This window comes from Urocitellus parryii, chromosome 7 (assembly GCF_045843805.1).
Source record: "Urocitellus parryii isolate mUroPar1 chromosome 7, mUroPar1.hap1, whole genome shotgun sequence".
Taxonomy (NCBI): Eukaryota; Metazoa; Chordata; class Mammalia; order Rodentia; family Sciuridae; genus Urocitellus; species Urocitellus parryii.
Window position 1 is genome coordinate 28,533,196 of NC_135537.1, and position 115,927 is coordinate 28,649,122.

The 115,927-nt window shown below is 38.9% G+C and overlaps 1 protein-coding gene across 3 annotated transcripts; it reads left to right on the plus strand.

The window, feature by feature from the left end:
• Positions 1–40,673: 40,673 nt before the first annotated feature.
• On the plus strand, positions 40,674–108,767 carry Sybu (syntabulin). 3 transcript variants are annotated; one of them, XM_026384527.2, is made up of 7 exons: positions 40,674–40,820; positions 42,475–42,679; positions 61,321–61,518; positions 94,885–94,987; positions 103,102–103,305; positions 105,053–105,202; positions 107,007–108,767. In XM_026384527.2, exons 1-7 carry the CDS (start codon positions 40,797–40,799, stop codon positions 108,112–108,114), a joined length of 1,992 nt encoding a protein of 663 aa, XP_026240312.1. In that variant the 5' UTR covers positions 40,674–40,796; the 3' UTR covers positions 108,115–108,767. The 3 variants fall into 3 exon arrangements, with proteins under 3 accessions (XP_026240312.1, XP_026240313.1, XP_026240314.1); XM_026384528.2 differs by having other exon boundaries at positions 42,478–42,679; XM_026384529.2 differs by lacking the exon at positions 42,475–42,679.
• The last annotated feature ends 7,160 nt before the right edge of the window (positions 108,768–115,927 follow it).

Below are 115,927 nucleotides of genomic sequence, written 5' to 3' on the forward strand. Positions count from 1 at the left end.
AGTAGGGAATTTTTTTGTTGTTGTTATGTTATGTTATGTTGGTGGTGGCCAACAAAAAATGAGTCCTGGCTTAGAAACAGCGTTTTGGGAAGGGGCTGGAAACTTAAAAGGAGAAAAAAAGAACCTAAGAACTGTGGGATTATGGTTGGTGTGATATCTAAATGGCCATATTAGGTAACCTGTTACTGTCCTTCATCTCAAAGGTTATATAAGCCACCTGATTTACACCTTCTTTCTAAAATGAATTCTACAATCACACTGTGTTCTCCCCCCCCCCCCCTCTCTCTCTCTCTCTCCCCCCCCCCATCATTCAGCATCTCCCCACCTGGAATCACCTCCATCCTCCATTTTTGTAGCTCTTACTCATTCTCCAAGATAAATCACCTTCTGTGTAAAGATTTCTTTCTTTAATTTTTATTTTTTACTTGCAGTTGGACACAATACCATCATTTTATTTATTGATTTTATGTGGTGCTGAGGATCGAACCCAGGGCCTTGAAGGTGCCAGGCGAGTGCTGTATCTCTGAGCCACAACCCTAGCCCTAGATAACCTTTCTTAATACATTTATCAAACACTATTGTATTTAATCAAACAATCACACTGTATTCTTGCAATATGTCCAGAAAAGTCTAAGTCCAGTGGATTGTGCTTAGGTATTTGCCCACTGATATTTATTGTATTCTTAATTTCTGAAGGTCCTCTTAGAGATGATGCATTGTAGAGAAAGTATGTTGACAAGGAGGGAGAAACAAAGCTGCTGTGGGTAAGACTCTTCTCTGGTCCACTGCACAATTAGAGCTGGGCCCACTCTGATGAAAACCATTCCAAACAGGAGTTTTCCCTTTCTTCTTCCCATCTTCTAGTCTGATTGACCCTTCTGAAGCAGGAACTCAACATCAGCACCTGTCCACCTTCCCTCTTCCCCAGTTACAACCCTCACTCCCCACCCCTCCCACTTTGTCCCCAAATCTTCAAGGACACTCTCAGTGCTCCTAAGGTTTCAGAATAAAAATTTAATAATATTTCCTTCCAAACAGGTGGAAATACCTGTTATAAAGAAAACTGTACTATTTCAAAGGCAGAGACTGGTATTTTTAACCTCATAGTTTCACATTTCTAGTGCACCTTTATTTCCATACATTTTTTGTTTTTACTTGCAGAATTATCTTTAAGGAGCCAGTAAGGATCCAATGGAAACAATATCTGATACAGAGTTCTGGAAGCCTGAAATATAGAAAGAAGAGCAGGAACCATATTCCCAGGAGACAATCCTAAAATAACCTAAGCCACACTGGTAAAGGAAATCCTGGGCAAACAACAGTTTTGACCAAAAACCATAGTGGGGAATTGTATCCTTCAAAGGCCAAGAAACAGGGAAATTCAATGGCTGGACCTTGAGTAGAAGTGGCAGGAGTAAGGTGAGGCACATAAGACAGTAAAGTCAAGATTTGGCACACAAAACAAGATTTTTTGTTATGAGGTTTCCATTATGTTATGAATCTGTATTTTCAATGAGGTAGGTGATTTCCTACCAGAGAGAAGAAATCTTAAGTGTTTGAGCCTTATGATCAGAAAAAAGTAGGATAAGGCATGACCAGATGAAACTGAGCTAAGGCAACAATAAATTGTTTGATGCACTTACCATGTGCCCAGTTGAGTAGACACATGAGACTGGGTTCCAGATTTTTTTTTTTAACAGACTTGCACTGTAAAGTTCTCTCACATATGACTAGAATTACAATGTATTTTAAACTGATTGTGTATGCCCAACTCTAGTGAATGTGACCTGAAGGGGAAGAGGGGGAGGGGAAGCGATGATAAAAGGACAGGGGTGCAACTATGGAGAAGCAGCCCTCTATACAGAAAACTCCTTCTAGAAGCAAAAATAAAGATTCATCCAAAAATAAGCAAGTAACAAGAAACTCACCTGGCAGAGCCTTTACCAGCTGGGGTGGCTGCTCTTGACTCTTAACTATGGTAGGAAGATGCAACCAGTTTCATCACAAAGACCTTTAGTAGAGTTGGGCATTCTTGATGGGGCTACATGGAACTCTGGCAATTCTAAGGGAAGCCAAAATCTTCCCAAGGGTCTTTTCAATAGCCTACCTTCCCGATAAGGGAGATAGTGTATTTGAAGCTTAGTTTTTGCATTGGGACTAACAAATCAGAACCCAGTTTTGTTTTTTTTTTTCCTCCAGTCTGAGGAAGTCTTTTTAACCTTGCCTAAAGACAATATAAATTATATCTCTATATTGCACTTTTTATTAAATAAGCCCTTGGAGGCTTTTTGTTTTAGGTTTTGATTTTTAACACAATTGCTATTATTTCCAGAAAATAAATGGCCCTATTTAACGCCAAGTCAGAAATCAGGTTAACTCAGACAAGACACCTTGTGCAAACGCGGTGCCCAAGGTCCTCGGTGAAATTGGAATAGAGCCAGTAGCAGCACACAAATCTAGGGCCCCAGTTTTGGGTCGTGTCTCCTTAGCTGCCCCCAGACCAGCTGTGATCGCGAGAGGAATTTTCCCAAGCAGAGACTGCCCTAAAGGGCACTTTGGGTTCACGCTGCGGTTTTCAGTGCTTTTTCATCTCCAGCGAGAAGACGAGGCACTCCTTCGGTAAGGTGACGACCGCGAGCGCGACCTCCCCAGGCCCGCAGCTGCGTGCGGGTGCAACGCAGACCCTCTGCCTCGGCTGGGCCCCCCTCCGCTGCCGGGAACCCAGCGCTTCGGCAGCGCGCCACCCCCTCCCTCCCCGAACGGCTTCAGGAAACAGCCTGCAGGGAAATCTGCTGAGGACCTGGTGACAGCCACCAGGCCTTCAGCTCGAGAGCCCGCAAGCAGGACCCTGGCGGCTCCGGTGGCGCTCGGCCCTCCTCGCGCCCGCGTCGCGGCGCCCCACCTACCGGTGCCGGCCCTTTGGTCTCCCGCCCGTCTACCCACTTGGCCCGCAGCCCCGGCCGCCGGGCTGGCTGCAGAAGCCGAGGGGCCGCGGGGACTGGTGCGTACCCGCTGCCGTGGCACCACGTGTCCGCACCCGGCTGGCGCGGGAGGAGCGGGCCGGACCCGGCTCCCAGGTCCTGAGCGCAAACCCGCAGCGACGCGGGGTCCTGCCCGCTCGCGGCCCAGCCGGACCCCGACCTCCCGCGCTCACGGAGGTGCCTTCTGGACGGCGCGATGGATCCCTTCTGCGAGAGAAAGGGTAAGACCAGGGCGTCTGTGTGGGCACTGGTGTCAGCACCTGTGGGCACAGGAGGGCAACTGATGCCTTCGGTCCAATGGGGGTTGAGGTGGGAAGCTCTGAACCCGGAGCCACCCCCTCAATTGAGGGTTGTATCCAGGGTGCTCAAGGAAAGACAGAAGTAGGTCATGGAAATGGGACATCAAGGGACTCCCAGCAGAGGAAGACCAGGGGACAATGTCCTTGTTTGGTTATTACAATGATTGAGCTTTGTGATAAGCAAACTTGGCGTTTGGGGTAGATTTTGTTCTCCCTACATTATTTTCCTCAGGAGCGGAGTTTCAAAATGGTGCCTTTTGAAAAGTAAGGAATAGGTGGTCTCCAAAGGGCTCCATGGTTCTTTCCAAAGCTGTAGACTGTCCAAAATCCCCAGAGGATCCTTTTCAAGTTTCTGCTTCCTAGGGGAGTTTCCATAAAGATTATTGGAAGTGAGAAAGGAGAACCATTTTTTCATCAATATGTTGTTGAAGGACTCAATTTGACAAAGTCAGACATCCTCATGCTGGGTACTATCAACAGGTTTGAATTTAAAAGAGGAGTGAATTGTGGAGCGAAAGAGCTTAAAATGGTGCGTGGGCCGGGATTCTTAAAAACTTTAAATGGAAGACATCTCTTGGGAAAAACTGCTTTTTGATGTTATCTTCTTCAGTGCAGAGCAAGTAGTTTTGTATGAGAAAGCAAAGGAGTCCACTGCCTAGTTCCTCATGATTCTCTAATCCTGGCCCTGGCCAGTGGGCAGCTTCAGAATCTGAAACTCCCTTCTCAGAAAAGTGCTGAATTTGAACCCCACAGTTCAGAATCTTCAAACCTAAAGTCTTTGCTGCAACACTGCCAACTCAGATACTCAGCCAGGCACATTTTTGGAATGTTTGCTTCTTCTTCTTCAAGGGGTACCCTTGGGGACAAAAGAAGTTAGATGTCTTCTGTGCCAAATTTTTGCCATATGTGCATTTGATGAGAGAGGAGAACAAGTAAAATCATTTTTTTTCTTCTTACATGCATGGGAATTAGGAGCAGCAGTATATTATTATAATGCGGCTTTTGGTTATTTAATTTATTTAACAATGACACTACTTTAATGACAAATACATGTACAACACACTGTTCAATCCATTCTCCACATTTTTACATTAGACTTTATTAACTAGATTTGCACTTAACAGTTTTTAAGGTACTAATTGTAGTATCTCTGCTGTCACAGAAACTAAAAAAAAAAAAAAAAGATTGGTTTTAAATAATGGCCCCCTAAAAATTTGATCAAAACTTCATTTTCATGGATGATGTATTAGTCAGCTCTGTTGCTATGACAAAATACCTGAGAAAAACAACTTAAAGGAGGAAATGTTTATTCTGGCTCAGTGTTTCAAAGGTTTTAGTCCATAGTCAATTGGCTCCTTTGTTTCTGGACTTGTGGTAGTAAGGCCCAGATGCAACAGAAAGTGCATGGTAGAGCAAAGCTTCTCACCTCGAGGTTTCCAAGAAACAGAAAGCTTGAGAAGGAGATGCTAGGGACAAGATATAGCCTGCAAGGGTCTGCTCCCCAAGAACCCATTCTTTCCAACTAAGCTCCAAGTCCTAAATTTCCACTACTTCCTACTGGTCTATAAAAATATGATTTAATCCATCGATGGGGTTAGAGCCCTCACAACCCAATCACCTTCCAAAGGTTTATCTCTGAAAACTGCTGCCTTGAAGAAAAAGCCTTCAACACATGAGATTTGAGGCACATTTCAGATCCAAACCATAGCAGAAGAGCTACTCAAGCTAGCAGTTTTACTAGCTTGTACAAACTAGTGGTTGGCAGAGCTTACAGAAGGGGTGAGAGGAAAATGAAAGTGGCATGGCAGAGATCTTTGTGTAACGGCATGACTGTGTGTCTTCATTGTGGTGGTAGTTCTACAAATCTACATGTGATGAGATGTCAGAGGTATAAACACATTGCACCAAGGCCAATTTCCTGGTTTTGATATTATACCATAGTTATGTAAGAGACAACCACTGGGAGATACTGGGTCAAAGGTACATGGGACCTCTCTATACTATCTTTGTTACTTCCTATGGGTCTATAATTATTTCAAAATGAAAACTTGCCTTAAGGTCATTTTATAGAACATCAAATTCCAACATAGACTATTTTTCTAAATCGGTACACAAAATAACTTGTTTTACTATATATTCTCTTTGAGTATTTTATACATACTTAAAATATTTTTGATATAAACTCATACCTGCATGCTTCTTTATTGATATTTTAAAAGATCATGCATACTTTTAAGGCATTATTTCTTGTTTTAGTCAGGTTTTTTTGTTTGATTGTTTGATTTTGGGTTTTTTTCTAGTGTAGCCAAAAGACCTGATATTAAAACAATTTTAGAGGAGTAAAAGGGTTTTGGGGTCCTCACAATTTCAGAGATCTCTGTCCATAGAAGGCTGGCTCGATTCCCCAGGGCTAGAGGTGAGGCAGAACATCATGGCAGAAAAGTGTGGTGGAGAAAAGCAACTGGGAACTTGGCACCAGGAAGCAGAGAGAGAGAAAGACTCCACTCTTCAGATACAAAAGATCAAAAGCATGCCCCCAATAACCCACCTCTTCTAGCTACGCCCTACCTGCCTTCAGTTAGCACTCAGTTAATCCCATTAGGGGATCAATTTGCTGATTGGGTTAAGGCTCTCATAACCCAGTCATGTAACCTCTAAGACTTTTTCAGTTGTCTCACACATGAGCTTTTGGCAGACACCTCACATCCACACCATAATGCTTCTTATGCTGGGCTATTAGTATAGCCTGAGGATACTAAATAGCATCTTAGCAATAAATATTGGTTTCAGTTTGATTACTTAAAATTTGGGGAGAAAAAGAGAAGGTATCTCCTTTAAATAGTTATGCTAAAACAAAACAAAACAAAACAAAACAGGTTGCTCTAACCTTTTCCTCTCTCTCCCTTTCTCCCTCTACCCTGCCTGCTCCCCTGTATGAAAATACTGAAATCTTAGGTCTGCAGTTGTTCTTTCTTCTTAATAAGATGTTACCTGTGTTTCAGGTGACTGAACCCATAGCTGTCACCCAGCAGAAATGATAGGAAGGGATTGGCTTTCTATAGAAAGAAACTGGTGTTCATAAAGAATTCTTTTTTCAGAGAAATGAGAAACATAAATTAATTAAAATATCTGAAACATCTTCCATGGATTTTCAGAGCTATTCTCACCAACATTAGGGTGTTTCTTCTTTGAATATTAGCCTTCAATGGCAGAAGCCCCCCAAACCTAAATGTATTCTCAAATGAGAGACAGGAAGTTAAATCTTCAGTGGTCCCATAGACTGAGGTCCTTCCAGGTGCTGACAAAGGGGAAAAAAAGGCCCCTGTATACACACTTCTGACCAAAGAAGCTTCCTTCTACATGTGAGAAGGCAGGATTTCCAGAACCTGGATTTTATTAGTATACTTCACGATTTTTACCATGTCTAAATATGAACTGTATTTTATTTTCTTAATATTATTTAAATTGACACACTATTTTTTTTTTCACTTAGCCTTTTTCTAAGAAATAATACCTATGAAATGCCAGGTATCACCTGTTAGTTATAATCTTCCTAATGTGCATAAATAAATATGTAACTTCTAAGGATACTTATCTGAGGGTCACCAGAAATCATCTGTGTACCACCACTTGTACACTTGGCACATTGAGAGACACTGTACAATAGCAAGGCTTTGAGGAGTGGTCCAGGAAGTGATACAAGAGGAAAGCCAAGTTATGCAGAACACTTTGAGAAATAATGACATTAAATTAAATCTTTGGTTCCAGATAATTTTTCCAATTATGAACTTGAGAACATCAAATTATGTTTAGAGTGAATACAAGTATCAGGGCACCCCATTTCATCATTGAGAAGATCCAATTATCCTTATATTGAGATTAGATCTGAGTTCATCTAATTGTAGTGTCTCTGCTGTCACACAAACAGAAATCCCCAATAGCATGTGAAACCTTCCCGGTTGCCTCAATGAAGTACCTATACTTCACCACATGTCCCAAGCTGACTGTGTCTACAGATGTATTTTAAATATAAGGGGAGCTCAGCATGGTGGCATACACCTGTCATCCCAGTGACTTGGGAGGCTGAGTCAGGAGGATCCTAAGTATAAAGGCAGCCTCAGCAACTTAGTGAGGCCCTAAGCAACTTAGTGAGACCCTGTCTCAAAAAATAAATAAATAGGGCTGGGGATGTGGCTCAAGTGGTAGCTGCTCACCTGGCATGTGCACGGCACTGGGTTCGATCCTCAGCACCACATACAAATAAAAGATGTTGTGTCTGCCGAAAACTAAAGAATAAATATTTTAAAAATTCTCTCTCTCTCTCTCTCTCTCTCTCTCTCTCTCTCTCTCTCTCTCTCTCCCCGTCTCTCTCTCTTTTAAATAAATAAATAAGCAAGCCGGCCTGGGTACATAGTTCAGTGGTAAAGAGCATCTGGGTTCTATCCCTGGTACCAAAAAAAAAAAAAAAGACATTAATAAAAAGGTTTAAATCTATTATTTATTTATTTATTTAACAAATCCAAGATAATTCACATAAAATTTCCAAATTTTTGGCTTTCCTGGGAAAATGCAATGAAAGCAGATGGAGCTGGGTAGTTCTGGCTGAGACACATGCTCTTCTACTGCCAGTGTTGACTGCCATTGAGTTTGTACTCTGACCATTTAACTTAGTGTTTGAGTAAACATCTGAGGTTTGTGACCTCTGTCCTAATCATTTCTCAGACTACTAGTTCTAACTCTATCTGTAAATGAATAAATGAGTAAATAAAAAATAAATATAGTTAGGGTTGGCTTGTGTTATTTTTTTAATATTTGGGTTTTTTTAGTTGTAGTTGGACACAATACCTTTGTTTTTATTTATTTATTTTTATGTGGTGCTGAGGATCAAACCCAGGGCCTCACAAGCACTAGGTGAGCACTTTACCACTGAGCCACCCACCACCCCAGCCCTGAGTTATTCTTTTGAATCCAGGCTGGTCTCAGTGTCATTTTTTTTCTTGTCTAGGTGCTCAGAAATCATGTTTTTATTAATTTGTGCCAAAATATTCTAATATTTTATTTTGTTCTTACCAAGCAATATTTTAGAGATTCTTCCTTCTCTCTAGATTTTGAAAACTAGAACTAAACACTTCATTTCTAGATTTCAATCCTCAAGGCATCTTTCTCATGCTCAGGACTCTTCAAACACATTCACAGTTATACCATGATTCTGTTTATAAAAGATGAGATTACAAAGCCTGGGATATAATTTATCTGACAAATTAAATGCCATTAGAGAAGTTTGTAGCATTACATGGCCTGAGCTTCATTTTCCTTTACCAAGTTATTCGGTCTTTTTAGTTTGGAGATCATCTTCAGTTGGTAGAGAAACGAAAGACTAGCTAAGAACTTCTCTATTATTTTAGTCATCTATCATTGTTAAATAAACTGCAACAACTAGTGGGTTTCTTTTTTAATTTTTTTAAGTTGTTGATGGACCTTTATTTTATTTATTTGTATGTGGTGCTGAGAATCGAATGCAGTGCCTCATGCATGCTAGGCAAGCACGCTACCACTGAGCCACAACCCCAGCTCCCAACTAGTGGTTTTATACTTTTCTTTCTCTTACTTCAAACGTAATTTAAATGAATATTTTTCTGTTTCTTAATATTTTTGCAAGTCATAGTTTAAAATTAGATTCCAGTTTTCCTGACACCCTGTAATTAAGTCTTACTGTATCATATGTTCTTAGGACCACAACCTTGGTTTTTTAAATTATTCACATTAATAGTAGAATCTGATTTTAATATAATCCATCACCATTATTTAATGTATGAATGTGGTCACATGAGATAGAGATACAAAATAATAACATGACATCTGGCTCTTTTTTAAATATTTATTTTCTAGTTGTAGCTGGACACAATACCTTTATCTCACTTATATATTTTTATGTGGTGCTGAGGATAGAACCCAGGGTCTCACACGTGCGAGGTGAGCGCTCTACCCACTGAGCCACAGCCCCAGCCCAACATCTGACTCTTTATGTTGAATGCACAAGTTGAACAGGGAAAGGGAAAGAATAGGAAGTTATTTAATTTTCCAAAACTATGGAATAAAACATGAATTTAATCTTAGAAAAATGAATATTTTTTATTCCCTGAAGAAAATGATGAACCTTTGGTGACCCAACCAAAGACAATTTCCTGAGTTAAAACTATAGAAATCAATCTTAGGTTCAACTTACTAACAGTGAGCATTTCTTTCCCAAGGGCAGAGCTGACATCTTTTGTAGTATAAACGAAGAATAGGGTAGGAGGTAATATTAACCAGTCTTCTCCCTTCTTTCTTGGTTTAACTTGTTCCCAGGGAAGCTCAATTCGTAATTTCATCAATTTCATACCATTAATACACGTTAAATTAACTTTAAAAGGTATGGAATAATAGTTTGAGTGAGTAGGCACCATTAAACCTAATGACACTTAAATGTGTTTATCACAGTGACGCTTGTCTTTGAAAAGACCATTATGTTTTTCCATAAGATAGAAAGGTTCAAAGTGTAAACTTCATATTATCCAGCTAAAAACTTCTTATTATTTGAATCTTAAAATGTATTGAAATGGAAGATGGCTACTTTAAAGTTTTTTCTTGATTTTAACCTAAAGAGATTAGGCATAGATCCCCTAGAGTAAGGCTGAGTGCCTTGTCCATGGTGCTGAACCTGCCTCTTCGGTGGTCCCACTACAGAGTTAGGTACAGAAAGAAATTTTATTTTTTAAGGATTTCTTCTAGTTAATGAGTTAAAGAAATGCAAATATTGACTTTGGAATTAACTTATTGTTCAAATTTGTAATCACCATAGCAAGTAATTTGCATACATTAATAGTTTGTGTATTTGGATAATGTTGAGGATGAATTTAAAATATTTGTCTTTAACCTATTTGAAGTACATTTTAAGATTTTTCATAATTTTAGTACTTTATTTTCTTTATTTATTAAAGTATAATCAGAGAAATACTATTTAATAGTTGCAAATTTTTATTTATTCCCAGAAACTCTTCCTTTGGGATTTTCTCAGGCCAATAGTAATGCTTTTCCTATTTGACTTTTATTATAGTAGTCATGTTAGGCATTCTTCATACAATTTGTTTGTGGAAGGGTACCGGAGATTTACCACTGAGCTATATTTATTCCCATTCCTATTTTGTATTTTATTTAGAGACAAAGTCTCACTGAGTTGTTTAGTGCCTCACTTTTACTGAGGCTGACCTTGACCTTGCAATATTCCTGCCTCAGACTCTAGAACTGCTAGGATTACAGGCATACACCTGGTTTCTTCATACAATTCAAACCACAGAAAAAGTCCTACATTTTCTGATAATGGACCATTGTTTGCATTACTTTTATATGTATATAAAATACTATCAGTTACAGATTAAGTCAATGAATACTTAATAGACACAATTGTGAGGATTGCAGAGAGTTTTCCTGAATTACCCTTGCCTCTGAAGCCTACAATTCAATGATTATTTCATATGCATGAAAAATAAAATAATAACACAAAGCAATATATGTCACAAAAATTCAAGATCATTAAGGGACTGACAATTTAACAAAAATTTGATAGTTTCAGACACACAGTGTTAGAAATATTAGTTAAGTGTTAAAATGTGAATAAGTGCAAAAGAGCTAGAATTGGTGGCAATGATTCCATTGTGTTGGTTTAGAGTGACCCACACAGAAAGGGTCATGCTTTTCCAATTATTAAGTTATAGAAATTGATATGTATTTATTTGTTTTCCCCAATGAATTAAATTATAAAGAGCAAAATAATTTAACATTCTTAGTGTGTGTTTAATGCTAGTTATTCTTAAAGGGTTTTATCTATTTCCCTTAATTTAATGCTCACTACAACTATTATCATTCTTTCTTTACACATGAGGAAATTAAACTGACTCTTAAGTAACCTAGTCAATAATTAGAGATTCAGAATCAAAATTCAAAACTGTCTAATTCTGAATTTTTAACCAGTACAATGCCAAGACCTCAACCAATCCCTTGGAAATTAAGTGCCTTTGTAACTTCCATGTCATAATATAAATTCTACCTCTTTAGAAATCTTTCTCTTGACCTGTTTTAAAAGATATCTAGGAAAAAAAGTTTGTCTAGGTAAGATAACAGTAAAGAAGTCACTTTTCTCCCTTTGGATAACTGGGGAAAAGAAGGAGAAAACCCAAAACAGCCAAGAGCCACAACTATGTCTGGATTAATATGGGAAGAAAATGATGGGGGAGGGGGGAAGGATAGCTATCCTCTCTACACTCCGCTGTTATTCATAATGTTTTGGGGGCTGTGCAACAGTGATAATACTCTGAGTGTGTTCTTTCCTACTTCTTTTTCATATTGAAGTATCTATGGCAGGGGTCCAGCCAAAGACTTGAAGAAAAAATATTGCAGGCAATGAGATTTACTTTCCAGTTTCCAAAAAGATTGAAGTCAAACACCTGGGCATGTAGATCATTACATTTTTATACATTAAACTTATTTACAGAAGCTTCATTACAAAACCTACTAAGTCATTTTCTCACATTTCTTCCTGTTTGGTTGATATTTCATGTCTCTCTTTCTCTCTCTATCTCGTGCACAGGCACACTAACTACTGGGGATCAATATCAGGGCCTCATACATGCTAGGAAAGTTTATGTAACATTTTTTAAACAATTTCAAATACAGCATCTATTAATAGCTGTCACCATTAATCATCACTAAAGTTTGCCCATAAATGCCACCAATCATCATAAACTCAACTGAAAAGTAAAAATACTGATCATTTTTCAAAATGAAGAACTAGGAGAATAGATTTAGTAGGATAGTTGTATTAAGCGCATAAATTCTTTTTTTAAATTTTTTTTAGAGAGAGAGAGAGAGAGAGAATTTTAATATTTATTTTTTAGTTTTCGGCGGACACAACATCTTTGTTTGTATGGGATGCTGAGGATGAACCCGGGCTGCACGCAGCGAGTGCACTACTGCTTGAGCCATATCCCCAGCTCTAAATTCTTTTTTCTTTCTTTTTCTTTTTTTTTTTTTTTTTTTTTTTTTTTTGAGAGACAGAGAGAGAGAGAGAATTTTTTAATATTTATTTTTTAGTTTTTGGTGGACACAACATCTTTTATTTTATTTTTATGTGGTGCTGAGGATCGAACCCAGCGCTCTGCGCATGCCAGGCGAGCAAGCTACCACTTGAGCCACATCCCCAGCCCATGAGCCACATCCCCAGCCCATAAATTCTTATCATTTATAAATTTGCATTCTGACATCCAGCTAAGGAACTTAAAAATGAAATGTTAACTAAATCCAATAGTGCTAAAAACACTCCATATACTGGCAGTGCCTAAACACTCATTTTCCTCATTGGTGAAGGAAAACACATTTTGATTCTTACTGAAATGATGATCAAGTTATGCATTAGATAAAGTGACTGATATATTATTGATGTGCTCATTAATCCTGTATTTGACAGTAAATATACACAGAGACTTGTAAGTTAAATATGTGATGACTTCATCACTTGCTCTAAATGATTTTTCCCCAATCATTGAACAATGTGTTCTATTATCTAATTATCACAGACAATGAGAAAAAAATAAATCTTATCAATTATGCAGGCACTGGGAAAAGGGATAATACAGCACATGATTTGAAATTAAACTTCCCCTGTACTTTAAAATATATCATGTTAGCACATGGATAATTATATTGTTAGATTTTTTCTCTTCATGGCCTTAAATTTTTCATAGCATTTCTCATCCCATCCTATGCTTTGATCTATATTTCACTGCCCTAAGGAATTTCTTCTCTTTCTATTAACTGCTTTTATATATGTCCATGAAAATTTTGCACACCAGGGAGAAGAAAATGGTGAAAAAAATTCAAAGACACACCGTTGACTTCCTTAATGGACATTCACAAGAAATGGAGAATTTCTTTTTTCAATGCCTATAATATAGGTATGTCTCTTACAAATGCAATCAGGTAATGTGAATGTGACCAAAAATTTCCAACTGTTCAAATTGACACATTTATTGTGTGGCTTGTTCTACTGGTACAAGGGAGGTCTCATCTTCTGGGACTTGTTTTTTCCCCATCAGGATTTTTAAGCTGGAAGCTTTGTCAGGCTACATCAGTGTTCCCTGAGCAAGCAAGAATGCAAACTGTGATTTTAGCATTTGCATTCTACTTAGAACAAAGGGAGGCGCCAGGAAGCATTACACACCAGTGCGGATCTTGCTGGTTTCCATTTAGAGGGTACTCATAGCCATCTGACTCTTGGGTTCATTTAAACAAGTCTCCAACCCTTGGCCCCAGAGCTGAAGCCTTATATAGCTCTTTCTACTTGCCTGAGCCAATAATTTTTGATAACTTCTCCTCCCCAACAGGTAAGTTTGCTTGGGATTGAGGGAAGAATATTTGCTTTTCTAGGGGATTATATTCTTGTCAAAGATTTGTTGTAAAAATATTTATGAAGATGGATTAACTAAACCATATTTTTAAAATGTTGCTGAGTTTCCAAAGAAGCCTAGTTTGGGAGTTATAGGACTGTGTAGAAAATATAAATTTCCAAATGGACATTTCAGCTGAATTTATGCTGCCTGAGTTATACTTCTTGCAAAGAAATTACATAAGCCACTCATTTAAAAATTATCCCTTACTTATCATTAGGGTAGAAAGCAGTTTTTCTTGTATAAACTATACAATACTAAAGTTCTGTGTTCTTCAGTATGAGTATCTGTGATTTGACTGACAAGGAGAGAACTACTAGCAATAGTGGCATGCACCTGTTCCCATACTTTTCATATTATAGCAGTTGAGAGAATGATTGGATTCCAATTAGCTTCTATTCAGAGTTTATTCCAGGTTACATAATTTTATACTACAAACTTTGCCTAATGTTCTTGATCTAGAATCATTTTTCATGAAATGTATTTGAATGTGATATGTTAGTTGTTTTGAGGTTGTTTAAATGTGGCTGAAAATTAAATTCCAGTGGTACTTAGAACCCACTGGAGCATTACTGTAAGAACATATCTGAAGAAGGCTGTCTGCCACCTTCGTTGAGCTTCCCTGCAGGCCCCACTGAGAGAGACTCTTTGAGGTTGAGGCTGAGTATACTTCTCAGAGGACACATCTAAGAGAATGCCCCATGTGTATATATTCCTTCTATCTCTAATGGTATGAATGAATAATGAATAAGAAGCTTATGAAATATGCACTGAAATAGCCTTCCTCTGTCTTTAAGAAAACTATGCCACACCCATACATATTAGGGAAAAACTGCTGAAATAAAATGTTCCTCAAATTTAATATGACTGTACCATAAAGAATAGTTTTCTGCAAATAAATTTAGTTCATGCTGTCAGAAAAAGAATTATTATGGGGGAAGAAAACCAACATTACACATTTGAAGTGAAGATTTTCATAGCTGCTTACTACGCTATAAATCAGAAAGAGCAAGTAACTCATCTAATAGATTTATAATTTAAGAGTTGTTTCAGCCAGTCTTTTAAAAAGAATCTGCAGAGTTTTTTTAATCCCTTAGAACACAAAGAGGAGAAATTCTATATCAAGGTTCCCTTTGAGACTTAGACAAAGTAAAGCAATGTCTCTTCTCTCCTCCCTCCCTCCCTCCCTCCGTGTGTGTGTGTGTGTGTGTGTGTGTGTGTGTGTGTTTCTCTCTCTCTCTCTCCTTTTCTCTTTCTTCTTTCTCCATCTTATCTTTCTTTAGGAAAAAACAAATTATATTACCAAATTATGTTATATTTGGAAGGGAGGGAAGAAGAGAAGGAATCAGGATGGTGGGGGGAATTATATCCTGGCAGAGAGAAGGCAAATGTTCTTTAATTTAAAACTTTATATAAAATCTTATATTTAAACAGTGATGAAATAAAAGTTTTAGAAGTGAACCACCCTTTATGCCTTCATTCACTGGTACTGATGGGAACAAGAAGAAATTAATTATACAATAGCCTCACAGAAATAATGTAGAAAAAACATCATAGTAAAAAATCAACAATATTCAATAGAAATCAGGCGAGATAATATATAAGAAAATAGATTATAAAACGCTATCAGGAAAGAATTATTATGGAGGAAGAAAACCAACATTACACATTTGAGGTGAAGATTTCCATAGCTGCTTACTACACTATAAATCTAAAAGGTAATAAATCTATAAGGTAATATTATTAAAGTTGTATTTTTCTGGAATTTTTTTACATATATGAAGTCTGATTGTTAAATTTTTCCTTAGAGTAGAATTTAACCTGTTTAGTATTATTTTAATCTTTTTATTAGTACATTAATATATTCATATATATGTTGGTAATAGCCAATAACAGAATAAAATAGAAGCTAATTTCTACATCATTAAAAATGAATTTATTTATTAGAGTTCTGCTCATAATTTTGCTGCCCTCACTAGTCTTTTCTTTGTTTGACCTAAGCTTCTACATTAATATTGAAAACAAATGTGATAGTCGTAAGCATCCATCAGTTATTGAATTGCTTTGGCATGGTTTACACATGTAGCTAGGATTCAGGTTCAGTCAATACTACTTGTGCAAAGACAGTTATAATCAAGGAAAGGACATTTAAGCTAACAAATAAATATCCTTTATATGGAAACTCTAAAATCAATAATATATTCTTTCCTGTTATGAATAATAGCCTCTGGCTGCCTTGCATTTTCCTTAAACAAGTAGGGGAAGAAAAGTGAAGAAAGGAAAGAAACAACCTACAGCAGCTTTTAATTCATACAAGGAAACCACCGTCTCTTACTTATATTCCAGATGTTAACATACAGTATTTCATAACATCTGACCTCCTATAAAACCAGGAATGACAGTGTTTTCCCATTGAAGTCAAATACATAGATATGTTCTACATAATAATACTGCATAAATGCAACCTATTCAATCAAATTTTATAGATGTGTATGCCAAAACCAATAAATATTTTCAACTTTATAGATTAATTGCTTTATAGAGAATTCAATGGAGAAATAAGCCTGCGTTTCTACTCTGGTAACATTTTGCTCTGTTTTCAGATTCTCTCCTTTTATAAGCACTTAAATATTGGACATGTGGATGAATCTCAATCCATTTGTACTTAAAATTTAATATAATTGAATTAAATACAAACATTTATTATTTTTCATAAGATACACATAATAAAAATCAAGAGGAATTTCAGGTTACAAATTACTAAGCTTGAGTTGCCAATCCAGTTTTTTCTACTGTGACCTATGTTGAAGGACTACAAATTTGGAAATAAAACATTTAGCATTAAATGTGGCTCTGGCCCAGTCTGAATTGTAGTCATCTTGAGAACTTCATCATTGCCAGCAGTAGTCTGAAAAAGCAAGATATTATTTTGCTATTTTTAAATGATACCATGAAGACTACGCTTTTTGCTTTTATTTTTCTTGTTGGATAATTATTTGGTAACACCTTTCTCAAAATTACTCTTCATTCCCTCTTTTCCCAGCATTCATATGCATAGACAAAGGTGGTAGAGTTACATTATTGCTGAGATTAGTTTTTAAAGAAAGCAGGCAAAGCAAATAATAAAATCTCATTTAAAATATCTTAGAAAATTCTTGTCCATTAAGTTTGCTGTTCATTTTCTTTCTAGAATCAGAACAGGCCATTTTTTTTTTTCAAATTGCAGCTGAAGTTGTTGACTTACAATTAGAACCTGACATAAAAATATTTGGATCTTTAAACACAAGAACACACATGGTTCAGTGAAATGTGAGCATCCAGCAGATCCACACCTCCCCTGTGCTCTCACTCCCAGGACTAAGGTGGACTTGCAGAGCTTTTGTCAAGTGAGAGACCTGTTTGGTTAAACTCTCTGTTTGATTAATTTAAATGAAACTCGGACAAGATTCCACTGTTTTGCCAAAAAGTCTTTTAGTCTCCTTGAACTAAAAGCTTCACAGTGTCAGACCGGTTCTAAGAGCTGTGCAGGACATGGTAAAACACATAGTGAACTTGAGTCTTGGTGTTAAAAGCTATGAGTTTGAAAGCCATTCTTACCAGATATCTCATTTACAACCAGTTACTCCAACACCTCATGCTTCAGTTTCCTTAATTATCAGATATGGGTCATAACACCCACCTCAAACAATTAAGGTTTAAATGACAGAACATTCATTTAGCCTAATATAGTGTTTACCAATAAATGGTAGCTATTATCAGTGATTCGAATAATGACTCTTTTAAGACTTTTTTTTTTTCTTTTTTAAAGCCAACAACTCAAGGGTGGTAGAGAACAATTTGTATACAAGGTACCAGGTGTATCTCACCTAGTCCCTCTTAAATTACCATGTTCCTTGTCTTGTGTTACATTTGTCTACCCATTCTGTCATTTCAAAATAAACTTAAAAACTAAAAATATGCAATATACTTTAACTATTCTTAATTTACTAATATTACTATTCTCAAATTTTTCGGATTTTATTTGATAGGAACTAGGCTATGCTAAGATGCTTTATTTTGACCTGTTTTAAGAGACAGAGAAATATAAAATATGCTTTGAAGAGTTTTGATTCATCCAGTTGGAGAGGTTTTAGGAACTATTTAAGACATGAACTACCACATTTTCTTTGTGGTGCTACTGAAAAGGACCAAATTGATGATAATGTCATTTTGGTGCCCTTCTTCTTTCTTTAGGGAGTACAAATCATTACAAAAACAATATGAGTAAACACCCTTGACATATATCCAAAGAAGTGCATGCTGCTACCTGTTCTGTTGTATGTAATAATTGATTTAGTTTGAAAGTCTACCTTCTTATTGTAGTATTACCAATTCTGGGTGAAAAAATGGGATGGATCATTTACCTTTACATGAGAGAGCAAGCTGAAACAAGATAATGGAGCTTCAGAAGGTGGGATATAAGAGAATATCATGTCAACCTAATCTGGTTTCCAAAGTCTATAAGCTCTTAGGAAAAGTAGATGTTATTTATAATATGAAGGGGGTTATATTCTAATATCAGAGCTCATACTATATTTTTAAATATATAATTTCCCAACTTTGAATACAGCAGTGGTTTATATGTGGAGGACAATCTTGTCTCCCAGGGGACATCTGGTAATGAATGTCTGGAGGCACGTTTGGCTTGTCCTAACCTGGCTGGGTACAAGGAAGGGTAGCAATTGCTCCTGGCTTTTTTTAGTGGGTAGAAGCTGGTGATATCACTAAACTTCCTACAGTACAAAGAACAGCCCTTACTACTAGAATTATTCAGCTCAGTATGTTTGTCATGCTGAGGTTCAGAAACCCTGGAGTAAAGCCAGGAACTTTTAAAGAATATGTTGTGCTAGGGGATATTTTCCGTTCCCAGTCCTGATCCGCACTGCTGGAACAGCACTCTCTACTCTTCTGAGGCCTTGGTGTTTGTCTTCCATTTTAAAGCTGCAGTTTTCCAGGGTTCTATTTACAGAATGTGCCATGGTTACTCAGGTTTCTAACGGAGACGAAAAGTGCTTTGGAAACTTAACAAGAAACATGCAAGCTCTCCGTAAAGAGAACTTGTGGAAAGCGAAAACTGAACAGCAGGCTTCTAGTTTCTTCTCTCCCCAAATGGCCTTAGTAGATTCAAAAATGGTAAGTGTGAATCAAACTGCTTTGTATTTTAAGTTAGAAGCAGTTGGGAAGCATCGGTAGAATGCCTTCAGGACAAGAAATCTTCACTGTCACATGATCACTTATTTAAAAATGTGATGAAGTGTGAAGAAACTGCACCAGCAGGAAGAGTTATTTAAAATCTTAAAAAACTGAAAAACAGTTTCGTAGAACATGTACGTGCTTACAAATCAGCTGGCACAGGCAGCAGAGCTTTCTTGTTTGTCACAAATCCACTGAATTTTCTTAACTAATAAGCCAAAAGGGAGCTCAACAATAATTTATCTGCATTAATTATTTGAGTTGGAGGGGGACATGGAGCTTTTCACCTTTAACCTAATTTGCTTCATTTAACTCTAGCCAAAAAAAAAAAAATGAAACATAAATTTTAAAACTTACAAAGTAGGTGTGTCTTACCCATTTAAGTTTAAAGAATTTAAAGCCTTTGACCAGGTTAAAGCTATCAGAACACTCTCCTAATGGACCTTGCTATGACCACTAATCAATGTCAATGTATAGACCTCTGCTATCCAACATGGTAATAGTAGCCACATGCATATTAACCTCTTGAATGTGGCTCATCTGAACATCTGAATTAAGATATGCTGCAAACACAAACCGTTCAAGCAATTTGGGACACTGAGGCAGGAGCGTCACAAGTTCAAGGCTCATCCCTGAAACTTAGTGAGAACCTTAGCAAGTTAGTGAGACCCTGTCTCAAAATAAAAATGACTGGAGATGTAGCTCAGTGGTAATGCAATCCCCAGTACTGCAAAAACAAACACAAACAAAAAGATCACACAAACCAGATGTTGAAGGTTTGCATCCTCCCCCGAATAAAAAACGCTTATTTTAATTTTTATATTGATTACATTTTTGAAATTATAAAAATTTGGATGTATTAAATTAAGTAAAATATATTGTTCAATTCATTTACTTCTTTTTTGCTTTTTATGTTGTTAGTTGAAAACTTGAAAGAACATTTCAAGTGGCTCATTATATTTCTATCTTATTGTTCTGACTGAAACCTTCCAGTTTCAGTTAAGTAATCACTTTCATGATCAAGTAGGCGTTTAAGAATGATGCCAACAGGAGGAGAAATGCATAATTCTACATAGTTTGCTAGTTCTTTGTTATGTGGCATCACTTTCACGTGTTAAAGACTGATTTCCCTATTTCTGCCCCTCAGGATCCTTCTGCCTCCTGCACAGCATCTTCTAAATCCCTTTCCTCCCAACACCCTTCATTCTGTGTTTTCCAGGTCAACACTCCCTTTGATTGGGATCCCTTCTTCACTTACCTCCACCTCTACCTTGAAGACTTGATTCAAAATATTCTCTCCTTATAAAAGTGTCTCCCACCTTCAGGTGGCCTCTCCCTCTTCAGACCTCTTGGGCATTTAATTGCTACCTGCCTTTCTAAAAACACTTCTACATCCATATTGCCAGATGTTACATTTTCTAAGGGGAAAAAAAAGTTTCATGGCTAAATGATTTAGGAAAGCACAGTGAAATCGACCTCTTTACTGGAGAATTTCTTAGTCCCCTTCATAGCTTAAATATGGATTAAGAATTTTTTTGGGGGGAGGGATACTGGGGATTGAACTCAGGGGCACTTGACCACTAAGCCACATCCCCAGTCCTATGAGTATTTTATTTAGAGACAGAGTCTCACTGAGCTGCATAGTGCCTCATTTTTTGCTGAGGCTAGGTTTGAACTTGCAATCCTGGGATCCACTGGGATTACAGACATGTACCACCGAGCCTGGCTGGACTAAGAACTTTCAAAAAGAGCAATATGGAACCCAGCATTTTCCATATTTTTGACAGGAGCACATTTTTTTTTCTCCGTGAATAATACAGGACTGAATTCTTAGCAACATACTTTGAGAAACAATGTTATATACTATTAATTGGCACATGACTCTTTTGTGGCCTTTTCTTCTCTTGTTTGGGGCCATTATATAAATCTCATTCATTTGCTAGAAGTTTCAGACTTGTATTTGTTTCTTAAAAGGTGTTACGTGTGATATATTGAAGCCAGAAATGTGAATAACTATGTGTTGATTGAGCTTAGTATGCTGAGAGGTCATACTACATTTGTATCAATCCTACAACTGATAATAACTGAACTAATTGGACATGTACAAGAAGCTAACCTTGAAGTTCTTACTATTGCCCAACACTTTTAAATTTAAACTCTGACTAGTGGTAGAAGTATAGGACAATCTGAAACCTATTCAATATGGTAGTATCAGCATACCAAGCAAAGCCAAGAAGTACCACTGGTATATTATTTAGGACAAAAGGAGTAAAATTACTGGAAAATACAGTTTGGGCTCAAATTAGATACTAGAAAATGAGAGTTTAAAAAGACCAAAATGAATGAAAAAGTACTAACAGAAATATTTTAATTATAAAAACAATAACCACTTCTATGAGATATTGACTTGGTTTTATGTCAAGTACAACTTATGTTTTTCAAAATTTTGCACTTACTGACCAATATCAGTAGCCTCATAGATTCATTATTATTATTATACATACATATATGCATTGATTAACCAAAATTAGAATATTTAGGCATACATGTGTTATTTAAGCATATATGTGCATATAAACATGAAAGAGGATACTTAGGAAATAAGTTAGGAGAAATCTGGGTACTATCCTATCCTTTTCTATCCTTTATTGTCCCAATCAAAGTCAGTCTTACTGCTGTCCTTAATTTCTTGTTCTATTCATGTGGGGTTTTTAATGTTTTTAAATATTCTTTATTTGTTCTTTTCAGTTATACATGACAGTGGAATGTATTTTGACCTATCATACCTACATGGAGTATAACTTCCCATTTTTGTGTTTGTACATAATGTGGATCCACACTGGTTGTGCATTCATATATGAACATAGGGAAGTTATATCCAATTCATTCTACTGTCTTTCCCATTCCCATCCCCCCTCCCTTACGTCTATTCCACCCCATTCAATCCAGTGAACCCGGACACACACACACACGTAAGATATGACTGAGAGAAGAAAATGACATACAATCAATCAACAAATATATGAAAAAATGTTCAACATCTCTAGTAATTAGAGAAATACAAATCAAAATTACTCTAAGATTTCTTCTCACTCCAGTCAGAATGGCAACTATTAAGAATACAAACAGCAATAAGTGCTGGAGAGGATGTGGGGGGAAAGGCACACTCATACATTGCTGGTGGGACTGCAAAAAGGTGCAGCCAATATAAAAAGCAGTATGGAGATTCCTTGGAAAACTGGGAATGGAACCACCTTTTGACCCAGCTATCCCACTCCTCTATCTATACCCAAAGGACTTAAAAACAGCATACTGCAGGGACACAGCCACATCAATGTTTATTGCAGCACAATTCACAATAGCTAAACTGTGGAACCAACCTAGATTCCCTTTAGTAGATGAATGGATAAAGAAAATGTGGTATAAATACACAATGGAACATTACTCAGCAATAAAAGAAAATAAAATCATGGAATTTGCAGGTAAATGGATAGAGTTGGAGAATATAATACTAAGTTAGCCAATCTCAAAAAACCAAATGACAAATGTTTTCTCTGATATAAGGAAGCTGATTCATAGTGGGCTTGGGAGAAGGGAGCATGGGAGGATTAGAAGAACTCTAGATAGGGCAAAGGGGTATGAGGGAAAGGGAGGGGGCATGGGGGTAGAAAAGATGGTGAAATAAGATGGACATCATTATCCTAAGTACATGTATGAAGACATGAATGGTGTGAATATACTTTGCATACAACCAGAAATATGAAAAATTGTGCTCTATATGTGTAATATGAATTGTAATGCATTCTACTGTCATATATAACAAATTAGGATAAAAAATAAGTAAGTAAATAAATAAAGATATGACTGAGAGAGACTATGTATAGTCCACTCAGTATCTGTGAAATCCCTGATAGTGGCATTAATCTAACGATCATGTTGAAGAAGAAGTAGCTATTTTCTTGATTTCCACTGAATGTACCTTAGGATCAGACCCAAATTTCTCTTAGTAGCCTACTCTAAATATCATCCATGACATTTTTATATCATAAATATGTTTTCATCATTGATGAGAAAGTGTTATTTACAAGCTGTTTACTGTGTTTGTGGTCAGGTTCTTTGAGAGGTTAAAGAGAAAGTGAAACACATACTTCTTTTGCCTTAACAAGGGTCATAATCTGATTGGGAAGAAAAAGTTAAACTGATCACTAGAAAGCAAAGGGAATATGAATTCTCACTTCTGTGGAACATATACTTCAGTTCAGAAAGGGGGAATTGAAAGTGTGACCAAAATAACCAAGTAAAGCCAATCTGTTGAAAGACTATTGAATTCAGAACCATCATTTGCACTATGTTCTGGCTGATATGGGAAAAACCATGGGGATTTTTGAGAAGAGGGTCCACAAGCACAGGGTGACTGTGAGAGGCTGGGAGGGATGACCATGACAATGACTGTAGGCGTTAGACTATGTTGGAAGGCTGTGTCTCTCTATTGCACTGGCCCTGGGATCAGAGCAAGAGCAGTCTTTGAGAGAGGAACAAATGCAATCCAGTAACTGACTAGACTTAAGTGGTTAAAAACAAAAATGTCAGTGAGATGGTCAAAAATGATCCAGGGTATTGAGCCAGATAAAAAAATAATAATAGCTAACGATTTTGAGCATTTTCTCTGTACCAGGTAGTATTTTGTGTGCCTTTTCAGGATTTTCCTGGGTTTTATGATGCAATTATTGACGTAAGTACTAACATTTCTCCATGTTATTAAATGAGAAAACTGAAATTTATAGAGGAAGTATAAGTTGTTCAAAGTCATGGCTGAGCAAAAATTTTAATGAAGGCAGCCTAAATCTAATGCTCTAACTTCTGCGCTATCTTTGTCTCATATAAGAAACATGATAACAGAGATAAATTTGGGATCAGGAGCTAATTTTAGAATAAGAAATCATGACGTATTTAAAATATAGTCTGGGTTGGAAACAATAGTATTTCCAAGTAGACATGTCAGGTGAGATTTAGAGATAAAAGACCTCATCTTGGATAAGCTGGAGATCTAAATAGTTATCCTTAGAGAGAAATAATGTTCAAGAGAAGAGATTATAACAGAAGTATTAGAGATTGCAGTTTTCAATAGATAACTACTTCTTGGAAGTAATGAATTTGTAAGCATTGCATATTGGTATTTCATGTTATGTGACCCTAGCCTCATGCTCTACAAACTTCTTTGACCACACACTTCTATTATAAAGAATTGCTGAGTATATGTCATTAGTATATATAATTTTTCTCCATTATTCTCATATGATAATGTAGCTAATGGAAGACTTCACACTGGGAAAACAGGCAGCTTTACCAATTTCTGGTTTGCTTCTTCTTGCACTTTCAGCCATAAATTCAATCTGGGTTTTCCTTGGTAGGACACTTTTTAATGTCATTTATTCAACTCATTGAATTAATACCTTTCCATATATATATGGAAAGCTCATATATACTCCCACAGTGTTACAAATGTATCGTAAGTGAAAGAAAAATATGATTGTCTAAGCCTGCCTTATGGATCTCTCCTGCTCATTGCGCCTGGATGGCGCCAGCCATCTGATTTAGGAGCTCAATGAGGGTTCTGGTATCATCCTGTATATTAAATACCATAATTTCTAATTTACAAATTGCCACTCTGTGTTTTCCTTTCTACACCCAATGATATCTTTAGCAGCTCTCCACCCTGAAGAGAGCTTTTCTGCACTTTGGAGACCACTGACTTTTTTCTGAACTTTCTCAAAGACCGGAAGGCATTTCCTTATCTCCTTTTCCAGCATTTATTGGATGGGCAAGTCTGAGATTTCTCTATCTGTACACTGTATGGTGGGCATGCTTCTGTCCAAACCCCATACCGCCTTTCTCTTTCCAGATTCCAGTCTTTACAGTTTTAGTCTTTTCTTGCGACAGCCCCATTCCTTTTTGATTGTTTTAATTTCCCTTTCCCCTTTAATTGCTTTTAGACTTGATCTTTGGTGTTTTATAATTCTTGGATAAAACATTGAGAATTTCATAGTATTTCTAGAGTAAGCCACTGTAAATGAACAGAACCATGTACTTTGTATGTTTCCAGAATCTTCTTTCATAATACCTAGAAACTCATGTATTTTCCAACAGCAATCACTGTAGAATGAGAACCTCCCTTTTAACTGTCATATGTAAAAGTAGTACCAGGGTCAAATACTCAGTAAGCATTCTCTTAGTGAGAAATAAGTTAGACACTAAAGTCAAATAGTAATGTCAAAAATATTTATTAATCCTTGCCAAGTGAGTAGAGAATATTATTAATATATGTGTTTTATTTAGCTTATTGCTTTTAGATTTATTTTTAGTTTCTATATTTTCTTGTTACTCATTCATTGTTTTCTTTAGTCTTGAATAAAGGCTTCCCTATGCTTTGTAGCCACATGACCCTTGGAAACGTTTTCTCCTGTAAGCCATAGAAAATAAGCCTTAACATTGAAAAACAGTGTGAATATTAAGATACTAGACCTCAGCCAAGAATTTTAATGGGATTATTTGAGATCAGACACACAGTTTAGAAAATTGGTGATCTGCTCATCTCTTCAAAAATATATAAATGATGAAGTATATTTTAAAATAATCTGTAACTAATCAACATAGTACTGATGGGAACCATTTATTAAAATTGTAGATATGAAAAAAAATTAAAAGCTTATAAATAACTGAACTAACTTCCTTCCTAAGCTAACAGGGGAAAAGGCTTTGACTTTTTGATTTGCGAACAAAAAATGTGGTTCCAGTTTTATTTTAAACTTAAAATCAGTATGGAAAGATATCTTTCCATACATTCTTTATTGAAACAAACCAAGCCAACTGGATAGTGATAGAAGATGTCTCAGAATTAGGAATTATTTTAGAGTATTTCATCAGAGATACCTAGCAAACTGGCTTCTTAATTCATAAACATTAAGGTTAAAATAAAAGCATTTTGTTCTTTTCCATGAAATATTTATATCTTCACATGATAAATGTACTTAGAATCATATTAATAAAAATATTTCAAAAACTGATTTAAGAAACAATGTATCTCTAGAACTAATTACAATTGTATATATCTATATTTCTCTTGCCATATAGTTTTCTCAATTGCAGTGAATGGAAAAGTGCTGTAAGATTGGGGGATGGGGAGAGTGAAAAACAGGAATAGAAGGGAACAACTGAATGGCTCTTGGTGTGGGGATACTAAAAATGGCAGGCACAACTGAGTAGCCCCTGTGAATCTGGTGATAAGGTTGTGCTGAGTAAAATTTTTTGTTCTCTACATACAAAAGAAAAATTCAAATTCGGCCAGTGTGAAATATAGCACTGCTTTGCCAGTGACATCATGGGCTTCTTGTTGAAAGACAGAAACGTAGGGCTGGGCTCAGTTGCCCAGTGTGCACTGAGAACTTCAGTTTGGTGGTCATAAATAGAAGTTTTATAGGTGCTGATGCAAACAAAAGGCAGCAGATTGTCAAGTTGCTTTTTATTGCCTACACAGGAGCTAAATTGGTAATTCCTTTGGCTAAATTGTCTCACATTGTCAAGCTAGAAATCCATCAAGACTATCTTTTGGAAAGAAAATGTAAACTCACCCACATGGATGGAAAAGTCATCAAAGATGATATGATTGTCACCTTTCAGGGAGCCCAGTATTTTTCCATCCTTATTGGAAAACACAAAGAGTAGGAGAAAAAATGTGCTAGTTATCTTGAAATAATGTATATGTTCTATGTGGGTAAAATCACTTTACCAAATGTAAATTATTGGTTTAAAAGAGGCTAAGAAGATTAATGAAGAAGGCTTAGAGAATATTATTCTTCATACAGTGTCAGAGTTTGGAGTGGGTGTAAAGAACAATCATATTGGTATAATAGATGACAGCATTGGCTCTCGTCTCCCAATAAAGAGTCTTTTCTGACTACCCAAGAAATAAATGCCCTTCCTATTTTCAATACCTTGTCTTAGTCATCATTTAGAGAGCTAGGAGCTATGAACACACTTAAGACACTGGCTTTGTTGAAATTTTTGCCATACCTGCTTCTTTGGATATATTAAACAACTCCCATTTGTCTTTGGGAATTGGAAACCTTTTGTAGGAGAGGATTCAACAACCCTGAGGAAGTAGATGGAATGTATTCATTAAAAATAGAATAGGCAGATTTCTTCCTCATGCCTTTCCTGTGTTAATGTTTCAACTTAAAAAACATGGTTATTGAAAAAAATCTCAAGTCCAGGCCTAAAAAAAAAAAAACAAAAAAAAAAAAAAAACAAGAACTTTGGGATATCATGAGGATGCTAACTAGCCTGATTTTGTTCTACACATTTTATTTATTATTCAAGACACTAGATCTACTCTTCTAGTTCATTTATGACTGGCTGTTTGCCACATCCCTTCTTGAAAATGCTGTAGCACTCTCAAGAGGATTGAGAAAGGGACCTTGTATGATAGTTCATTCCACTAGTGAATGAAGAAAAAAATTCAAAAATAGCTTCTTTTGGTTTGATGGGAACAAATGGGGATAGCAATTCTAACAAAAAAATGTTCAGGAAAGAGCCCTCATTTGTCTACTAATGCTATTCAAAACCATGTTCATCACATTTGGGTGTCTCTATAAAGAAGATGCATCCCAGTAGTTAAAATTATTGTGTATAAACGTGTAAACAACAAATAAACAAGCCTTAGAAAGATGTGGAGTCAAAGAACTTGAAATATTTATTAATCCCTTTGAAGGGCTGCTGCAGTCAAATCATGTGGATGCTTCCCAGTTGGCAAGGAAATGGCATTGCTCAAAGGTTTCATATTGAAAAGCCTCAAGCAGCTATCTAGGCAAGAAGTTTGGCACTGGTACTGCAAAACTACAAAGACAAATGCCCAAATATTTATCATATGATTTGTATTCTGCAGTCACTCTTGAGTTTCACTGGTAACAGTGGGAAGGAAAGGATGAAGTCAGATTTCAGAAATAGAATTTTTGAGAAAGGATTTAAATATCTAATGCATATTTCCACAGAAGGCCATAACTACAGACCTGCTGTCAATCTCTTCTTATTAAAGTTCAGTTATTTATCTTTGGGCAAAACATCTCTAGAAAATATTGGTTTTGAAGGAGAACAATACTACTACTATTTTTTAAAAATAGAATTTTCTTCTTAAACCTCGTTGACAGATTATCTCTCACCATATTTTTAAATTACAAAGTGGCCATTCTGCAGTGAAGTATAGTAATAGAGCTACTATGTAGCAAAGTGAAGTGAAAAAATCAGTGTACTTCTACCATTAAGGACTTATATGTTCACTTAGATTTCAGGTTCTCAGAAACAACGGTGTTCTGTGCACAGAGATGCAGAGGATCCAGCCAAATGGGAAAGAGATGCTTAATTTTTACTTGGTCACATTATTAACTATAACGAAAAAATTACAATCCTTATTTTCTATTAGTGAATAGGATTTCTGTGTTCTTAATGTATATTTATTTTTTTATTTATCCTAAAATATGGTTTAAGGCTAGAAATAGAAGTATCCTAATGTTAAATGAGTCAAACTTTTACCCGTTAAGTGTCAAATCATCACATTTTATTTTAGTATTTAAAAGTCATCCAAAGGGATCCAGCATGGCTCAGTATCAGGGTGAAGTTCATTATTCTACTTTTATTCTGCATGGCCATATAACAGTAAAGACACTGCTTAGGGCACTCTGGAAAGGCACAGAGTAAAATAAGAATCATCTTTATTTCTACTATCAAGGCAAACTATTTAAATCTTTCCCAAAATTTACCAGAGTTCTTGGTATACAACAAGGGCTCAATTCATAATTGTTGAATAAATAAAAACATGTGGGAGCCGGGGCTGGGGTTCAGTGGTAGAGCGTTTACCTAGCACGTGCAAGGCCCTGGGTTTGATCCTCAGCACCACATATTAAAAAAGGTATTTTGTGCAACTGCAATATATATATATATATATATATATATATATATATATATATATATATATTTCTATAAACTTCTATTTATAGAAAGCCTAGAATTCAAGGGATAGGATTTTTAGTCAGGAAAAGTATAACTCTGTAAGGCAGTTATCAAGTGAGCATTAGAAAAACTGCATAATTATCATTTTGTTTGTCTTGATTGTGTTTAGTGATTAATAATCTTTATATTTAAAAATAGTTTTGCTTTCCATTATTACATAATCAAAAGTCAAAAAAGTAAAAGATACTTAATTCTATATTTATTCTCCATTCTACACAATTCAATCTGTTTCTATAGATGTATAAAAATGTTGTGGAGAGAACTACTGACATTAGAGTGGACAGAAAAAAATCTAGTAAATTATATGTAAAAGTTCCAGGTAGTTTTCTGTGGGAACTACAAGCATATTGGCTTTAACAAATCCACACTTCTATATTTAATATCTCAAGCATTAGGAAATTGGCTGCTTGCAAATATATTTAAAGTAGGTTGGTAGTATGAGGTTTCCTCCTGCCTATGGAACTATTTCTTATTTTTCCAAGTTTCAAAATAGGTTTACTTAAATCATGTATGCACTTGAAAATGATACATTATCCTGAGTTTATTAGAACAATAAAAACGTAGCAATGCAATGATATGAATGTTTTAAAATATAAGTGCCAATGCTTTTCAAATAAAATCCTTGTCTAGAATAGTTTTGTATTTTAATACTAAAGGTCTAATAAGTGGCAGGAGAAAACAGGAAGAAAAAACATAACAAGGAATCAAGGGAATAGTTTTTCAAAGAGTATTCTCTGAATTCTCACTCAAGAGAAGTGGCTCCATTAAAATAATGAACCTAAGATTAATATTTTATAGTAGATAAGATAAAATATATGTATTTTCTGTGACAGAAGCTTTTGAAGTTATACCAATTTGGGGAATCATTATTTTGCTTGGTCATCTAAAATTCCTTTGAATTACATTGAACTCATTTTACAAGCCCTAAACACAAGATCTAAGGTTCCTTGTATCTTTAATATGGCTTTATCTTTTCATTATACTATATACCATATAGTTCTAGCAGAAAGTACTTCTACAGCCAGCAATCATTCTCTCCTATTGAACACTCAAGACAGGAGTAAATTTCCCAAATCTAAAAGATTTAATTATCCAGTGAAGATACCTGAAAGACAAATGGAACTGAAGGGTGATTGGGGTGGAGACTAGAGATTGGGAAGAGTGCTCCAGGGAGAGGGATCCCTTGTGGAAGCCAAAGGTAGGATACAGGGTTAGATCAGGAGGGCTCTTCAGGCCAGGCATGGTGTATGAACTTTATGAGGGCAGTGGTGAACATGGAGAGGTTTCGTCAGGGTCTGGGGGAGGCATGATGAAGTGGAGGGTGATCAGATCTGCACTTTAAAGACACTGTGCTAGCTACTGTTTAAAAATGGATTAGAGTAGTAGTGCATGCCTGTAATCCCAGAGACACAGGAGGCTGAGGCTGGAGGATTATAAATTCCAGACCAGCCTAGGCAATTTAGCAAGACCCTGTATCCAATATATATATATATATATATGAGTGCCCCTGGGTTCAACCCCCAATATTATGTAAAAGAAAAGGAAAGAAAGAAAAAGAAATGGATTATAAGGGACAAGTCTGGAGACCAGGTTAGAAATTCACGTAGAAAAAGGTGAGAGAAGTGAACCCATTTAAAAGATAATTAAGAGGTAGAACATATAGGATTTATTCTCCAGGTAGTTGTAAAAGGGTAAGGAAGAAAGAAGAGTTAAGACTGTCACCCAGGTTCCAGGATCTGCATGATACCATTTATTAACTTGGGGACTGCAGATATAAGATCAGCTTACAGAGGAAATGGGATGAATTCATTCAGGAATGTAATGAATTTATATCCTATGGAATATAAAAGTTGAGATATCCAGGTAGATTATGGAATCATCCTGGAATAGTGATATGAATTTATAGAATTTATAGAAGAACTGCCTATAAATAATTATTGGATCAATTGAAAATAATGATATTACGCAGGGAGAGAAAGTAGGATAGGAGTATAAAATACCAACACTTAAGTAAGGAGCTGAATGGATACTGAAAAGTAGGAAAAAAACGGGAGGCTGATGTTACAGAAAAAAAAAAGTGGCTTTTCAAATGTAGCAGTGTTTATGCCAAAGGCTATAAGAAGTCAAGATCAGGATGAAAACTAACCATTAAATTAAACCTCATGGTTTGGTAGGATGGTGTGCACAGGAATGGATGGGAGTGAGTCGAGGGAAAGGGAGGGTCTGAGATGACATAGGTAGCTAGCTGTTAATTAGAAGTGTGGTGATAATATTTATAGCAGCACAATTCACAGTACCCAAATTATGGAACCAGGCTAGGTGTCCATCAACAGATGAATGGACAAAGAAAATGTGGTATGTATGCACAACTGAATTTTATTCAGTCATAAAGAAAAATGAAGTTATGTCATCTGCAAGAAAATAGAACGAGAGACCATTATGTTAAGCTAAACAAGTCAAATTCAGAAGGTTAAAGGTCCTAGGTTTCCTATCATATGTGGAAGGTAGAGAAGAAAAAAGAAAAGAGAAATGAGGGCAGATCTCATGAAAATCAAAGGGAGCTCAGTAGAGGAAAGGGACCAAAGGGGTGGGAGGTGAGAAGGGAAGGGGGAAGTACTGGGGAATGATATTAATCAAGTTATACTGTGTCTTATGTGCATGAATGAATATGTAACAACAAATCCCATCAGTATGTCCAACTATAATGCACCAATAAAAATTATGGGACAAAAAAGGAAATTTGGTGATAAATGAAAAGAAGCAATTAAATAGTATTAGATAAAATAGATTAAAAGTCATTTATTTCACCAGGAAAGATTCCAGCTGTTTAAATACTTATGTGAAATGTTCAGTAGAAAAGTAGATTGAAGTCATTTTTAAAAGAAAAAACAGCTAATAATAATAGCTTGTACTCATTGAGTGCTTAGTGTGTACTGACTGAGCACTCAGTTCTAAGTTCTTTATGTGTATAACTCAATTGTTGTTTACAAAATCCTAGGTCCTGTGATAGGTACTAGGTTTATTTTGCTTTGAAGATAAAGGAATGAAAAGCTGGAAAGTTAGAAGTACTGATAGGATAATTTCCTTTATGAGGTAGAAAAGAATGGTATCCAAAACAGGTAAAGGAAGTACTCTTTCATGCCATTCTAAAGGACCAGAAGTGGGAGGAGTGAGATGGAGGCAGTTGCATTTATGGATTTGGAATTTGTGTTTGTCAATCAGAGGATGAGGGCGTCTACACACATGAAGTGCTGAGATAGCGGGTGGTAGGCTGGAAGTATGAGGAAGGTTTCAGTGAACCCTGTGGTGAACAGGAGAGAACACTGACTAGAGAGCATAGGTGATTTCTAGTCAGCACTGCAGTCCTTACTGCAGGTGGAGAGCAAGAATAGACAGTGCTGTTTGTTCATCAGCAGTGTGGTGGGACTTCCCCTGGTGTTGGGCTTCAGATCTGGGGGAGGTAGTGCTGTTAAGACTATCTAGGAAAGTTCTAGGATTCAGCATGTTGAATTCACCACAGGACACGGAAGACCTTCATGGCAAATCAAACATGCAGGGTTATGGGGGAAGATGGGGAAAGAAGGAGGGTGTGGATCCATTTAATTGGCACTTATTTGTAACTTCTTCAAAAGTAGAGTAGGATTGAACCTAATTAACCAGGTAAGAGAGGAATGGATGGTGCCCAGAGACAAAAACATAGCCTAGTGAAGGGGTATATGAGAATTCTCTGTACTTTTTGTTTTATTTTTTCTATACACCTAAAACTACTCAAAAATATCTAATCTATTAAGTAAAAATATGGATCTGGGAATAGATTACATAGGGACCATCTAAGTATCATTTACCATTCTTTTTGGAAGAATTTATGGATTATTTAGCTACATTGAACCACATGGTTTATCCTCTCCAGAGTTATTTTGAATTTAAGATGGGCAGAAGAAAGGAGGAAGAATAAGAAATCTATTGTTGAATCCCAATTTGCACAAGGGACTGTGGGGGGGGGGTTATTATAAGTTTTATATAATTTAATATTGGGTCTAAACCTATGAAGTTGGACCACATGTATATTTTGCAAATCAAGATACAAAAACACAGAGATGTTACCTAACTTTTCTAAAGTGGCTCAGGGGGTAAGCAGAGAAAAGGTTTGGAACCATTGTCTATTGACAATGAATACATGATCATTGTCCCACACTCCCTGAATAACTATTCTGTTCATTAACATTCAGTTGTTTTATGTAGCCTTAGGTTTTGAATATTCTCTGAAACCATGATTAGAAAGTTTGAAGAAAGTCACCACTAAACGTTACCTGTCAAAAGAAAGATTCACTAATGAACCAATAGGTGGCAGTATAACATGGCAGTCTTAAATATTTAAATAATCTTGTTAATTGACAATTGTTTGAGGCACCAGGTGTTGTGCTAAATATCGTGCTTGGCCCTGTGCTAGTTGATCAAAAGAAGGAGAGAGAAAAATAAAGGAGATAGAGGAAGAGGGAAAGCAGAGATGAAGTAAAAGGAACTCTCAAGAAGCCAAAATTATAATAGGACCTATATATTCTTCAAAATTTATCTTAGAACTCAACCCTGGAAGTCCCAGATGCCATAAGTCCTCTAAATACCTATATGACATGGTGCTAATAGTGAACAGTGTAACCACTGATAGAATGTCCATGTCTCTATTAGACCATGAGACACCTTGGGGATGGGAAACTGCTCATCTTTGAATATCTTGGAACCAGTAGCTGCGCCAGTGCCTGGCTTGATAGATATGAAATAAACATTAATGGATGAATTAATGAACAACTTAATGAAAGATATATGACTGTTTATCACTTCTTCTCTTTAATCCTCCTACCTTTGGGAGAAATTCTATCAATTCTATGTATCAAATATTGTATCTTTTTCTTTAATGAAAATTAAAGTTCTTTAGAATCCTCTAATTAGACACTCGTAGTCAGACACATCACCCATTGTGCCATTGGCTTGTTAGTAAAAAGGAACTGTCTTTAGGATGAGGAGAATGTGAAACAAGCCAACTGGCAGCCATAGTGGTTGGAATATTTTGATCCTGAAGAAGAGAGGGCATATAACAAGCTCTAACCATGTGCCAGACATAAATACTAGATTTGTCTAATCCTTAATAATATTACGAGCTAATTACTATTATTAAGTCCATTTTATAGGTGTGAAAATGAAGCTCAGAGAATCTAATTTGTCCAAAGACATTAACTGGTGCTACTGGAATTTCCTTTTTTTTTTTTTTAACTAATATGCCCTTATCAGATTCTAAATCCTAGAAAGGTTAAAAACTTGCTTAAAGTAACACTGTCAGAAAGCAGCAAAAAAAAAAAAAAAAGGACTCCAGTCCAGAGTCCAGGCTTACAGGACTCAGGGACTTGTACTTCTTGTTCAGCTACATTTCCTCATCACACATCTTTCTGTAGACTTGGGAAACCCATCTTGCTCTCCTGCTGTCTCCTGAATTAGCATCACATTAAGGGAAGCCTGTAGTTGTGTTTCTTTATAGAAATGGATGGAGGTGTTTGTCTCCCAGCCTCTAAGGTGAGGTAATTTTTGTAGCTTTAGCTTTGCTAATTCTCCACTAGCAACTCTTTTAAAGTTTTGGCCTGGTCCAGTTGCCACCAGGTCCTGATAATCAGGAAGCCATCCTAGAGCTTCCAAGCTTCTAACAGCACCCCCAGCTATTCATCAACAGTATCTCAGATTAGTGCTCAGGCAGAGGACAGACGGGGGTGAGTAACTTCATGGGGAAACAAGGGGCATTTGAGCCTACAGTCATCTAAACAGCCGGATGCATTGGTATCAACAGGCTTAAAATGCCATATGTCCCTTAGAATTTTATTCTCATTTTAACAATGCTATTTTGATGCATAGTAAATAAGCCTGAAATCAAATACACAAAAATGCTAGCAAAAGAAATATGGATCATTGATATTAGTGCAATAAAATAAATGATTTTTTTTGTTTATTTTCCAAATTTTTGATGATGTGTCTTCAATACCTTCAAAATCAATGTTAAAGTTATCTTTTTTAAAAAAGCATTTTCCCCCTTTGGAAGTAGCTAAAGAGGATATGGATAGATGAAACAATATAGTCCAGATGTCCAAATTGTAGATTTATCTTCCTACAAATTTTTCTGCAATGAATTGGAGAGGAACTAGAGTTCACAACAAAGGCTATGTTTATTCAGTGAGTCACAAGACTTAAGGGATGAAGGAAATTGGTCCATATGAATGACTTAGGAGATAGAAATAAAGCAGCAATCAAAACTGCCCTCAGCTTTACAAGAGCTGACTTACGGACCAGATCCTTAATAGCCCACCCGTCTCCTGGGCTCCTTTAGCTGCCATCCTGGCAGTTCACCTCTAGGGGCGCTCTGATCTGTTTTACAATATTGCTCAGGTCCTTTGAGTCTTAAACCCCCTTCCCACTTCACCTCATCATTTAGCAGAAGAAAAGGCAGAATTGTTTCAAAAAGAATACTAGAAATGGGAAGAGAAAATAAGCACAAAACCATGAGAGTATGGAGAACAGATCCTTTTTAATGTAACTTGAATCTAGCTATAGATCTGTTTTCTGAGAAGACAGATTAAAAATTCCAAGCCTAGATTGCTGTGGATGCTGAATGAATCCCTCAGAGCCTGGGTGCCTTCTCTGCTCCTGCTGCATCTGAGAAGGGTCTCAGCCTCCACTGTAGATCTGTTCTCTAGGTCACTAACCTGCTGGGTCAAGCAGTTTCCACCTGCCCTTCTCTCACCTTCTGGTCTCTCAGGGAAGAAAAGTGCTTCTCTTTCAGGCCCAGAATTCAACATCTGTATATGGCCTTCCTGTGCCTTCCTCCTTTACCCTTCCTATAAGTCTGTGAGATCAGCAAATTATCCAGTCACCCAAAGAATTTTATTAGGCAAATGTCAAGACTCTGTCTTTTACCATATGGCAAGTGTCATACTCATCCTTTCTAGTGGATCTTAATTTCATCCTAATTCATTGTCCCATTATAAATACGCACCTATTTGTCCACCATGTGTTCCCATTTTGTTTAAAATAATCACTGAGCCCATGTTTTAGTTTCTTACCCTATTCTCACAAATAGGTAAAAGGCCAGAAAAATCCAATAGCATGTTTTAGAAGACCACCTCACATCTGCTTTCCCATCTGAGAAGAAAAAGATTATATCCTTACCATCTCTCAAAGCCCATTCCCAGTCCCAACCCTTGCCTCTTCATATGGAGTTTTCTTTAATTTCTTTCCTTCCCTGAGAGATGCCTCTGGCTGAAAACTCATTTGCAGACCAGAGGTACTTGACACGCTCGGAACCCAAATAATGTTCATGCCATCCTGCCTCCAGCTACCCACTCCTCTCTCCACCCCAGGTCCTCTCTGAGCCCCCTCCTCAGGTACTGATCTTGCATAATCCTAATCATTACAAATTTATAGCATCAAAAAACCTTAACCATATAGTAACAATAACATATACAATAAGAGGAGGGTTGATCACTCACACATGCTCTTACAGGAGAACAGGCAACTCTCTCCCTGGTAAGAAAAACATGGGTCTCCACCCCACCAAAAAAAAAAAAAAAAAAATCCCAGGATGCCCCAGAATTCAGTTTCTTTTCTTCATGACGTGTTGTAAAGCACGTCAGCTGCTCCTTGTTGCTGTGCAGATCACCCAACATCGGGTCACTGAGAGAGACGGCAGCGCTCCGCTCGCACAGCTGATAGGATTAGGAGCTGGTGCTTTGTCAGCCCTGAGTCCAAGAAAGCCCCAGCACACGCAGGTGAGATGCAAGGAAGAGTGGATGCGGAGGACTGTGGGGTGTTTGGATTGTATGGTACACACATTTTCTCTTTGGCAGTGAATTTGTATTGTCTTTTCTGTGAAGTTTATAGTGTGTGTGTGTGTGGGGGGGGGGTCCTGCCAATAAAAACCTGTTTTTCATCACTCTTCTGGTTTCAGGCATTGGCCACAAGCACCTCACTGGATTTGTGTGAGGCTCAAATAAGATTATATATGTGAAAGAGCCCTGAAAATTTAAAGTTTTGCGCATATGAAATTTTACAGAAATAATTAAATAATTTATCTGATATTTGGGTCCTAATTAGATAAAGACATTTTTTACCCCACCCCCAATCTACAATATTCTGTCTCCTCTGTTTCTTACCAGGCCTAGATAGGTATGTTAACTATAATCTCTAAGGGTTCCATCTTCAAGCAGTGGATATTTTCTAAAATCCAGCAATTCATTTGTTTTTCAAGGAAAAGCCATGAAATTGCAAAACAATCTAATAAAATAAGTATTTAAGTAGAACATGGATGCATAAGAATATGATAAAGCAGATGATAGATGAATATATTCTGCTGGATTAAATTATATGTCTTTGATGGTGTAATCCAAATGTTATATTTCTCCAAATGACATGAGAAATCCTGGAATGAAGCTAAAGGCAGAAAAGATATTGTCATTTTTAAAACTTGCCTCTTAAAACAACAGAAAAACAGGCTTGGGTTCCAAAAGTAGAGAGCTAAGAGGCATCTGAACACTAAACCATCAGCTTTTCCTTTGGCAAGGTTGCTATGGTGACAACAGGGCTACTGCACAGCTTCTCAGTGCCTGCATTTCTGCAGTAAAAGCTTTCATTGAACACATGTTGGATTTTTTAGGCACACACCCCATCATCAAAGACAAAAACATATTGGAGTCAGCTTTATCCAAGTCATGTGCTAATAGAAGTTGTATCTATGTTCTTTATCCTATAGGCTCCTTAATGTAGTTATGGGATTTACTTGTTCATGCATTCATTAGACAGTTACATTGGTGCCTACCATGTGTCAGGAATTGTGCTAGGCATTGGCTACAATCCCTTGGTGAAAACAAACAATTAAATGGGGAGTTCTGACATACAATCATAATGGCTCACCTAGGGTAAATGCAGGGGTCCTGGAAGTAGTAGGGAAGGTTTCTTGGGAGAAGTTGTCTAAAATGAAACTTAGTGTATCCTTAGGAAGAGGAGAATGGGTGGAGAGGATACAAGTAATGCTCTAGACAGAGACCCCAGCTTGTGCAGCAGTGTAGAGGAAAAAGAGCAGGAAATCTCCAGGGAACAGAAGTGCTGCAATTTTAGCAAATCCATTTGTAACTGGAGAGAGTGCCCCAGAGCTTGATGGGCTGGCTGGAGAGGGAGGATCCCTATAAGAGAAAAGACAAGAAATGAGATTGGAGAGGTAAATAGAGCAGCCAGATCCTGAAAGTTCTATGTGCCATATAAGGAAGTTTGAATATTTCCTAGAGATCAACAGGGAGGTAATTAATGAGTCTTTTGTTTCTTTTGTCTTATTGTTGGTACTGGGGATTGAATTCACCACTGAACCACATCCCCAGCCCAATTTTGTATTTTATTTGGAGACAGGGTCTCACCAAGTTGCTTAGCGCCTCACTTTTGCTGAGGTTGGCTTTGAACTCGTGATTTTCTTGCCTCAGCCTCCTGTAAGCCCCTGGGATTACAGGCATGTGCCACTGCGCATGCCCAGCCCATTCATGAGTTTTAGTGGAGAAGCATGATTTGATTTAGCCTTTCATGAAAGCCTTGTGGAAATATTGAAAGACAAATTGGCAAGAAAGGAATAAGAAGTAAAACTGGAAGAAAGACAACTTTAAATAGATTCCTGTTGAAATTGTGTAGAGTGATTATGGTTTAAACTCTAAATGAAAATAATGGAGATAACAGTGAACATAAGTGATCTGATTCAAGCTTTTTAATACCAGGGTAACATGGAGATCACTTGGTAGATTATGCCATGTGTGGGTAGGGCAAAATGGAAGAAGTCAAGAATCACTCTGAGGTTCTGACTTGAACAACTCAATGGAGGATGTTTCTTTTATTGGGTTCCCAAACTCAACACTCAGTTTTTGATAGGGAACTCATCTTATGACTTAATTCCTATATTACTGTAATATGACCCAGCCTCATAATTTTAGAAATAACAGACTGTATGAATCATCTTGAACTATCACTTTCCTGAGGCCCATATTTGAGATAGCTGTGGGTGTAGGAAAAATGAATTAATTACCTATTCACCCCAAATAAAGAATTCTAAGATTACTAACCCTGCTGCTTAAGAGACTTAGTAGATTGAAAAGGAATGAGAATGTATGGAATAAAATCTCTTTGAGGGTTACAGGAGGAAGGTAAATTAATTTCAATAATCCTGTAACCTTGGGATCTTTCTGTACTTACAACTCCCAAGGTTTGAGAGCTGAAGACTCAGGAGAAATGCTGTTTGGAGGGCAGACAAATGAGGATGATGGAGGTTCAAATACAATCTCCAGCAATCATAGTTCTTCCAACTAGTGTGTAGGGAGCAGACTGTTCACCCAACATTTAGAATTTATTTATTTAGAGTTTTCTCCAAAATTGAGTAAAATATATGTAAGTCATTAGGTTGAATTCCATCACCAGGTAAGATTTAATAATACCAAGTGTAATAAATCAAAATATGTACCTTGATTCTACATCTTAGATGGGTTTTTGAGTTTTTTTAAACAAATATATCTGCATCACAAATACTTTTTCTGCCTGTCACTAAAAGGCATCAGCAAATATTGACTGGACCACCTGGACCTGACCTAACCGCCCTTTGGCCGGTTCTGCTCAATCATCAGAGTACAATTTTTTTTTTCTCATATAATCTTCAAAGCTCCCCTTAAGGTGGGTGTTATCATTATGCTCCAATTTTACAAGGAAAAAGAAAGTTCACGGGGGTCAAGAACGCTAGGCATGAAGGCTGTCAGCCTGAAGGGATTGGGGTGCTGGCATGAGCCCGGTTTTCTGAGTTCAAGTGCAGAGTTGTCCCCACAGCAATGTGCCTGGACAGCTTGGGGCAGAACTGTCGGGTCATCCGCCTGGCTTCCCTAAGCGCCAGGAGCCTGCCTTCTTGTTTTCCTGCGGTGCTGGGCTGCGCTGCCAACCCAAGGCCCTTCTGACGCAAACCCCCAAGGAGATTTCAGCCTTTGAAATCCAGGAACCATGATGCTGTGCCAGTCCTGCAGCATTGGCTCGGCAGGGGTTCGGGAGAAGGGGGACCCGCCGCGCCATCCTCGGGTGAGGTCACTGTAGGGAGCTGGACGTCGACTTAAAACCAAGAGGCCAAGCAAGGATCACTAGGGGAAAACTTTCCCTTTCCCCGTTTTGGCTCTCGGTGATGTGGCAGCTTTTCTCAGCTTTTCCACCCAACGAACTCCACTATCAAACCCGAACCCAGGTGCTTAAAAAAGAGGTAGAGGGTGAGGGCACCTCTGGGCTGGAGATGCTGCTAGCCTCGGCCAGCCTGCAGCGGGTCACGCTCAGGAGGGGAGGGGGCGCCGGGCACTGGGTTTGGGGTCGTGCCAGCAGCGAAACCCGGAGGGCGTGCGCGGAGGCACGGACCGGCAGCCCGGGCCAGCAGGTGAGGGAGGTGGCCGGGAAGAGCCCCGGGAACAGTGGCGGCCACGGCCGCGGCGGCACCACGTGTCCGGCCGGGGCGGGGCGGGCGGGCGCGCCCTCGGAGCCGAGCACAAACCGCGGCGGCGGCGGCAGCGGCGGCGGCGCGTCGGACCCGCAGCAGCCGCCGCCCGCATCCCGCGGCGCTCAGCGCAGTGTCTTCGCTCCTCTGCACGCAGGTGCCTCCTCCTGGACGGCGGCAGCGGCGGCGCGAGGAGCAGGCGGGCAGTGGCGTGATGGGGCCCCTCCGGGAGAACAAGGTAAGGAGGACACGTCGTGTGGGAGCGGGTTGCAGTGTCCAAGGGCGCCTAAAGGAGGCAAGGTGGGCACTGAGGGGTGAGAAGGGGGCCAGGTGAGGACAGGACGGGGGTGGCATTTAGAGTTGAGGTCAAGGAGTGGAAGGAAAGGAAAAGGATATTTGCTTAGGTGATGCGATCTGGCAAATGAGGAGATGGCACCGGAGAAAGATATTTGGGGGATTGACATGAGAATTGAAAGGATTAACTACAGAGGGTTTGCGGTGAAGCTTTCTGTTGACGTGGTGTGTGTGTGTGTGTGTGTGTGTGTGTGTGTGTTGGTGTGGATAAAAGGAATTTGATGTATTCGTGATTGAGAAATAAGGACTCCAGCGTGTCAGTGACCCAGCGTTGGTAGAGTCTGCAGTGTGCCAAGCAGAGTGGCTGGCGTGGGATACCTGCTGGGCGACTGACGTGTAGGGCGGATCCAGAGGCTGGGTGCGGTTTGCAGCCCCTGGATAGCGCGGCTGCCTGAAGGCACCTCAGATGTTCCCTGCGGCTGGGGTTTTCCCTTCAATTCTGCACTATGCTGGTCTCCCCGAGGTGTTTACTTTGGCCTTGACCCTTCCTGGTAAGCTGAGGAAATGAGCAGGAGTTCATGTTGCAAAATGGTGTTTGTTGCCTAAGCCAAAGCCCTCTTTGAATTGCAGAGGTTAGAGGGAGCCGTGGAATTTTTGCAGAAAGCTTCAATAAGGGTGGTGGCCGACCTGAAAAATCACTGTCTTTGAAGCTCACTCTGTTTCTAGATGATGTACAGCCTTTGCCTCCTAAATTTAGTCTCAGTTTCCTTGTCTGTAAATAGGAACATGAATTAGTGTCTTCTCCGTGTTGCAGCCTGGGGTGTCAAGATCAAGTGAGATAATGGTTGGGAAAGAACTTTAAAACTGAGCAACATTTCAGAATATGACTTTTATGCATTTAAAAAAAAGCAAGGCATGGCAAGGTATTTGTGCTGCATTTTTAAGGAGGGAGAAAGAGAAATCTCTTCTCATGGTGTACTGTAAGGAAAACAAAAGCTAAACATGATGTAAAAGGTGGAGCCATCTTCCTGGGTATTGGATTTGTGTTTGCTTTTTCTGTTGGCAACAAGCCTTGTGTACCAGGATATTAATGAATAATTAAGATCCTGTCCAGAAGAGGAGAGATTTCAAGGATAAGTGTGTGTGTTCCATCAGAAAAGAATGGTTCCAGGTACAGAAGTCTACTTTGTAAGGAGACAGACAGGAAAATAGAAGTCAAATTGTCACAGTTAATTCAGGTAGAGCAAAATGGAATTTGAAAGGAAAAGTATGCTGTAATCAAGAGCCATTGGAAGCCAAAACCTTGAATGTGATAGAAAAAGCCAGAGTGAGAAGGTGAGTCAGGAATGGCACGGGGGAGCAAGCAGGCAGCCTTCCTGAGCATAGGTGGAAATGTCACGTGTGCTCTTCACTTAATCAGAAAGGTAAGCTCAGTGCAGAAGTTTTGGACCTCATTTCAGTGACTGAGATAAGGACTACTCTGGAGAGTCCATGTTTGGAAATGTAACTTCTTAGAAACTGACCCTTGAAGGAGCAGTCAGGAGTTGAGAGGGGGCAACAAGTTTCCTTTTGTTTTCTTTCTGATGTCCAATTGTGAGAAGGAGCACAGAGTGCAGCATCATGAGAAGGAGATTTCCCGAAGCCGGATTCCCCGGTTGATTCTTCGGCCCCATCTGCCCCAGCAACAGCACAAGGTGTCCCCAGCCTCTGAGTCTCCCTTCTCTGAGGAAGAGAGCAGAGAGTTCAACCCCAGCAGCTCTGGGCGCTCAGCGAGGACCATTAGCAGCAACAGCTTCTGCTCAGGTACAGTACATGAGAAGCCACCCAGCATGAAGCATGTGCATGGCAGGTGAAATGTGAATGGGCCTGGGCTTCGCCCCTTACTGCCTAGAACTAGACTTCTATTAGGGTGATTTGTATAAGACTGGACCTTTTTGGCTATTCTGATCTATTGGCTCTTTTGACCTATTTGCTATTTAGTTTCATATATGCAACCCAATGGAATCTCATAACTGTTTCTATGTGTTTTTCTAATTTCTAATTTAGGATATAAAATCTAACTTTTTTCCATGACTGTTTATATTGAGGTTTCTTTGTTTAATCTAGAAAAGATATTAAATTGAATTTTATACTTTCAACCTCTATAAGCCTATACTTTTGATTATAGAATCCCTAAAATAAAGCAACTTCTAACAAATGAGGTCAAGACCAAGGAGGGCTATACTGTGGGACTGGCCTTGTAGTTTAGTAACTGACTATGTGTCTTTAACCTCCTTAAACCCCAATTGTTACATCCATAAAGTGGAACGATGATACAGGTTAATTATCATCTATTTAACATGCTTGGGACAAGAAGTTTTGAAACTTTAAAAAATTTGGAATATTTGCAATGAGATATCTTAGGGATAGAAGCCATATCTAAACACAAAATTTATTTATGTTTCATACACATCTTCTACATATTGCCTTGGGTAATTTTATATGATATTTTTCAGTGCACCTGCTTTTTGCCTGCCACCTGTGGCATGAAGTCAGGTGTGGAATATTCCACTTGTGACCTTATGTTGGTGCTCAGAAAATTTCACACTTTAGAGCATTTCAGCTGAGCACAAAGATGCTCAACTGTACCTACTTTGTAGAGTTGTGTAGGAGTAAATGAGACTCTTTTCCTAAATGTACCCCTAGCTCAGAGTGTGGCTTAGAGAGGTGTTTAATACAAGACAGTTGTTAATATGATGAAAGTAGAGGTCAGTTTTGGCCTCTACATTCATCATATTTTTGGAAATTTCCTTAAAGTTGCAAAGTTATTTGGTAAGGGAACAGATCTCCTCACTCCTAGGGGTATGACCATTATCACTTGACAGAGCTTGTGATACCTGTTGAAGCACATGACTGAGAAAGACTTATATTTAAGAAGCATTGGAAATTTGGGTAAAATTTAAAGGAGCATCGGCTTGTGATTATTAAAGAATGTTTCATGGATCATTTTTTTTAGAACTTACTCAGGGAACTTGTAATTTGAATATTAATGCACTAGTGAGAAGGGATGTGTGCATCAAGATGCTCTGATTAGTGCTGTCACTTAGCAAGACACAGCAATCTATTGCAGTTAGTGCTGGAAATCACATTTTCCTAGTATTTTATAAATGCAGCTTTGGGTGTACAGCATACTTCCACAAAATAAGTCCATCCCATGAAGAAATTGTATGTTAGAAATATTTTGCTGCCTTCTTTAAAAAAAAAAATTCCTGGAGACATTCTCTGCATGGTTCTGAAAAAACTTTACTCAAATATTGTGTTCTAAAACTTATTTCATAACACTTGAACCATATGAATCAAGTGTAAAATGAAAACCCACTGAAGGTTTGCCTAATATTCTCCCAAGGAGAAAACAAAAGGATCATTGATAAACTAGGCCCTTAAGGTCCCTGGAACCTGAGGCTGGATTTGCTGTTCACTTTAACTCTGTTTTGGAGCTCAGGGCCCACTCTGCTAAGTGTGGAGACATCATTTGAAACTACTTTGTGCACATAACTCAATTCCACACTTATTCCTGATATTTTCCCATGTCATTAATTTCTCTGACTTTAGGGTGAGTAGAGTTATCAGAAGAGAAAAAGTTTGTCCAAACAAAATGAAAAAGAAAACCTAAATATATTCTAGAAAATATAAAGGCAAACCAACAAAATTATTAATTTTGGTCATGAATCATGCTCTCCCAGACCCATGTCCTGAATCATCTCTTCTTCCCAAAAGACCTGTCTCCCACTACGGCCATAATGGTGTACATGAAAATCGAAAGTAGATATTGATCTTTCTGCCATTAACTAGCTGAAAATTGAGAGGCAGAAACATATAATTATGGGTGTCTGTAAACCAGCCTTTCAGTCTTTAGCTTTGCACTCTGCCTCCAGACAGGAGTTTCTCCATTCCTCCGCCCCTCCCTTATCTTCCTGGGCTGGCTGCTCCCTAAGGTTTGGGTCTGATGCCTTTCCCTTTCTGGCTTTCCTTTTCTGCAGAGCTCAGATGAACCCCGGGAAGGCTTTTGAGTGCTGGGCTGACTAAAATTGACAGCAGTAAGGCCTTTGGGGGCATGTTAATGATGCTTTAGGAGGTCAGTCAGTGGGTGGAAAATAAAAGGGTTTGGTACTATGGGGAGCATTCATGCTGCAGGCAGTGAGGTAGAGAATGTAAAACATGTCCAACCAGCAGGGGGAAATAGCCAGTTTTAATCCAGCTACTCTAACACTGAGGCCAGAATATGCGTTGCTTAATCGTGGCAGTTGAATCAGAACAAGATACACACAAACATTAAACATGCCATCCTCTGCTAGAACAAAACTAAAATATCCTTGAGCTTCATAACTTTGCAGGGATCATTCTGCATTAGCGTATTTTCATTATAAATCATCACAGTCACTAATGTGAAAGAGGCATGCTCAGTTAAAGGAATTCTTACAAAATGGAAGTGAAATTATAAAGAAAGAAGGTATTTTAATAGAATGAAATATATTTTGAAAATTATATTTTCTCTTCCCAAAATTGGCATCAAAGGTATTAATTGTGAAGTGTCATGTCCTAAAATATTCGTTTTTGAAAGAAAAAAAAATATAATGAGCTTACAGAGAGTTAAATTTACTTAATATAAAAGATTATCCAATATTTATATGAAAACAACTATTCATGATAACAGATGGTATTTATACATTGGCAAAATAAATGACAACTCCATGTTGATGTTTTCCCTACCCCACCCCCATATTTTACATGTAATTTTACTGATAAGTGTGATTCAAAGTCTGGAATCATTTCCAAAGTGACCTGTCCATTTTTACCTACTTTTCCTTTTCTCTCCCCCACTCCACTGCCTCCCTCCTGCCTTCCCATGGGAGCCTTGGCAAGGAACATTTAATGACTGGATATTCTATATGCTAATTTGTATGTTGTGTCTATCTCATTTCAGAAGGAAGGAGTTGTGTGTGACCTTTTGCAATTCATTGGGGGGGTATGTCCCCAAAGAGCTTGTCTTTGAATGCCTCTTAAGGCAGAATCTTTTTGAAGATACACGTGTGCTATGTGCATTTCATCAAGATGCATGGTTTTGCACTCAAACATTATTCTAGTGTTTAAACTGCCATTCTTTAAAGTTTGTGCTCAGTCGGTCCTTGTGACCTCAGCTGGAGACCGTCATGTTGTATTGGAGGACAGGCTCTATTTCCTGTGTACAGCATGTATAACATTGTACATTCTTAATAAAGGGTAATTAAACCTTAATTTAAATGAAACAGTACTTAGGAAGTACAGTTAATAGTAAGCTAGTAGAAATAATACTCTTACTTTCACATGCCCCCCTTATTTTTTTAACAATCTCATTGTTGTTTAAAACCACATTTTCACCTATCACTCTTATTTCCCAGCCCCCATATTCCTTATTTTTAACATGCCTATAAGAAGTAATAAAGCCCACACTTTTAGTTTGTGTTCTGGGTGTGGCCTGTTTGATGTAGGCCTCTGTCATTTTTTTGTCCCCTTTTTTGTTAGTAGTGGATTATATTTGTCATTGTCATGTGACTCCAGCTACTGTGAGAAAATCTTGTGACCTGGGTGAGTGTGTGAGGTACAGACATCAGTCACCTGCCATGGTTAGCAGCATGCTGTGCATTCCTCTTTGCTTAGTTGAGGCAATAATTACCCCCTTAGAAGTGGGAGGCAGATGGATTGCTGGGTTTTAAGCTAATTCTCCTTGGGGTGCCTTGTAAACATGGCAGGTGGAACAAATTATGCATATAGAACACTGGTTGTTTTATGGGAGGCCAGTAATTTTTCTGAGCTATTTTGGTGTTTCCAGTGTGCACACTTAGATACATGGTCACACTGTAACTTTCATTAAAAAACAGATACCAGGTCAACAAACAAAATGGTCAGAATTGGACAGTCTTTGCAGTCTAATCCGAGGAAGGTGTTTGCAGAAAGTATTTTTGTTTTTACAGTGGCCTGGAAGAAATCTCTGAGTGCCATAATGACCTAGAGGTAATCATTGTTGCTGTTTGTGGGTAGAACAATTAAAGCAAATTATAACCTGACTAGTGCCCTGCTGAGGCATGACAAAGCCTCCAAAAATTTGTCAGGCTTTGCCAAGCAGAAATATTTCTGCTATGCTTTTGTCTAGTTGAGGAAACTTGGCATCTGGATAGAGTGAACTTTCGAACATAATGATTAGAATTGAGATGAACTGCTTCCAGAGAAGTGAGCTGCATTACCAAATTATACTACAATTGAATGACTGCCAACCTGCTGTGAATTGAAAAACAAAGACCCTAAGAGTTTAGTATCACTTTAATGAGTCTTGGACTGAGGTATATTGTCTAATATATATTTCAAGGGCTTAACTGCCTCAGCTCCAGAAATATGTACCTAATGAAATATGTTACAAACTAGGGTGTCTAGGCAGTATTTCTTTGAAAATGTGTTAATTGCAATTAGAAAGACAAGAGAAAACCTTTCTGGTTGCCATTTAATAATTTTAAAATATTCTTAACAATGGAAACTGTAACCATGATGGAATTGGACCTTGTCTGAGAGCAAATTAAGCTATTTTTTTTTTTTTTGGTATGACACTCATCCTTATGACAGTGTCTTCCAATTTCAGAGTATGGCCTTTGTCTACTTGAGAATTCTTAGCAAAACTTGTTTAAAATGTGGACACCTCAGCCCTACTCTGAACCTGTCATCTTGGAATAAGAGGGCCCAGAAATCTGTATTTTGCAGGCTGTCCAGATGTTCCTTATGCATGAGGTCTGGGCCTCACTGCTTTGTGGTCTCCGTGTACTTGGGGATGTTGTATGAGTAATGTGAGGGGCATGCTAGAAATAGCACCACAAGATGAACAAGGATCAAAGAAAGCAGGAGTGGTGGCCAGCCAGCTGTTTATACCAGTGGCCATGGTACAAGGTAAATTCCTCCGTGTCCCTTGGAATTAATAGCTTCTGACTATTCTGACAAATCCAATCTCTTTAGTCTTAGCAATGGTGTTACTTATATCTGCATAATGGGTCTAAGTGGTGTCCAAGTGGTAGAAAAGTAAAGGGGAGCAGGTAGAATTTTCTCACTTTATTTTCCTATGTAATCCTCTCTGAATTTACTATCTGTATCCACACTTTTAATTCTTCTATTTTCTTCCTTTGGAATTGGGATGATTTAGGGCACACTGAAAGTGAGTATACTGGGTATATCAAGAGTACACCCCAAACACCCAGTGGTTGCACTAAAAGAAGAGTAGCAGAGACCTGAGTATTAGGACATTTCCACTTTTTTGCAAGTTTTTGCCAACATATATTTTTCCAGTAAGAATATTATTAAATGCTTGTGAAGAATCAGGAATTGAGCTAAGGCTACAAAGATGAAGGAATTATGGATTTAAAAAGTCAATCATTTTACTGCCTTGACTCAGACACCTAAGATAAATGGAATAACAAATCTTTGGAAAGTGATTCTCACTCTACTACCTTTCCTCACTTTTATGTCTCTCCTTTTCCCACAACTACCTCACACACCCTCCTGCCTTGTAATTTGAGTTTGTTGTTCCACTTATTATCAACATTGGCTTCTCAGGTTTCATAAGCCCCAGGATGTAAAGAAGTGACTTCATGAATATTATGTAGTAGATAAACGGAATCTTTGGCATCAAGGGACCTGAGTTAAAGCTGTGAAACGAGCTAGAAAGGCAGGAGGGCCAGGTATGAAAGATCTCATGTGCTAAGAACTGATCTGAGAGATTAAGGGCCCCTGCAGGAACCAGGCCAATGTCAAGAACGAGGCCATCTGGACAAAAGATAATGGTGGGGACTCAGGAACTCGATGGTGTGTGCCACTCCAAAGGGTTTCAGAATTTTTATTTTTTTTATTTTTTATTTTTTTTAATTTTTTGGGTTTCAGAATTTTTAAAAAATTCAGTTTCTTAACTCACTCTTTGGCCAAATAGGGTGCACAAGTAGCTGAATATGGTTTGTGGCTGTCATTTCCCAGTTCCCAAAGATCTTGCACAGCCAATGAAGGGTGGTCAGCTGGGAAGAGTTATGACCAGGTTCCTAAGGTCAAAAGATCTTTCTGTTTATGTGTTTGTCTGTGAATGGGAGAGGGCAAGAAGTGATGGCAAGTTTCTGCTTGCTTTTGGAGGCCATTGCAGTAGTAGAAATAAAGACCAATCAAATATTTGGAAGTTTGGGACCTGAATAGATGAGTCTTAGTTTCCAGTTGCAAGTGGAAGGGAAAGAATAGGGTCTCCTTCAAATTCCCATTGGACAAACACAAATGAAGTTGGAGAAGTAGGGAGGAAGATCCAGAGTCCAGTTGATTAGTTCAGTTTAGGTTTTGTTGCATCAGAGACAAAAATCTGAAGCCACAGAAAGACACTGGCAGCTGAACTCAAGGGAGTTGATATTGCCAGAGGGTGTGAATGGAGAGACATGAGAGGACAGGCTAGTATTCTGAGGTACAGCAGGACACCAAGAGTGTATTTAGCACCAGGTAAGATCCCCACATTCCCAGCACTCTGATTTAACATTAGTTACCATCCCACTCCACCCTCCAGGTGATTTTTATTCTGAGAAAACTCAGTTTGCTCCCATCCATCCTGGGGAGGCCGATCCAGGGGAGACTCAATGAACTTCATGTTTACAAATCTGCTGGGTGTAAGGTGACTTTTCTTGCTTGCAGGCACAGGAGGTACCCAAACCTCCCCTTCTGCTGGACTTACCCTCTCTCCTCTTCTGAAGGCACCACCCAGGCTCGCCCACCAGAGCAGAGGCCCCCTGACCTGGTGCTGCTCTTGCAGTGCCAAGTGCAATCCTCCTGCCCCAAGCTCCCCTGCCTGCTGTTAGGCTTCCCAGTCTCTTGAGGAGGCCTGTTATTTCCAGGCCACTGCTCTTTCTTTACAGAGAAACCAAACCAAGCTTCCAAATGCACACTTGTGCCCATCGTGGGAATCATGCTTCTCACCCCATCCCACCAGAAACCCACATCCACAGCCTTTTCTTGGGGCTCCTTCTCTCCACTAGTTGGCTAGTCTTTATTCTCCCTCTTGTGTGGGTAATTGTTAGGAAAGGACACCAACCTAATCCTCAGAATTAAGACTCTGTGGATTCTAACCTTCCCTTCCATTTATTTTGTGGTATTTTTGAGGATTTTGTTTTCTTTAATAATTATTTTTTAATTCAAAAGTAACAAAACATGTTATTATAAAATATGCAAACACATATGTCAGGTGGGTATAATCATATTTATAGGATTTATTTTGTTTTGCTTTTTGCTGAAGATTATGCTCTCTTAATTGGTGATCCTTTCTTTTCCTTTGTTCGATAAATATTTATCAAGTACCTTTTGTATGTGAGGCACTATTCTAGTAGCTGAGCTAGAGCAATAGAACAATACTAGCTCCGCTCCTGCCCTGGAGGATTTTGTATTACAGGTAGTATCAGGTAGCCTATCATTGCTTGTTAGCACACAGAAGTCCCCCTCACTCGTGTCATTGTGAGTGACGAGCTGATATTCCACTCTACTGAGGATCATCACTTACTTAGTCATTCTTCTTTGGATGGACATTTTATCTGGGAGGCTAACTTTCAAAATTCAGAATTTTGTTTTATGAATGTCACGGGAATTAGACTACATAAGAGCATATTTCTTCTGTTACTCCCTCTTTTTCTTTAAGCAAGTAGGCTGGGAATGTAGCTCATTGGTGAAACAGGTGCTTAGCATGTGTGAGGCTTTGGGTTTAATCCCCACTTCCCACAAAAAAAGGAGTAAATATTACCTGAAACAATTTTTTTGTTTCCAATTAGAAAATTCAGTCAATTGCAATTTCATAAAGTGTATAGTGAGCTTTTTTTAATATTTATATTCCTTGTTCTATCTTGACCACCACTGTCTTCAGATTCTTAGCATGATAAAAAAAAAGTGGGAAAATATTCACATTTCATCAACACAGCTAGCTGTAATCCAAGCATCCTTAGAACGCTTAGGAGTTTCCTTAATATGAGACTCTCAAGAGTTGAAGAGCTAACGTCCTGGTCTATCTCTGCCTCTTGCCTCTTTTTCCCCTCCTAGGCTTCCAGTTCTCCTTTCTCTCTGTCCCACTTGCCTCCATCTCCTTCAATCATGGAAACAAAAAGAATTGAACATTTAAAAAAGCATGACTTAGAAATTGCAAATAAATCCATAATGCAAAGGAGCAGGGACGTCAGGAAGGTTTGTTACATGCCTGTTTGGGAAAGATCAAAACCCCAGGAAAGAAAGAACAAGAGAAATAAAAGCTTTCATGACACGTTAATTCACCACCCTGCTTGCCAGGCTCACCTCGCTCTGCGAGTGACAGAGGCACCCCGTTTCTCAATTTCAGCACCATCCCCTCCTTAAACAGAACATCTGTTTACATTACATTAAATATTTGGACATTAAATATTTGGACCATGATGTTTTCCCTCCAGATTCTCTCCCCGAGGGCAAATCAAACAGTTTGATGCTTGGTAGAAAACCAAAACCAGGTCTGGGACCCTTAGAGAGCTCCGGGTCCTTTGAGGAAATGGAGCTTTGGTCACCTCACTCCACTGTGCATCCTTCCTCCTGCTCTGCTCTTCACCAGAGGACTTTTATGGGAGCACTCGAGGCTCCAAAATAGCTCAGAAATCCTGGGAATGTTTACACGTGAAGTGATTATTTTGTCTCCAAGAAACCAGGGAGGCAGCCACTAAGTAATGATTCCACTCTCCACTTCATTTTTAGAGAGAGCAAGCAGTTCTGTGCCTTAGCCTGAGGTGCTCCTTTGAGTTCCTTTGACAAGCTCATTTCCATCAGTACACACAGAGCTCCACGGCATTAGAGAGAAAGATCTTTGCAACTACCATGTCTTCTCTCTGCTCCACTTCACAAGACTTCACCAAAAATCCTGTCTTGGTGATTTGCCCTTCTTAAGCATGCGAGTGGCAAGTCTAACATTCCCTTGCTGTCTTCATTTCCACTGACCTCTCAGCAGTAGGGACACAATGGAACAACCCCTCTCTTCGGGAAGATATTTCTCTTTGGCTTTTATGATCCCACCCCTGAGCATTCTTCCTGCATTTCAAGTCACTTCCTGGTCACCTTCATTGGCACCCTTCTCTTCCTGCTTTCCAGAGGGCTCCTTGAGCTCTGTAACTTCATATCCTGCACCTGTAGGGTGGTGATCTCTTGACTCCGCCCCCCCAGGTTCAGACTGGCTTATCCAAGTGCTACTTGATTCCTCCAGTGTTATGTTTAATTAGTTCCTCATACTTCCCATAACAAAACCACAATTCTTAATTTCGCCTCCTACACACTCATAAATCCATTTCTGTTCAACCAGAAATGACCACCATTTACCTACTTGTTTAAGGAAAAGACTCCAGAAGATCCTTGATTTCCTTCCTATTCATCATCACCATAAATATGTGCTTTCAATTATTTTCCCCAAATATCTCAAATCCACCTACTTTTCTCAGTTTTCACCCTTACCATCCTAGTCAAACCACTCTTCATTTCTCAGTTGTATTGTGGTGGTGGCCTTTAAATGGGTTGATTTGCTTCTGCCCTTTCCCACAGCATAATAGTTAAGGAGGAGACTCTGGAGTTAATTTCTCTGGATTCATATGATGACTCTACCACTTACTGATTACAAACTTGGGGAGGTACCTTAAATCCTAGTGCTAATCTTGTATGCCTCCAACAAATCTGGATGACAGTAGTGCCTGTCAAAGGGATATTAGTTAAGACTTGTGTTAAGTATTTAAAAAGAGCACTCACTACTCTGAGCAAATATCTGCTAGATACATGGTCACTAGTTCAGTGTGTTCTCCTTAATGAGCACATAACAAATTTTTATTATCTTGTGCTTAATACACACTATGACTTCCATTGCGCTTAATGATTCCTGGCCTACAATCCTGCATATGTGTGGGCTTTTGCCTCTGTGACCTCCCAGTCAATTATTCTCTCTCCATCAACCTGCCTTCAGTTTTGTTTCCTCCATCTACCATACCCTGGCCTCTCTCAGAGCTTGTTGCACTTGTTCTTTTTGCCTGGAATTCTTGTCCTTGATTATTATTATTATTATTTTTGTCTCAACTCATTAGGAGCTTTCCATGACAACCTATCTATCTAATGAAGTCCTTTTACCTCACACCTATTTGGTCTACATAACATCACCCAGTTTGTTTCATTAACAGTACATCAGAATCCAAAATACCTTCTTTATAGATTTCTCTACTTGCTTATTTTTAGCTCTCTCCTCACCACTAGAACTCTTGAGGAAAGAATCTGAGTCTTGATCATCATTACATCCCTAATACGTAGAATACCTGGCGCACAATAGGAAATCAGTAATAATTTGTGGAAAAGAATAAATGGGTGTGTGGATGGATTAATGGGTGGACGAAATTCTTATACTTTAATTTTGGCCACTGGCTAGTAACATATTGTGTAATTCTGAAGCAAAATTAGTATAGAGCCTTGTAGACCTGTGAGTTCTCACTGTGAAAATATGCTAAAATTAGGTGAAAAAATAGAAAGTTCAAATTCTGCTTTTGACAACTTAGAATGCAAACGTATGCATTCTGTGCATATGGCTACATGTGTTGAGGCAGGAATCCTAAACAGAAAGAGTTTCTTGCCTCAGATTTTTGTGGTCTGCTTATTATGGGATGGCTTCTTTCTAATAGCTTCCTTTGTCTGTTTTTAATTTGGGCATTCTCAGAATTGCTGATGTTTCCTCTTGGAATAAGCACAAGTAGAAAAAATTTTAAAACAGCTAGCTTATGATGGTGGAAAAAAAAAAAAAAACAGGCACTTTGTCATACAAACCCGAGTTTGAGTCCTGAGTCGATTACTTAGTAGCTATGTGCCCATGAAATTCTTAACCTCCCTCAGTCTCAGTTTTCTCAACTATAACACATTGTTAAAATTGTATGATAAAAACTAGTGTGCGGGCCACATGATAGGTGTTTAATAATGTCAATTTTTTTAACCTTACCTAGATCCTTCCAGTGCATGTGAATGATGTGTTGTAAGAGTTTTGCATGACCACATTTAATCTTTGATGTTTTATCTGTATCCATCAAACTATCTTTAAGAATGCCAGTATCTGAAACAAAAAGAATAATATTTACAGCAGCATATGGTACATCATACTTAATAAATATTTATTGAATGAATGCATTGTCAATAAATACTGCTTTTATTCATGAGAATCAACTAGACTTCCATAGAGTTCAAAGTAATGTTTCCTTAAAATAGCAATGATTTTTCCCTTAAATTATGCAACTGAACATTGAACAGCAAGCATCAAACCATAACTGAATGTTTCAAGACATTATGGCACAAAACCACGTTTTCCTCTGCCTGATGTTATTTTTAAGTGTGTCTTCTGGAATTGTTTAGTTCAACATTTTGGAAAACCAGTGAACTCAGATCCAAATTCAAAAGGGAACCAGAAGGTTTAGAGATGCTTCTTGGACTTTTAAGAAGTATTCTGTTTGTATTCTTTGTAACCTGGTGTTTTATTCTTACATGTTTGGTGCAAGAAAATTTAATTAGGTCATCGAGATTGACAACAAATGTGTTAGATAGTATAGTTGTTGGGCAAATGAGTATGAGGAAATTTTAGAGTACATATCCAGACACATGTGCACACACTTTGGGCACTCTTAATAGATTAAAAGTAAACAGCAAACTAGGTAAAATGTGACAAAGAATTTCATATACATCATTAAGAAAGCCTAATTACCCAAATAGGAAACTAAGGACATGAGCAATTGAGAAAATAAGTAAAAAAAGAAATCAACAAACATGAAAGACATTCAGCTTCAATCATAATTAAAAGCCATGCAAATTAGGGCATAAAAATCCATTTTTAATTATTAACTTGAAAAGTACAAAAAATAATGTTTATTACGGGCAGAAATTTAATAGATGGAGTGCTCTCATACAATAATAGGACTATAACTTGTCTCAGACTCTTTAGAAGGTTTAGAAATTCTGCTAGACATGCCTTTATGAGCTAATCAAAAATTTGATCAAAGATGTTTGCATAAAATGTTATTAAACCAATTTTAATAATAGCAAGAAAAATGGAAACCTCAAATACCCTGTGAGATGGAATTGGTCTTTAAAATTTTAAGTTCATTATCTATTTTAAATAGATACTCATTTAAAATAACATTTTTAAGAAATTAAATAAAATATTTTGAAATTTTACTAAGAAATCAGAATAATACATGAACTCTATATGCTCATTATCCACTTTAGCCAGAATAAATGATAGGGAAATATTGCTAAACGATAGAGAGATATTACTATATTTACTACATCTATCCTTTTTGTACCCTTTGCCTGAGGCATTTTGAAGCAAATCTCCAGACATCATGTCATTTCATGTCTGCCTACCTATGTCAACATGCATTGATTTAAAAAAAAAGAATACACAGTCTGAGGATGTAGTTTAGTGGTATAGAGGTTGCCTAGCATGTTGGCCTGGTTCAATCTCCAGTACTGCAGCAAAACAACAAAACAAACAAAAAACATATTTTCTTATATAGTCACAGTGCCTTTGTAATTACTGAACTAATTAACATAAGTCCTTGGTGTGGTAGAGAACTTGGAAATATCCTTAATTGTGTCAGTAATGTCTGATTCCTTCCTCTTGGTATCATTTTAACCCAGAGGTCAGCAGACTTTTTCTGCAAAGGGCAGATAGTAAATATTTTCAATTCCACTGGCCACACAGCTTCTAGCAATTATTCAGCTCTGCCATTGTTGCTAGAAAAGCCACCATAGACAATAAAAAGTACTGGGTGTGACTGTGTTCCAGTATTTTATTTGCACAAGCAGGCAGCCTCTGGACTTGACCCGAAGGCTGCAGTTTTTCAGCCCCTGTTTAGCTCATTATTTTCCATGTCTTTTGTAAAATGGACTTTAGCTTTAAAGCCTTGATTAGATTTGGGGTCAATTTTTTTTTTGTTTTGTTTTGTTTTTGGTTTCAAGAATACTTCATTAGGAGTTCTGTGGGTTTTTTTCTCACATCCCATCAAATGTCCCACTATTGGTAATGATAATACTCAGTGGGTACATTTGGGAAGGCCTGATCCCTGCACTGAAAGCTCTTGATGAGCCTTTTATCTAATGGTTTTTCATCCATTATGTTTTGTTGCCTAAATCAATTACTTCATTAGAGGTTGCAAGGTAGTAATTTTCTATTTCTATTATTTCGTCTCTTTTTATTAACCTGAGTGCTTCTGTAAGGAAGAACTTTCCAAAAACAATGGAGGATTTCACTTATACTCAATTAAATCTATTTGTATAGAAACACTTTTTGTAATCAGGATATAGGCTAATTTTTCCATTTAATTGATAGTTGTCAACATAAAGTATCACTTCCAATGATATCTGGGGAATTGGAAGGTTTGGGAAGTGAAGAGAGCCTTTCTCATTTCTATTTATTTATTTTATTTTTTAATATTATTTAATTGTAGACACAATACCTTTATTTTTTTTATGTGTTACTGAGGATAGAACCCAGTGTTCACACATGCCAGGCAAGTGCTCTACCACTGAGCCACAACCCCAACTCTATTTTTTTAATTTTTGTGTCAAAATGAATTAATAGATTTTTAGTATGTCTGATGGTTATCAGTCATCTGCATTAATGTTTTTTTTTTCATCCTCAAATTATTCCATCTTTGGCTAATGAGGACCCCTTTGTGTTGGTTCCTGATGTTAGGTTCTTCCTTACTAACCAAACTAGTTCCAGGGAGGATTGTTCAATGACAAAATAATGAAATTGTCTATAATATATGTTAAGATTTTGATAAAACAAATAGCAAGCAGGCAAATAAACCATATTCATCACTCAAAAAGACTAATGAAGTATGATAAATTGTTCAGTGTTTTCTGGGAAACACAATTATAGTAAAATACTATTTATTGTTTTATTTACTTGTTAATACTCTTCTTCACTCTAGATTCCTTTACAATGTGTTAATTTAATAATTAAGTTAAATTTTTATAAGCTCAACAGAAGATTTTAAAGTTCTTTTCATTTAGCAAATTCCTTTGGCATATTTAAAATAAGATTCAGATTATTCAGAAAGTACTGAGACACATTTTTCACAGTTGTTAATAATTGTACACTTTGAGCTATTCCTCATGTTCTCAACTTGTAAAGACAGAGAAAATTATATTAAAATCAATTTTTAACAATATCCATAGAATTATAATAGTCAATTGTTTATCCTCATCTGTCTTTAGAGGTCTTGGGAATTTATTTTCCTTAGTAACAATGTACAAACTACTCCACAGGTGTATTTCTTACAATACTTTAGACAGGCCCCAAATTCTTGAGGTTCCTGGATCTGGGAGTATTCCTTCTACCCACTCTTAATTCTGTGTGTTAATAGATTCTAAGAAAGTTAACAAGAACAACAAAATAACCTATTTCTGAATATCAATTGAAATCAAAATGTAAATTAGACTCCTTTGCCATAGAAAGTGATCTTTAGGTATGGCCTTGATGAGGTCACTTTTACCCAAGTTTCACTAGGGACCATTCACGACCCATCTAAGTGGGCACTGAAATAGTTGATACCTAAGGGAAATTATTCCATATACAAATGAGTCTCACTTTGCAAAACATGTAAAGTGGTCCTGCTTCTTTTTAATAAAGTTATACTTCCCATGAATGATAAGAGAAAGAAATGTGGAAGCTCAACTATATAAGGGCCATGTGGAAAGCGGGTGTTAAATTCTTCCCTCTCCAGTAGACCAATAGTCTTCATATTATCTTCCTAAAGAGCCTTGGAGCAAAGCTTCCCTCATGACATAACCAGATGGAGAGTTCTTACCTACCTCAGGCATTCTTACAGAAATGTAAAACATTTATCCTTTTTGGATGGATCCTTCAGGATTTCTGCCATTTCCTTCTCAGAAATAATTCCATCATTTCTATCATAATAGAAATTTTTACATTAACATATGAAAGCTAGAATTGTAAATATCATGTTTGCAAATCTGTAGATTCCACAGGCCAAGTGTACGTTAAGGTTGTAACAGGAAACAGAAGGCACACCCAGAGAGTTGAACTGAAACAGGTTTAATAACTCTATCTCTTTAATACATGTAGTTCAGCACCTGGTGAGATTAGACCTGAACAACCAAGCAACATCAGCTTGGTTTTCCCATTCTTAGAATCTTGATGTGAATGTGAACTGAGAAAATTTGCATCAAATTTTGAAAAGGAGTAGTGTGTTCTGAATTCACCTATGCGGTGAATTATGAGAGCTAGGGAGGGAGACCAGGGAAGGAGCCCTGAAAGAGACTTATTCTCAAGATAACCACTTCTTTGGTATTGCACAGAGTAAAACCCCTCAGGTGGCACAGGCAACCAGATGACTATGGCACATGAACCTCTCTGCCTGTGCTGGGGTCTTATTTTTATGTAAAGTGTGTCTTCTGTAATAGGAAACTTAATGAACTTAATGGCTATTCCCTTTCTGAACAAGATTCCTTTGAGAGTGTTGATCCCATTAAACAACACAGGCAGATATCCCAAGTTGCTGTGAGAACTCATCGATTTTCTTGGTTAATAGACTTACCAGTTTTCTAAGAACTGCACATGGATAGTGATATATACCAACTCTTCTTGGCTTTTTATGAGATCCATCAGGATGGAGACTGGGTACAATACCTGTGGGCTGTTTTGGTACCAGAACTTGATACATATTTGTTCAGCCAACGAAAGACCATTTCATACATTACTAATGTTTTTCCTCAATATGAAACACAATAGTAGAGAGTTAAAAAATGTTCATGTAGTACCAGCAGGAGGCTGAAGCAGGTGGATCACACATTCAAAGGCAGCCTTAGCAATTTAGGAAGGCCCTAAGCCACTTAGCAAGACCCTGTCTCAAAATAAAAAGGGCTTGTGGCTCAGTGGTTAAATGCCCGTAGGTTCAATTCCTGGTACCAAAAACAAAAAAGGTTTTTGTAGTGACTCAAGTGCTTTAAGAAATACCCATAGTTCAAGCTTTATTTAGGTTTTTATGTTCTCATTCCCTGCCATGGAGATACAGGCTGTAAACACCCATGACAGGTGAGGAGGCACACACTCCAGGTGAAAAATGGCTGCTGCTCTCCTCCTATTGCCACCACTCTAACTAATTTCAATTCTCAATTTTTAACCAGATCCCAGCACTTAATTCTTGAAATTACTATACTGAAAACATGACATGTACATACTCTTTCTTATTTAACTCCAGAAAAATGTCAATGGACCCAAACAAAATACATTGCTTTTTTCTTTCTTGAAAGCATTACTTTAATAGCATTTTCAGTAATGTTTCTCAGAACTGGAAATCGTTTAATTTTGTCCCATTAAATCTGAGGGTTTTCAAGAAAAATGGCTTTTAAGGTTAGACATTCTGAATCACAGATTTTTATTTATTTGGGCCCTCTCTCTTTCAAAGTAAGTAATTTACGGAACTGACTCATAAGGGCATAATTTTAAAGGCAATTGGTAATTTTAAATGACTAGACGTCAGTCATTTGAGTTTATCTGCTTTAGGGTAGGAATCTAGGGAGTCTCTGTGAAGTGGTGTGCAGACCTGTCCAGCCTTGTAAGATTGCTGAGTCTGGCTGAGTAATTAGCAACTTTGCACAGTTAGAGAGGAGCTCTGTCTTTGGGTTGAAGCAGTGGACATGCAAATCTAAAGGAAAGGCCGGGACAGTAAGTGATGAAATAGCTGAGCAGGAGCAGCCCAGAGGGTCTCATCACTCCATACACATGGCTGTTTCTTTGGGGTCCAGGAAGGACAGAGCATGTTTAAAGGAGCAGCAAAGGCAGGAGGCACGAGCAATGTGCCAAACACATTTGCTTCCAGAAACAGTCCAGGGAGGTCCTATGAATATTAATGTGCCTAAAAGTTTAAAAAAAAATGGAGAAAAATAAATCATTTGACTAGTGCCAAGTTCACTTTGTTCCAGGAACTGGGATATTTCATAATAAAAAATGAAATAGAAGCCAAAACTGAAGCAATGGCAATTCCTATTCAGATGGAGTCAAGGCTTAATTCAGGCAATGAGTATGTTTTATTCAGGCCTAGTTCTGTTTCTGTCATATTCAGGCCTAGTTCTGTTTCTGTCATTATTCCAGCTATTGGGTCTGAAGATAGTCTTTGATAGATGGCAAATTATTTTGGTTCTCTTACTCTTCATAAAAATTTAATAGTGCTAAAAATGATCAGTGTTACATATCTTTATTCATTCTTTTGTCTAATTAGTTACCATAGTAGCTTGGGCCTCAAAATATTTCCATATAATAATTATTTAGTAATGAAAATCTCCCAGATTGACTGACCAGTTTGAGTAGGTAAACTTTTAAGTCATTCTTCTTTGGCTTTAAATTCTAATATGTTCCTCCTCATCAATTATAAGTGAATTAACGAGCCATCATAAATACTTAAATAAATATGGAAAGGGTTTATAGGAGTCAGCAGTATGAATTTCCTGTTTGCCTAATAAACATCTATATAGGTCACTTCATATCACACATACTAACTGAAAATAATGAGCCTGGTAATAAAAATCACTCACTTGAAAGTTAAGGGAATGTTTCTAAGTTGAATATCATTTTCAATTTACCAGTTTATTCCAGACAGCAATGTATGTGGTTGATATATTTTTGGCAGGGCGTATGTGATAAAACAGGCTCACTTCTTTCTGCTTCCCTGAACTTCTAAAGGCAGCAGTCTTACGTATCAAACTCTATTAGCTAATTGGTGAACCAAGTGATCAAGCAGTAGGTATGGTCAAAAATATTGGAGGAACTTTATTTTCCTAACACAAGCAACTCTAAAACAGTGACCTTGAGTTGTCATGATGAACTTTTCATTACTAATCCCATCAAAAGTCTGTGGACAGATAGGACCTAAAATTACACTACATAAGAATATTCAAACAGACATATAGTTAGGTTTTCACAATGCTTTACAGAAATATTTGTGATCAAGAAACTTATTAAGATTTGCCTGTACAGCAGAATAGAATAGACAATATGATTGATGTATGTACATTCCATATATGTATTATATATCAAAATGCATTCTACCGTCATGTATGACTAAAAAATAAATAAATAAAAAATTTTAAAAAAAGATTTGCCTGTAAATTTTACCTTAAAATGCCATTTTTTTTTGTTATGTGCATGACAAAGAAAAATGAAGTCACCCAAGGAGTATCATCCACAGCAGTTCTAAGTGGACGTTCTAAGCAGATTTCATGTGACTGCGCGGGGGTGTGCATGTGTGTGCCTGGCACCCTGCATGGCTTCTCGCTGCCATCATTGATTTCCTGCCCTCATTAAAACCTTATCGATCCCTGTTCTCTAGATGACACAGGCTGTCCTAGTAGCCAGTCAGTATCACCAGTGAAGACACCCTCAGATACTGGGAATAGCCCCATTGGCTTTTGCCCTGGAAGTGATGAAGACTTTACCAGAAAGAAGTGCACCATTGGAATGGTTGTTGAGGGAAGCATCCAGTCAGCTCGATATAAGAAGGAATCAAAGTCAGGCTTTGTAAAGCCAGGTAAGTGCACCGACTCTTCATATTTTACCTGGGTAATATAACTGAAGCAGTTTTTACATTTGAAACTATGTGTGTGTGTGTGTGTGTGTGTGTGTGTGTGTGTACGCACATACAGATGATTTTATGGGGCAAGGTTTTGTCCTGTGTCCCTTTCTGTTGGTTGTTAGTGTCTGTCTGCTTTTGAGCTTCCTGAATAATTGCTGTGCACAGCATATCATAATGGATTATTCTTCCTCTTGCTTTTGGTCAACCATTTTATCTCAAAGAAAAACTTAAACTGCATGAAAAATACAGTTGCTAGTTGTCCTTTGCTTTGTAATACTATGAAAAAAAAAGCATAATACACAATTGGGGAGGTGTGATAGCATATAAAAGATAAAAAGGAGTATGACGAAGTATAAGGGGTACCCTTAGTTTTTAAGAAAGAAACAATGAGCAAAAGAATGCCGTGTAATTATATCCAAGAAATGAAAATATTATCTTGTGTTCTCAAGGAACATGGCTGCTGTACTTTTACCAGCATCCCAGCTCAACTGGCTTTTTTTTTAAATTGAGATATAATCCAGATATCATAAAATTCACCTACTTCAAGTATAAAACTTAGTGGGCTTTAGTCCATTAAAACCATTGTACAACATTGCCATTATCAAACTCCAGAACTTTTCTTCTACCCCCCAAATGAAACCCCCTGCCTATTAGCAGTCACTCTTTATTCTCACCCCCTACTCCAGCCTGTCCCTGGCAACCACTAATTTTCTCTGTCTTGATGGATTTGACTGTTCTGAACGTCTCATAAAAATGGAATCATACATTGTGTGGCTTTTTGTGTTCGGCTTCTTTCACTTGTAATGATTTCAAAGTTAGCTAGTGTAGCATGTATCAGTGCTTGTTTATCTTCATGTTTGAACAGCATTCTGTAGTATGGGTAGTCCACATTTAGAAATGGACTTTTTATAAAACAATTTTAGGTTTATAGAAAAATTGAGAGACCTCCTGTACCCACTCACTACTAGTACTTCCTGCTTTCCCTGTTTAAACATCTTGCTTTAATGTGATGGTGTACCACACTTTGTTTATTCATTCTTGATTTGATGGACATTGGGGTTGTTTCTGCCGTTAAGCTATTAAGATTAATGGTGCTGTGAACTTTGGTGTAGAAGCTTTTGTATGAATTTTTTTTTAGTTCTCTTGTGCATATTCTTAAGTATGAGATTCCTGGATTATATGGTAACTATATGTGTAATTTTTCAAGGAACTACCAGACTGTTTTCCAAAATGGCTAAAACATTTCCCTTCCTACCAGCAACGCATGAGAGTTCCAGTTTCTAAATATTCTTTTTAATACTTGTTACTGTCTTTTTTATTATAAACTTTGTGTTAGTCTATTTTGTGTTGCTATAACAGAATACCTAAGACTATGTAATATAGAAGGAAAAACAAATTTATTTCTTTCAGTTTTGAACAGTGGGAATCAAGGTCAAGGGGCTCAAATCTGTGATGGCCCTCCCATCATAATGTAGAGGAGGGCATCCTTTGGCAAGGAAGCGAGTGTGCCAGCCCAAGTCTTTCTTCTTATAGAGCCATTAATCCCATCACGGGACTATGGGTCTATGATACGGGGTGGGGGGATGCCCATATGCACAAAATATTATGTACTAACTTGAGAGGTTTATTTATTAAGATTTTTGAACCTAGTTTTAATGCTTCTTGCCCAAAGGCAGAGCCTAAAGCAAATCTTTTATCAACTGTTTCTGATTTAATTGCTCATAGGCATAAATACTGCCTAAGCAGTTTTTACCTGGTAAACTTTTTATTTACTTGTACAAGGTAAAGGGATCTATTAAGTTTCTTAGTTGCCTAAAATTCTTCACATCATCATTGCTATAGCTTTGGAATAGGACCCAATTCTGTACAAGTAAATTCTTTGTATTTGAGAAAAATCTGCACAGTGACCTATACTTCTTTGAACTTTTGGCCTGTCAATCTAATAAATATGAAGAGAGGAAATCCTGGAAGTGAGGCCCCTGGATGACTCTGCATTTCTAACATGCAGAGACATAATGTATTACAGCACAAGAAGATAATGCTGCAGGTAAAAACAGTCTTCTCCCAGCCCTGAGCTCTCCCCTCCCCTCAGTCAAGACTGACCTCCAGCTCTCCATGCATGCTCCACTTTTTAAAAATAAACCGACTCATTAAAACCAATACTAATTTATTAAAATTAGCAAGCAATTAGTGGCTCTTATACATGTGCTCAGGGACCCTTTGACATTAAGTAACCAAAGCCCATTTAATTTTAGGTCCATTTTTTCTAGATTCTGGAACACTGTAGTTCACCTCAGAAAAGAGTTATTGAAATGCCCCTGAGGTCAGTAAGATAGCGAATAATGATCACTGGGTCTGTTATGCATAAAGAGAAGGGAAATATGTCACAGGATGCTAGGAAGGTTTGGAAAGGGGAGCTGAGCAATGAGCAAGACTGCGCCTTGCCAACAGGGCCCTGTGGTGCACACAGCAGTGAACCCTTCCTGCCAGGCAGGAACTCCTTCTGGAAACTTCTTACAGGCAGTGAGCCTTCTGTCATTTTGGCTTCTATCACTTAATACCTATGCAGATTTCATTAAAAGTTGCCAACAAGGAGCAAAGAAAAACATTCCTACAGTCCAGTTGGGTGATGGCTTTGCGTTTTCCTGTTTTCCTTTTCTCCATAATTCAGCAACACATTCAGGGCAGAATCTCCAGAGCCTAATTTCGTGTCAATATAAAGCAGGTGTCCAATAAAAACTTACTGGGAAACACAGTGTGTACTTTGTGCAAGGGATTAGGGTTTTTTTTTTTTTTGCATATTTACAGCCAATAATTTTTTAGAGGCTCAAACGGAAAAAAAAATGTAATTGAAAACAGATCAGGTAACTGAAAACAGGCCCTTGACTTGAATTATACAATCAGAAAGCCATCATCTCTGATTTTTATTTATAGTTGAATTTTGAATGTTGTTATCAGTGCATTATAGTTATACATAGTAATGGAGTGCATTGTGACGTATTCGTGTACGTATGGAATATAATTTGCTCCATTTCAGCCTCCAGTGCTTCTTCTTTCTCTTCCTTCTCCCCCACCCCCAACTGGCTCCTTCTATTTATTTAAATTGATGCTTTATAGATGTGCCTAAAGGTGGAATTCACTGTAGTGTATGTATACACACACACACACACACACACATACACACACACCATAATTTGGTCAACTTTATTCCACAATTCCTCCCTTTTAAGGAATTAGATTGAATTCGAGAGGTACTTGGGGAAGAGGGGGCAGGAATGACCTTGTCATCGTCCTGCCTTTAGGAAGCTTGTAATTTAAGGAAGAATACTATAAAATAAATCCTGAGGAATCCTACAAATTAACAGAAAAGGAAGGAAGGCTTTGGGGGAGGGGGTACTTTTTGAGGAATCCTGGATGGTGACATTCCTTCCCCTGGGGTGCTCCGCTAATATCAGCTTGTAGTCAGTTTCCTGATGAAACTTTTTAACCAGAAATGAAAGTCCTAATTGGATTACTGCTCTAGTACATGAAGTGACAATACTGAGCCAACTTTCTTGCTTGATTTATTACTTACAGAGTATTTTAACCCAGGAAAGAAAAGAATCCACTGTCATTGTTTTACAAATAGAAGCACTAAATTCTTTGTGCTCAAGACTAGTTGGAAGGGTGGAGGAACAATTACACAATTTAAACAAATAATTTAAAAAAAAAACGTGAAAGTCAAAACACCACTGGAGGTGATTAAGGAGATCAGGAAAGAGCAAATGGTTAGGGTCACTATAATTTAACTGAAATCCACTTTCAGAAACTGAAATGTTGAAATCTGCATTTGAAAGATGTCACAGTATCTCCTTAGCATTCAAACAAAGTTAGTATTCCCTTGTTATCAGACACCACCCAGGCTATTGAAATTGGAGACCTGGCAAGCTGAATCATAATAACCTCACAACAATAGCCAGGGATTGGTTACTTTAAAAAAAGAAAAAAGGTTTCCCACATTGAGAGGCATTTGCTAGAAAACTCAGAAGGCACCAACTAGGTTAGTGATTAATCTGCACTGGGTCCCTTGATAGAGCCTCTTTCACATACAGCCCACAGATGTTTCTGTTCTTATCAAGGGCATTATTTCCACTTCAAAGTTAGTTGTGTGTAATAAAACAACAGCTTATTCTTGTAATAATGTGAGCTGCCTAGAATAGTTCAAGGAGAATTGAGAGCCTAGGCTTCCACAGTTTGCCAGGTTGCCCAACCTGTTCCGCCTGCAGGGAAGGGTCTGCGCTGGGGGAGAGGGGGCCAGACTGTAGCTGTACACACTAGGTCCGCATCTTCATATCTCCACCTTATTACTGTGTGATCTTTGGCTGGTTGTGTGTGTGTGTGTGTGTGTGTGTGTGTGTTTGAAACTTTGTGCTCTGCATCTGTAAACTGGATTGTTGAAAAGACTTTGAAAGAGATTAATTCCTCACTATATGGCAGCGAGGGCCATTTGTAGTTCTTAATAAAGATGTAACAAATTCCATGGGCCTTATTTACATAAAAACTCCTAAAACCCTCATCCAGGACTTAAGTTTATTTGAAATAAAATTCTAGCATGTCGTGTTAGCCCAGCTCACATAAAATGAGAGGGCTACTTGATAAAGGAGGACACAATGACCCAAGTGCAAATTGACAGCTGAAGGCTTGACAGTGCACCCAGAGATGGGAAAGTAGGAAAGAGCAAATGAAAGACCACTAAAAAGCCTAGTGGCCTTTTCACTGGTGTAGACCATTACCAGCTTCAAATTCTTGGTAGCACTTAGTTCAGTATTGATATAAAAGCAGACAGAATCATTGTGACGGTGGAATTGCAAGAAAATGCTGTCTATGAAAGCAGAAAAATGTCTTACACATTTAAAAATATTTCCATGAAGTGAAAAAAATAAAAATTTGATGCTAAAAGGAAGATTTTGGTTATGAAAACTTTCTATATTCTTTGGGAAGCTATCATTTTTTAATAGCTCAGTAGTTATTAGCAAGTCTTCTAGCAACAAAGCCCAGCCGCAAATATAAGTTGCCAACACTTTCAGATACTGAAAACCTAATGAAAATATTTAGAAGGATATATTAGATGTAATTGTGGGCTTGGAAAACACTCTTGACAAATGATTTTTTTTAGTCAATCATTATTGAGAACTAGCTGTCCCAGGCAAAATTCCAAGAGCTTAACTCATTTCATTCTAACATTGATGTGATAAAGGGACATAATTAGCCCCATTTTATAGATGGAGAAACTGAGGCACAAACAGATTTAGTAACCATCCAAGGTCACACATCCTATAAATGGATTTTAAATAGCGTAATCTTGCCCGTAACTCTTAAGCGTGCAATAATTGTAAGACCTACCTTCAAAGAATTAATTATAGTTGCAGTAAGGATGTGTAAAAATTAAGAAAGATGTGGCTGATATAGAACATGAATTATTTTTCTTTAATGTTGGTAGAGCCCTAAAAATTCCTATGAAGTCTTATAAATTAGCTGATAAGAATCTATTTGTAGATTATGCTGGCTGTTGCTAATAACAAAATTAATGAGACTCAATGTAACTTCAGGGAAGTACAGAAAGTTGAATACTTAAGGCTGTCTGAAAGCAGGTCAGTAAAATGAACATGAGAACATGGAGATCAAGGGAATGTAAGGTCCTCAGTGATTTCCACTTGATCATGAACTAGTCCTCTTTCTACTCGTCACAAATGTTTCACCTGCTCCCCTTCTTAAAGGAGGATCATTAGACTTTGTCCAGTGAGAGCTTTTGTACTGATACTGAAATAGATCTCTGAAATTTTCTTTCACTCTGAGAGAAAGAATGTTCAGACAGAATATAGCAGATATGTTTTATGGTAGACAGTTATCACTTCTCCTCAACAGGGACCAAAACAGTAAAACAAAGCTTAAAAGTGATGAGTGTTTGTCCTTATGGCAGGTTTATGTGTTTGCTTTCATGCCTTTTTCTCACATCTGGGTTTTTGATGATGCACCCAATCAAGTAATGGTAACAAATGGACCTTAATGGGTTTCTCTAAGAATTAGCAAATCATAATCCTCCCCTTCCAGAGGTAACTGCCGTCCAAATCCCAGGTCTACTGGGATTTATTACATGTACAGTGTTCATAGCCACTGATTTGGGGGCCTGCCAAAGGCTCACTGAGTACTCTAATGTGGTAGGAAGGAAGCATTATAAGTCACTTATACACAGTGGAAGGCCAGTAAACCACACACCCACCATTGAGGGTGCTTATCAACTGTCAGCACAACAGAAATAAAACCTGGAAATGTCTTTCATGTGTAAATTATGCAAATAGATGCTTTAGGTTGGGCTCCCCTCCCCCACCCGCCAACACCATCTAAATCATGTTTCTCCATCTAAAACATTCATTTTAATGCTCCAAAATCCAGGAGCATTCTGCCAAGGCCTGGGTGTGGTTGAGGGATCCAGCATGGTATGGTGAAATACTAGAGCCTGGCAACAGCTTGGAGCCATTCCAAAATCCTGAAGGGACTAGAGGAGGGTCATGTTACCTAGAACCCAAAGGTGGCCATATATGAAGGACTTGGGAAGAGGAACACAGCCACTGGCAGAGAAGGAGCCAAAGAGATGAATGCCCTAACTTTTCTGTCTTCTTGGCTGGTATGATTTGTTGTGTGGCATTGGGTGGACCCTAGAGTTACTGACAAAGAAGTTATGTGATGAACAGTGTAGCATGTACCATTGGTTAATTCATTGAGTTAAATTCTTCTACCACCTAAGCTGGTATATGATAGCAGCCAAGGGTGTCAGTAAATCGCATGAACGTAGGCCACAGTTTAACGAGGTAACACTTCAGGAACATAGCTGCAACAGGCTTGCATTCCAAGAAGCATAGACTGGAATGTTTGTAGCATTGCAAGAATCTAATGGAAAGGGAACCTTCACTTGACCATGTCGTTAAGAAGAGTTTCTGTTAAAGTAGGTTTGACTCTCCACTGTGTACTTAGCAGTTTTGTTCATTCATTCAAAAATTTAGTAAGCATTACAGTGTGCTAACAGTGTTGTTCCAGGCATGAAGGATAGAGGAGTGAAAAAACAGACAAGATGCCTGTTCTTATGATGCCTGCCTTTAACGGGAGATGGATGCCTGGTGCATAAGCATGCAAGCAAGTTCAGATAGTGACAGATGAAACAAAGTCAAGCAATAGAGAGCTGGGGCAGGGAAATGCCTGGGGAGATGACATCTGAGCTGAGAACCTCAGGCTCCGAGAGGGCTTAAGGGATGCACAGGTGGTAGGCAAAGTAGTGAGTTAAGAAGGGAAAGAGGGGGAGCAGATGAAGTCTGTATTGTCAAAGTAATGGGAGGCCACGAGTGTTATAAGAGGAAAAAAAATGATTTGATGTATGTTTTTGAGATCTCTCTGATGACTTTTTGATGCTTGAATTGTCAAGAAGTGAACCTGGCAGAAGGACACTAAATTCAAAGGCTTATCCTAGGATGGAGGCAGAGGAGACAGGAAAGGATAGAGATGCAGTTCACATGACAGCACATGACTCCCATTTTCTTAATGAGACTAGAAATGTTTATTTGCTAACTCCAGTAAGCCTTTTGCAGTATGGATGAAATATCAATATCCAATGTTTTTTTTAACTTGTAATTTTAGTTAAATATGTTTGTACTCTATTATTAATTTAGAAACATTGCTGTTATGCATTTTTCATTTAAAAGTTTTAATCAGTCTTTCTCTCTCTAGAGTGACTTGTTAATTCATCTGACTTTTCCAGGGTAAATCATCTTCACTTCTACCCATATTGTTTGAGATAAAGCAATTTTGAATCCATGTCTCTCTCATTGGTCATTTGTTCAAGCCAGCCAGGAGGGTATGGGCTAAGTTACTGTAACAAATTGACTCCAAAATAGAAGTTAAAACTAGACAGATGATTGTCTCTTGCGATATAGCACATTTGGGTGATCCAGGCTGATAGGCAGCTCTGCCTCCTTACAACTTGGCTACCTCTTGTGGGACCAGAGTGGCTCTCATCTGCCTAGAAGAAAGCAGGGGAGAGGGACCAGGGGACACTCTGGTCATTTTAAGGTCAGGATGAAGAAGTGCCACATGTCGTTTCTAATTATAACCCAGGACATCCTAGTCAAATGGGCACCTGTTATTATAGAAGAGGGGGAGAGTGGAGGTAGACATTAGTGAACAGCCAGCAGGCTGTCACTGCATCCACTGCATAGCCTGGGACAGCTGGCTTTTCTGTTATCCTGTAGATGTAGATAATTATCTCTCTCTCTCTCCAGAGCTATTCTATTCCTGAGTCCAGATAGCAAGGGATATAGGGTTTTGTGATCTCTACAGCTTAACCACTGACTGTGTTACTATTTAAAGGGATCTTTAAACCCATGGGGGAATCATACCTTAGGAATAATTAGAAAAACTGCTTTTGAATTTCTCTGTTTCATTTGGAATAATCCCATTGGTTGGCTTTTGAAGGCAGCCAAAAGTATCACAGACAGAAGCTAGTTCAGACTGACATGTCTTTTTTGAATGGCACTTTTCGTTCAAAGAAGGTAATTATGAAACAGCCCTAAAATAAGAGGCTTTGAAAAGACTCTAATATAAGGGGATTTCTTCTTTGCTGAGAGGTAATTGTGCAAGGAGAAGTACTCATCTTACATTTACACATAGAGGTAGGGTGGACCAGGTCATCTCAGAAGCAGTTGGGGAAAGGGTTAGTGGGAGGGAGAGTGTAATCTGTAATGTAAGGAAATGTTTTCTCTTTTTCTTTAATATGGAAAATAATTAATACTTAGCTTTTTCTCATTGCTGCAGCATTCATAAAAGATATTGGTTATATATTGTCATATATGCACTATGTATTTACTATACAACACTGAGAGGTAAAAGATAGACATCCTCTGTCTTTGCAATTAATCAGTCTCAGCATTTGACAGGTGACTATTTATAGTGACTATATTGACCTGTTATATAGTCTGTTCTCAACGACTAATCACTTTCATGTCATTGTAAAAGGAGAAAGGAGGAAAGTTTACAGATGGCACACCTTTTAAGTCATTGGGATGATCACTTACTGTTCCACCTACGTGGGGCCTATTTTATCTCTGGTGCCTTATTGGTAAGAATTATTCTGATATGATGGATGGTTTGGGTGGAAGCTTAATAAGTATGTAAATAAGTATGTTTACTTGAGAGAGCTTCTATTGGAAGGAAGGCACCTACTGATGTCCTAGAGAGCCCTGGACTCCATTTTCTCTTCTCAGAACAACGGATCTGCCCTCTTCCTCTCTTCCAGGCACTGCTGTAAAGTGCCTTGCATATTTAAATAGCTGGAATTCATGAAGTACACCAGCATTTTCCTCAAAATGTCACGTGCTTGCCATTAAATTTAGGAATGTGTGGAGTTTTTATGTAATATCTTACTTGCTCATGGGGATATTATAATACGGAAAAATTGTTTTGTTCCAGTATTATCTAAAGATTAGTCTTGACTGTTGTGTAGGCTTTTGCTTCTATTTGACAGTTTGGTATTTCTTCAGATGCTTTGTGTCCATTCATGAGGGCAATGGTTTCATTTGAAATGCTGCAGTCACCAGGGAGAAGGCCCTGTGCTGTTCCCTGATAGGTCTGCTCTCCCTCTGCCTCCTGTTGCTATGGTGCCCAGCAGAGTAACTTCCTTGCCCTGCACATGCAGGAGGCTCGGTCTCCATGGATACCCCACTCTGAGACTGTACTCTACGGAGAGATGAGCTGCACACACTGTATTTCTGCAAAAGACATACCCCAGCCTGTGGTGGGAGGCTGTTTGCAGAGGCAGTGTTTGCCATGAAAGTCTACGGAGCTTACCTTCTAAGTAAGTAGTATTAGTCACAGTAAGTAAATAATTACATTGGATCACTGAGGATATGCTCAATGTGCGTGTGTGTGTGTGTGTGTGTGTGTGTGTGAGAGAGAGAGAGAGAAGTTAGTTATAGTAGGCTAAAAGTGTATACTAAAAACAAAATTTCAGCTCCATCTTTTAGATATTCTGAATGCAGTGCCAATAACTAACTAAACTTTTCAACATGCATACATGTATTGTTTTAGATATTCCTGGTAGTTTGTGAGTCTGTATATGTCATTTCTCTCTCTCTCTCTCTCTCTCTCTCTCTCTCTCTCTCTCTCTCTCTCTCACACACACACACACACACACACACACACACATACCCCATGTAGACGGTTATAATTTAGAATACACTTCTCACCCTGGGGCATTGCATGTTGCATTTGTAAATATCAAGCATGGCCTTCCCAGTTGTGTGTTCGGGGAAAAGATGAGCACAGCTATAATTAATGCTAATTGGCACTGCACACAGTTTGCAGTGGGCCTCTGTGTAGGCTGGGACGTGATGTATTTATTATCAAGAGAGGACCTGCTCATGTGATTACAAAAGGAAGTGCCATGTCTGCTGGTTCACCCTGAAAATTATTCAGAGCACATCTCTCTGACCCGTTTTAATTTACTTTACTCACATGGCCTCCAGTAGAAATTTTGAAACTCTTCATGCCCATGGAATTGGGATGTGGAAGATTTTTATTTGTATTAACTCAGTTGCTTTAACACTTTAACTTTCCTGTACATTCCAGGAGCATAAGGATTGGGTTCCCAATGTTGTAAAACACATGTGTCACCTTAAAGGGCTTTTCATCTCCTGGGCAAATGATTAATGCCTGTGGTGTTAGAATTAATTAGTAGAAACACAAGAAAGACTCTGTATATGATAACTTCAACTCTAGTTCAATAACCTTCAAATTGTATAAAATTAAGATTTTTTTACACTGTCCGCAGGAGATAACCAGCATCTGTCCACCTCCAAACAAAAATTAGAACATGGACTATCTAGATGGGTATAAGAGATTCGCTTTTAATCATATAAAACAGTGAGCACAAAACATTATGTTAGATTATAAATTTCCTCTCTTTTCTATGCTCATGTCCATCCAAGCAAAGGAGAAACTGTTCAATGTCATCTTTTCCAACAGTTAGTCATGGCTCGGTTTTCATTGCTCCAAATGATGGAAAGGTACCACCCTTTGAAAATGTGACTGTACCAATGATGACTTTGTTCCTGATTTTGTCCACAGGGGCCAAACTTTAGGTCATTGCTTTAGTATTTTATAAATATAAGATTCATCATTGGTGGAGTGTAATGAACAAACACAGATACATGATTGGTTTCTCTAGAGATCATGGTTTTGAAGACCTGGAAACAATGTTCATGACATTTCCCCCAAAGTTTTCATCTCCTTCATAGTCTAAGGCCCTATATTTCTTTCTCAAAGTTTCTGTTGAATCTTCTTGTTCCTCATGTCTCTGAAAACCTGGATAGTTGGGATTTTTATTCTACCTCAAAATGTCTTTCTCTCCTCTCTAAAATTGTTCCCTCATCTGTATAGTGCAGATAAAAATAGTACCTATTAGATAAGACTGCTTTGAAAAATTCAATGACATAATCCATGGCACATGATATACATTTTAGCTGCTACTGTATTATGATTACCTTAAGCATAAATGATGATGATGGTCATCATTTTTACAATGCACAGATGTCAGTGGAGGTTTTAGTTAATAGCTCGAACAGTTAAATTGACTTTTTTCCAGCCTATTAAATTTTATATTAAATAAATTACTAAGAACCTACATATACTTGGCATTTTTAATGGAATTATGGGATTCAAAATGCATGAGAATAAAGTAAAATATTCAGTATTATTTTTTCTTTTTTTCAAATGTGCAGCTTTGTTTTGCTAAATGACTGTGTGCATGTGTGTGTGTGTGTGTGTGTGTGTGTGTGTGTATGTAATAAAATGTTTGTCAGTTACTTTTGTTGTCACTAACAATGGATGTGGAGGATACCACAGTAGATCTGTAGGATAAAAGAAGCTAGGCCATAGAGTAATGCTAGTTACCATTTATAGAATTGGAACTGTAACAATTAAAATCTGGGTTCAAATTTTTAAGCTCTCTTCCTTTTCAGAAAGGATTTCTGTTCAGAGTGCAGTCCATGATGTATTTTTTTTTAAAAGGTTAATTTCATTGAGAGAAGGTTTGGGGAATGATTGGAGAGGAAGAGATGGGTAATGATTGATTAATCTGTTTAAAAATAGGCCCCATGCTGGGATTTTTTCTTTTGCACTAATCCTGTGTGACATCCGAGCCAAAAAACATAAAGACCAATGCCACGTGTGCAGAGCCTGCTGGTACTGATTTTACAGTGCATGAAGAGTTGACCTAGATTACATTTTGCAGATTTATTTTTATTTTAATGTCATTTTCATATCCCACTTCATTATGGCACATTCTCTTCTTTCCATCTGTTTTCCCTGGAAAGAACATGGCATGGACAAGAAGGATGATACCAACTCACTTGAATGGGAAAGGCAGGGGGTTGGGGGTGTGTGTGTGTGTACGTTTTTAGGATGTGGTTTTAAATGAAGCCTCTAGAGGTTGGGAACTTGGAATCAGTGACAGTCCACACATGCTGAATGTATTTTATTGAGAATAATTTCATATGCAGTATCACTTAGATGATCTAGTTAGAATAAGCCTTTCTTCCTAATGTTTCAAGGCAAAAATAAATCCTTACTGGCATCTCCACTAACGTGGTGATCTTATATTTATATTCTCCTGGCCTGTGACCAGAATAATGCCCTATTTTCCTTTCCATTGTTATTGGTCACGCATCTGCATGCTGCGATCGTGCACAATTTGTTAAGTGTTTGTTAGGTACTGGGTGCTGCTGTCATGAATTTTGGGTCATATCCTTTTGTTGACCTCCAGGGAGCTTTGCTAAGTGTCTACTTACAATTCTATTTGCTGAGTCCTTTTTTTTCATGGGGGGGACTTTGGATGCTCCCTTGTCTTTTGCAGCAGTAACATTGTTCAGGAAAACTGGATCTTCCTGAGTCTTTGAGCTCCTTGGGCTCACCTCTGAGGCTGGGATAGGGGGCCTCTGCAAGCCTCTGCCAGGAAGATCTGATTTCTGCTGAGGTTCTTGAGAGAGGGAGGCTATGCCTACACCTGATACTAGGCTACTACCTGACCGGCATTGCTTCTCTCCTCTTCATTAGTGGAGGAAGTGAGGGATCCCAGCCGCAAGCTTAGCAGCACTCATTCACACATGATGGTCTAGAATCTACAGATAGTGCCATCATCTGGTGCTGTTAAGCCCAGAGAAGAGGGATGGTAAAGGGCTTTGCCTACCCAAAGCTGGGTCATTCTTAAGGTTTGCCTGGGATTCTCCAGTTCAGCATCTCCGCCCTTCCTTTTCTCATCAGTCTCAGCCACCATTCAACAGAACTGAACCCAGTAATGCTACTCATTTGTATTTTTCCACAAGTATTTATTGATGAGCTGGGCCCTGGGATACAAGAGTAAATAGGGATCCTTGTATATGTGTGATGTGTTTCTGAGGGAGGTACAGGGTCCCATGAGAGTATAGAGGGAGACCATATAACCAGATGGGGGGTGGGTGGGGTCTGTGAAGGCTCCAGGGAGCATAATATAATATTGACACAAAGAGTAAAACCAGATCTTTAGGTGCAGAGACGCTTGGGGATTGACCTTGACATACTATTGTTGTTAACAAAAATTCTATGTAGGCCCTAAGAGGGTTTTGTTTTTTCTTTTTAATTCAATTGTGGTCTCTGTTACATTTATAATTAGTGTTTAGATGGCTCTCTACCAGGATGTGAACTTTTCTAGGACAAGAACTATGTTTTGCTTTTCTTTCTCTTTCTTTTATTTTTCTCTATCTTATCTTTTGTTTTCAGTTCACTTTCATGGCTTCCATTTTTTGGTAAAAATATATTACTTATAATGTGATGCATAAAGAGAGTACATGTGACACCTGTGTAGGCTGGACTCATGAAGCAGGCACTTGTGAGCCAGCCTTACACATTCAGTGTTGCCACCACCAAAGCTGCCCGTGTGCTCACATCCCATTCTGTGCCTCCCCCAAGGGAAAAAAAAAATACTATATGGAAATGGTGTTTTATCATTTCCTTTAAGAATAATTTTCTTCTTATGTGCCCCTAAAAATATGGTGGAACACAAGGGTAACATTTTAAAGCCCAGAGTCATGTTTTCTTTAGCACTGTGCCCCTCACTTAGTAGGTCCTCAAGAGGTGTTTGTAAGTGAGTAGAAAATACCTGTATGCCAAGGTGGAATTGAAATCCAACTCTAGTGGACTTGTTACTTTTGAGCCTAGCTGATTTTATCACATCAAGTGTTTATAAATCTATACAGAAATTGGTCACATATTTATTTACCTGTTTGGGGATATTTTCATACCAACATTTCCAAAGCCTACTTATCTCCTTTTTACTGCCGTGCAAACACTCTCCAGTCATCCTAATGAGAGTGGCCTTAATTAGCTTGCAAGACTCTGCTTTGCTTTGCTATTTCATTTTGGTTTTTCATAGGACATTGTGGGGTGGGGAGAGAAGGAGAAAATAGAGAACATTGAGTACACTTGAATTTAAAAGTTAACTTGCATAGGGGTGGGGCCAAGTGGCTGAGCAAGCAAAGGGTTGGCCTGGGAACGTGTGCACAGTGCCAAACTTCACTGGGCGTTGAGATTGTGGGGAAGGTTCCATTAAACGGGCCCATAGAAATGAAGAGCCCAGGCTGTGTGCAGAGAACAGTGGAATTGAGAGTACACTCCATTCTTCTTAAGCGCTGTCCACCACATTAGGACAAATAGAGAGCTTTGGGGAGGGGACTGGGTAGAAAGGAATGTTCAAAACATTTTGTTCAGAGACTTGAGAGTTGGAATAATTTTCAGTTGACAGACAATGGTGTGATGTGAAATTCTGGTGCTTATTATTAAAGGTGAAACACCTCATCTCTCATTGGTCACCTCCCCAGCTCCAGAAGGGGGGCTGAAGTGGGAGCACAGCATACCAGGTACAGGTCCCCTCCAGGAAGTGCTGGGCTTGCTGGACCTTTGAACAGGACTTCAGGCAGGAGTGCAGGAGCTGCCCCACCTGCCTTGCATCTGCTTTCCTGAGCCTGTGCCCTGCCCAGAAACCTTCCTGTTGTGTGGCCAGGCCTTTCGCTGGATACATTTCCCTGTGATTTCATTTATCCCATCCCGTTCCCACTTTAGTTCTTTGAACACATGTCAGAATTAAAATAAAACACACTAGGCCTTCCATTTCTCCATTTGCTTTTATTCTCACAATCTGAATAGATGTCAGAAATTGCCAGAATTTACCCAGCTCTTATTTGTCTTACTTTATTGACATTTGTGCTTGCAAAAAAGTCATATTAAAGATTACACAGGGTTAAAGACAATATCCATCGTGGCGGATCATATTATTATTTTTTTTTTAAGAAATTCTTCAGGTCACATGAAGAAGAGTTTTTTCACCCTATTTGATTGAGATAATTCCTTTTTTCTTGCTCTTTGTTGTGTGGAAAACATACATTTTTCCACATACATTTTGATTGTTCTTTTATGTGGGTAGCACTGCACCCAAGTGTATAGCCCAAGATAAAGGCATTTTTAGTGTTTAACTTGCTTTACACATTTCCTGTTTTAAACTCTTTTGTTTGTCTGGAGTTCTACAAGATTTTGAACCTATACAGTAAATTTTGGGAACATACAAGCTATGTGGAAATGGACTGCCCGGTCAGGTCTCTTTCCCACTTGCCATGTGACATGTCTGCTAACTCTGACCGTCACCAGAATTGCTGTCCAGCCTTCATCCTCTCCTCCAGATGTTGCTGTCACAATTTCTTCGAAAAGCACCACTTGGTTCACCCCATTTGAAACTCATCCTGGCCCCCTCTGGCCTTCACAATGGCGTGCTCCCCACCCACCATGGCCATTGCGTAGGTTTCACATTTTTCAACTTTCTCACTCTTTAGGCTCCATGCTCTCATCTGATTCCAGAACTCCATCCAGACACAGGAGTGACTCTGCTCCGTGCCGCCCTTCCTCCATGTTTTGGTTTATGCCATCCCTTTCACCTGAGGTCAGCTCCCTTCCACACCCCAACACTTGGTACTTCCTGCCTGGTACCCCAGGCCTATCTTAAGCGGCTCTGTCTCATGATAACGTCCCTTTGCCCTCTTGCTGTCATGTGAGCCAAGAGTAATTCTTCCTCCTGCATGTTCCAGGTGACCCCTGCATTGTGCTCTTCATATTCTTGTAGCCTCGTTGTTGTTGGTGTAGCTCAGCTCCTCCTGCAGGATCCTGAGCACTGGAACTGTGTTTCTCCCTGTCCCTCCCCTATGCAGAGCCTTAGTGCCTGGAAGGCTCAGCATCCACAGGCAGTGGTCCAACTTGAATGTTACCATCTTCATTTCCAGTTCTTAGATCTTTGTGGTGTTTGATCACAAAGTACCAAGCAGAGAGGGCAAAGAAGAAACTAGGCTTTGCAGTCAGTTGTGTCAACTCTGCTGTTGACTAGCTCTGTGGCTTGGGACGAGTCTCATCGCCCCCTCAGAAACTCAGCTTCCTCATCTTTAACTTGTGTGTCTTTGGGAGGAAGAATGAAAGGAAACAGCAGGTGAAGCATTCTGGACAGAGGCTGCTCTGAGTGCACAGTGGCTAGTAGCATTGTTATCTGACTCTGTCATCCGTCGTATTCATTATCCCTTCAAGGTTTGAGTAATCTGTAGTCTGCTGTCAGCACCATGCCTTCCGTGTTTTCTTTCACCTCATTAATTAAGCATGTTAAATGGGATAAGGGCAGGGACAGAGCTGGGCGACACATTACTAGCGATTTCCCTCGAGGTTGACAGGCAGTCCATTAGTCAGCATCCTTTGGGTACTGAACTGTGCTATCACCCAGTGCACACATGTCAGCTTTGTTTGTAAGAGTATCCTAAATGTTTGTATTAAATGTCTACTGAATTCCAGATATGAGAGTTACATGGCAATCATAACTCTGTCAGAAAAGGATGTGAGAATTGTTTTTTTGTATATGGCTCTCAGTGAACTCCTGCTGGCTCCTTCTTGCCTTACTAAAGGACTTTTTCTACACTTCACTGGTGATGAACATCACACATAGCAATTGTGGTTTTCGGAATTTATTTTTCTCTGTAGTACCCTGCATATTTTTTTTGGTCCCACTTCCAACCTGCTACCTCTTTCTTTGTGATTTCTTAAAAGTTGACAATGCTGTTTCCACAATCATATCTGCAGGTCCTTTCAGAACTTTTCTTCTCTCACTCACTAAGTAATTCTTCTGAGTCCACAGCACTGTCCTTGGCTCATGGGTGCAGTGATACACAGAGGTCTTCCCAGTCCACTTGTTTGTTACATGATAGTATCCTGGGCTGAAACCTTGAATTTTAAGAGATTTGAGCATATGGGGTGAAGTAGGAATGGAGGAATATTTTGATCCCAATTGTTGTAAATAACATTAGTTTGTTGGCTCCCCTAAAGGGGGAGTAGGAGAAGGAGGAAGGTAACTTGGTCAAGGCCCCTTCCAGGAGACATCACTGATTGCCAAGGGTGAAACTTTAAGGCCATGAAATCTTTAAAGGCAACAGCACCTACTTTGTGCTAAATCCCGCATTAGTCACTGGGGTAGATGTTGAACATGTGTTAAAGCAAATAGGCAATTTACAATCCAATGTGAGAAACTCTTGTTAAATCCTGGGTGAAGCGAGTGCATAAAGGAGGGGAATCTAATCCATTGCTGAGGGAACTGAAGGTCAAGGCTGAACTGAATGGTGATGAGAAGGTTAGTATAGTTAGCCAGGTCCAGAGAAAAAGAAAATAATATTGTTGGAAGGGTATGTGTAAAAAATGGGCAGCTAGAGACTGGTGCTACCCTTAGGAAAGGCTTTGCTGGCCACAGGTGTCACAGGAGCCGAAGAGCTTGTAAAGGTCCTGTGGATCATGCTAAGAAGTTTGGACTTTGTCTTAAGGACACACAAGCCCATTGAATTGTTTTAACAAGAGAATCATCTAATGAGATTTATGCTCTGGAGCTGTATAGAAGACAAAGTGCTCAGAGCCACCCAGCAGCTGGGCACAGTGTGAACTGTTTCAGTAACTATGGATGAGAAGTGATGAGGGTTGTGGACAAGAGACAGGGTGCAACAGCTGACCACAATTTGTAGTGACATATTGAAAACATAGACTCCTTTACTGGATTGATTCTCCCAACTTTCCTGTCCATGAAGATCACCTGGGCCGTTTGTAACAATGCGGATGATGGCACTGCCTTTGAAGAAATTTTCAGTTATCAGATCTGGAGTAAGAGTCAGGAATCTGTATTTTTAACAAACAGTCCAGGTGAAACTGATGCAGGTGGTCCTTAGACCACACCACTACAAACCCCTATTTGATATTATAATATGGAAAGGTTTCTTATAAATACATTCATGCTGTGTTAACTTTTTGCTTGAGAATGAAGATTCAGACCCAATGTCTTTGATGAAAGCCCTGAGGGTTCCTGTGCTGAGAAAGAGCTAGCTCCTTGCTGGTGTGGTCTTTGTTCACTAATTGTTTGCTCCATAGTTGGTGATGCAGAGCAGAGTGTGGATAGTCTTGTTGAGACACTTGTTGCAGATTGATTGTAAATCACTTTCTCTTTCTTTCTTTTTTTCCTTTTTCCTTTTTTTTTTTTTTTTTTTTTTTTGGTACCAGGGTTGACCTCAGAGACACTCGACTACTGAGCAGTATCCCAGCCCTAATTTGTGTTTTATTTAGAGACAGGGTCTCACTGAGTTGCTTAGTGCCTTGCTTTTGCTGAGGCTGTATTTGAACCTGTGATCCTCCTACCTCAGCCTCCCAAGCCGCTGATATTACAGGCATGTGCCACTGTGCCCAGCCCTTTTTTAAATTTTTTATTTTGCTATGAGACAGGGTCTCACTAAGTTACCTAGGACCTCACTAAATTGCTGAGGCTGGCTTTGAACTTGTGATCCTCCTGTCTCAGACTCCTGAGTCGCTGGGATTACAGGAGGTGCAGCACCGTGGCCAGCTGTAAATGTTCTTTCCAAAGTCTCAGCTCTTTGCAAAATCAAGCTAGGGAACACAGGGGAACAAAATTTCCTAATCTCTTGAAGTCCCACACAGGCATATTTTGAAAAACTCACACAGGTGTCATTTTGAAGCATTCATCATTGTGGCATTTCCCTTCCCAGCTTTACCATTTATGAGCTGTGTGACTCTGAGCAAGTTATGTGTGCTCTCCTTCCCTTGTCTGTAAAATGGGAAAACTGCTGTATCTATTTCATAGACTTGATGTGAAGATTAAAGCATGTATGTAAAGCACTTTGCATAGTGTATACACATAGTAAGCCATTCCTAGCCATTATTGAGAGAAGCCAGGTGACCAGTACTAAACTTTTCACTTGTTTTAGTTTGGTTATTTAATAAACACTTGCCCTTAAGACTTGCTTTAAAAAAAAAAAAAAGTCCATGATGTCCACATGCAAGAATCCTTAGAGAAACTCTTCCAGCGTACTTCCAAAGCACACAGATAAATAGGCTAATGATAATGATGGACACTTACCGTGCACTTGTAGTGAAACATTATGACAATTCTTACAACTGACCCATGCACTAGGTAGTCTTTTTTCCCCCTTTTTAGAGTGAGACACTGAAGCATAGTGAGTTTAAACAACTGCCTGAGGTCACTCTGTCATGAAAAACAGATATTTGAACTCTGGACCTGCTGCTAGAACTTGCTCTTAACCACTGCTGTGATATATATAATTCTATGAAGCACAGTTAGTACCACCTAGTAGTATGCCAAGTAAATTAAGCAGTTGGCTCATTTTCATTGTGAAATGTTCAAAAGTGATTCCCAAAGTGTATACTACAGTATGTAACTATATTTAAATAACTATCAAACCTTCTGCTCGTGCTTTCTCAGGCAGCCTATGAGAAAGCTGCTGTACAAGGTAACTCTGGTATGGGTGATTCTAGTAGTGGTCTTAAAGTTTGGTTTCCATATAACTGGAGAATGTATTTAAACCTACAGTACTGGGCTCTGCTTCTGCCTGTAAGTTCATAAGGACTATTTCTCCGTGAGTTGGAAACATGTTCCCAGGAGATGCTGATGCTACTGGTTTGGGACCATACTTGTGAGAATCTCTTAGAGGGATGAGAGGATGATTGGTGAACTTAAGAGCAGAAAATGGTTTAAAATCTATCCCATAATTGCCTTGTCTGCTCCACAAATCAAGTTACTTAATTTCACAGATATTTTGAAGAGACATCTGTCAGCTTTAGTATGTAGATGCTTAGATTACAATCAAAAGACTGAAATCTTTAACATTTCTGAAATAGGGCAATTGCTTTCTAATATAGACTTTTCATGGTGGCTTCTCCGTCTTCAAAACAATGAGGCCTGGTTTGCAACTCCAATGTTTCCTTCACTTGCAACTCGTTCCTAATGTTTGGCCTTGGAATTAGGAACAAGTTCTGGGCTACATTCAACATCACATGTATTCACAAGGAAGATTCCTATCACCTCCCTGGAACAAGAATTGTCTCCTTCAGTGAGGTTGGATGAATAATCCAGTAACTGGATTATCTTCTCACATCTGTGGGCTGGTCTCCTTGTCAAAGTAAGGGGCAGGGGTCGTGGAGTGATCTAGCCAAGCCTGACAGGTTATCAGCTAATTTTCCTGATCTTTTAGGTCTCAAAAGTCACCTAGGCATGTTGGATTCTAAAACTGGGATAGTGTAAAGCAAATATTATAGTTTTAACTGTTAGTTCTCTGTAAAAACAGGGAAAGGCAAAAGGGATGTAAGGGCAAATGTGCAAGGATAGATAATCCACAGAGCATTTCTTTTTGTCTATGAATACTCTATTTCGCCTCTGGAAATGTAAAAAAAAAAATGTTTATAAGAATGGAAAATTTAGCTAACTGAGTAAATGCGATAAATCCAACTCATTCTCGCATCATCAGAAGAATGAAGAAATAAAATTGAGGTATAAATCATACACTGGAATATTATACAGTAGTCAAATGAATGCTCTACAACTATATGGAAAATCTTAGCAATATAATATTGAGTGAAAATTGTCTCCAAAGCTTATATACATCATGATAGTCTGTTCATTAAAAAGTTAAAAACAGTCTTATTAAACTTTTTAGGAATACCAATTGATGTGATAATTCTTTGTAAATGAAAATGGTGAACAAGAGATAGGATGGGGATGAATCACATAAGTAGCTATAAGTTCATCTCAGTAATTTTTGTGACTGGTGTTGATTCCATCATTTATTATAATTTTCAACATAAATATATAACCAAAACAAATATTCAGTAAATAAATATGGTCAAAGATGAGTGTATGTCAAAAAATCAAGGATTATAATTAATCCATTTCTGTGCATCTGAAATTTATACCAAAAAAGAAAAAAAATTAAGAAAACAGCTTTCTGGGTTGCAGAGAAATAATGAAATGTCACTCTTCTGTAGAAAAATAGCATGCTTGGTTTCCACACAGAACTCTATGACCTGAGCCTTTTGACTGTTTCTCCCATCTCTCATGTCACTTGTTCCCATTATAAATGGAGACCATTAGAGGCTGTCAGTAGAACTACTTCAGATAGGACTGTGGCAGTAGTATCCCTGGGGTGGAAAAACCCCATGTCTCCTTTTATTGGATCCATCTTTCTGAAAAAGGCAATGTGTTTGCAAGTTGTCTCAGAGAAGTGAAGACAGAAATTTTGGAAAATGAAAAAAGACAAATGACTCTTAATTTCATCAGTCACAAACAATGGGGCCTAAGTCTTAGGAGGCTTTTAACTAGTCTGCCTACAAGATGCTTTTGTGACCTCATTCCCTGGGGTGGTTACCTCTCCCTTTTCCAGTATTACTTCCTCCATATACTAGGGTTCCCTTTGTCCTGTGACCATCTCCTATTCTGCATGTCACAGTCTTGAATAGTTGTGAATGGTTTGAAAATGTAGATATATCTGTGTGTCTTCTGCATCAAGTCTAGTCCTACTAGCTGGAAACGTGTTTGCCTTTTTGACTTTCTTGAGCAATTTATGTCCCTCCTAAGACATTTGCCTCTTTCTGAAGCCAGGATTAGGGTTTCAACTTGCTAGATATGCAAAGAGCTGTAGGACATACAATCATGAATTAATGAAATCTCACTGTGGTTAAGATGTTGGCTCCTACAGTGCATTGTTTGTGATCCCCAGACCCTACCAGAAGGGTTTGATAATTAGCTACCCCTTATTGTTTAGTGTGCCACAGGTCTTCCTGAGATGTTAGAGAGTTAGGTCAACACAGCCAACATCTGAGAATTCATTCATGGATTTATAAAGGGAGAGGGGAAAATCCTTATGATCCATCTTCCCCACATGACAGCATCCCCTCATCAGGAGACCCTGCTCCAAATCTTGTCTCCCTGATTTTTGCCTCAAAAGTATTGGGACCCAGATGTGGAATATTAGTTGGCTTTTCATCACCATGACTGAAATGCCCAATAAGAACAACTTAAAGGAGGAAGGGTTTATTCTGGCCCAAGGTTTTAAAGGTGTAAGTCCATGGTAACCAGCTTCATTGCTTTGGGCCTGAGGTAAGGCAGAACATCTTGGTGGAAGGGTGAGGCAGAGGGAAGCTGCTTAGCTCATGCATGGCAGCCAGGAAGTAGACAAGGAGAGATACAGAGACAGAGAGAGGGAGAGAGGGAGAAAGAGAAAGGATCCTGGGACAAGACATGGTCCCCATGGGCAAAACTCCAAGGATTCACTGCCTTCTGCTAGGACCTACCTCATACACTTTCCACTATCTCCTAAGAGTCCACTCAAATTATGAATCCCTTAAATAATTAATCCTTCATGAGGGCAGCACCATTAATGATCTAGTCACTTCTCCAAATCCCTGTCTCTGAACATCACTGCATTGGGAACCAAGCCCTCCAACAAATGAGTCTTTGGAGGACATTTTATATCCAAGCCATAATGTGGTTCAGAGAGGAAATTGTAAGAAAAATTAAGATGGTGGCAATATTGTAAAGTGCTTATGGATTGCCAAGCACTTTTTTTTATAAAAACAGGTTTTACATGAATTAATTTACATGATTCTTACAACAACTCTGTGAGAGATAGATATATTATTATATTATTATGTTATTATCCTCCTTTCAGAGATGAAAATGAGGCATAGAAAGATTAAATGCCTTTCCCATGGTCACATAGATAGTAAATGTGGCTATTCATAAAAAGCAAAGAGCAACAACTTCATGGAGATTAAAAATTCAAGCAAGTGGGGCTGGAGATGTGGCTCAGCGGTAGCGCGCTCGCCTGGCATGCGTGCGGCCCGGGTTCGATCCTCAGCACCACATACCAACAAAGATGTTGTGTCCGCCGAGAACTAAAAAAAAAATAAAAATAAAATTCAAGCAAGTAAGAGAGAATATTCATGAATCGGGTTGAAAGGATATCAAGATGTTGCCTCAGCATCCTGAGGCAACAGTGGATTTTCAGCATTTGTCTGTTTCTGTTCTAGAGTTTGCTTTTTATGCAGGCAGTTAAATTATAATTCATGGGTTTTTGTATCTTCTAAGGAATGAAAACTGGGTGTTTCTGTGTAATAATTTCACATTAGAAAATAAAATAACTTAAACCTGGTGACTGCAACCACAGTTTAAACCACATTTAATTTTTGAAAATTACCAACCTTTATCATTTAATAGCCATCTTGATAATTTGCTAGCAGACAAAGCTATTAGTATCCAACCAAGTTCAGCATTGTGATTCTGTTCCGTTTAAATGGCAATAATGGCCAAGGTCAGTGCTGCCAAGAAGGTCAAGGGAATGAGCCAATCTGCAGTCAAGTTCTGAGAGGATTGTGAAATAGGAAGCTCCCAGTGCTGCTGCCATGGGTGGCCAGGAACCTGTGAGTCCAGAGTGGATTGTGGCATATCATGAGGTGGCTGACCAGTGGGGACAAACAGGAGGGGAGGCAGTCTAGGCTATTAGTCTTAGAGGCGATTTAAAAAAGTACCTAAATGCACAAGTGAGGGGGAAACGTGATTTCAGAGTCCCGTTGGATGCCTTGGCAATGAGTTTTAAATTATGTCTTCTCTTTCCCAGCAAGTGGGAGTTTTTCTGTCATTCAGATCTAGAAATGCAAGACAGCACCCTCTTACTGAGAAGAGTGACGAAGGAAGGGGCTCCAAAAGCATTCCCGTCTTTCCTTCCCCCTTATGATCTGGACTTGAAGTCACAGCTCTGCTCTGACTTATTCCCATTGATGGTGTCTCAGTCTCCATTTTTCTTTCCCATGCTTCGATATCCAACCTCACCTTAACTTTTCCACCTAGCACCTTGCTCCACACCTGCCCACTACCACCTTTCTGTCCTGCTTTTCTCTGATTTAGATTTTGCAGCCAGACATAGAGGACAGGCATCTCATTTTAGTAAACACTGGATAAACACTTTTCCTTAAATAGAAGCAGTAGCCTTTCCCTCTAGCTTTGTTGAAGGGGCAGAAACCTCTGTTTGATTCAGCAACTTTGACAAGATTTCAAAGACAACTACCACGTTAGAGTCTGGAAAATACTTCAGGGAGGATGTGACCTGTTATTACTAGGTCCCCAAGATAATCAGTTAGGATGAAGTTCATGGCCACTGTGGATGCCACCCTTCCCAGTGAAAGGCAGTAGTGGAGAAGGATGTCCCCTGGAGCCTACCCATCAAAGAACTTGTTGCTGATTCTGTGATGAAAGATGCTTGGTTCCTTTGGTGCTGTCTGTCATGGACATGTGGACCACACTGAAGACAGCAGGTTAGGGTTAAAGGAGTAACCCAGCAGCTGTGTGTAGTGGGCTCTGAGATGGTGTTCTCTGCTGAATGTTGTTTGACATCCCCAACTGCACACTTGTTGGTTCTTCATTTAAAAGAGGATTATGAAAACCTCAAACCACGGATCAGTTGCTAGCATCCTACTATCTTTGCAAACAAAACTTTGTTACATGAGTTTGGCTGGAAATGGCCCAGTTTTGAACAACCTGTGCCTTGTGTATGTCCCCATGTTCCCTTCCAGGTCTTTGAAAATGGATTTGCCCTGGGAAAGTGTTCCTGGAGACCTAAAAGAGTAGAGGTCACTTCACAGGTTAACTTCTTTTCTCCTGGGTACTTTGCCCTCAGTTTTAGCTTTTGCTCATTCACCTCTCACTTCATACTGAAGAAAGTTCTGTATTGTAACAGAACTTGAAGAGGAAATCCAGTGTTCCTTCTCTTTGGAGTGCTCTTCTTCACAGCATGTTTCGGGACCACCCATTGCACAGTAATCTACAGCAGTTATTAAAAATGCAGATTTCTGAGTCCTCATCCTCTTAGATTTTCTGAACTGAAATTCAGTATTGCCCAGAGTCAGTGTCATTAAACTCCCCAGATGATTCTCAGGCATGGTAAGGCATGGGAATTATTATTTGTTGCAGTACTAGGGTTTAAACCCAGGAGTCTTCTACCCCTGAGCCACATCCCCAGCCTTTTAAAGTTTTATTTGGAGGCAGGCTGAGTTACTGAGGGTCTTTCAGAGTTGCCCAGGTTGGCCTCACACTTGTGATCCTCCTGCCTCAGTCTCCCTAGAAGGCATTTACAAGCATGTGTCACCTTGCCTGGTATTAATAAGTGTAGGTGGATATCATTGAGTGTGTCAGGCACTTCCTAGTAACTCATCCCATCTTCACGCAGCCTGTAAGTTTGGAATTATTATGCCCACGCCCAGAGCAGGGTCTGACACATGACAAGTGTTCAGTAAATATTTGTTCAATAAACAATAAGTTAACCTTTAAAAACGTGTATGTGTATACACACGTATATACTTAAATGGAGAAATTAAGGCATGGAGAAGTTAAAAAATACTTTGGCAAAACCAAACACCTGGTGAAAAAGATTTTGGCAAAACCAAACACCTGGTGAAAAAGATTTTGGCAAAACCAAACACCTGGTGAAAAAGATTTATAGCATCTTCTAATCAAAAATTTTCTCTTCCCCGTCCTTTATTGATGTTTCATTACCCTCTGTGTTTATCATTTTCTCAGTCAGCAGGTGGACTGCCTGTTTTTCTACCAAGGATTGGTAGCTGACTCAGCCCAAGATGGGCACGTGAACAAGGTGGAGCTTAGAGCTGTCCTTGACTCTGGCTTTCCTAGGGCCGCCCCCTGCATGCTTCCTCCTGCCTTATCTCAGACTCTCAAACCACCTGGCTGAGGAGACCAGCCTGTGCTGAGCTCTCTGAGTAAACCTACTCATATTTTCCCTGGGACTTTGTGAAGACTGGGTTCTGACCCAGGGCAACTCTGGAGCTTTTTGGAGCAGTCCATGGGGAGTGTGATTCAGGATCCCCTAACTTTAGAAACACCCTATTGTGTATATGCACACACAGAGAGAGAAAATAGAAACTGCTCTTCACTGAACAATGGCAGAGGGAAAACTACTTTTGTAAAGAGTGATTATAAAAACATATGACTTGGGGCTGGGGCTCAGCAGCAGTGCACTTGCCTAGCATATTCGAGGAACTAGGTTTGATTCTCATCACCACATATAAATAAATAAAATGAAGGTCTACAACAACTGAAAAACAAAAGTATGACTTTGGTTAGAATAAGTCATTCCTCTTATTGGTCTTTTTAAGGGAAAGATATATTGTTTGAAAAGGCTTCTTCTGGCCCTTGAGCCCCTGTAGCATTAGTTTTAGCTAAAATAATAATAAACACGTCTTGAGTGCTTGCTGTATGCCAGGGATTGTTCTCATTTCTTAGCATATTTCACAATCACTTAGCAATATTGACTATTAGTATCCTCATCCCCATCTAACAGATGAGGAAATTAAGGCAGGGAGAAGCTAAGTAACTTGCCCAAGGCTCCACAGAGAGTTAAATAGAAGAGCCAAGATTCAAACACAGGAGATTTGACTTCAAAAGACTACATTCTAAGGCATAATTACTTGTATTATGAAAATGTTTTTCTTAAAATTCTTAATTTTTTAAAAGAAAAAAATCTCAAATTTTTCATAAGTGACACCCTTATGTCTGTTTTTGTATGTGTGACATAAGAGTAATATGTACATGGTTAGGAAAGCCAAATAACTCAGAAAGATGATAAAATGAAAATGAGTCTTTTTTTATATCTGCCTGTTCCCATGCCCAAGGGAAACCACTATTAACAGATCTTTTTTCATCCTTCAAGGACACTTTCATTTATTTATTTATTTATTTATTTATTTATTTATTTATATTTATTTATTTTTAGGGGGGTGGTAGTGGGAATTGAACCCAGGGATACTTTACCACTCAGCTACTTTCCCAGTCCCCGTTGTTTTTGTTGTTGTTGTTGTTGTTTTGTTTTTTTGTTTTGTATATTTATTTATTTTGAGACAGGGTCTTGCTGAGTAGTAAAGGTTGGCCTCAAACTTGCAATGCTCCTGCCTCAGCCTTCAGATTTGATGGGATCACAGGCATGTGCCACTGTATCTGGCTTAGGAAGAATGTTCTATGCACATAGAAGGTTGCATATGATTTGAGGATTTATTTACACAAAAGCAGACATGGAGCATCAATCCTCGCCCACTGTGCTGCATCTTGCTTTTCTCAACTAATAGCAGGTCTTTGAGTTCTTTCACTTCAACACACAGAGGTTCACATCACTCCTTTTCATGATTGCAGAATGCTCTCTCAGGCTGCTCTACCACCTGATTTAACAAGTCACTGTTGATGAACCACAAGGTTGTCTTTTCGGATGCTCCTGTGCAGTGTAAATTCCTAGCCATCCAGTTTTCTTTTCTATACAGCTAGTATCAGTTTACACTCTTAAACTCTATCCCAGTGTCTGCTTTTACAGACCCTTAACAGAACACATATTATCCAACTTTTTTTTGGCCAATCTTATAGGTGAAAAAATTTCCTTGTTTTCATTTACATATTTAATTTTTTTTTTTTGAGAGAGAGTGAGAGAGAGGGACAGAGAGAGAGAGAGAATTTTAACATTTATTTATTTTCTTAGTTCTTGGCAGACACAACATCTTTTTGTTGGTATGTGGTGCTGCTGAGGATCGAACCCGGGCCGCACGCATGCTAGGCGAGCGCGCTACCGCTTGAGCCACATCCCCAGCCCCATACATATTTAATTTAAAAAGTGAGATTATATAGCTTTCCATATATATTGGCCTTTTCCCCCCCTGTTATCTATCTGTTCATGTCTTTTGCCCATTTTTTCTGTTAGTTATTTTTCCAATTAGTATGAATTTGGGGTAAAAGAAATTAGCCTTTTATCATATGTTGGACCATTTGTCTTTGACTATGTTATTTTTCCATAAGCAGTTTTATTTTTATGTAATTAGATCTATCAATAGAAATTATTTGCTTCTAAATACTTTAAATTTGAAGTTCTCTTTTGCTTCTAAATGTTCATATGTTTTTAAATATATGGCAGCTCCAACAATTGAACATCAATCACAATGAAGATAAATCATTTCTGAATTTATGATGTAAATGGAAATTATATTTATAAATTTTCAAGAAGACTTCTATTCTGAAATGGAAGAAAATCTGCCTATGTGTCTTCAATCAATTTATTGATCTTTTATAGATACTCTCTTTCTGAAATAAGTATCAGTGGGGGTTCAGGAAAGTAGTTTGCAAGAACTAAAAGGAAAGTCCTGTTTGTTTGTAGAGAGTTTCTTTCAGTCCTTGGCTGGACCCCCAGGCTTTGCAGCTAAGAGTCAACCCTACTGATCTACTTCAGAGCATCTCGTTTTAATAGTGCCTGCTGTAATTGCATGTGTTCCCGGCTCCAGCTGCTTCCTGATAGCTGTGCTTGGCTTCAGTGAAAGTGGCTCCTCTCTCCTCCCTAGAGACCTTTAAATAAAAGAGCTGCATATCTTTGTGTATGTTGGGGGCGGGGGAAGGCTGGGAGATGAAGGGGTGGGAAACTAATATTTTTTCCTTTTTTTAATTTGCTGCCTCTATTTGAGGTGGGGATATTAGATGGTCAACCTGAATTAATTTGATAGCTTTTCAGTAACAAAGGAAATCGGAGGGTTTGGAGTTTCTGAAATCAATGGTTTCAAATGGCTTAATACAGCTTAGTAGAGAGCAGGGTTGCTGTGTTCTCAGAGGCCTTGAGTGTTGTGACATATGAGGACTCCATAGTATCCAGAAGGCAGGCAAAAATAATAATGTCCTAGGAGACCTGATTACAGGCAGTGTTTTAAAAATAAGTCCAGAGGCTGGGGATGTAGCTCATGGTAGAGCACTTGTCTAGCATGTGCAAAGCCCTGGGTTCAGTGCCCAGCACTGTGAAAATATTTTCTAAAAGAGATTTACTTCATTCCCAGGTTTTTCCTTCCATATTAATAAGCCGAGTCATCAGTTTTGGCTTTGTTTTTTGGTATTGCCCAGGGATTGAACCCAGGGGTACTTTATCACTGAGCTACACCCCCCGATTCTTTTAATTTTTTTATAAAAAATTAAAAAATATATATATTAAAAAGGGTCTCACTAAGTTGCTGGTCTGGAACTTCTAGTACTCCTATTCCAACAATCCCAAGTAGCTGGGATTACAGGTGTACACCTCCACAACCAGCTCAGCACATAGTCCTTTTGTTCCCATTTTTTCTTCTCTACTTCCCTGGTCTTAACCACACGCACACTAGGAGCTTATGACTAACGTTATTAAGAAACACAACACCTCGCAAAAGAATCCAGCAGTATGACCAAACCAAACAGCACCAGCACTTTGGGAGGCCTCCAGGCATAGCTTCTTGATGACTGGAACAGTGCCCTCTGCTGCAGGTGCTTCGTCACCCAGAGTTCGGCCTTAGGAAGTACTTAGTAGATGGCAGGGTTGCTCTGTCACCACACTCATCCTCCCTGTTGAGTCCTGGAACCCTGGAGCATCAATCTTGCAGCTGACTAAAGACAGTTTTACGAGGGACAAAGGCAGTGTTGATGAAAATGACTTGGATATGCTTTATTTTAAAGTTCCTTTCGGCCTCTCAAACACAGTTTTCAATGGCTAAATAGTGTCCTACATTCTATTGCAGTATTTCCAATGATATCAGAGATTTTACAATTGGGTATCTATATGCAGACAAATGAGCTAAATAATGTCTTGACTTTAGGCCAGTGCCAGCCCCAAATCCCTACAGATGTGGAGTATGTTTTATCTTTCAATTTGGGCATATCCTTTGGCTTAAAACTCTACTTTTAGGAATTTATAGAGATCAACAAGCAGAGAAATATATACATATATCTTCCCAAGAATATTGAACATTAGTATAGGTTTAAAAGCATGGTACCTGGGGGCAGAAGACCTGGATTCCATTCTTTATATTAGGTGTGTCTCTTTGGGTACGCCATTCTTTCCTCCCACCCTCTCTCTCATCTATAAAAGTGACTGATAATTGTCCCTACTTCATGAAAAATAAATGAGTTAATATGTAATAGGTGCTTAGGATAGTTTCTGGTATTTAATGTTTGTTTCTGATAATACAAAAATTGGACTTAGCTTACATATCATTGATTTTGTTAAAAATGTGGTATGTGTTAGAGATAGTCATGTATTATTAAAAAAATTAAGTAGGTTATATAATAATGTGTTAAGTTTGGATGGTGAATAGTTATATGCCAAAGGTTTAACTATAGTTATTTTTTTGGTGATGGAATTATAGATTTTATTTCTCCTTCTTGATCATTGCTGAATTTTCAAAATAAATTTTAATTGTCTACAAAAAAATAACAAAAGGTGCCTTTTTAACCCCTCTAGAATGATAATAATAGCTAATATTTATTCAGAGCTTATGATGAGTCAGTTGCTTCTCTAAGCTATATATTATAAGTCTATTAATAACTCTTTGAAACAATTGCTATCAATATTATTTCTACTTGACAAATAAGGAAACCGAGCCACAGAAAGGTGAAGTGATTTGTCTAAAGTCCTCCAAATGGTAAGCAGAAGTAGTGTTCAACTGAGTCCAGGCCATCTGACTCAGGTTCTGGGTTTGTCAGGTCTCTCTGTGTATGACTTCAGTAACCCAAAAGAACCACACTGAACTACAGTATCTGCAATGATGCTGTAGCCGCACTGTTGAGACAAGACCCTGTCTCAAAAATAAAATAAAACTACTTGTCTTGTGTAACCCTTAAAAAGAGCTCATTGATTTTTACATTGTATTTATCAAACTGGAAATGGTTTATATTTTTCAAATCACAAACTGAAGTAGTTGTGAAGTGGCATATGCATTTTTCAGAACCATATTCAAACAGTTCAGAATAGAGCTATGGGGCATCCTGAATGTGTCTGATAATCTTTTTCAGATGTGCAGAAGATAAGATAGAAAACTATTTGGGCAGAGTGACCTTAGGCCCTGCAAATGTGTAAGAGTCAATATATTGAGTTCCAGGATATGAAACAAAGTTATCCCTTTAGCTCAGAAAATATAGTCACTGCAGATCAAAAGCATCCTGAGGCAACAGTGGATTTTCAGCAATTGTCTCTTTCTGTTCTAGAGTTTGTTTTTTATGCAGGCAATTAAATTATAATTCATGGATTTTTGTATCTTTTAAAGAATGAAAACTGGGTGTTTCTGAGTAATAATTTCACATTAGAAAATAATAACTTAAGCCTGGTGACTGCAACCACAGTTTTATTTTTGAAAATTACCAACCTTTATCATTTAATAACCATCCTGATAATTTGCTAGCAGACAAAGCTATTTGAATTAGGCTGTTATGAAGAGTGTGTTGCTGGATTGCACTACCAATCAAGAATCCTTGAGATTGTAAAACTATAATTCAGCCAGCGCATTCCTTAGAAGCAACTACTTAAGTTCAGGGAGCTTCAGGAGTTCTTTACATCATTAGACAAAGTCTCTGCAATCCAGAAGGAATAGGTAGCTGGTCTGGGTCCTCATAAATTGCCACCCAGAACAAGTCTGGTTCTGTCTTGTTCCTATGGCTCACCAGGGCCTGTTAGGGAGTTGACAATGTCTAGTTGATTCAGGAAACTTCCTGTTCCCCTGACCCCTCCCACTGCCTTCCCAAAGAGGAAGCATGTTTTCATAGAAGTTTAATGTCTGCCTTATAAAGCCACCAAGATTAAATGGCAAAAAGAATAGAAATAATTTCTTACAGGGCTGGGACCCAGTAAGCACTCAATAAATAATTCTTATGATGATGATAATCATTGTTCACTGCTGTGAGAAACTCAAGGATTTAGATTACTTTATTTCCCTCAACTCCCAAAGGGGAACTGGTTCTCTGGCTTTTAGACTGGAAAAATCACAAATTGTGTGGTGGGAGTTGAGTAACAAGGTCAAATAAAATAGTATAATTTTATTTCCAAAAGCACACGGATTTTCATCTTTCTCTTTAAAAGTCCTCTTTTCCTATTGTTCTCTCTTGCCTCTTCTATCCTCTCCTCCTTCCCCAGACAATCTATGGGAATATCTCCATTGTTGCTACTTCACAACTCTGTGCTTTCCATTAGAATGAATTTATGATATTCTACCACACAGTATGTTTCTATTATAATCCTACACCCAATTTTTGCTCTGCACTCTAAAGATAATAAGATCTTTATGAACTAAGAAACAACCCTAACCCAAAGCTAAGATTCCGAATTTCGGGATAAGTCACAGGTCCCATATCTGTCACTCTGTTTGGAAATATTAATGTTCCGCTTTTGGTCAAGGTTCTGTTCTTTATAAAAAATAAAAAAAAAAATAAAAAAAAAAAAAACAAAAAAACCTGAAGCTGCAGTTCGGAGAAAGTCAGGTTTGTAATCAGATCTTGCCAGATCAAGCACTTGCCAGGCTTGGCTTTCCTCCTGACTCCTAACCAATTGACTATCTCTGGACCTAATGTGCCAGATTCAACTATGACTAGCTGACCACAAAATCCCAAAGATAAAACTGTCTTGGCAAAACTACTTTTAAACCAATAAGCGTGCTTTTCCTTTTGCTTACACTCTGGGCATGCATGTTGTTGTTGTTGAGTGATAGACTGACCCAGGGAGGCGGGCATTTCTCTCTGGCCTTGGGCCACTGTTGGTAGTCTGCTGGAAGACTGGCATTAAGATGAAACCAGCCCTGGCTGTGCTTCTAGCCTGTGTTTATGAAACGACGACGTCCTTGTGCTCCTGCCTTCTCTTGTCTGCTTTGAGAAATCACTGAGAGCTTGGAAGCTCTGGAATTTGGGCCCTTGCTGAGTTAGCATGTGCAGTGCAGGCGGCAGGGACCTCAGGCAGGGCACTGGCCAGCAGATGCTGTTTCCTTTCCCTCATGCTTCTCTCCCCTGTTGTTTTTCAGGTAGTGAAGCTGATTTTAGCTCCTCCAGCAGCACGGGCAGCATTTCGGCTCCTGAGGTCCATATGTCTACTACGGGAAGCAAGCGGTCCTCTTTCTCACGCAAGTAGGCATTGTCCCCTGCTCTGTAATTAAGCTGCTTTATAGGTGGCTTTCCTGTACCTTATGTTTCTACAGAAGCACCTGAATTATCCCTCCGTTTGTATTTGTTATTATTCAGTGAAGTTTTTATTTTTGGTTGTTTTGTATTTTAGAGTGATTTGCAATTGGGTCTTTTCCTTTCAGCACTTCCTGTGGTCATGTGGAGCCTGTCTTGGGCCTCCACGGCTGTGTCCCATCCAGTCCTCAGCTCTATGTCTACTCATCCTTCTCTCCCTCCCTGCCCTGTTGACTCACCTGGGGACCAACTTAATAGTCTCCCATTTCACGAGTCCATCATTTTCAGCTGTAAAGCCTCTGACTTCATCCTTTCTTTCCTCTAGCTGAGCTTGCTTTTTTCATCTTTGTGAAGGAAGCAGTGACCCCTGATCACTCCCAGCATTTACTTGGAGGAGGAGTGAAGAAAGTGTAATGTTGGTGGGCGAGGGCGGGACCACTGCAAGACTAATCAGGCAAAGTAGTTGAGTATGTGGGCTCTGGAGCTGGGCCCCCTTGGTTGGAGTAGCAGGCCCTGAGCCAGTTGCTTAACTTCTTTAGGCCTCAGTTTCCTAATCTGTAAAATTAAATTATAGGGATACCTTCCACATAAGGTTTCTGGTTGAGTCAGTGCTTGGAGCACAATAAGCATAATAGAATGTTCACTGTTGATGGTATTTGAATTGGGGGACAGGACTCTGGGAAAATGGAAGCTACCATTCACATTTAGCGGGAGGGGGAATCTCTACCTGCCACCAGTGTCATTGTTCATTTAAGAAGTATTCATTGGGTGTTTACCATGAAATAGGATCTAGAGATAAGGCAGTAAACAAGACTCCGTTAAAGCTATATTTTTTTTAGGAGGGCAAGAGAGGCAACAAATAGTAAATAATATAATTACTTTAAAAACCATTCAGATAGAGAATATAATGGATAGAGAGTATAATATAATATTAAGGATAGAGAGTATAATGGGACTGGTCCCAGGATCCCCCAATGATAAGAGAGCACTGAGCAGGAACATTAAGGGATCGATGGAGTCAGCATACCACCATGTGGAAAACACCTTTCTTCTGACTTTTCAAAATCACTTGACTCTCCTTTGCCACAATATCCAAATTTGTCAAAAGGATGTTGGATGATATGATTTTCAAGATCCCTTTCTGGAGAGAAAGCATTTAGATTCCAGAAGCTTGCATTTCCAGAATGCAGCAAATACTTCCTATTTCTCAGGTGAGCAGGTTTGTCTAACATCCACAAAGGAATCTGACACACCTCCAGTGTAGTTTTATTGTTAAAAATAAAACTAAAGCTAGGTAAACCTGTAAGAAGAGTGAAGTCCACTGTGAAAAAGCACAATTGCTCTATCCTCAGACTCCTCCTCTTTTGGGAATAAAGTGCCTCTGGCATCACAGGGCATGAATATAAACATTCTCTATATAAATCAGATATGACTAAGTCTACCAGTCAAACATTTATTCTCACCCATTCAGAAAATTAACACATATCCATGGTACAGGTATCAAAGAACACAGGCCAAAAAAGAAGCCAATGTTATCAAGCATTCCAAAGGAATTTGCATCTATGGTTCAATTCTAGGGATATTTCAATAATACAGAGGGACTTTAGAGAGAATGTTCTAGATTAGAATTCAGTGTTTCTTTAAGTGAGCAAAATTGACACATTAAGCATAAGACAAATATGATTACATACAAATCATATATATCATTCTACCAGAATCTGGTTATCGAGCAGTAATTGACTTCACACATTTAACAGTAATTAATAGTTGAAAAAGTGAAACTGACTCCTTACCTTTCTTTATCCAATACGGGCACAGAGCACCATCATAGATGATAGAGTAGCTCAAGCATGTCACATAATCTCTGTGTTTTGTGGACCATGCTTTGTTGGTGATTCCTGTAGATGAACCGGGTATCCATGCTGAACAATAGTAGCTTGTGATCTTTTTAGTCTGGTTTCTCCTGAGGCAGAGGAAGTTTAGCAGAACCTTTGGTGATAGAGTTGGAATTGTGAGGGACAAGTGGAGTAGGTGAGAGTATTCTTCACAGATGACTATAAAAACAGACTTTTAAAGGCTTACAAATTTAAGGAAGGCTCACTCTTACTTCTAAGGAATTGTCTTTCTTAAGCTGAAGTGTTACTCTGTTCAGAATCAGATAGAAATGGAGGAGGATGATTGTAATCTAGGGTCAAACTTGAGTTCAAGGTCAGCTTCCATTGTTGATTAGGCATCTGACTCAAAGCCTGAGTTTTCTTATTCTGGAAAGTGAGGTAATAATAAAATCTACCTCACTGAGTTAAATGAGCTCATGTATTTGACTGCTTGATAAGGTGACCGGACTTATAACAGGGTTAATAGAGTTGTTTTTGCAGTGGTTATAAGAAAATAAGAGTCAATAAAACAGACATGCTGATACTGCTGATTATGATTATGATAATAGCGATGATATTTGTCTTGCTAGAGCTACGTAACAAAATGTCAGAATGGGTGGCTTAAACAGAAATTTATTCACCCACAATTTTGGAGACTAGAAGTTCAAGATCAAGGTGTCCGCAGGATTGGTTTCTTCTGAGGCCTCATGGTGATGACACATGAAGTGCCGAGGCTGGGGAATAGAAATTCACCAGGCCCCTCATGTGAGATTTCCTTCTACACTTCTTTTCTGTCACTTTCCACTTACTCTATTCAGGGATGCAGGAAGGGTACAGTGATGGTAGAATTTCCTCTCTTCTGGGCACTGGCCCACCAGACCAAGAAATTGAGGGTGGGAGGGGGAGACCAGCACAGGGCTTGTCTGTTCATGGCCATGACAAACATGGCATCCTAGTGTCTTCTTTGAAAATGTTTTTTTTTTTTTTTAATCATCATCTATGATGAATTTGTGCTTATACTTGTTAGCATTTGAGCTAACATAAATTAAAGGAATAGAGCTAATAGCTTTTACAACGTAGTTTCTCTTTTAGAACAGTCTCATAATCTCTTTTCTGAGATATATATGAAGTCTTGATTATATTGAGTAATCTTTTATAATTTGAAGAATCTTTGCTTTGTTCTGTGTAGGGGGATGGATTCCCACAAAAATCCGCATCTAATTTGTCACAAATCGTGTACCTTAGTGCTTTGTTGCATTATATATGTTGTGGTAAATTCTTTAGGTAGTAACTACATGTGTAGCTAGTGCCTAATACACCTGTTTATAGGCCCAAAGGAATGTGTTTATTTTTTTTTTTAATTAGGAGACATTTCTATAAAGTTACAAAGATCTGAATTTGAATCCCAGCTACCTGTGTGTTCTTGGACCATTTATCTTCCTCGAGCCTCAGTTACTTCACGTGTAAATGGGAGGAAAGAACCACATCCACCTTGTAGGATCACGGTCAAGTGAAATGAAACAAAGTTCATAAAGGATCTGAAACAGCACTAGGGTCACAGAAGGTCCTCAGTGAAGGTTAACTCAGAATTGAGTTCCCTGGATCAAAATTAGGGATAGCTCTTGACATTCTCTCCTAATTTGTAAGGGTTAATCCTTCATGTTCCAAAGTCATATAAAGAAATAGGCTACCTGATGCCAGGCTTAGAAGTGAAGCATGGAAAAGAAAACCCAAGCCAGAATACATGTTTCTTTTAGCTACTCATAAGGCTCTTCCCTCTCCTGGCCTGCTGAAGTTGGTTTGTCCCAAAGCCATGGAGCCCATCTGTTCCATATAAAATGTCCCCTTCTCACAAAAATGAGAGAGAACGCATTTGGATGATTTCAAAATGAAAGAACTTTTAATTTTAGAATTTGGTAGCTTCATTTATGTGTGATTTTCTGGGTTGACAGCTAGTTGAAATTATATTTGATTTTAAATCAGTAATTAAGGTTTGGAAGCCAAATTTACATCCCCCCATACACACACACACACTCACATTCACATTTGCACACATCTCTCATTGAGATGTGTCGGTTGGATAAAACTGTAAGTAAAATTGCAAACAGAAGGGAAACTCAAAAAGAAGTTCTACCGTATGAAAGGAATCGTCTTCCTCTTTCTTTTTGTAATGCCATTAAGTAATAAAACTAAAGCTAAAACTTTTATCCTGTTTAAGTAATTTTAACATTCTCAAGATTCTTCCCTACACTAGTGGGTGTCAAATCTCTGTAACTAGATTAACAGGAAAGTCCAAACAAGTAGATCCTGTAATACTAGCCTGCAGGTCAGTTGCACTTAACCTCTCAACTGCACTTATATGCCCTTTCTGATTTTTCATTCCTAATAAGTGGCAGTGTCAGGACTCAAATCCACTGATCATTTAGAGAGCACCTTCCATGTGCCAGGGAGTAGTAGGGATATAAAAGAATAGTTTGTGCTCGTGCCCTCAAGAAAGCCCAGTCCAGTAGGCAAGACAAGGAACTATGCAATAGTGACATCATGTGACAAGTTTCAGGATGGAAACTAGCAGAGTATTAGGGAGTACCCAAGAGAGGTACCTGCCCTGGCCTAGGGGACAAAGTAAGAGAAGGCTTCTTGGAGTAGCTTCTTTGAATCTGAAGTAGGAGGCATCCTGGGCATCCTGGTATCCAGGGACGTAGGGAAGGGAGCAAAATAACATTCTAGGCAGGGGAGATTATAAATTCAGAAACATAAAGGTGATTATAACCATGGATTCTTCAGGAAACTAGGTTGTTCAGAATGTGGAGTATGAAGAAGGAAGGAGGGCTGGTGAGGATGGGTTGAAAGGGAAGGTGAATTGGACCCTATGAGCCATCTTAAAGAGGCTGCTCTTCATTGTAGAGGCAATGCTTAGAGGAGGACAGTGGTATTCAGATTCCATTTCAGAAAGACTACTCCAGGCACACATTAACCTGCTGCTGTAGTGAACAATGCAAGAGGCAAGGGTATGAAGAGGGGGCTGTTGCAACGTCTTAGTAGTTGAATGGGAAAGGTTGTGTTAAGTAATTGAGGAGGAACAGAAAAGAAAAAAAAAAATTAAGTGGTTAAAATTATAGACTTGAGTCAAGTGTGGTTGGAACATGCTTGTAATCCCAGTCTTGAAAGGCTAAGGCAGGGGCATTGCCAGTTTGAGGCCAACCTCAGCAACTTAGCAAAACTGTCTCCAAATAAAAAAAAAAAATTTAAAAAGGGCTTGAAATGCAGCTCAGTGATAGAGTGCCCCTAGGTTCAATCCCGAGTACTACAAAACCAACCAACCAAATTATAGACTTGATATATTCTGGTAGCCTCTTTATCCATGTTTCCTCCTTTGTGGGCAATTCCCATTCCTCTTATCCTCCAGATGAATCATCTTAATTTTCTTACTTCACCATAAATCAAACTCAAATATTTTTCAACCAAAACAGGTGTACTGGGAAAAAACCACATCTTCAAAACAGCCTCCAAAGTAAACCTAAGCCAAATCAGTATTTAACATGGTGTGTATTCCCATCAGGCAACTGGGTTTAATCCAAAACAAGCTTTATGGTCAGAAACTCTTTGAAAGAAGAGCAGAAAGAGAGGTTGCTTGTGCTAATGATGCCAGAAGGGGAAATAACAGGCAGGTGGGGAAAAGGCAGCTCAAGAGACACATTTGCATCAGAATTAGATTGTCCCTTTTGATTCTAAGAATTGGATTTCCTCAATGGTAACTAGCTTTAGTGAGGACTAAGACATTGGCACTGCAGTATCTGTAGCAACAAGAATGCTTTCTAAAGAGGAAAATTTTATTTTGGCAGTTTCAGGGGTTCAGTCCACAGTCAGTTGACTCTAGTTCTGAGCCCAAGGTTTGGGAGATCATCATGGTGGAAGGGAGTGGCAGAGGGAAGCAGCTCAGGATATGGGAACCAAGAAGCAGAAGGGGGCGGGGGCAGGGGATGGGAAGAATGGAGAAACTTTGGACAAAAGGGAGGGAGGGGGGTGGGAACATGGGGGCAGGAAAGATGGTGGAATGAAATGAACATCATTATGCTAAGTACATGTATGCCTACACATATGGTGCAACTCTACATGGTGTATAACCAGAGAAATGAAAAGCTGTGCTCCATTTTGTGTGCTATGAGTTGAAATGCATTCTGCTGTCATATATAACTAACTTTTTAAAACAAATTTTAAAAAAAGTAAAAAAGAAATGAAGCACAAAGAGAGCTCCATTCACCAAGGACAAAATACAAACCCTAAAGGCATGTCCCCAGGGGCCTGTTTTCTCCATCTAATTAATCTCTATCAGTTACCACCCAATTTGCTGATTTAAGTTAAAGCTCTCATAATCCAATCATTTTGCCTCTAAATATTCTTGCATTGTCTCAAACATGAGCTTTTGGAGGATACTTTATATCTAAATCATAACATTCCCCACTGGACCCAAAAGCCCATGACCATCTCACAGTGCAAAACATATTTAGTCCATTTCTAAGAGTCCCTATAGTCTTAACAGTTTTAGCATTGTCCAAAAGTCCAAGTCCAAAGTCTCTTCTAAGACTCAAGGCAAGCAGTCAGCATGAGTCCCTATAAAAATCAAAAGTAATTTATAAATATATATATCCAATATATAATGGCACAGAGTAAACATTTGTATTCCAAAAGGGAAAAATAAGAGCACAGAAAGAACAGGTGGGACCAAAACAAAAACGACCAAAATCCAGCTAAAATCCAGTTAAGCAAACAAGCCCTGTAGCTTCTTGTGTAGCAGCTGTGGCACATGGCATGGAGATATTCTCTGCAAAAGGCTTGTATATGACCTTTCTAGTTATAGCCCACATGGCCTCTCTCTTGGTTTGTCTCTGCTCAATTCCTGCAGCTTTCCTCAGCAAACATTCTACAATACAGGCATCTTTTAATCTTGGGGTTTCCACTGCAGGTTCACCTTCCTTTTCACATTTTTTATGCATTATCCTCTCAGGGGCTGCCTGCAGGGATTCCAACCCCACTACATGTTGCCTGGCTCCCAGGCCTTCCTTTGAAATCTTGGTAGAACTAATTCCATGCTTCCCTAATTCCAGCATCCTGCATTCCTGAAGAGCTAGCACTATATGGTTGACTACAAAGTCTGCCATCATCTTGAGCAGTATCCAGGCCTTCTGGGACTACACCTCCAGTAGCCTCTGAGTGCCTGAGCAGCTAAGCACAATGAAAAAACTTCCTAGAGCCCCCTCCTTGTGCAAGCAGGGTGATCCTGTGGTCTCTTCTAAGGAATTTTTACTTTTACACCCTTGAGTTTGAGATGGTTAGTTTTGCTAATTCCTGGAATGCCCTCAAGCCATCGTTCCTATTGTCTCTGAATAAAGTACTTAGCATATCTTTGGTGGTTTAAAATCTCTTTAACAATCACACTTTCCTTACCGGTTTTACTTGCACTTTTCTGGCCAAACTGAAAGCTCTTCAAATCTTTCTGCTCTTCTTTCTGCTCCTAATTATCACAGTAAACTTGGCTAAAAGCACTCAGCAATATTCATGCCACTGCCTGAATGCTGTACTGCCTTGAAATTTTCTCCACCAGATCAATTAGTCCAGTACTTTTAAATTCAGCCTCACAGAAAAATCTCACGAATGGATAATATGTAGACAGTTGCTAGAATATAACATGAATAACCTCTATTCCATTTCCAATAGAATCCACCTTCCTCTCCAAAATTTAATGAGCCCAGTCTTTACTGTTCACAGTCCTATCAACATTTTGGTCTTTTGAGCTCTCACCAGAATTTCCCATTAAGCCCCACTTATAACATTCTAAAACTTCTCCAGCTTACATCATTTGGTTTTTCAAAATTCCTTCATAAACCAGTTCCAAAGACTTTCAAATCACATGTTTAACTTAGTCACAGCAGTGATCCCACTTCTTGGTGCTGATTTCCGTTTTAGTCAGGTTTTTTGTCACTGTGACCAAAAGACCTGACAAGAACAACTTAGAAGAGGAAAACTTTATTTTGGCTTATGGTTTCTGAGGTTCAGTTCATGGTGGGCCTGAGGTGAGGCAAATATCATGGTGGAAGGGTGTGGTGGATGGAAACAGCTCAGAACTTGGCAACCAGGAGGCAGAGAACTCTAGCAACAAGAATTCTAAAATCTGTCATGCTTTTTTTTCAGTCGAGGTCCCCATGGGCGAAGTAATGGAGCCTCATCGCACAAGTCTGGCAACAGTCCACCATCCCCACGGGAAAAGGACCTTCTGTCTATGCTGTGCAGGAATCAGCTGAGCCCCATTAATATCCATCCCAATTATGCCCCTTCCTCCCCCAGCAGTAGCAACTCGGGCTCCTACAAAGGAAGTGACTGCAGCCCAGTCATGAGGTAAGTCTTGTTGCCCTCTTAATTCATGCTTGTTAGTTCATACTATTTGGGAAACTTTTCTTTAAAAAAAAGCGGGGGGGGGGGGAGGGTACAACTCATTATACCCTGCCTTATTCTGTTAAATAAAACACTACTCTTTCCTTTCCCACACTAAGCTAATCCTTCAAGGACTGCTGCAGAAAGAGCACAAACCACAATTTCTAATGAGGTCCAGCAGTCCAAACGGGGAGGGAAAATGGCACAGGGGCAGCAGAAAGGAAGTACTCATTTCCCTCAGCAGAGAGAGAATCATGCATGTGTTATTTCATTCCAACACTGAATGTTTATTGAGTTCCATGCATGATGTTAAGCCCTGAGAGTAGAATAGTGAACTGAAATGGCGCTGTGTTCACTGCCCAAAGAAGAAAGGCATTAACCATCTACTAACAAAAACAAATACAGATTATTCTGCAAGTACTTGCTGCTATATATGTGTGAAAAGATGGGGAAAGGGTCCAGCTGAGGCTGGAGGGACCAGGAAACCACCATAAGGAAATGACATCAAAGTGAAATTAGCGGAGAAGGCAAGGAGTTAATAACATAGGGTGGGGCGAAGTGTGGAGGAGCAAAAGGAACTGTTTATTTAAAGGGGCCAGAGAGGAGGGCCAGAGGCTTGGGAGCTGTACTCAGGCCATCAGAGGGAGTGCAGGCACAGGAGGCAGGGCAGCACAGCAGCTTGGATTGGGTCCAGAGTCAGGGAAGGAGCTGGCAGCACTCTCTTCTAGTCCTCTGTCTTTAGGGTGTCCCTGTTCTCATTAGTCAGCTCTCTTACAGCAGGGATGCCCAGCTTCTGGCCAGGTCTGAGAGGGGCCAAGATTCCAGCTGGGACTGTGTGTGTAGAATATCAAGCACCTCTCTCACAAAACACACTAGTGAGAGTGGGGTAAGTTTGTTCCTTTCACAAGAAATAACTTTCCATTTCTGCCAAATCAGCACACTCACACAGGGGATTGATTTCAGAACAATCTGAATTCAGCTCACGGCAAGCAGGATCTTTAGGCAGTGGCACACTGCATGGAAAGTTTCTCCCTCCCCTCCATTCAGTGCCCTTTCATGTAATAGCATGTCACTCAACTGACAGCCCAGGCCTGTGGACAATTGTGCATTGTTGTTTCTTATGAGATCATTCCTAAGCCATTGAAAATCCCCCCTCTCCATTGTCCCTACCTTCACATGCACCTCAGTCTTCTAAGTAATTTGTAGTACTAATATTGACAGGTATATTACAGTCCAACTTCTGAAGTGAGCTCATCTGTTACTGAGGTTTAAGACCCCAATATACGGCTGCCATTTCTTTACAAGCCTCAGCTGTGTCTAGTTGGGCTGCTAAAACAAAGTGCCATAGATGGGACAATCTATACACAATAGAGCTGTTTCTGACAGCTTTGGAGACTGGAAATCTGAGATTGTGGTGCCAGTAAGGATCTGGGGAGCTCTGTCTTCTGGGTTATAGACTACCAACTTTTGTTACCTCACAAGGTAGAAAGAGAGAGCTAGAGAGCTCTCTGGAGTCTCTCTTACAGAGAACAAAAATGACCCAATTATGTCCCCCAAAGACCCCATCTCCAAATATCATCACATTGGGAGCTAGGATTTCAATATATCAATCTTGAGGGACATAGACATTCAGTCTAACACACTATTACTTTTCTTTCCTATAGAAAAGGAAATGGCAGAAACTAACATCTCATTACTTGGCTTGTTTCAGGCGGTCTGGAAGGTACATGTCTTGTGGAGAAAACCATGGTGTCAAACCCCCAAATCCAGAGCAGTATCTGACTCCTCTGCAGCAGAAAGAAGTCACAGTGAGACACCTGAAGACCAAGCTTAAAGAATCGGAGCGCCGACTTCATGAAAGGTGAATCTGCAAATTCTTGTACAGTGTGGTTTAGGACAGTATTCTGTTTCCTTAAAATGAATTATGAACCCAAACTATATAGAAAAATAAAAAAGAAAAAAATGATTTTATTTAATTTTGTCAAATTTCTGAAGTTGGTCTTTGAACAGAGCCATTTTTTTCTTCTTTATGGTTCAACTGTTTCAGGAATTCAGGGGGCCTTCTAGGTTAGTGGGACCCCTGTTTTTCTCTGGGTTTGTACAGCTTCAACATGAAGAACTGGGTGTGTATGTGACTATTTTTAAATGGCAGAAACACTTTCAGGAACAATTCTGTACTTCCAGAAAAATGGGTCACACATGGCCCCATCAAATGCTCTTTATCTCAGCAAGAGAGGACATATCTGCATGCATTGTGATTCCTGCAAGCTATTTCTGTGCTAGAGGAAGAGGTTTCATTATTCTTGGCTAAACTTTAAGGTTAAACACACGCACGCACGCACACACACACACACACACAAAAAAAAAAAAAAAAAAAAAACCATGCTGGAGAGATCTTATCTCAGAGAGAAAAGACCTTTGACATTTTGGGGGCAAGCCAGTTTTTGTGCTTGATAGTTTTTCCCTGAAATATTCTGGGACAGATTAATAGCACTCTAATCAGGGTAGGTGTGAGCTCAGGTTATGGGTGGTGTTAGCATCCTTTTGTGAGTCTGGGGTCTGATCCAGCGCATGGCTGCTTGACCAGCCCTAATCTCTTCTACTGGCACAGGATATGGAGAAGACTCAATAACCTTGATTGATAAAACTCTGGGCAGATAATATTACAGGCTGTCAGAAGGGGCATTTTTCATCTTCCAAGTTAATTTGATTCTTTACCTGTTCAAAATAGACTTGAGACCCAAATTCACTTCTGGGGTGAGTCATCCCATACTTCCTGGGATTGTTTAGTGTATGATGTGAGGAGATCGTGGAAAGATTTTTGAAGGACCAAAAAATAGCATAGATTCTCCTTTGTGTAGGATGGGTTCAATTGTTTTACCCTAGGAGATGGAGAAGCGACTTTGCACAAAGTCCTTGCAACATATAACATTTTAAAACATTTAAAAACATTTTAGTTATCATTGGAATATGATCAGAACAGTTTTGCAAAGCTAATATTTACCATTTCAGCTTCTGTCCTTGATTGGTAATTAAAGCAAAATGGACTTTCCTTCCGCAGCTGTTCCTAAGTATTATGAAATGGAAGGCTATGTAGGTAAAAGCAGGAGAAGAAATTCTAATAATAGAATGTCAAATAATAATATTGAGTAGAAGATAGTGCTTGTAAAGTGCTTTGTACAGTGCTGACAGTGCGTACTCTTTTTAAAAAAAGGAAAACAATGGTAACAATTTTAATTCTGATTCTGGTCACTATTACTATTCAGCTATTTCACAATTAAAGGAGGAAGTTCATAGCTAATACCTGACAAAATCATTCCAAAACAGATTTAACCCTTACTGGTTTGGGGGGAGAGTGGGGGGCATTGGGTATTGGGGATTAAACTCAGGGGCACTTGACCACTGAGCCACATCTCCAGCCCTATTTTGTATTTTATTTAGAGACAGGGTCTCACTGAGTTGCTTAGTACCTCATTTTTGCTGAGGCTGGCTTTGAACTCGCTCTAGCCTCAGCTTCCCAAGCAGCTGGGATTATAGGCATATGCACTATGCCTGGCTAACCTTAGTTTGAATGGGAAGAGCCTGGGCTCCAGGCTGTGTGTCAGAATTGCTGGTGGGCTGGTTCAGAGTTCCCATTTTCTTAACGGTGCTTGCTGTCCCTCTAGGGAAACTGAAATTGTGGAGCTCAAGTCCCAGCTGGCCCGTATGAGAGAAGACTGGATTGAAGAAGAGTGCCACCGGGTTGAGGCCCAGCTGGCACTCAAGGAAGCCAGGAAGGAGATTAAACAGCTCAAACAGGTCATTGAAACCATGAGAAGCAGCTTGGCTGATAAAGATAAAGGCATTCAGAAATATTTTGTGGACATTAACATCCAAAACAAGAAGTTGGAGTCTCTGCTTCAGAGCATGGAGATGGCGCACAATGGCTCCCTGAGGGATGAACTGTGTCTAGACTTACCGTGTGATTCCCCGGAAAAGAGCCTACCTCTAAATGCCCCTTTTGGCAAGATGGCAGGTGGATTAGCTCTGGAAGAGCAGGTCACAGAGGAAGGGGCCGATAGTGAGCTGCTGGTGGGAGACAGCATGGGCGACGGCACTGATTTGTTAGACGAGATGGTGACAACTGCCACCACCACAGAATCGGGTGACCTGGAGCTGGTTCATTCCACCCCCGGGGCCCAAATCCTGGAGGCGGCCCCCGAGGGGGTGGGTGGCGGGGAGGTCGTGGCGCTGGTGGAGCAGGCGGTGCAGACCGACGCGGTGCTCTTCAGCCCTGCTGTCTCCGAGCTCATTCAGAATATGCTCAAGTTCCAGGACCCCTGTCCCTCGAGCTCAGCTTCCCCTGACGAGTCTGGGGCTGACTCGGTGGAGAGCTTCCCAGAGTCCATCTCGGCCTTGGTGGTTGATTTAACTCCAAGAAATCCCAACTCAGCCATCCTTCTGTCTCCCGTGGAGACCCCGCTGGGCAAGGAGGCCACCGACACCCGCGACAACCGCCTCATGAGAGAGCTGGATTTTTCAGCCTCTGCCGAAGAAAGGTTGGAGAGCGTCGTCCCGCTGCCCCAGGGGGGTGTCGTGAGGCAGTACTGGAGCAGCAGTTTCCTGGTTGATCTCTTGGCCGTGGCTGCCCCTGTGGTGCCCACTGTCCTGTGGGCATTCAGTACTCAGAGAGGGGGCATAGATCCGGTCTACAACATCGGAGCCTTGCTGCGGGGCTGCTGCGTAGTGGCCCTGCATTCGCTCCGCCGCACCGCCTTCCATATCAAAACCTAAAGAGAAGTTTTTGCCGTATGCCAATTTGTCCCGTGTGGCGTTGTGCCAGGTAGAGAAACAGCAGGTCGATCTGTGGCAGTCTCTATTCTGTCGTTTTGCTCCTCGGTATATGATTTGCACTATAGTTAGTTGAAGCCTGTTCACTGTTTAAAACCGGAGGTATCTTCAAAGGCATGGAGACCTGGTTCCAGTAAATGTCCCACCAGTGTGGTATAGAAAGCATGCTCATGACCCTGCCCGTGTCGTCTGAGGTACCTATTATTCTAGTGGTTCAGGAAGAGAAAATGCAAAGTTTGCACTTTGAAGACAGCTTCTCCAAGGCTGGCATGTTATCTCCTTGCTTTGCTTTGTGCCGTTTTAAAATGTGTAACTGTTCCAGCATTCCAATGGTCTTGTGCATAGCAGGGGACTGTAACCAAAAATAAAAATGTATTTGTGTAATTGATTCAAAGAAGTCTTGAATAGCTCTTTAGTGTCTTACTTGGGGTTGATAAGGTTTGACTGTTTGCAGTTTTTAAATAAATGTAGCTCCAAAGTCTTAAATGGATTGTTTGTTGTTAAACCTGTTAATTGATGAAACTGTACGTAAGTTTACAATGTACTAACTTATTTTTTTGCTTATTCTATATAGTGTTTTATTGGAGATTGTTTGTAACCACACACTTAAGCATGATGAAAATAAAGATTAGTGTTTCCATTTAAATAAAGGTTTTATCCTCCTGTAGAATAATTGTGTTTACTTTTATATATAAGAATAAATAGCAGATCTGTAAAAATAAAATTAAAAATGAGAAAAGGGAAAATAATTATTAAAGGTGAAAATTTCCTTCCTTGACTTGAAAAGCATGGTTTCTCCAAAAAAAAGAAAAGAAAGAAAAACTTTGTTTGCTCTTAAAAAGTCATATTTATTCAATAAGCATATATTGAATATTTCCACTTGATCTTTTTTTTTTTTTTTTTTTTTTAGCTTGCAAGATGTATAGGAGACGAAGAGTGTGGTAGTACCATCTCTCCTCCTTCCCTTGTAATGATAGAGTTTGGGTGGTGGGAAGGGATGAGATAATATTTGATCTGTATTATTCACTTATTCCTCATACCATTCTCATGGAATGGATACTATTATATTTTAGGGGGGCTGAGCCTCAAAGAGGAAAATTGCTTAGGATTTTGTAGTTCATCTCCAGAAACCAGTATTTCTTTTTTTTTTTTTTAAAGAGAGAGTGAGGGCGGGGGGGGGGGAGAGAGAGAGAATTTTTAATATTTATTTTTTAGTTTTTGGCGGACACAACATCTTTATTTGTATGTGGTGCTGAGGATTGAAGCCTGGCCGCACGCATGCCAGGCGAGTGTGCTGCGGCTTGAGCCACATCCCCAGCAAAGCAAATACTTTTCTACCTTACCATACAAAGGGAGGAGACCTGGGATGAGCAGCCTAATTTCTCACCCAGAAACTCTTCCACCATAGCACTTATTTGTTACCTTTAGACACACTTTTTAAAAAACTTTCTGTCTTGATTATTTTCCATCTTACCCCTGATATATTTATGAATAAGGCAGGAGTCTGCAGTCTGTTTAGTCCACAGATGTATGTCCAGAACATAGAATAGTAGCTGCAACATACTAAGAGGTCTAACAATCATTGTTGAATAAATTAATCCAACAACTGCTTCCTGGGTTCTCACATGCTAGCCTATATTTTGTTAGTCTGGTCATCAATAGTGCCCTCAAGGAGCTTATTTTCTATGTCTGTGAAAGATAAGTACATGCTAACAAAGATAGTTTTCAAGAGTGGTATTTTGAGGGAAATAAGGCATTTTGACTTAAGAATGATGGGATGAAGGTAAGGAACATATCTCTGAAGAAGTAACATGGGGGGCTGGGGATGTGGCTCAGCGGTAGCGCGCTCGCCTGGCATGCGTGCGGCCCGGGTTCGATCCTCAGCACCACATACCAACAAAGATGTTGTGTCTGCCGAGAACTAGAAAATAAATATTAAAAAAAATTCTCTCTCTCTCTCTCTCTCTCTCTCTCTCTCTCTCTCTCTCTCTCTCTCCCTCCCCTCTCTCACTCTCTTAAAAAAAAAAAAAAAAAAAAGGGCTGGGGATGTGGCTCAAGCGGTAGCATGCTCGCCTGGCATGCATGCGGCCCGGGTTGGATCCTCAGCACCACATACCAACAAAGATGTTGTGTCCGCCGAGAACTAAAAAATAAATATTAAAAAAATATATATTAAAAAAAAAAGAAGTAACATGGTAATAGATGAAAAGGTCAATCATGAAGATATGGATAGAATTTGCAAAAAGAACAAATGCAAAGACCCTGAGCCAGAAAAGGGCTTCACATGTTATGGAGCATCAAGGAGACTAGGATGGCTAGAGCAGAGTGGGAGAAGGGAAAGACTGAAGTAGACAAGAAGTTGATTCATATGGGGCCATGCAAATCATGGTAGGGTTTGAATTTATTGGGGGAACTTACTAGGAGGCTTGAATTTATTGGTAGAGCAATGAGAAAATATTTATGGATTTTAAACAGAACAATGATATAGATTTCTTTTTCCATTTTTAAAAACTTAGGTGGTGCAAGCCTGTAATACTAGTGGTTTGTGAGGCTGAGGCAGAAAGATCATGAGTTCAAAGCGAGCCTCAGCAACTTAGTGAGGCCCTAAGCAACTCAGTGAGACCCTGTCTCTAAATAAAATATAAAATAGGGCTGGGGATGTGGCTCAGTGATAGAGTGTCCCTGGGCTCAATCCCCAGTCAACAAAACAAAACAAAATAAAAACAACTTGATTGCTATATGAGAGTGAATTGTAGGTAGACAGAAATCTCATTTAAAGGTCTATTTTAATAGTGAAGATGAGAAATCATGACTACTTGGAGATAGAAGTAGATTTGGTGATTAAGTTGAATAATTAAAGATACATTGAATAATTAAAATTGATGTGATCTGCTGATAGATAAGGGGTAGGTTGTAAGAAATTAAAATTGGCTCCTAGAATTTTGACTTGAACTGGATTACTATTAGTGCCATTTTCTAAGAATGTGGAGTTTAAGAGGAACAAGTTTGGCCAGGAAAATAAACTTGAGATGTGTATTGAAATATCTATGTGGAAATGCCAGGTAAGTAACCACATATATGAATGTGAAAATTATGGGAGCTGTCACAACTAGTTATAAAATTGGGTTCATTTGGTTTTGAATAATATTTAAAGCCATGAGATAGATGAAATCATCCAAAAAAAGTGTAAAGAAAGCCAAACACTGAGTCCTGTGGTACTTGCACATTTAGAAGTAGACGATAAAGAACCAACAAAGCCAAAAAGGCAGCCTCAAAGGTAGGAGGAAAACTTGGTGGATGTAGTGTTATGAAAACCGGGAGAAGAGTAATTCAAGATGTATAGAGTGGTCACCTGTGTTGATATTCTATCAAAAGAATGAATAGCACTAAATGTTTTGTTCGCTGACTTGGATAGCAAGATTTAATGTCCTCAAGATAACACTCTTCAGTTCTAAGAGGAAAATTCATTGCTTGGAGTTCATTCCTCAAAAAAAGAAAAAACCAACAAATAAATGATCTCATACTTCATCTCAAAATCCTAGAAAAAGAAGAGCAAAACAACAGCAAAAGAAGTAGAAGGCAAGAAATAATTAAAATCAGAGCTGAAATTAATGAAATTGAAACAAAAGAAACAATTGAAAAAATTGACAAAACTAAAAGCTGGTTCTTTGAAAAAATAAATAAAATTGACAGACCCTTAGCCATGCTAACGAAGAGAAGAAGAGAGAGAACCCAAATTACTAGCATACGGGATGAAAAAGGCAATATCACAACAGACACTTCAGAAATACAGAAGATAATCAGAAATTACTTTGAATCCTTATACTCCAATAAAATAGAAGATAGTGAAGGCATAGATAAATTCCTTGAGTCCTATGATCTGCCCAGATTGAGCCAGGAGGATATAGACAACCTAAACAGACCAATAACAATAGAGGAAATAGAAGAAACCATCAAAAGACTACCAACTAAGAAAAGCCCAGGACCGGATGGGTATACAGCAGAGTTTTACAAAACCTTTAAAGAGGAACTAACACCAATACTTTTCAAGCTATTTCAGGAAATAGAAAAAGAGGGAGAACTTCCAAATTCATTCTACGAGGCCAACATCACCCTGATTCCGAAACCAGACAAAGACACATCAAAGAAGGAAAACTACAGACCAATATCTCTAATGAACCTTGACACAAAAATCCTCAATAAAATTCTGGCAAATCGGATTCAAATACATATCAAAAAAATTATACATCACGATCAAGTAGGATTCATCCCTGGGATGCAAGGCTGGTTTAATATACGGAAATCAATAAATGTTATTCACCACATCAATAGACTTAAAAATAAGAACCATATGATCATCTCAATAGATGCAGAAAAAGCATTCGACAAAGTACAGCATCCCTTTATGTTCAAAACGCTAGAAAAATTAGGGATAACAGGATCATACCTCAACATTGTAAAAGCAATCTATGATAAGCCACAGGCCAGCATCATTCTGAACGGAGAAAAATTGAAGGCATTCCCTCTAAGATCTGGTACAAGATAGGGATGCCCTCTCTCACCACTTCTGTTCAACATAGTCCTCGAAACACTGGCCAGAGCAATTAGACAGTCAAAAGAAATTAAAGGCATAAAAATAGGAAAAGAAGAACTTAAATTATCACTATTTGCAGATGATATGATTCTATACCTAGCAGACCCAAAAGGGTCTACAAAGAAGCTATTAGAGCTAATAAATGAATTCAGCAAAGTGGCAGGATATAAGATCAACACGCATAAATCAAAGGCATTCCTGTATATGAGCGACAAATCCTCTGAAACGGAAATGAGGACAACTACTCCATTCACAATATCCCCCCAAAAAATAAAATACTTGGGAATCAACCTAACAAAAGAGGTGAAAGATTTATACAATGAAAATTACAGAACCCTAAAGAAAGACATAGAAGAAGACCTTAGAAGATGGAAAAACATACCCTGCTCATGGATAGGCAGAACTAACATCATCAAAATGGCGATATTACCAAAAGTTCTCTATAAGTTCAATGCAATGCCAATCAAAATCCCAACAGCATATCTTGTAGAAATAGATAAAAGAATCATGAAATTCATATGGAATAATAAAAGACCCAGAATAGCAAAAACAATACTAAGCAGGAAGTGTGAATCAGGAGGTATAGCGATACCAGACTTCAAACTATACTACAGAGCAATAGTAACAAAAACAGCATGGTACTGGTACCAAAACAGGCGGGTGGACCAATGGTACAGAATAGAGGACACAGTAACCAATCCACAAAACTACAACTATCTTATTTTTGATAAAGGGGCTAAAAGCATGCAATGGAGGAAGGATAGCATCTTCAACAAATGGTGCTGGGAAAACTGGAAATCCATTTGCACCAAAATGAATCTGAATCCCTATCTCTCGCCGTGCACAAAAGTTAACTCAAAATGGATCAAGGAGCTTGATATTAAATCAGAGACACGGCATCTGATAGAAGAAAAAGTTGGTTATGATCTACACGCTGTGGGATCGGGCTCCAAATTCCTCAATAGGACACCCATAGCACTAGAGTTAACAAATAGAATCAACAAATGGGACTTACTCAAACTAAAAAGTTTTTTCTCAGCAAAAGAAACAATAAGAGAGATAAATAGGGAGCCTACATCCTGGGAACAAATCTTTACTCCACACACTTCAGATAGAGCCCTAATAACCAGAATATACAAAGAACTCAAAAAATTAGACAATAAGATAACAAATAACCCAATCAATAAATGGGCCAAGGACCTGAACAGACACTTCTCAGAGGAGGACATACAATCAATCAACAAGTACATGAAAAAATGCTCACCATCGCTAGCAGTCAGAGAAATGCAAATCAAAACTACCCTAGGATACCATCTCACTCCAGTAAGACTGGCAGCCATTAGGAAGTCAAACAACAATAAGTGCTGGAGAGGATGCGGGGGAAAGGGCACTCTTGTTCATTGCTGGTGGGACTGCAAATTGGTGCAGCCAATTTGGAAAGCAGTATGGAGATTTCTCGGAAAGCTGGGAATGGAACCACCATTTGACCCAGCTATTCCCCTTCTCGGTCTATTCCCTAAAGCCCTAACAAGTGCATGCTACAGGGACACTGCTACATCGATGTTCATAGCAGCTCAATTCACGATAGCAAGACTGTGGAACCAGCCTAGATGCCCTTCAATAGATGAATGGATAAAAAAAATGTGGCATTTATACACTATGGAGTATTACTCTGCATTAAAAAATGACAAAATTATAGAATTTGGAGGGAAATGGATGGCATTAGAGCAGATTATGCTAAGTGAAGCTAGTCAATCTTTAAAAAACAAATACCAAATGACTCCTTTGATATAAGGGGTGTAAACAAGGACAGGGTAGGGACGAAGAGCTTGAGAAGAATATTTACAGTAAACAGGGATGAGAGGTGGGAGGGAAGGGGAGTGAGAAGGGAAATTGCATGGAAATGGAGGGCGATCCTCAGGGTTATACAAAATGTCATATAAGAGGTAAGGAGGGGTAAGTCAAGAGAATACAAATGGAAGACATGATTTACAGTGGAGGGGGTAGAGAGAGAAAAGGGGAGGGGAGGGGAGGGGAGGGGAGGGGGGATAGTAGACAATAGGACAGACAGCAGAATACATCAGACACTAGAAAGGCAATATGTCAATCAATGGAAGGGTAACTGATGTGATACAGCAATTTGTATACGGGGTAAAAGCGGGAGTTCATAATCCACTTGAATCAAACCGTGTAATATGATGTATTAAGAACTATGTAATGTTATGAACGACCAATAAAAAAAAATAAATAAATAAATAAAAAAAAAAAAGAAGTAAATGGAATGATGAGTGGGCGGAGAAAAAACAATGGAGCGATCCTGAGCAGAAACTTGGCAAATCTGGGGGCAATAGTGAAGTAGTATTTTGCTAAAAGTTTCATTAAAAATATAAATATTGCAAAAAAAAAAAAAAAAAAAAGATAACACTCTTTGGAGAAAAGGGGATGGAAGCCAGATTGTAGCAGGTTAAAAGTGAGTGGAAGAGATAAAATAGAAATAAATGTGTGCAATTATTTTTTTATTGTTTTAGTTGTAAGTGGACACAATACCTTTTATTTTATTTATGTGGTGCCGAGGATCGAATCCAGTAGAGCCACAGCCCCAGCGCCCAATAATGTTTTTTAGCACATTGAAGAGTGAATAGAAGAGAAAGTAGAAAGAAGTGTGTGGAATAATTTGTTTTTAAGTTTTACTGTGAAGGGAAGCAGGAAGTGGGTGGTAGTTACAAAGAGATAAGAGCAAAGGACTTTATTTTTCAATATTGAGAGGAATAGAACATATTTGTATGCTTTAGTGGTAGAGCCAATGAAGGAAAAAAAATTTCTAACATAGGAGAGAAGGGGTTAATTGAAAGAGGGAAATCCTAGAGAAGGTCTAGGATCTAGGGCAGAAGGACATGTGTAGAAAGAGGAGGTTCATCTGTTTGGATTGTTTCTATTGAAATACCTTGTATTCCAACGTATGTACCTTGGGCATACACATTTGTACTAACAAAACACACAACTTGCAGTTCCTGTCAGTAGGAGAGGGATTTGGCTGAAATAGAAGGGAAAAACTATTTCTGGAGGTGAATGATTGGAAGTATACCAAAATAATGAGCCATACTGACTTAGGTTCCTTCCTGTAGCCCAGCCCAGACTAATACCTAGATACTGGTATCTTCC

What these genes read in the sequence shown, in the direction of transcription:
- Sybu (XM_026384527.2), top strand. Translation starts at nt 40,797, where the DNA reads ATGGGGCCCCTCCGGGAGAACAAG. An exon ending in CGGTCCTCTTTCTCACGCAA is followed by an intron (nt 94,988 to 103,101) that starts GTAGGCATTGTC and finishes CTTTTTTTTCAG; the next exon opens with TCGAGGTCCCCATGGGCGAA. An exon ending in GAGCGCCGACTTCATGAAAG is followed by an intron (nt 105,203 to 107,006) that starts GTGAATCTGCAA and finishes CTGTCCCTCTAG; the next exon opens with GGAAACTGAAATTGTGGAGC.